This window comes from Aquarana catesbeiana, linkage group LG03 (genome assembly GCF_042186555.1).
Source record: "Aquarana catesbeiana isolate 2022-GZ linkage group LG03, ASM4218655v1, whole genome shotgun sequence".
NCBI classification, from domain to species: Eukaryota; Metazoa; Chordata; class Amphibia; order Anura; family Ranidae; genus Aquarana; species Aquarana catesbeiana.
Genome location: NC_133326.1, coordinates 342,114,468 through 342,258,646, shown reverse-complemented (window position 1 = coordinate 342,258,646; position 144,179 = coordinate 342,114,468). Strand labels below are relative to the sequence as shown.

The following is a 144,179-nucleotide window of genomic DNA, read 5'->3' as shown; positions in this document are numbered from 1 at the left end:
ACTTGCTAAGCTATTGCTAGACTTGCCAGGCTTCACAAGTTTGTTGCACAATTGCAGCAAGTCTGCTTTGCATGACTCCAGATCAACTTTCTTTACAAACATTCTGCAAGTCTGCTGCAAGTTCTGGTTCAGTTATCTTATGTAATAGTCATCCCACCACTGGGGTCACTGTGGCTGAATTCTCATCATTGCTCCCTGCTGTGTGTAAGGTTTTCCTTTATTGGTGCTGGGGCAGCCATAGAATCACCTTGGGAATGGTGTGCAGAGAGGTGAGTGGTAACCATGAGATCTGATATGGAGTTCAGGGAGGTAGAAATCAAGGAGTGACTAACCCTAATATCCCATTGGTGTAGCACAAAATTTGGAATGTTTTATTTTTCCTTGTTTATATGCTGAGATTTAGCAGAAAATGTGTGTATTTAACGAGAGGTGGAAATAGAAACCTCAAAGACCCAGTGCAAGAAACCTGGTAGTTCCACCACTGTATAGAGGACTACAAATCTCAGCAATACAGTAACCATACAGAATACCACCAGCTATAGGGGGTGTATATAGAGAGCCATGCATTGTATATAGAGAGATGACTGCACTGTACTGTGTTGTAAAGAGATCTATGTACTGTACTGTATACAGGGAGATCTATTTATTGTACTGTATACAGAGAGACCCATGCATTGTGCTGTATACAGAGAGATTCCTTTCATGGGGTATAGGAAAAGGTGGATACTTTTGTCCCCATCTATACCAGGCTCACCTCACTCTACAGAGGTCTTAGGTCATTTGACTTTCTGGTCTAGGCATGCCTTATATCCCTGACAATAAAGCAGAGAGATGAGCGGGGGGGTTCCCCCACTACTGGTTTCTCTATTGTGCTGTATTGGACTTGGTCTACAAATGGCCAAATTTGCCCTCTATATTGTATTCTATGTCTACCATTTCCCTCTTACATTCTGTTGACATCTTCTGTAGCTTTACTCCTGGCTGGCTATTCTCTGCAATCTTGGTATTTATGCATCTGTTGCCCCTCAATCTGAAAACACAAGGATACCCATCATGGGATGCCCTGTGTATTTGTGTATATGTAATAATAATAATAAAAAATGGTGCGCTAATTCAAGAAGCTATGCAGCAAAAATAGACAAATATGCAGGAATGACTATCCCTAATTAAAAAAAAAATAAAAAGCATTAATATGTGATAATGTTGTGAAACAATGATAAAGTGAGGCCCGGAGTGAGTGGAAAGTAATGGAGCTAGCAGAGGGCCCGGCATGACAGGAGTGAGAAGGGGACATCAAGGGGTTAAGGATAACAGGGTAAAAGTGGGGAGAGGTGGATTGGAAGAAAAGGAAATAGGAAAGGGTTTAGTTTATTTATTAGATGGGGGGTTCCCTGGGCAGCATTGCAGGAAAAAGTCTAGACAGGGAACAGTCACCCACCCTCCCTGTTTTTGTTTTGTGTTAATTTTGCTTTATTTCAGGTGCAGTGCAAGAAGGACATGTTATGGCAACAATGGAATTGGCGGTGGTGGTCTTTGATGGTGGCAAGATAACCTACGAGATGGAAGTGTGAGGGACTCATCGGTGGTATGGGCCCTCTGGTGTATTCAGCTAACATGGTTTAGCTGGATGATGGTAATGGTTGCACTGCAGGTAATGGGTTGTCTCCGAGCTGGTGTTACACGGCTGGAGGCCTAGTACGGAAAAAGGCCCGCAGTGTAGAAGTGGAACAGAGCTAAGTTGGGAAGTGCCGTCAAAGACCACCGGGGGGAGCTACTGATAGTTGGAGTTTTGTTATGTAAAAAGATTTATATATTTTATATTTTTGAATAAAAAGGCTGCAATGGCCAGTTATACTCCATCTCAAGTGTGGTCTCATTAATTGTAGGTAAAGTTAAGTTGGGTTAAGGGTGGAGCATACAATGGTTGGAAGTCACAAGAAGGTGGAACATCTTATCTACCTTGGTCAAGTGCACTAATTCAAGAAGCTATGAAGCTGTAGCCATGCCCCCTTAGGGGTTGCTGTGTGTAGTGGTTCACCCGTAACCCTTCCCAGCCAGATATCCATCCCAGTCACTCAGAGACAGAAAAACAGTCCATTGCTTGTTTTGTTTTGTTTATTTTAGAGGGATTAAACTTGGATAGGGATTTGGGAATTATGGGATACCCAGGAAAATTTTCTGCAAAGTTGCTTAGAACTCCTATATACACTCCTATATATACACGTTTCACTCTTCTCTCTCCAGCACAAACTCTTGCTGCTTACCGTTTCCTCCTCCAGCACTTCACTTGCTGCAGACTGTTCCTCCACCAGCACTTCCCTTGGTGCAGACTGTCACTCCTCCAGACTAGCTATGGGTAGGCCTGACACTACTTCAGCCTACCTAAAAAATCTATTTTTGTTTTGTGTTTTTTTTTTAAATTAGGGATACAAGCATTCATGCATATTTGTCTATGTAGCAAGGTCCCGGGCCTCCAAAGGCCTAATAGTGACCTCCAGAGTCAGGGTTAGCTGACATCTGTCTTTGTAGAGTGGGTTACAAGGCCTCTGTTACAAGTTTGCCTCTGTTCCAGCTTGGCTGACGTTGCGGGTGTTTCTGTGCTGACCAGTGGGTGTCGCTGTTACTGCAGGTCAGGGTTGGAAAGGCAACGTGTTGAAGCGTATGGATGCTCCTCTGTCCCAGAGGCACGCTCGGTGGAGGTGGTCCTCCGAGTTGCATTCTGGGCGAGGGTATTTATGGGACAGACGCCATATTTTGGGGGTGGTTTTACAGCCACCTGCTGGCCCTCCTGGCCGACAGGTATGCACTAAGGAGCTACCTCGTGGTCCTCCTTCCGGGAGGCCCACGATACTGCGGCACAGGGGTGGGTCCAGAGGCTTGTCTGGAGCCTGCCACCACGGCCGAGGAATGGTCCTGAGCTGTCGGTCCTGTGTGACGAAGCTGGACAACCGAGGAGATACCAGAGGAGGACCCGTCTTGGAGAGATCACACCGTATGCTGGTCTATAGAGGGGCCTGGTGACTCGGTTGGAGGACGTATCCAAAAGTAACTATACAGCATAGTGTTGCCGGCTTGGCTTAAAGGTTCAAGCACTGTGACTTTCATTACCGCAAATCTATACATCCTGTGGCAGAGGATCGTACGGATTTTATTCCCAAACAAGTCTGCGGCAGAGACTTTGATTCATGCTGCGTACTGGCTGCTAGACCGGTGAGAGAGGCCTATCCAGACGAGCAAGGAGTGTGTCCCACAAGGGGAGCGCATTTCAAATAGTGTTTGAATTTTACCAAGACCTTTCGCCAAGAGAACCCTTTCAGAGAATATTTGATTTTCTTCTGCAAGTTTCCTTTCTACCTCTTTCCTGCTACTTCCTAAGTCGTTTGTTTAATAAAGCATTGAAAACGTACTCCAGTGTTGGTGCATGTGTCGTCCAGAAGTAAACTCAACGGAACCCTAGACCCGGTGCCGGTGAAACAGAGGGAAGCAGAGTGAAGGTAACAGACCCGCTTAAACCAGCAGCTCCACCGTGAGTTAGTGCTACACTTCTATAGGTAGACAGCTATACAGGGGAAGGCTTGCAGCCGGATTCCACTTATGTATAGGTAGGACTGCTGTCTCCTATGGCAACAATCTGGTAACAGTCACTAACGGTATTGTACTTACTATTGGTAACACAGAATAGTTCTCTTCACACTCTACAGTCTCTTACTGTAGATCTTCACTCAGACTCAATCACCACTGGGTCCCTTGTGCTCTTCCACTTCTATAACTGAGTATCTTCCTCAAACGCCACCCCCGCTTCCCTGCTGGGTCCCTGGCTTGGCACTCACAGATACTCTTCAAGCATCACCCCTGCTGACCCGCTAGGTCCCTGGCTTGGCACTTGCTGAAGTTTTCCCACTTCTTTACTGTCCCCGGCTGGTGAGAAGACTGCTCTGGTACTGACTCCAGCTTACTTACAGTGGTCTCCGTTAACAAGGGTGGATGGTCCCTTAGTGACGACAGCTTCCCCTCTATCTCTGACCACAAAAGGTTCCCCGTCTGGCTGAACCGTTACTCTCGGTTGGACTCCAGTCCTGCAGTCCCAACCCTGCGCTGCTTCTCCTGCTTCTGGATAGGCCTCAGAAAGCCTAGCAGCCAGCAGTCCCTGGGATGGGCCTCAGGATTCCAGCCTGGCAACCCGGGGCAGCATAACACACGTCCAACCAGACAGCCATCCAGGTGGCACAGAACCCCGATCACCTGACTCCAGAAAAATAAATAGGCTCTCACAGCAGGCCAAGGGGCTTAAAGAAACCCCTGCCCATTGGCTGAGACACCCCATCCATTCATAACCTGACCTTACTAAGCCCTTGTCTATCTAATGTCACCAGCATAACGCCACCTAGCGACAGAAGAGAGTAGGTGCAGCAAGTCCAGAACTAGAGAGGAATCAGTGGATCCACTAGCAATTAACCAGGGCAACTGCTGCCTGGCAAACTAAATTTACTTACTGTAGCAACCCTGCCTAAACACCAGGATGCTACATCTATTTTTGCTGCTTAGCTTCTTGAATTAGCACACTTCATCACTATTTCACTTATTATCGCATATTACTGCATTTTTTTTTCTTAAATGAGGGATAGTCATTCATGCATATTTGTTTTATTTTGCTTCATAGCTTCTTGAATTAGTGCACTTTATCATTGTTTCACAACATTATCACATTTTTTTTTTCTCAATGAAATGCCTTTTGCGGTCAGGGGCCGCGGGCCCCTGTGTTGTAGTATAGTTCAAGTGCTAGCTGTCCTCTGCTCAGCTACCACTCCCAGATAGCTCTCTTCAGGCCCAGCCAGACAACCTGGCTGCAAAGACCCCTTTCCACTGCCCTTCTCCACAGTCCTCTCTCCAATGGTTCTGCACCCATCTCTCAAACCGCAATCTCCCAGTTCTCTTAGGCGTGCCTCCCCAGTCCTCTCAACTGTGCTCACTCACCAGCCCTCTTGGTTGCAACCTGTAGTCCTCCATGGAGACTCTTAGAGTGTTCTCTCTTGCTGTCCTCTTTTCTGCTCCCTCATGTGCCTCTGTTTCCAGGATCTCTTCACTCCTCCCGGATGCACCCAAGCCCCAGCCAAGGGTCACCCCCCCCCCCAGCCTGGGGAGCTCCCCGTGGCCCTGACAGCCTCCACACTTTCTCACTCCATCTCTTCCACCCGACAACTCCTCCCCAGCTGGGCTGACCCCTGGTATTTAAGGAGACCTGCCCCCTGCCAATCCAAATTGGGGATTGGTCAGGGCTCCTTAAGATACCACAGGCAGCTCCACCTCTCTTCCTCTCCTTCTAAAAAATGCCAGAAGGAAGAAGGAGGTAACCGAGAAGTGACACTGCTTTTGAATCATCAGCTGCTGCCCTGAGCCACTCCCAGCCAAGAATGAAAATAAACAGGTTTAGGCCTTCCTAAATTTGCCTACACTGCCAGATAAAATCCTCACTATAGCACCTCACTAACTAGAGCAGGGATCCTCAAACTACGGCCCTCCAGCTGTTGCGGAACTACACATCCCATGAGGCATTGTAAAACTCTGACATTCACAGACATGGCTAGGCATGATGGGAATTGAACAACTGGAGGGCCATAGTTTGAAGACCCCTGAACTAGAGGGTGCTACACAGCAAAAATAAACAAATATGCATGAATGCCTATCCCTAATTTAAAAAAAAAACAAAACAAAAATTGCAGTAATATATGATAATGTGTACAACAGTGATAAAGTGCACTAATTCAAGAAGCTAAACAGCAAAAATAGACAAATATGCATCAATGACTATCCCCAATTTAAAAAAACAAAACAAAAAATAAAATAATATGCGATAATATGTGAAACAATGATGAAAGAGCTTGAATCAAAAGCAGTTTATTTCTTATGTAAAATCACATGAATATCTGCTTTTGATTCAAGCACTTTTATCACTGTTTCACATATTATCGCATATTGTATTTTTTGTTTTTTTAAATTAAGGATAGTCATTCATGCATATTTGTTTATTTTTGCTGCATAGCTTCTTAAATTAGTGCACTTTTTGACTGTTTCACAACATTATCGTATTTAAAAAAAAAAAAACATTTAAATGAGGGATAGTCATTCCTGCATATTTGTCTATTTTTGCTGCATAGCTTCTTGAATTAGTTGACCATTTTTTATTGTTATTATTACATATACACAAATACACAGGGCATCCCATCAGAGGTGGCTCTAGGCTTTGTGAGGTCTTAGGCAAAACCTAGACATGAGGCCCAAACACACCCATAATGGGAAAAATAATTCAAGCGATAAAAAATTAACTGTATAAAATGCATTAATTAAGAACTTTAAAGTGCTGGTGTCAGTGTTCTCTATCTCGGTGCTGGTGTCAGTGTTCTCTGTCTCGGTGCTGGTGTCAGTGTTCGCTATGTCAGTGCTGGTGTCAGTGCTATCTATTTTAGTGCTGGTGTCAGTGTTCTCTATTTCAGTGCTGGTGTCAGTGTTCTCTATGTCAGTACTGGTGTCAGTGTTCTCTATGTCAGTGCTCTCTATCTCAGTGCTGGTGTCAGTGTTCTCTATGTCAGTGCTGGTGTCAGTGTTCTCTATGTCAGTGCTGGTGTCAGTGTTCTCTATGTCAGTGCCGGTGTCAGTGTTCTCTATGTCAGTGCTGGTGATAGTGTTCTCTATGTCAGTGCTGGTGTCAGTGTTCTCTGTGTCAGTGCTCTCTATCTCAGTGCTGGTGTCAGTGTTCTCTATGTCGGTCCTGGTGTCAGTGTTCTCTATGTCAGTACTGGTGTCAGTGCTCTCTATCTCGGTGCTGGTGTCAGTGTTCTCTATGTCAGTGCTGGTGTCAGTGTTCTCTATGTCAGTGCTGGTGTCAGTGTTGTCTATCTCAGTGCTGGTGTCAGTGTTGTCTATCTCAGTGCTGGTGTCAGTGTTCTCTATGTCAGTGCTGGTGTCAGTGTTCTCTATGTCAGTGCTGGTGTCAGTGTTCTCTATGACAGTGCTGGTGTCAGTGCTCTCTATGACAGTGCTGGTGTCAGTGCTCTCTATCTCGGTGCTGGTGTCAGTGTTCTCTATGTCAGTGCTGGTGTCAGTGCTCTCTATCTCGGTGCTGGTGTCAGTGTTCTCTATATCGGTGCTGGTGTCAGTGCTCTCTATCTCAGTGCTGGTGTCAGTGTTCTCTATGTCAGTGCTGGTGTCAGTGCTCTATCTCGGTGCTGATTTCAGTGTTCTCTATCTCAGTGCTGGTGTCAGTGCTCTCTATCTCGGTGTCAGTGCTGGTGTCAGTGCTCTCTATCTCGGTGCTGGTGTCAGTGCTCTCTATCTCGGTGTTGGTGTCAGTGCTCTCTATGTCAGTGCTGGTGTCAGTGCTCTCTATCTCTGTGCTGGTGTCAGTGAAGGAGGTAGCAGCGGAGAAGCCAATCAGCAGGCAGTGCCAGTGCAGGATGAGGATCAGCACTGGACTGGGCTGGGACATCCCGACCCCGCAGTGGAGCCCTGCATAGATGGGGGTAATGGCAGGGTGGAGGGAGGGGTCAGGGATTGTTAATCATAGGTTGGCACACTGGCACAGGACTGAGCTGCCTTGACTGTGGCACTGATTATCAGGAGGAAGGGAGTGGAGGGGATGGGGCAGGGGGTGGAAATAAAGGCAAGTGGCTGTGACTGAGGGATGCTGGAGGAGCAGGGATGAGGGGTTGGCTCTCTCTGATGATAGTGGTGGCTGGCTGCAGAAGGGGTTGAGGCATGGTAGATGTGCCTCTCCCTGCAGCTGGAGCCCCGAATCCCACCCCCCCGCACTGATTGACAGCCCCAGAGAGGGGCGGCCCGGACACCTCTCCTCCCTCCCCTTTCCATCGGCTCCAATACAGCCCTGGCGAGACCCTCCTCTTCCTCTCTGCTTACCAGTCAGGCGCTGGGTGACTCCTCTGGGTGTGCCGGGATCACTTAGTGGAGCACTTCAGTGGGGGGTGAGGGGGGCGATCTGCGGCTCCGGAGCAGCTGGAATATTGGTATTGTCATTTTGCTCCGGCTGCTGTAATGAGTCGCCTCCCCTTCTCCCCCGGACAACACAGCGCTGGCCCCGCCTTCTCCCCAAGACACTGCTCATCTCTCCACGTAGCTCACAGGCAGCTCTGCTGGCCGAGTGGCTGGAGTGCAGCGCCACCGCAGCGGCATTGTCAGCAGAGGTGGCTCTGCAATTAGGCAAATTAGGCAATTGCGAGGCCCCTGTAAGTGCGGGGCCTTAGGCCACCACCTAATTAGAGGGCTTTCAGATCAAGGGACAACAGATGCATTAATACAGAGATTGCAGAGAATAGCCAGCCAGGAGTAAAGCTACAGAAGATGTCAACAGAATGTAAGAGGAGATTGCACACAATGTAGGATGCAAATCTAGCCATTTATAGACCAAGCCCAATACAGCACAATAGAGAAACCAGTAGTGGGGGAACCCTCCGCTCATCTCTCTGCTCTACTGTTAGAGAATTAAAGGGGTTGTAAACCCTCGTGTTTTTTCACCTTAATGCATTCTATGCATTAAGGTGAAAAAACTTCTATCACTCAGCAGCCCCCCGTTTTTACTCACCTGAGCCCGTTTGTTCCCACGGCGGAGACGCGCTCTACCTCTCTGCCCGGGGTTCTCAGCTCTTGATTGGATAGATTGATAGCAGCACAGCCATTGGCTCCCGCTGTAGTCAATCCAATGACGCAGGCGGCGGGGGGCGGGGCCGAGTCTGGCATTCTGTGTCTATGGACGCAAATGCTGGACTCGGAAATGTGACTCCCAGGGGGTTTACAGATACCAGGAGGATCCGTGAGTGCCGCCGGGGGACCCCAGAAGACGAGGTTCAAGGCCACTTTGTGCAAAACTAACTGCACAGTGGAGGTAAGTATGATATGTTTGTTATTTAACCACTTGCCGACCGCCTCACGCATATATACGTGAGCAGAATGGCACGGGCAGGCAAAATCACGTACCCATACGTGATTGCCTTCCCGCGGGTGGGGGGTCCGATCGGACCCCCCCCCCGGTGCCAGCGGCGGTAGGCATTTGGCTGGGAGCGATGAGAGACGAGGGGTAGACCATCCGATCGTGGCCCCCCCCTCGCGATCGCTCCCAGCCAATGAGGAACATCCCCTGCCTGTGTATAGTACACACAGGCAGAGGATGTGATGTCATCTCTCCTCGGCTCGGCAGTTTCCGTTCTAGCGCCGAGGAGAGAAGACATGTAAGTGCACCAACACACACACACAGTAGAACATGCCAGGCACACAAAACACCCCCGATCCCCCCCCGATCCCCCCCCATCACCCCTCCCCCTTCCCTGTAACACTGACACCAAGCAGTATTTTTTTTTTTTTTTCTGATTACTGCAGGGTGTCAGTTAGTGACAGTTACTGTGGTAGGACAGTGAGTGTTACCCCCCTTTAGGTCTAGGGTACCCCCCTAACCCCCCCTAATAAAGTTTTAACCCCTTGATCACCCCCTGTCACCAGTGTCACTAAGCGATCATTTTTCTGATCGCTGTATTAGTGTCGCTGGTGACGCTAGTTAGGAACGTAAATATTTAGGTTCGCCGTCAGCATTTTATAGCGACAGGGACCCCCATATACTATCTAATAAATGTTTTAACCCCTTGATTGCCCCCTAGTTAACCCTTTCACCACTGATCACCGTATAACCGTTACGGGTGACGCTGGTTAGTTCGTTTATTTTTCATAGTGTCAGGGCACCCGCCGTTTATTACCGAATAAAGGTTTAGCCCCCTGATCGCCCGGCGGTGATATGCGTCGCCCCAGGCAGCGTCAGATTAGCGCCAGTACCGCTAACACCCACGCACGCAGCATACGCCTCCGTTAGTGGTATAGTATCTGAACGCATCAATATCTGATCCGATCAGATCTATACTAGCGTCCCCAGCAGTTTAGGGTTCCCAAAAACGCAGTGTTAGCGGGATCAGCCCAGATACCTGCTAGCACCTGCGTTTTGCCCCTCCGCCCGGCCCAGCCCAGCCCACCCAAGTGCAGTATCGATTGATCACTGTCACTTACAAAAGCTAAACGCATAACTGCAGCGTTCGCAGAGTCAGGCCTGATCCCTGCGATCGCTAACAGTTTTTTTGGTAGCGTTTTGGTGAACTGGCAAGCACCAGCCCCAGGCAGCGTCAGGTTAGCGCCAGTCGCGCTAACACCCACGCACGCACCGTACACCTCCCTTAGTGGTATAGTATCTGAACGCATCAATATCTGATCCGATCAGATCTATACTAGCGTCCCCAGCAGTTTAGGGTTCCCAAAAACGCAGTGTTAGCGGGATCAGCCCAGATACCTGCTAGCACCTGCGTTTTGCCCCTCCGCCCAGCCCAGCCCACCCAAGTGCAGTATTGATCGATCACTGTCACTTACAAAACACTAAACACATAACTGCAGCGTTCGCAGAGTCAGGTCTGATCCCTGCGATCGCTAACAGTTTTTTTGGTAGCGTTTTGGTGAACTGGCAAGCACCAGCCCCAGGCAGCGTCAGGTTAGCGCCAGTCGCGCTAACACCCACGCACGCACCGTACACCTCCCTTAGTGGTATAGTATCTGATCAGATCAATACCTGATCCGATCAGATCTATACTAGCGTCCCCAGCAGTTTAGGGTTCCCAAAAACGCAGTGTTAGTGGGATCAGCCCAGATACCTGCTAGCACCTGCGTTTTGCCCCTCCGCCCGGCCCAGCCCAGCCCACCCAAGTGCAGTATCGATTGATCACTGTCACTTACAAAACGCTAAACGCATAACTGCAGCGTTCGCAGAGTCAGGCCTGATCCCTGCGATCGCTAACAGTTTTTTGGTAGCGTTTTGGTGAACTGGCAAGCACCAGCCCCAGGCAGCGTCAGGTTAGCGCCAGTCGCGCTAACACCCACGCACGCACCATACACCTCCCTTAGTGGTATAGTATCTGAACGCATCAATATCTGATCCGATCAGATCTATACTAGCGTCCCCAGCAGTTTAGGGTTCCCAAAAACGCAGTGTTAGCGGGATCAGCCCAGATACCTGCTAGCACCTGCGTTTTGCCCCTCCGCCCAGCCCAGCCCACCCAAGTGCAGTATCGATCGATCACTGTCACTTACAAAACACTAAACACATAACTGCAGCGTTCGCAGAGTCAGGTCTGATCCCTGCGATCGCTAACAGTTTTTTTTGGTAGCGTTTTGGTGAACTGGCAAGCACCAGCCCCAGGCAGCGTCAGGTTAGCGCCAGTCGCGCTAACACCCACGCACGCACCGTACACCTCCCTTAGTGGTATAGTATCTGAACGCATCAATATCTGATCCGATCAGATCTATACTAGCGTCCCCAGCAGTTTAGGGTTCCCAAAAACGCAGTGTTAGCGGGATCAGCCCAGATACCTGCTAGCACCTGCGTTTTGCCCCTCCGCCCAGCCCAGCCCACCCAAGTGCAGTATCGATCGATCACTGTCACTTACAAAACACTAAACACATAACTGCAGCGTTCGCAGAGTCAGGTCTGATCCCTGCGATCGCTAACAGTTTTTTTGGTAGCGTTTTGGTGAACTGGCAAACACCAGCCCCAGGCAGCGTCAGGTTAGCGCCAGTCGCGCTAACACCCACGCACGCACCGTACACCTCCCTTAGTGGTATAGTATCTGATCAGATCAATACCTGATCCGATCAGATCTATACTAGCGTCCCCAGCAGTTTAGGGTTCCCAAAAACGCAGTGTTAGTGGGATCAGCCCAGATACCTGCTAGCACCTGCGTTTTGCCCCTCCGCCCAGCCCGGCCCAGCCCACCCAAGTGCAGTATCGATCGATCACTGTCACTTACAAAACACTAAACGCATAACTGCAGCGTTCGCAGAGTCAGGCCTGATCCCTGCGATCGCTAACAGTTTTTTTGGTAGCGTTTTGGTGAACTGGCAAGCACCAGCGGCCTAGTACACCCCGGTCATAGTCAAACCAGCACTGCAGTAACACTTGGTGACGTGGCGAGTCCCATAAATGCAGTTCAAGCTGGTGAGGTGGCAAGCACAAGTAGTGTCCCGCTGCCACCAAAAAGACAAACACAGGTCCGTCGTGCCCATAATGCCCTTCCTGCTGAATTCGCCAATCCTAATTGGGAACCCACCACTTCTGCAGCGCCCGTACTTCCCCCATTCACATCCCCAACCAAATGCAGTCGGCTGCATGAGAGGCATTTTCTTTATGTCCTCCCGAGTACCCCTACCCAACGAACCCCCCCAAAAAAGATGTTGTGTCTGCAGCAAGTGCGGATATAGGCGTGACACCCGCTATTATTGTCCCTCCTGTCCTGACAATCCTGGTCTTTGCATTGGTGAATGTTTTGAATGCTACCATTCACTAGTTGAGTATTAGCGTAGGGTACAGCACTGCACAGACTAGACACACTTTCACAGGGTCTTCCAAGATGCCATCACATTTTGAGAGACCCGAACCTGGAACCGGTTACAGTTATAAAAGTTAGTTACAAAAAAAAGTGTAAAAAAAACAAAAAAACAAAAAAAAAACCACATACAAAAATATAAAATAAAAAAAAATAGTTGTCGTTTTATTGTTCTCTCTCTCTCTCTATTCTCTCTCTCTATTCTCTGCTCTTTTTTACTGTATTCTATTCTGCAATGTTTTATTGTTATTATGTTTTATCATGTTTGTTTTTCAGGTCTGCAATTTTTTATACTTTACCGTTTACTGTGCTTTATTGTTAACCATTTTTTTGTCTTCAGGTACGCCATTCACGACTTTGAGTGGTTATACCAGAATGATGCCTGCAGGTTTAGGTATCATCTTGGTATCATTCTTTTCAGCCAGCGGTCGGCTTTCATGTAAAAGCAATCCTAGCGGCTAATTAGCCTCTAGACTGCTTTTACAAGCAGTGGGAGGGAATGCCCCCCCCCCACCGTCTTCCGTGTTTTTCTCTGGCTCTCCTGTCTCAACAGGGAACCTGAGAATGCAGCCGGTGATTCAGCCAGCTGACCATAGAGCTGATCAGAGACCAGAGTGGCTCCAAACATCTCTATGGCCTAAGAAACCGGAAGCTACGAGCATTTTATGACTTAGATTTTGCCGGATGTAAACAGCGCCATTGGGAAATTGGGAAAGCATTTTATCACACCGATCTTGGTGTGGTCAGATGCTTTGAGGGCAGAGGAGAAATCTAGGGTCTAATAGACCCCAATTTTTTCAAAAAAGAGTACCTGTCACCACCTATTGCTATGATAGGGGATATTAACATTCCCTGAGATAACAATAAAAATGATTAAAAAAAAAAAATATGAAAGGAACAGTTTAAAAATAAGATAAAAAATCAAATAAATAATAAAGAGAAAAAAAAAAAAAAAAAAAGCACCCCTGTCCCCCCTGCTCTCGCGCTAAGGCGAACGCAAGCGTCGGTCTGGCGTCAAATGTAAACAGCAATTGCACCATGCATGTGAGGTATCACCGCAAAGGTCAGATCGAGGGCAGTAATTTTAGCAGTAGACCTCCTCTGTAAATCTAAAGTGGTAACCTGTAAAGGCTTTTAAAGGCTTTTAAAAATGTATTTAGTTTGTCGCCACTGCACGTTTGTGCGCAATTTTAAAGCATGTCATGTTTGGTATCCATGTACTCGGCCTAAGATCATCTTTTTTATTTCATCAAACATTTGGGCAATATAGTGTGTTTTAGTGCATTAAAATTTAAAAAAGTGTGTTTTTTCCCCAAAAAATGCGTTTGAAAAATCGCTGCGCAAATACTGTGTGAAAAAAAAAAAATGAAACACCCACCATTTTAATCTGTAGGGCATTTGCTTTAAAAAAATATATAATGTGTGGGGGTTCAAAGTAATTTTCTTGCAAAAAAAAAAAAATTTTTCATGTAATCAAAAAGTGTCAGAAAGGGCTTTGTATTCAAGTGGTTAGAAGAGTGGGTTATGTGTGACATAAGCTTCTAAATATTGTGCATAAAATGCCAGGACAGTTCAAAACCCCCCCAAATGACCCCATTTTGGAAAGTAGACACCCCAAGCTATTTGCTGAGAGGCATGTCAAGTCCATGGAATATTTTATATTGTGACACAAGTTGCGGGAAAGAGACAATTTTTTTTTTTTTTTTTGCACAAAGTTGTCACTAAATGATATATTGCTCAAACATGCCATGGGAATATGTAAAATTACACCCCAAAATACATTCTGTTGATTCTCTTGAGTACGGGGATACCACATGTGTGGGACTTTTTGGGAGCCTAGCCGCGCACGGGACCCCGAAAACCAAGCACCGCCTTCAGGCTTTCTAAGGGCGTAAATTTTTGATTTCACTCTTCACTGCCTATCACAGTTTCGGAGGCCATGGAATGCCCAGGTGGCAACCCCCCCCCCCCAAATTACCCCATTTTGGAAAGTAGACATCCCAAGCTATTTGCTGAGAGGTATAGTGAGTATTTTGCAGACCTCACTTTTTGTCACAAAGTTTTGAAAATTGAAAAAAGAAAAAAAAAATGTTTTTTCCTGTCGCATCATGGCAGCATACACTTTGGGTTGTGACTCCGCCCCCACAACCTGATAGGACTACATAGCTATAAATTGTAGAGATGGCCCCTGCCCAGTATTCTCTTATTTTTCCTCACCTGAAGGACTGAACATATCAGAAGCACCCCCTTACCGAATTCGCCCCAGCCAGGTTCTAGCCTCTCCTGGGTGGAAGTCCTTACCTGTACAGCCTCTAAACGAGCTAGATGGAAGGAGCCCCGCTCTGGTGATCTCGGGGGTATGTTGCGGCTACATTATAAGCCTTAAACAGGCTTAGTTGTTGTGCAGCGGTCTCCATGCTACTTTGCTTCACTGGTGTTTTTTCTCCTCCCTTGCTGGGCTCTGTGGTCCCTCTGTGCCTCCCTACAGGCTTCCTGAGCGTCTCGGCGCTTCCGCGCATGCGCAGTGCGCACCATCAGGGCGTCCCTTTGATTTTGCCAGCTTCCAAGATGGCGCCGGGCGTCTCGCACCGCTACTGCGCATGCGCGAGCGGGTCGTGACCTCGGCGGCCATGGCGGCAATTTTAAAAGCCCTGTTTGTCATTTCGGAGCTCTCCTCGCTTCTGGAAGACTTCTGACTGCTGTGTTTTGACTTACTGCATTCTTAAAGTATCCCCCTCCTCTGGTTAAGTGTCTAATACTATGCACTGTCTTTTTGGGGCCTGGTTGCATGATCTTACCTTCCTATACCCTTCTCAGGTATTCATCTTCCTCTCCTATGGAGGCCGCTGCCCCAGCAGATCACCACCAGCCTAATAGGTAAGGGGGGGGGGATTCCAGTGGTAAGTAGAGAAGATTGAAAAAGAGAGCAGGACCGTACTAACGCTACCTAATTGGTCAGCCCTGTCAGGTCCGCAAGATCATCCAAGTCAGGACGAAGAGAATCTTCGCACAGGAGAAGCCGCTCCGGCCATAGACGCAGCCCCTCACGCGGAAGAAGTCGCTCAGGCCGCAAGGGGAGTCGTAGACGGAGTCGATCCCATTCAAGACATAGCCGTTCCTACCACAGAAGATCCCCTGCACGAGGACACCAATCCTCTACGCACCCTTCCCGCCCAGCCGGGAACGCTTGCTGGGTATGTGGGGCCACGGCCCTCCCAGACAAACTAGCCTGCCGCAAGTGCATAGATGAAGCCACCAGGGAGAAAGAGCCGGATTCCATAGAACCCACTGGAGTCTCTACTCCCCAGGTCTCAACTCCTGATGTGGAGTTTACGGCCTATAGCACCTCACCCACCATTCCCAGTGCATCAAGAGATCAAGAACTCCCGTCGGATGATGAGGAGCTGGAAGCATCAGCTGGCTTTGATTTTGCGCTCATAGAACCGTTCATCAGATCGGTTAAGGAAGCGATTAACTGGGAGGAGCTTGAGGAGATACAGCCAAAACAGAGAAAGTATTTCCCAAACCTCAAGAAGGTTCCGGAGGCTTTCCCATTCATCGACGAATTAGATGAGCTGATCAAGGAGGAGTGGCAGAATCCAGAAAAGAAGTTCAGTCTGTCCAACAGACTTACCAAACTGTACCCACTCAAGGAACCCAAAGTATCCCCTTTACTTTCTCCTCCAGTGGTGGACGCATCTTTGATGCGTCTAGCCAGGCACGTGACGCTCCCCATCGAAGATGCAGTAACGTTCAGAGACGTGCTTGACAGGAAGGTGGATACAGACCTTAAGAGAGCTTACCTGTTCGCAGGAGGTGCCTGCAGGCCAGCGGTGGCATTAGCGGCGGTTGGAAAAGCTATCTCCAGCTGGTCATCAGCTACAGCGAGACTCGTCACTGAGGGCGCAGATCAAGAGCAGATCACCAAGGCCTTACAAGAACTTAGCCTTGCGGGAGATTTTGTGGCGGAAGCTTCCGTAGATACTATCAGATCCACATCAAGGTCCATGTTAGCCTCTGTAATGGCCAGAAGGGCGCTATGGCTCAAACCTTGGTCGGCTGACCCCGCCTCGAAATCAAACTGGTGCAGGATTCCGTATGACGGGGGCGAACCTCTTTGGGGCGAAGCTGGATACCGCAATCTCTAAGGTGACAGGCGGGAAGTCGGGTCTCATACCATCGGACAGAAGGCCGAAACAACAAAGGCCACCTCCCTTTAAACGTAATCTCCCGGAGAGATACAGGGATGCAAAATCCTATAGACCCGGGAAGGAATATAGAAGGAGCTGGAAGAACCCCCAGACGTCCTTCCTCAAATTCCAGAAACCCAAGACCCCTGCCTCCAATGACCAGAAGTCCTTTTGAAGGTTCGCCCGCCCAACCAGCGGTAGTGGGTGCCAGACTCACAAAGTTCAAGTTGGTCTGGGCGGGAATGATAAAGGACCCATGGACGGTGTCCACCATTCATTTCAGACACAGGTGGGCATTCAGAGGTCGTCCTCCAAGAGACCAATTCTGCTCAACCAGACTCCCTCCTTCTCAAGAGAAAAGACTATCCCTAGTCCAGTATATCCAGGAGTTGCTCCAAAAACAAGCAATAGTGGAGGTACCGCTATCTCAAAGAGGCAAAGGCTTCTATTCCCCACTTTTCTTAGTGAAAAAGAAATCAGGGGACCTTCGTCCAGTCTTGGATCTAAAAAACCTCAACCGGTCGATACAGATAGAAACATTCAAGATGGAAAGCCTTCAATCAATCCTCCAAGCAATAAACTTGGGAGATTGGATGCTGTCAATCGACCTCCAGGACGCGTACTTGCATATCCCTATCCATTCCGAGTTCCAAAAGTTTCTCCGGTTTACCCTAGACCATCGGCACTTCCAATTCCGAAGCCTCCCGTTCGGGATCTCTACCGCACCCAGGACGTTTACAAAGGTCCTATTACCTGTAATAGCCCACCTGAGAGAAGGCGGGCTGAGGGTCCACCATTATCTGGACGACATCCTACTTCTCTCAGACAGCCAGGACTCTCTCATCCTTCACAGGGAAATCCTGGTCTCCACGTTACAGTCCCTAGGGTGGCTGATAAATTGGAAGAAGAGCAACATCCATCCCACACAGAGAATGGTCTTTCTGGGAGCCGAACTGGACACAAGGGAGAACACAGTGGAACTTCCGGGGGAAAAAATCCCAATCTAATTCAAAAGGTGAAAAGGGCAATCTCTGCTACAATGCTCCCGGCCAGGACATGTCTCAGTATCCTGGGCTCTCTAGCTTCCACCATTCCCATGGTCCAATGGGCACAATGGAACTCGAGGCCTCTCCAGATCTCCTTCCTGCGTCAGTGGAAGGGCACATCAATGTCCCAACCAATCTTCATCTCCCAGGAGGTAAAGCAATCATTGAAGTGGTGGGTACGACCTCACAACTTGGGAAGATGCAGGCACATAATCACTCCCTATCAAGAAATCGTGACCTCAGATGCCAGTCTACAGGGATGGGGAGCTCACTATCAGGACCTTGCGGCTCAGGGTCGTTGGCCTTTCAGGGCACAGGATACAGTGTCGAATATTCTGGAGATGAGAGCAGCGTTCCAGGCTCTCCTGGCCTTCAGTCTTCACTTGAGGGGGAAGCACGTTCTCCTAAGGATGGACAACAAGGTGGCTGTTGCCTACATCAACAGGCAGGGGGGCACCAGAAGCAGGTCCATGTTGCAGGAGGTCCGTCCTGTTCTGGAATGGGCACAGCTGAATCTACTGGACCTAAGGGCGGTTTATGTTCCGGGAGTCCAGAACACCTTAGCCGACTCGCTGAGCAGAAATTTTCCCTCCAACAACGAATGGTCCCTGAGTCCACAAGCCTATGCTCTCATATCTCGAACCTGGGGCTCCCCAGAGATAGACCTAGCAGCAACTCCGGAGAACACAAAATGCCAGAGATTCCTATCAAGGATACCGTTTCCTTCGGCAGAGGGGACAGACTGCCTCCAACACCCCTGGAACTTTCACTTGGGGTACATTTTCCCCCCGACGCCTCTCATAGCGAGATTCCTCCTGAGGCTCAAGAAGTCAACAGCTTTGGTGGTAGCAGTGATCCCTTTCTGGCCGAGGAGGCCATGGTTTACTACCCTCATGCAGCTGAACACGGCAGAGCCTCTGCCTCTCCCATTGACGACAGACCTACTCTCCCAGGGCCATCTTCTTCACCCGGACCCGGGGAAGCTACACTTGATGGCCTGGAGACTGAGAGGGCTAGGTACCTAGGGCAGGGCTGTTCCCAGAAGGTGGTGGATACCTTACTCCAGGCCAGAAGGCCTACTACCAACATCACGTACAGAAGAGTTTGGGAAAAATTTGTCTCCTTCTCCCAACAGCAAGGTTGGGACTCGTCCTCCCCGTCGGTGTCTCAGATCTTGGAATTCCTTCAATTAGGCCTAGAAAAAGGCCTTAGGTCAAGCACCCTGAAGGTCCAGGTATCGGCCCTGTCCGCCTTGACAGGAGTTAAATGGGCGCAAGAGCCTCTGGTGATTCAGTTTCAGAGGGCCTGCCTGAAGCTGAGGCCCCCCAGGAAACCGTCATTCCCGGTCTGGGATCTCTCAATTGTTCTGGAGGCATTATCCAAGGAACCCTTTTTTCCAACGCAGAGCATATCCCTCTGGGATCTAACGCTGAAAGTTTCATTTTTGATAGCCATAACATCGGCGAAGCGAGTGTCAGAGATGCAAGCTCTAATGGTTAGCGAACCATATTTGGTTGTTCTTCCAGACAGGCTAGTCCTAAGACCTTCGGATCGATTCATCCCCAAGGTATCCTCATCTTTCCATTTTAACCAGGAGATTAATCTTCCAGCACTCAGCACGGATCAGGAAGATCCTCATCCACTAGATGTTAAAGGTACCGTCATGGAGTATCTCTCGGCAACAAAATCCATCAGAAAGTCGGAGAGCCTCCTAATTATCCCACATGGTTTCAGGAGAGGTCAAGCGGCATCCTCACGTATCATTGCTTCATGGCTAGTAAAGACCATCAAGAGATCTTACTCACTGGGTAACCATCAAGTACCTGAGGGCTTAAGGGCACACTCCACCAGGGCAGTGGCAACCTCCTGGGCGGCATACTGTAGAGTCTCGGCAGAGACGATTTGCAGAGCGGCTACATGGTCCTCCAGGAACACCTTCATGTCTCATTACAAGGTGGATTCCGCCTGCTTATCCATGGTGGATTTCGGAAGATCCGTTATCCAGGCCAATTCCTCTATTATTTGATTAATAAACTTAGTTTGAATTCCCACCCAGTCTTTGCGAGTTACTCCCCAAAGTGTATGCTGCCATGATGCGACAGGAAAACGGAAAATTGTATACTCACCTTTCCGTAATTTTCCTTTCCTGTCGTATCTTCATGGCAGCATACAATCTCCCACCCGTCTAAGGTGATATATATATACGAAGAATACTGGGCAGGGGCCATCTCTACAATTTATAGCTATGTAGTCCTATCAGGTTGTGGGGGCGGAGTCACAACCCAAAGTGTATGCTGCCATGAAGATACGACAGGAAAGGAAAATTACGGAAAGGTGAGTATACAATTTTCCGTTTTCTTGTCTTTCTTTATTTTCAAAAACAAATGAGAGCTGCAAAATACTCACCATGCCTCTCAGCAAATAGCTTGGGGTGTCTACTTTCCCAAATGGGGTCATTTGGGGGGGGGTTTGTGCCACCTGGGCATTCCATGGCCTCCGAAACTGTGATAGGCAGTGAAGAGTGAAATCAAAAATTCACGCCCTTAGAAATCCTGAAGGCGGTGATTGGTTTTCGGGGCCCCGTACGCGGCTAGGCTCCTAAAAAGTCCCACACATGTGGTATCCCCATACTCAGAAGAAGCAGCTAAATGTATTTTGGGGTGCAATTCCACATATGCCCATGGCCTGTGTGAGCAATATATCATTAAGTGACAACTTTGTGCAAAAAAAAAAAATTTGTCACTTTCCCGCAACTTGTGTCAAAATATAAAACATTCCATGGACTCAACATGCCTCAAAGCAAATAGCTTGGGGTGTCTACTTTCCAAAATGGGGTCATTTGGGGGGGGTTTATGCCATCTGGGCATTTTATGGCATTCAAAACTGTGATAGGTAGTGAGGAGTAAAATCAAAAATGTACGCCCTTAGAAATCCTGAAGGCAGTGATTGGTTTTCGGGGCCCCGTACGCGGCTAGGCTCCCAAAAAGTCCCACACATGTGGTATCCCCATACTCAGGAGAAGCAGCTAAATGTATTTTGGGGTGCAATTCCACATATGCCCATGGCCTGTGTGAGCAATATATCATTTAGTGACAACTTTTTGTAATTTTTTTTTTTTTTATCATTATTCAATCACTTGGGACAAAAAAATTAATATTCAATGGGCTCAACATGCCTCTCAGAAATTTCCTTGGGGTGTCTACTTTCCAAAATGGGGTCATTTGTGGGGGTTTTGTACTGCCCTGCCATTTTAGCACCTCAAGAAACGACATAGGCAGTCATAAATTAAAGGCTGTGTAAATTCCAGAAAATGTACCCTAGTTTGTAGGCGCTATAACTTTTGCGCAAACAAATAAATATACACTTATTGACATTTTTTTTACCAAAGACATGTGGCCGAATACATTTTGGCCTAAATGTATGACTAAAATTGAGTTTATTGGATTTTTTTTAGAACAAAAAAGTAGAAAATATCAATTTTTTTCAAAATCTTCGGTCTTTTTCCGTGTATAGCGCAAAAAATAAAAACGGCAGAGGTGATCAAATACCATCAAAAAAAGCTCTGTTTGTGGGAAGAAAAGGACGCAAATTTCGTTTGGGTACAGCATTGCATGACCGTGCAATTAGCAGTTAAAACGACGCAGTGCCAAATTGTATAAAGTGCTCTGGTCAGGAAGGGGGTAAAATCTTCCGGGGCTGAAGCGGTTAAAAAACAAACAAAAAAACAAGGGTTTAGTAACCCTTTAAGGCATGCCTAGACCCGAAAGGTCATGTGACCTGAGACCTCTGTAGAGTGATGTGAGCCTGGTATAGATTGCGACAAAAGTATCCACCTTTTCCTATTTCCCATGAAAAGGATCTCTCTGTATACAGTACAATGAATGGGTCTCTCTGTATACAGCACAATCAATGGGTGTCCCTGTATATAGTACATGGATCTCTTTACAACATAGTACAATGCAGTTATCTCCCTATATACAATGCATGGCTCTTTATATACACCCCCTATAGCTGGTGATATTCTGCATTGTTACTGTGTTGCTGGGATTTGTAGTCCTCTATACAGTGGTGGAACTACCAGGTTTCTTGCACTGGGTTTTTGAGGTTTCTATTTCCACCTCTTGCTAAATACACATATGTTCTCCTAAATCTCAGCATATATAAACAAGGAAAGATAAAACATTCCAAATTGTGCTACACCAATGGGATATTAGGGTTAGTCACTCCTTGATTTCTACCTCCCTGAACTCCATATCAGATCTCATGGTTACCACTCACCTCTCTGCACACCACTCACAAAGTGATTCTATGGCTGCCCCAGCACCAATAAAGGAAAACCTTACACACAGCAGGGAGCAATGATGAAAATTCAGCCACAGTGACCCCAGTGGTGGGATAACTATTACACAACAAACTGAACCAGAACTTGCAGCAGACTTGCAGAATGTTTGCAAAGAAAGTTGATCTGGAGTCATGCAATGCAGACTTGCTGCAATCGTGCAACAAACTTGTGAAGCCTGGCAAGCCTAGCAATAGCTTAGCAAGTCATTTTCAAACTTGCAGCACAATTACTTGCTATCTGGGTTGTTTCATAGATATAAATAATTTTTTATGATAGATTAATTATTTTATTTAATGACACAGGGTTTATCATTATATATGATTGTTGGATTGAATTTATTTCACATGTGTACAGTAGGGATGGGGCAGGGATACATGTCCCCTGGGGCAAGACCCAGCCCCCCAAAGCACCTTGTCCCCATGTTGAGGGGGAGAAGGGCCTCAACCCCACAACCCTTGCCCGGTGGTTGTGGAGGTCTGCAGGCGGGGGGCTTATCGGAATCTGGAAGCCACCTTTAACAAGGGGACCACCAGATCCTGCCCCCCCTGTGTGAATTGGTAATGGGGTACCTACCATTTCACAAAAAAAGTGTCAAAAAGGTTAAAAAACACAAGAGACGTTTTTTGAAAAGTCCTTTATTAATTTCTTCTTCTTTCATCTTCTTTCTTCTGATCTTCCTTCGGTGTTCTTCTTCCTCCATCTTCTTCTTCTCCATATTCTTCTTCTGCATCTTCTTCTTCCTCTGCTCTTCTCATCCCGCATCTTCCTCCTGCTTCTTCTCTGCTCCGTCCGCATGATCAGCCTCAGTGGGAGTCTTCCGCCGTGTGACGCTTCAGTTCTTCTGACACTTCTTATATAACGGAGGGCGGGGCCACCCGGTGACCCCGCCCTCCTCTGACGCATGGGGAGTTCCCTATGGCTTTTTCCATGTTGTCAGAGGGGGCAAGGTCACCCCTTTACTTAACCGGGTGACCCCGCCCCCCTCTGACAACACAGAGAATGCCATAGGGAAGTCAGAGGAGGGTGGGAGTCACTGGGTGGCACCGCCCTCCGTTATATAAGAGGTGTCAGAAGAACCGAAGCGTCACACGGCAGAAGACTCCCACTGAGGCGGATCGTGCGGACGGAGCGGAGAAGAAGCCAGAGTAAGATGCGGGACGAAAAGAGCAGAGGAAGAAGAAGATGGAGTAGAAGAAGATGGAGAAGAAGAAGATGGAAGAAGAAGAAGCACACCGAAGAAAGATCAGAAGAAAGAAGATGAAAGAAGAGATTAATAAAGGACTTGTCAAAAACCGTCTCTTGTGTTTGTTAACCTTTTTGACACTTTTTTTGTGAAATGGTAGGGGTACATTACCCCATTACCAATTCACACAGGGGGTCCGGGATCTGGGGGTCCCCTTGTTAAAGCCCCCGCCCGCAGATCCCCACTGGGCAAGGGTTGTGGGGATGAGGCCCTTCTCCCCATCAACATGAGGACAAGGTGCTTTGGGGAATACCCCAAAGCACCCTCCCAATGTTGAGGGCATGTGGTCTGGTACGGTTCAGGAGGGGGGGCGCTCTCTCGTCCCCCCTCTTTTCCTGCGGCCTGCCAGGTTGCGTGCTCGGAAAAGGGTCTGGTATGCATTTTGAGGGGGAACCCCACGCCATTTTTTTAAAATTTTGCCATGGGGTTCCCCTTAATATTCATACCAGACCTGAAGGGCCTGGTATGGAATTTAGGGGGACCCCCACGCCATTTTAAAAAAAATTTTGGTTCGGGGTTCCCCTGTGGGGAAATTCAATGCAGTTTTTAATCAATGAACTTGTGTGTATTGTCGGACCGACAATTCATTATAGCCACCAGTAGTTTTAAATTACTTTTTTTCCTTTAGAAATTACATTTTGTTGTCTGACTGTTCTAAATACGGGAACCATGCGCCCCTTTACAGGCATACTATAGACTCCACCAGGTACGAAATTTAAAGGAATATTACACTTTTATTGTTTCACTTTAAGCATTATTAAAATCACTGCTCCCGAAAAAACGGCCATTTTTAAAACTTTTTTTTTGCACTGATACATGTCCCCTGGACACTGATACATGTCCCCAGGACCCAGGTCCCCAAACACTTTTTATGACAATAACTTGTATATTAACCCTTAAAATTAGCACTTTTGATTTCTCCCATAGAAAATTCACTGTAGCCAACACCGCTATTACTTCATGACATTTTTTTCCCTTTAGAAATGTCATTTTGCTGTCAGACTATTCTAAACATGGGAAAAAAGCGCCACTTTACAGGCATACTATAGACACCCCCCAGGTACGAAATTTAAAGGAATATTTGACTTTTATTGTTTCACTTTAAGCATTATTATAATCACTGCTCCCGAAAAAACGGCCGTTTTAAAAACTTTTTTTTGCACTGATACATGTTCCCTGGGGCAGGACCCAGGTCCCCAAACACTTTTTATGACAATAACTTGCATATAAGCCTTTAAAATGAGCACTTATTCATGTTCGTGTCCCATAGACTTTAACGGTGTTCGCGTGTTCAAACAAATTTTTTGCCTGTTCGCATGTTCTGGATGCGAACCGAACCGGGGGGTGTTCGGCTCATCCCTAGTGTACAGTAGGGGATTAGGTTAATAGCAGTGGGTTCACCATCACCAGATTGTGGGAATATAGATTTGTGCTGCTTGCTTCTTTTTTCTTGCCAAAAACTGAGACTTGCATAACTCTGGCTGTAGACTTGCAGGGCTCTTGCTGTAGACTCACCACTGTAACTTTGCTCTTGCTAGAGACTTAGTGTAACAAAGTGTGGCGCTAAGTGAATAATACTCTACGTGTACTTCATTAGGCAGAACCAAACAGAATGTCAATCTGGAAGGCAGTATGCGAAATGAACCAAATTAATGAAACACAAAAAATTGATATAAAGACTGTTGGCCCTAACAGAAAAATTTATTTTCCTTTCTTTTTATTAAATATAGGAAGTTGTGTCCTGAAGTGACTAGCTGAAAACACAAAAAACATATAAAGTGTTTGTATAATAAATAGTGAAAATAAAAAGTGGAGAAAGGTTGCATGTATGTCACTTTCTCATAAACCAGTATTCATAACAGAATAATAACCCACTGTTAAATATGTGAGACAAAAATGTAAGGATAACAGAATAAATAAATGAGTACAATAATGGTGACAATAAAGTGATGGTGGATAACTGAAAAAGTGAAAATTGTCAACACTCAAAATCTCAGTGAAACAATACGCCTGACATAAATTGTGTACTGCTGATAAGGCCACAAGTCCAACGTGAATATAAGACCACAGATGGGTCTATAGCTGGAATGACCGGCAACGACCAGGATGAATGGTGTGGGGTCCTTGAACCCAGGAAGGGCATACACACGGTCTGAGGTAAAACAGATGTGTAAATGGAATAGGCAAATGCACCCTTACCGACAGTGGTGGACTCACTAGCCAGCGGCTTGGGAGTCAAACAGGCTTGCAGTACAGCTGAAAAGGTGGCCCGCTATCCATGGCAGCGAACAATGGAGGAGGGCTGCAGCACTCACCAAACAAACTTCTCTGGTCTCATCAGTAACCGATATCCATGTCATGGAAGGGGAACTGCTCACAAGGATCCAGCTTCATATGTTGGAGGTAAATCCTCAAATATGGTAGGGATTAAGAAAAAAGAAGAAGCTCCCCATAGTGTGAATCGGCTAATTATGAGCTTTTATTAAAAACACGACAGTAAAAACAAGCTCTGATTCCATGAAAGGGAGCCAAGTAAAAAGCGCTTGAATCAAATGGTGGCAAGACAGGCAAAACGACCCGACGCGTTTCATCCTATGGGACTTCAACTGGGGTATACCATAGGACGAAACGCGTCGGATCGTTTTGCCTGTCTTGCCACCATTTGATTCAAGCGCTTTTTACTTGGCTCCCTTTCATGGAATCAGAGCTTGTTTTTACTGTCGTGTTTTTAATAAAAGCTCATAATTAGCCGATTCACACTATGGGGAGCTTCTTCTTTTTTCTTAATCCCTACCATATTTGAGGATTTACCTCCAACATATGAAGCTGGATCCTTGTGAGCAGTTCCCCTTCCATGACATGGATATCGGTTACTGATGAGACCAGAGAAGTTTGTTTGGTGAGTGCTGCAGCCCTCCTCCATTGTTCGCTGCCGTGGATAGCGGGCCACCTTTTCAGCTGTACTGCAAGCCTGTTTGACTCCCAAGCCGCTGGCTAGTGAGTCCACCACTGTCGGTAAGGGTGCATTTGCCTATTCCATTTACACATCTGTTTTACCTCAGACCGTGTGTATGCCCTTCCTGGGTTCAAGGACCCCACACCATTCATCCTGGTCGTTGCCGGTCGTTCCAGCTATAGACCCATCTGTGGTCTTATATTCACGTTGGACTTGTGGCCTTATCAGCAGTACACAATTTATGTCAGGCGTATTGTTTCACTGAGATTTTGAGTGTTGACAATTTTCACTTTTTCAGTTATCCACCATCACTTTATTGTCACCATTATTGTACTCATTTATTTATTCTGTTATCCTTACATTTTTGTCTCACACATTTAACAGTGGGTTATTATTCTGTTATGAATACTGGTTTATGAGAAAGTGACATACATGCAACCTTTCTCCACTTTTTATTTTCACTATTTATTATACAAACACTTTATATGTTTTTTGTGTTTTCAGCTAGTCACTTCAGGACACAACTTCCTATATTTAATAAAAAGAAAGGAAAATAAATTTTTCTGTTAGGGCCAACTAACAGTCTTTATATCAATTTTTTGTGTTTCATTAATTTGGTTCATTTCGCATACTGCCTTCCAGATTGACATTCTGTTTGGTTCTGCCTAATGAAGTACACGTGGAGTATTATTCACTTAGCGCCACACTTTGTTACACTATATTACTTTGCAATTTGTCTGATTGTTGTGTTGGCTGCTTCTTATTTTTGGTTGGCGCATTATTACTATTTTTTGATTTCTTGCTAGAGACTTGCCATGCAAATTTGCTACAAATTGGAAAAGTTTCAACTAGAAGTTGTGCTTCAAGTGCTCTGCAAGTGTACAACTTGCCAGGGAAGATGTGCAGCAAGTTAACAAGACTTACAATTCAATACTGCTACAAAAGTTATCCTTGCTATCTGGGTACTTTCCCCCCTCACAGATCTCGATCTCACTGCTGCTGACATCAATGATTGGGGGGGGGGGGCGAGTGGGGGATTCCACACACCCCACAGCACAGCCACACTGTACACACAGAGCCCAGTGGTGGGGGGTGAAGGAGGAGAGTGGGCTCAAGAGCCTACAGCCCGATCCTCCAGCTGGCAAGGCAACAACTGGCTACTCCTCTGTGAAAGTAGTTCCTTGAGAAAAGCCGGTACATATTTTTTTCTACATATATAGACATATAGTAACATTTCCCTTCATATCCTTTGTTTGTTCATCCTATCTTTTATTTTGCAATCATGCCTAATCTAGGCATGTGTTGCGTGCCATCTGTTGTGTGTCAAGCCAGACAGTTTGAAATATTGGACAAATCAAAAGAGGAACTGGTTTGTGATTTGCAGGAGGCAGCAAAACAGGCTCCAAGTTTCTCAAGTGCAGTGGTTTGTTACAGCTGTGTGAGGGCACAAGTTAATTTTGTAAGATGAAAATATTTTCGTTATAATTTTCATCAGCCGAATGTTTCCAGTGATGAAAACTAAACTGAAATTGCCCCAAATTTTCATCAATTGACAAAAACTATGATGAAAATCAATTCTAATTTTCATCAACAAGCGAAAATGGAACGAAAATGTCAGGGAGGGACGCATACCCAAATGAACTTCCAGTTTCCCCAGAGCTCTGCCTGTAAAGCCTGTGAGAGTTTCCCCTCTCAGCAAGCAAAGTAGCGACCTTAGCATGCCTAGTGATGTGGCATGCTTGGCACTGTGCAGCATTACAGGCCTCCTCAGACAACTGTCCAGAGCATTGTGTGCATTAGCCTCCTCAGACCACTGTCCAGAGCACTGTGAAGCATTTACAGGCCTCTCGACTGTGCAGAGCACTGTGTGCATTACAGGTTCCTCAGACCACTGTCCAGAGCACTGTGCAGCGTTTACAGGCCTCACCATCTAGAGCACTGTGTGCATTACAGGCCTCCACTCCTCAGACTGTCTAGAGCACTGTGCAGCATTTACAGGCCTCCTCAGACCACCGTCCAGAGTACTGTGCATTACAGGCTTCTTCAGACTGTCCAGAGCACTGTGCAGCATTACAGACCTCCTCACTTAGACACTCCAGAGCACTGTGTGCATTACAGGCCTCCTCAGACCACCATCCAAAGCACTGTGTGCATTACAGGCCCCCTTCAGACCATCGCCCAGGGCACTGTGCAGCATTACAGGCCTTCTCAGATTGTCCAGAGCACTGTGCATTACAGGCCTCCTCAGACCACCTTCAAGAGCACTGTGCAGCATTACAGGCCTCCTCAGACCGTCCAGAGCACTGTGCAGCATTACAGGCCTCCTCAGACCATCCAGAGCACTGTGCAGCATTTACAGGCCCCCTCACTCAGACCATCCAGAGCAATGTGTGCATTACAGGCCTCCTCAGATCACCGTCCACAGCACTGTGTGCATTACAGGCCTTCTCAGACCGTCCAGAGCACTGTGTAGCATTACAGACCACCATCCAGAGCACTGTGCAGTAGGGATGAGCTTTGAATTTGAGTCGAACTCATGTTCGACTCGAACATCAGCTGTTTGCCAGTTCGCCGAACAGCGAACAATTTGGGGTGTTCGCGGCAAATTCGAAAGCTGCGGAACACCCTTTAAAAGTCTATGGGAGAAATCAAAAGTGCTAATTTTAAAGGCTTATATGCATGGTATTGTCATAAAAAGCATTTGGGGACCTGGGTCCTGCCCCAGGAGACATGGATCAATGCAAAAAAAAGTTTTAAAAACGGCCGTTTTTTTCGGGAGCAGTGATTTTAATAATGCTTAAAGTGAAACAATAAAAGTGTAATATTCCTTTAAATTTCGTACCTGGGGGTGTCTATATAGTATGCCTGTAAAGGGGCGCATGTTTCCCGTGTTTAGAACAGTCTGACAGCAAAATTACATTTCAAAGGAAAAAAAGTCATTTAAAACTACTCGCGGCTATTAATGAATTGCCAGTCCGACAATACAAGTGGAAGGAATATTACACTTTACACTTTTATTGTTTCACTTAAGCATTATTAAAATCACTGCTCCCGAAAAAACGGCCGTTTTTAAAACTTTTTTTTGCATTGATCCATGTCCCCTGGGGCAGGACCCAGGTCCCCAAACACTTTTTATGACAATAACTTGCATATAAGCCTTTAAAATTAGCACTTTTGATTATTCATGTTCGTGTCCCATAGACTTTAACAGTGTTTGCGTGTTCGAACAAATTTTTTGCCTGTTTGCATGTTCTGGTGCAAACCGAACAGGGGGGTGTTCGGCTCATCCCTACTGTGCAGCATTACAGACCACCTCAGACCACCGTCCTGAGCACTGTGCAGCATTACAGACCACCTCAGACCCCCGTCCAGAGCACTGTGCATTACAGGCCTCCTCAGACTATTGCCCAGAGCACTGTGTGCATTGCAGGCCTCCTCAGACCATCCAGAGCACTGTGCAGCTTTTACAGGATTTCTCAGACCACCGTCCACAGCACTGTGCATTACAGGTCTTCTCAGACCACTGTCCAGACTACTGTGTGCATTAGAGGTCTCCTCCTTAGACCATCCAGAGCACTGTGTGCATTAAAGGCCTCCCTCCTCAGATGACCCAGAGCATTCACTGTGCATTACAGGCCTCCTCAGACCAACCAGAGTACTGTGTGAATTACAGGTCTCCTCAGACCATCCAGAGTACTTACTGTGCATTAGAGGCCTCCTGAGAGACCATCCAGAGCACTGTGCATTGCAGACAATAAATAAATTACAGCGATCGCAACAGTTGAAATGAAGCAAATACCATCAAAGAACGTATTACAATTGTGTTGTGTGTATTCTGAAATTATCCTTATTAAAGCGCTCTAGTGCTCCAAAAAACTTTAAACACTGCATGCAAATACAATGCTTGTGACAGTGCAAAAATTGATATGTAAACAACAACACATAATTATATGATATAATTGCAAAAACGTCCCATTGAAAGTGCCCTAGTGCTCCAATCCACTGAGAAGTGCAAAGTGCTGCAAACATCCACTCTGTGATGTGACACACTCCCCTTCAGTGTTCCCACTCACCAGATGTAATGGACCCCTAGCTTTTCAGTCTAGGGGTCAAACAAGCTGAAATCTGGCAGAGGATGATGATATGGACAGGTCCATAGGAGATCTCCTTAGACCATATTTAGACCATAATTTATTTATTGTATAATATCAAGTGAATAGCACTTTTTGTACAGCAGCTGCAAGTTTTATATTCATTTTTATTTATCTATTTATTTTATTTTCAACAACAGTTTATTGTCGTTCACCTTAGCGCAAGTATTTATTGTTTCACTGTGCATTGCAGGCCTCCTCACTATCTAGACCTCACCGAGGCGTGTCGGAGTCACTTCTATTTACTACCCATTCACACTTGCTGTACAAACTGTATAGAAATGTCAGCATCTGGAACTGGGAGAAAGAGAAGATCTATGGGTGCATTTTACATTTGATGCTAAGGAGAACAAGACATGTTGAAAACCATGTGGTGTGACAAACGCTGGTAAAAATGCAACAAACTTGAAGCGTCATTTGCGGAACGAGTTATCCTGAAATCCATACAAAGGTAAGCCCACTTAACTCATTACAGGGATTTTACCAAACTTTCTAGATTTCCTACCTTTTGTTATTCTAAAGTAACAGCTGTTTGTCTGTGTCCATCTTTATGGGAGTGATTTCATAATTATCTATCAGCTGCTGCGTCTGCAGGGCAGGCTCTAATGAGGAACATTGCAGGGTCTGCATGATGTATCCCTTTAGATCAGGGGTCTTCAAACTATGGCCCTACAGTTGTTCAGGAACTACAATTCCCATCATGCCTAGTCATGTCTGTGAATGTCAGAGTTTTACAATGCCACAACAGCTGGAGGGCCGTAATTTGAAGATCCCTGCTTTAGATTTTCTTTTGACTTTGGAATGGAAGTATCTCACTAAAAAAGGATTTTTCTGTTGCACACGGGATGGCCAAAATCTGGCTTGTATCTTAATGCAGACGTCGGGGAAAATCAGTACAGTAAGCCAGTCACACAGGCAGGAAATTAGTCCATTTTGGGGGGGAGGGGTTTCATATACCAATAGCATCTGTGTACAGAACGCTTCCAGATTGCCATATTGCATTTGCTAATTTTTAATAACATTGCAATATGCCATGTGTCTCTTTTGTATATACGATATACGAGATATATATATATATATAAATATATACCGTATTTATCAGCGTATAACACGCGCCGGCGTATAACATGCACCCCAAGTTTAGGAGAGAATTTTAAGGAAAAAACTTTTAGGAGGGAAGTTTAAGGAAAAGAAACTTACATTAAAATGCCCATCAATGCAGCCTCATCAGTGTTCATCTGCAGCCTTGTTAGTGTCATTGCAGCCTTTTCAGTGTCAGTGCAACCTTGTCAGTGCAGCCTTGTCAGTGCAGCCTTGTCCCCAGTGCAGTCTTGTCAGTGCAGCCTTGTCCCCAGTGCAGCCTTGTCAGTGCAGCCTTGTCCCCAGTGCAGCCTTGTCAGTGCAGCCTTGTCCCCAGTGCAGCCTTGTCCCCAGTGCAGCCTTGTTCCCAGTGTCCGTGTCCATGTCTACCGCCTGCCGCCGCCGCCGTCATACACATGCTAGTAGTTTTAAATATGGCGCCGCGGAGTTCGGAGGGACTCGGCGCCGGCGGAACTGAACGAACGCCGCCGAGATACACATACCCGAGTGTATTCGGCTCTTTCCGGCGCTGCTCCCAGTCCCGCCCTATGATGGACATAACACAGGTCCAATGGGCGTGACTGTGAGCAGCGCCGGAAAGAGCCGAATACACTCGGGTATGTGTATCTCGGCTCCTCCGAACTCCGCGGCGCCATATTTAAAACTACTCGCTATGTGAATGTCGGCGGCGATCGCCGACATTCACATAGCGATAGCGGGAATCGGCGTATAACACGCACCCACGACTTTCCCCTGATTTTAAGGGGAAAAAAGTGCGTGTAATACGCAGATAAATACGGTATTTATATATTTACACATTTTTTTCCCAACAAAGGTGGAATTACTCTTCAAATCTTTTTGGTGCTTGCTATAAGTGCATGCTACTTTTGTACTTTTGTATTGAACAAAATAAACCAAAACACATAAATGCAGCTAAGTTCCTGGGCCCAAACAAATAGGAGGGGTATCTATCCCTGTAATGCAGTGCAAAAAACCCACAATGGGGATGGAAGGGAATTGGGACTATATGATACTCAGGGGATAATCTAGAGAATGAAAATGGTGTAAAGATAAAAAATTACAAAATTTATTATGACAATAAATAAAAAACCTTAAAAGAGAAAAAACATTTTAACAACACTGTTAGAATAAAAAAAAAAATCACACTGTAGTTTCAATATAGTAAGTACTAAAGGGGTGAACCCCATGCATGTAAAGTACAACTGAACTGAGCGGACATAGAAATCCCAAAACGTTTCAACAAATTGTCTTCTTCAGGGTATGAAGATGTCCAATTGCAAAGGATATCTAGAAAAAAATTACATGTGGGATAATATCCCAAACTGCAAAAAATGTAAAGACATGCATATATTGGCAAACATCATAGTACAAGTAACAATACTCACAATGTATCAACTACAATAGCAGGTATATTTATTGAAGGAAGAAACTGTGTGTTTGTGGCTTATAGAGGTACCATACAAGGTCCCATGGATCCCAAAGGCAAACATAAGGGATAAAACGGCAGAGGAAGAAAAAAAGACTCCTAGGGAAATAGATTTTTTTTTTTTATTTAGTTTTTATCTCGTCCAGGATGTCTCTCTGAGTTACAGCAGTGGTTACTACCAGTAACGTCCGGATATGTACCCAAGAAACGTCATATCTTCTTATGTAAAGTGCTGGAGTATTGACGAAGAAAGGATGTGTTGCATTGTGGAAGAAAGTAATGTCTGCTTCACAGTAATCAATGCAAGTTTGCTTTCAAGTTGTGTTCAGGAAAGCAGTGGCCTGGGATGCAGGGGTTGTGTCAGTGCATGTGCTGTGGAGGAGAATATCTGCCTCACAGTCAGCAACAGCAGGACAGTTTCCAGCAGCAGTGAGGTAGCTCGGTTGACATGTGAACAGGAGAATGTGACCGGAGCTCAAGTAAAGGCAGGGAAGAGAGCGTGCCAAGAAGATCTGCCTAGCAGAAGGGGCCACCACCAGAGGGTCAGCTAGTGTAGGGCGGGGCCGTGGGCAGAGTCGCCACTCGGGGGGCCGCCAATCCGAGTGGAGGAAGGGAGCCGTGACATCACTTCCGCCATCAGGTGTAGCTGCAGAGGAGACACGTGTGAGGAGTAGCAAGATGGTGGGTATCGGAGTGAGCCAGAGGGTGGAGGCTATCACACGTGTTGGCGGAGAGCCTGCAGAGTGGACTGAGATGCAGAATCTGACCCTGTGGGATACAGGAGTTCGATTGATGCCCAAGGAAAGTCTGGCGTTGTGCAGTGAAGGAGACACGGAGCATCTTGGGCTGGTATGTAACAGATTCCTGAATGTATCCATGTGACTGCGAGCATGGGGCCAGTGTGGGCACTGCAGTGACATGTTGCTGAAATTTGAACGGAGTGATTGTCAGCCTAGAATATTATATGTGAACTGGGAAGGAGGAACCACTTCTGAACTGCTGGCACCCATAGTGGCTATTCCATTTGGGAGAGGACGGGGGAGTGCCGAGAACACCCAAGTCTCAGAGGTGCAATGTACTCAATTCATGAAGGCCAAGCAGTGGTCACAGGATGCATTAGTGGCAGTCACATCAACAAAAGGTCCAGCTCTTAAAGAGGCAGAGGGGCTTCAATGGATCGAGAATCTGAAGTCGTCCAGTTTGTCCAGTGAGGAGGAGGCAGGGATCATTGATTTGGGGTCACCCCCCAGATTCGAGTACCGATTTGGGTCCCTGGAAGAGGGAATTAGTGAATAGGGATCAGAGGGAGAGACTGAGTGGGATTGGGGAACTGAGGGAAGAAGAGGCTCCCCAAGTACCAGTTCACTTACTGAAGAGACAGAGACAGCAGTCATTCGCATGAGGATTGCAAGGAATATGGGGTTCTGCGAGGCCTAAGCCACAAGGGTCCCAGACCTATTCCCACCCCGCACCTATGCTCGGGCTCCAGCACAGAATGACTCCTACGACAAGCTGATCACCAAAGTGGAGACCCCGTATGCCCCACCTGGGAGTGGTTATAGGCAGAAACTTCCCAGGTTCTCTCGTTTTCAAAGATTCATCCAGAGGAAGGTGGCCATGGAGTATGGATACGATTACCCATATGCTCCAAGGAAGGTAATGGAGGAGATTGAAAGTAAGAAGGAAGCCTGGTGTGATGAAACTGTGTGGGACTTCCTGTATGTTCCCAAGCAACACCGAAACCCGTCTAGATCACCGCTATGGGACACCTTCCACTCTAACAGACAGAAAAGGCCAAACTTAGTCCACCAGTATTGTGAGTCCAGAAGGCAAGATTGTGCAAATTCCTCATCCGGATCACTACTACTGAGGTATGCCATGTCTGAGCCAGTTTCAAGAACTGTTATTGTCAAGGGGCTGTTGAGCCCAAATAGTTGCCACAGTTGGCTTGTTGTTCATAGGGTTAAAGGCCCTTTTCCCAAAATCCCCTTCCCTTCTATTCTTGCAAACGAAGGAGGGGACCACTGAAACAGCTAATGTTTCATCACCTGTTAAAGCCAGGGGCTGCTACCTGGAGGGGGTAAACCTCTAGTTCACAGAGACACTTTGCAAAGACACTTTGTGAAGATCTTTGGGCCATGGGCCATTATAGTTGCTCAAGTAATGTTTAGGAAAAGGACGCTTTGCGAAGATACTTCATTCAGCAAGGACACTTTGCAAAGATTCTTGTGGGCCAGTGTAACGCTAGAGGAAAATTTGTGCGAGTTCCTACCTTGTGAAAAATGGGTAGTGGCTCACTGTCTCTTCTGAGGAGGGGGTGCCAGAGAGAAAGGGCTCCCTTGAAGAGTTTCTACAAGCACTCACAAGTAGGCCAGCTTTTGCAATAACAGCAGGCCGTCATGAGAAAATGTGTTGTCCCGGTGCTGCAGAAGGAAGGACACTGCGAGCATCAGTTGAATGGACTCCACACCTCTTCATCCTAACTTGTGGGTCTGGCTATATTAGGCAAGAGTCAGTACCCTGGTAATTGAGAGGGACTTTGCCTATTGCTAGTCGTATGGTTCATGAAGGGAACAAGTGCAAAATGTAGTTAGTCAGAATAGGATGTTGTTCTGTTTGTCTATTACAAGAACACTACAGGACGATGAGTCAAGAGTTGCCCTTAGGGGGCTGGATGCATCTGCTATCTCTACGTGAAGATTAGTGATAGGGATGGGTTAAGTGAGAAGGTCGCCTACAGTCTTACTGTAAGTATATAGGGTGTATAATACTATATGCTTGTGTATTTCTTTTCAGGCCTGCAAGAAGTCTTCATGCCTCAGCAGAGGTTGTCCATGATACATTTCTGTATACAGTATCTCACAAAAGTGAGTACACCTCTTACATTTTTATAAATATTTTATTATATCTTTTCATGTGACAACACTGAAGAAATGACACTTTGCTACAATGTAAAGTAATGAGTGTATAGCTTGTATAACAGTGTAAATTTCCTGTCCCCTCAAAATAACTCAACACAGCCATTGGCAACAAAAGTGAGTACACCCCTAGGTGAAAATGTCCAAATGGGCCCAATTAGCCATTTTCCCTCCCCGGTGTCATGTGACTGGTTAGTGTTACGAGGTCTCAGCAGGTGTGAAAGGGGAGCAGGTGTGTTAAATTTGGTGTAATCGCTCTCACTCTCTCATACTCTCTGAGTATCTGAAAAAAAGAATTGTTGCTTTAAATAATGATGGCCTAGGCTATAAGAAGATTGCCAAAACCCTGAAACTGAGCTGCAGCACAGTGGCCAAGACCATACAGCCGTTTAACAGGACAGGTTCCAATCAGAACAAGACTTGCCATGACCGACCAAAGACGTTGAGTGTACATGCTCAGCGTCATATCCAGAGGTTGTCTTTGGGAAAGAGATGTATGAGTGCTGCCAGCATTGCTGCAGAGGTTGAAGGGGTGGGGGGTCAGCCTGTCAGTGCCCAGACCCTACGCCGCACACTGCATCAAATTGGTCTGCGTGGCTGTCGTCCCAGAAGGAAGCCTCTTCTAAAGATGATGCACAAGAAAGCCCACAAACAGTTTGCCAAAGACAAGCAGACTAAGGACATGGATTACTGGAACCATGTCCTGAGACCAAGATAAACTTATTTGCTTCAGATGGTGTCAAGCATGTGTGTCAGCAACAAGGTTAGGAGTACAAAGACAAGTGTATCTTGCCTACAGTCAAGCATGGTGGTGGGAGTGTCATGGTCTGGGGCTGCATGAGTGCTGTCGGCACTTGGGAGCTATAGTTCATTAAGGGAACCATGAATGCCAACATGTACTGTGACATACTGAAGCACAGCATGATCCCCTCTCTTCAGAGACTGGGCCACAGGGCAGTATTCCTACATAACGACCCCAAACACACCTCCAAGACGGCCACTCCCTTCCTAAAGAAACTGAGGGTAAAGGTGATGGACTACCCAAGCATGTCTCCAGACCTAAACCCTAATAAGCATCTTTGGGGCATCCTCACACAGAAGGTGGAGGAGCGCAAGGTTTCTAACATCCACCAGCTCTGTGATGTCGTCATGGAAGAGGACTCCAGTGGCAACCTGTGAAGCTCTGGTCAACTCCATGCCCAAGAGGGTTAAGGCAGTGCTGGAAAATAATGGTGGCCAATTAATGGTTTCGACATTAATGGCTGTGTGTTGAGTTATTTTGAGGGGACAGCAAATTTACACTATTATACAAGGTGTGCACTCACTACTTTACATTGTAGCAAAGTGTAATTTCTTCAGTGTTGTCACATGAAAAGATATAATAAAATATTTACAAAAATGTGAGGGGTGTACTTACTTTGGTGAGATACTGTATGTATAAAAATGTTTTTTGTAGCATAGTTAGGGGTGCTTTACCAATTTCCCCATTGATAAATCTTTGTTTTGGTAGGGGTGCACTAATATAGTGCACTTGGTAGATGCTCTCTACCAAGTAGTCGACCTAAGGGCCTGGAGTCAGAGAGGAGCTGAACCCAGAGGCCCTGCAGAGCTGACTGGAAGGGGGACACCAGCAAGGATCTGATTCTGCCTACAGTGAGTACAGATCTGTATCTTTGGGCCTGTCCTGTGACGGCCACCTCTTCAGCTAGAAGAGTCAGTGAATGTGTGTCAGTCAAGAGGATGCTAGAGCGTTTCCTGAAGATAAAGTAGTTGCATAAAGTCTGCTGCTAGAGAGAGCAAGAAGACTTCATTCTTCCATACATGTGGCAGTATGGTAAAAATGGTGTGTCTGCTTCCACAAATCTTCTGGTGAGGCCAAGTCAAAGTTGTCCCTATCTAATGTGAATAGTTCAAGTTGGAGTATCCCACTAATCCCTTCTCCCATTCAAGTTCCACAATAAATAAACAAAGCAAAAAAAAACAAAAAAACAAAAAAAAACAAATACCTTGGACTGTTCATTGAGTAACGAGCAAACGGGAGTAAGGGGGGATAAGTGAAAACCCCTAGCAACTGGCTGCAGGTAATCAGAGGGAGGCCTAAGGAGTCAACACACAGCAAGCCCTACGGGGACAGTGCTACAATACTAAAACCCTCCAGAGTGACACCATGTCCATGTCCCTGCCCTCTTTGATCTACTAAGCCACCTGCAGTAAGAAAATCCACATTGCCACACACACAAGATGAGGATTTGTCTGAAGATCATGTGGAAGAGGAGACAGAAAGTGGAAGAAGCACCATCCACATCTAAGCAGCCGGTCTTTCGGTTTCTTTCAAAATGCCACAGAAGACCCAGGCAGAGGATCTCCCCAAACAATAGAGAGCAGCAAATCAGAAAATATAATGAAGAGCTTTTGCAACAAGGTGTCATCACTGAGGGCACAGAACATATTTTTAACTGACAAAGAGTGACACTTTTTTATCATCAGCTAAAACCTTTTGCATTAGACCTGCTGGCTATGCCAAAAAAAACCCACAGAATTATTTATTAACCCCTTCCCGCCGAGCATACGCAGATGTGCGTGGTCGGCTTTCCAGGGTTATACCTGGATGATGCCCGCAGCTGCGGGTGATCGGCTATCCAAATATAACAACCGATGCTGCTAAAAGCCACTCGGCTGTTATACCGGAGGAGCGGGAGGGGACGTCCCCCCCCCCCCGCCACTCTTACCGGGCCTCACGTTCGAACGGGAGACCCGAAGACCAATCGGCTGCCTCCGGAAGCCGTGGGCGGCTTTGTTCCAGCCTCCTAATCGTAAACACGGAAGCGACGTCATGACGTCACTTCCTGTTTACTCGGCTGCCAATGGCGCCGGTTTAAAAAAAATACACAGTATTCAGAATCGCCGTTTTCAGTGATCTGAATACTTTGAAGTGCAAAGGAGGGATCGGGGGTCTTTTAGACCCCCGATCCCTCCATAAAGAGTACCTGTCACCACCTATTACTGTCACAAGGGATGTTTACATTCCTTGTGACAGCAATAAAAGTCATCTAAATTTTTTTTTTTTAAACACAATTTATAAATATATAATTAAATAAAATAAATAAGAATTTTTTTTTTTTTAAAGCGCCCCCGTGAGCATATGGAAGTCCCGCCCGCATATGTAAACTGTATATGTAAACAGTGTTCAAATCACACATGTGAGGTATCGCCCCGATTGTCAGAGCGAGAGCAATAATTCTAGCACTAGACCTCCTCTGTAACTCTAACCTGGTAACCATAAAAAAATTTTAAAGCGTCGCCTATGGAAATTCTTAGGTACCGTAGTTTGTCGCCATTCCACGAGTGCGTGCAATTATAAAGCGTGACATGTTTGGTATCTATTTACTCGGGTAACATCATCTTTCACATTATACAAAAAATTGGGGCAACTTTACTGTTTGGATTTTTTAAAATTCATGAAAGTGTCCTATTTCCGAAAAATTTGCGTTTAAAATACCGCTGCACAAATACCGTGTGATATAAAATATTGCAACAATCTCCATTTTATTCTCTAGATTCTCTGCTAAAAAAATATATATAATGTTTGGGGGTTCTAAGTAATTTTCTAGCAAAAAATATGGATTTTAACTTGCAAACACCAAATTTCAAAAATAGGCTTAGTCATGAAAGGGATTTATAAAAGAAAAACTGAAATATCACATGGTCCTAAGTATTCAGACCCTTTGCTCAGTATTTAGTAGAAGCAACCTTTTGATCTAATACAGCCATGAGTCTTTTTGGGAAAGATGCAACAAGTTTTTCACACCTGGATTTGGGGATCCTCTGCCATTCCTCCTTGCAGATCCTCTCCAGTTCTGTCAGGTTGGATGGTAAACGCTGGTGGACAGCTATTTTTAGGTCTCTACAGAGATGATCAATTGGGTTTAAGTCAGGGCTCTGGCAGGGCCATTCAAGAACAGCCACGGAGTTGTTGTGAAGCCACTCCTTTGTTATTTAAGCTGTGTGCTTAGGGTCATTGTCCTGTTGGAAGGTAAACCTTCGGCCCAGTCTGAGGTCCTGAGCACTCTGGAGAAGGTTTTCATCCAGGATATCCCTGTACTTGGCCACATTCATCTTTCCCTCGATTGCAACCAGTCGTCCTGTCCCTGCAGCTGAAAAACACTCCCACAGCATGATGCTGCCACCACCATGCTTCACTGTTGGGACTGTATTGGACAGGTGATGAGCAGTGCCTGGTTTTCTCCACATATACCGCTTAGAATTAAGGCCAAAAAGTTCTATCTTGGTGTCATCAGACCAGGGAATCTTATTTATCACCATCTTCGAGTCCTTCAGGTGTTTTTTTTAGCAAACTCCATGTGGGCTTTCATGTTTCTTGCATTGAGGAGAGGCTTCCGTCGGGCCACTCTGCCAGAAAGCCCCAACTGGTGGAGGGCAGCAGTGAAGGTTGACTTCCTACAACTTTCTCCCATCTCCCAACTGCATCTCTGGAGCTCAGCCACAGTGATCTTTGGGTTCTTCTTTACCTCTCTCACCAAGGCTCTTCTCCCCCGATAGCTCAGTTTGGCCGGATGGCCAGCTCTAGGAAGGGCTCTGGTCATCCCATTTAAGGATTATGGAGGCCACTGTGCTCTTAGGAACCTTAAGTGCAGCATAATTTTTTTTGTAACCTTGGCCAGATCTGTGTCTTGCCACAATTCTGTCTCTGAGCTCTTCAGGCAGTTCCTTTGACCTCATGATTCTCATTTGCTCTGACATGCACTGTGAGCTGTAAGGTCTTTATATAGACAGGTGTGTGGCTTTCCTAATCAAGTCCAATCAGTATAATCAAACACAGCTGGACTCAAATGAAGGTGTGGAACCATCTCAAGGATGATCAGAAGAAATGGACAGCACCTGAGTTAAATATATGAGTGTCACAGCAAAGGGTCTGAATACTTAGGACCATGTGATATTTCAGTTTTTCTTTTTTTTTTTTTTTTAACGTAGAAGTTTATTTAAATTTTCACAACAAAAACAATTCACTTCGTGTTGGATTTGAATACAGATGACATGCATAGAACAGTTACATGACTTGGTATGAGTAAGATTCAATTATCACAGTAGTTATCTATTTCAGAAGAAGATACTAATACACTCATTAAGGATATTAATATAAGGTGTAAGTGTAAGGGATCCCACCTTTCAACTTGGAACATTCTAACCCACTCGTATATAGTTTTGAAGAGTCCTGGGGGCAAGTCAACGCCAATCCCAATGGGCCCGGATCCAACATTTCATTCGACAGGTGTTTTGCCTTCACCCACGCTGCCCAAATTTTCTCAAATTTTTTTGGACAATTTCTTCCCATATATGTCATTTTATATAATGGTAGGGCCTTATTTACCAGAGATTGCCAGAGTTGTTTGGTGGGCGTTTGGGACTGATTCCACTGCAGTAAGATTGCTTTTCTAGCATATAGTGTGGTGTAGAAGATGAATAGTTTCTTCCCCCATGTGACTTCTAGAAAGTCACAAATACCTAGTAGAAGAGGTATTGGGCTATATGGGACTTGCAGTCCCCCTATAGAGTTGATATCAGCAAGTATACTATTCCAGAATTCCACCACTCCAGGGCAGGACCAGACCACATGAAAGAAATCGGCCTCCCCAGACCCACATCTAGGGCACCTCGCTGTTCTATCAGGGTATATTTTTGCCAGGCGTATTGGAGAGTAGTAGGCCCTATGTAAGAATTTCAGCTGCATAAATCTATCCCTTGCTGAAATTGTCAAGGGTAAATATTGCTGAATTCCCTCTTCCCAGTCCCCATCCGTCAACCCCGGAACATCCACCCTCCACCGCGCACATAGCTGGGAGACTTTAGATGTATCTCGAGTCACAAGCAAATTATAGACGGCGGACAGCGTTATTCCGCCATCTTGGTTTTTTAATATACTTTCCATCGGTGTCTCCTCCAGAGTCAGCGGACTGGGGAACTGGGACCGGAACGCATGCCTCACTTGGAGGAACCTGAAGAACATATGATTGGGTAGATCCTTTTCTCTTTTTAAAGCATCAAAGGTGATTAGTTGTCCCTGGGCAACTATATCCCCCAGGGTCGTGACTCCATATCTGGCCCACACAACCGGGTCGGGGATGGAGTGAAAATGAGGCAGGCGGGGGTTACCCCATAGGGGAGTTGCTGGGGACCAATTACTAGGTCCCAGAAATAGCGTATTAACAGTGTCCCATACCTTAAGGGTTGTTTTCATGGGACAGGTCACATCTGGATTGGATCTAGGGCCTCTATGCACCAAATTCCTCAACTCTGCATAGGAGCCGATCAGCGCCGCCTCCAAGGAAGCAGCAGGGTTAGCCGGTTCTTCTGAGAACCACCATTTTACTGTTACCAATACCGCTGCCCAGTAGTATTTTAGGAAGCATGGCAAGGCCAGACCCCCCAAGGTCCCTGGTAGTTGCAATGCTGCCCTGGCTATTCTAGGAGTTTTCCCATTCCAAATGAATGAGGTAATAATGCTATCTAAGTGTCGAAAGAAGGTCATTGATATAGGGATCGGGGTTTGTCGGAATAGGTATATAAATTTAGGTAGAATTGACATTTTGATTAAGTTGACACGGCCAACTGGGGTTAGTGGTAGGGATCTCCATGTGTTACATCTTTGGGATAGGTGGTTAACCACAGGGTTTAAGTTGAGGCTGATATATTTTTTTAAATCTTGATGTATTTCTACCCCTAGGTATCTAAACTGGGAAACCCTACTGAGTTGTCCATCCGTCTGCAAGGGAGTAGACCCCGCCCGCAGAGGAAACAGGATCGACTTTCCCCAGTTGATACATATACCAGAGATTTTCCCAAACCTATTAATTACCGAGAGAGCCTCTTGTAGGGAAGTACCGTCATCTTTAAGATAGAGTAAGGTGTCGTCAGCATATAGCGACACCTTTTCCTGTAGAGGACCTCTCGTAATCCCCCTAACCCAGGGTGTGGCCCTGAGAAGGGCAGCCATAGGCACTATTGCCAGGGCAAAAAGACCCGGCGAGAGCGGGCACCCCTGTCTAGTTCCCCTACCCAAAAAAAAGGTCGGGGAAAGTACTGTACCTGTGCGAACTCTGGCCGTGGGGGCCTTGTATACCATCCTGACCCAGGAGATAAAGACCGGGCCAAACCCGAACCTGCGGAGGACCTCCCATAGGTAGCCCCACTCAACAGAGTCGAAGGCCTTCTCTGCGTCTAGAGAGGCCACAATTTCGTCTCGGGCATCCTCCTCCCCAGAGGCCAGGACAGCATACAACCTGCGAATGTTTATGTCCGTGCCCTTTCCAGGCGTGAAACCTGATTGATCTTCATGAATTAGATCGAGTATTATTTCGTTTAACCGCTGGGCCAAAATTTTGGTTAAAATCTTCGCGTCAGAATTAAGTAAAGATATAGGTCGGTATGAGGGGCATAGTTGGGGGTCTTTTCCCGGCTTTGGCAGGACCACTATATTGGCTTGTGACATGGATAGTGGTATCTCCCTAGTTCGTAGGGTCTCTGTAAGCATTGTGTGCATCCTAGGCGCCACCTCGCCCATATACTGTTTATAAAATTCAGGGGGTAGGCCATCCAGTCCCGGTGTCTTCCCCATTTGTAAGGAGCTTAGAGCCCGTTGGACCTCTTCCAAGGTTATTGGAGCCTCGACGCCCTCTCGTGCTACAGCCGTGAGGGTCGGAAGCGTTATTTCGTCTAGGAAGTCCGAGAGTTCCTTCACTGAGTATTGTGCCCTAGAGGAGTATAGGGACGAGTAATACTCAGCAAAGCAAGCGTTAATCTTCGCAGGGTCTAAAACTAGGGTCCCGTCATTCTTTCGGATACGAGCTATTGTGGACACTGGGGATTGCTCCCTGGCCAACCAGGCCAAAAGCTTACCTGTTTTTTCCCCTTGCTCAAATATTCTTTGAGTTTGGGCTAGTTGGCGTTTGTTCGCCTTGGCTACCCTCAGTAGCATTACCTCCCGATAGGCAACCTTCATGTCTTGTGTTATAATAGGGTTGGCTGTGAGGGTGTATCTGGTCTCTAAGTCCCGGGCTTTGGTCTCTGCCTCTTCCAACAGCATCTTATTATTCCTGCGCTCTCTAGCTATGGATGACATATAGCAGCCTCTAATGTAGGCTTTAAAAGTGTCCCATACCATCCCCGGAGTGGAGGAGCCCGCGCTAGCCAACCAAAATTGTTTTATCTCTTTTACTATCTCAATTTCTATAGTAGGATGTTCAATCCAGAATCGGGAAAGTCGCCAAATTCTGTCCGCCTGTGGAGTGGAAGTTTGCAGTATGCATAATAGCAGGGAGTGGTCAGAAATTCCCCTCGGTAAGGTTTCAATATTTATAACTGTGGGAAGCATGGGTGAGCTTGCGTAAAGAAGGTCAATACATGATAATGAGTTATAGGAGGATGAGTGACATGTGTACACTCGTTCTGTTGGATGTTTCCAGCGCCACACATCCTCCAATCCCAGCACCTGGGCCCATCTAGTTAATGCAGAATCTGTAGCTGGGTCCGGGGACATTTTACCTAGTGAAGGGTTAGGTGTGATATTAAAATCCCCCGTGAGAATTACATTGTCTGTGGGGAACTGCGCAATTATAGTAGTGATCTTCTGCAGTAGGGAGATGTTAGCCGGTGGGGGCAAATATACCCCCACTATAACCATAGCCAATGCTTCTATATTAGCATGGATTATTATGTATCTGCCTTCTGGGTCTATGAGAATATCAAGGGGTGCAAAATTGAGTGATTTGTGGATCAGTATACTAACCCCCCTGGCGTAATTAGTGTAGGTGGCATGGTAATGGTGTCCCACCCATGGTTTCTTTAACCCCAACACTCTGCCCCCCATCAGATGCGTCTCTTGAAGAATACAATTATTGGGTGTAAGATATTCAAAAACTAGTGAGCGTTTAATTTTGTGATTAAGACCCCTTACATTCCATGACAATACTTTCAGCTGAGCCATATCTCAATGTGGTATATATTTCTTCCGGAAAACCATGTATAGTTAGAATATATAGATAACTCCTTCTCATCCCTCCCCCCTCCCGCCAAGGGACCCATCATCCACCCATGGGCAATGACCAGTCTGGTAGCCTGGAGCATGTAACCTATGCCTTTGCTATTGTCAAGCCATCTATAGGAATCTTTCCTTGAATAATGAAGTGAAAAACAAAGAACAAAAATTAAAGTTAAACATCCTAAACAAAACATCCCTCCCATCCCGCCCCACACCCCATTAATTAAATCTCGGGGTGTTTGAGTACCCATAACAACCAAAAAAACAAGAAAAAACAAAAAAACAGGAGGAACCTCCTAGGGGGCGGTGTGTAACAATTGGCACACCTAGGACCTAGTTTTCTTAATGTGAGATCAGAGCCCACACTATTCACTGCATCTTCAGGCCTTTACTGATAATAAACAAAGAGAAGGGGAAGAGAAAATAAAGATTCCCTATAAAAAAGAGAAAACCGGAAAAAGAAACAAAAAAATTGGAAAAGAGAAAATCTTAGTAATTGGGGGGGGGGGGGGGACCTCACCCATATCCAGGGCCCCCTCCCTTCCATGTGGACCAGAGCAACCTGTCTGCGCCAGAGCAGCCATTAGCACTTAGATATTTCTAAGGGTACAATCTTAGTTACAAACAATGGTAGTTTCTAAAAACCTGTGGAAAGCAAAAGAAATTGGTTAAACAATAGAAGCAGTCATTTAAAGTCCTCTTGAAGAGCCAAACCACTTAACAGAATTCCACCATTAACCCCTCCCTCCATCACCCATCTCCAATAACAGGATGAACATTGGTTATGTGTGGCATTATGTCTCGCATTCTCCCCTTTTTTGTCATCCCTGGGGCCAGTAAATACAGCAACATATTTCCATGGCTCCATATCGTTGGTCAGGACTGCCGACATCTGGATAGTCCCTTTGGGGGGAGAAAGGAGCCCCAGGAAGGGGGGGGACGGGGGGAGAAACTCATTCCAGGCATTCCAGCGGTCCATATCCAACTCACCCCCACCGTCCCCCCCAATCCCCCGACACAGGACCGTTCAGCAAAGCAATTATCCATCCCCCGTTGTATGGTTAGCTGGTTCGGCAATACCCCCATCAGATAGCCAGGCCCCTCAGGATTCATGTATTCCATATTTCCCAGACAGTATGCCGCTTACCAATAGGGGTGGGGGTTATTAGAGATAACAAGCTGTAAATCTTACCACTGGTCATCACCAGGTAGATAGAGGGTTAGTTGTGGTGTACTCCATACATCGGATCAATGATTGCGTGGCAGGGATTCAAGCCATCTGGTTGCTTCCTCTGGAGAGGTGAAAAATTTAGTAGTTTCGCCATCCACTACCCTGAGTCTTGCAGGGAATAATATGCTGTATTTTAGTCCCTTAGCACGCATTAGGGCCTTGACCTGGTCGAATGTCCTGCGTTGCCTCTGTGTTTCCACTGAGTAGTCAGGGAATAGCATTATCTTCGCGTTCTCAGTGCGCAGCTCTCCCACCTTTCGTGCCTCCCTTAAGATCAGATCTCTATCTCTAAAATTCAATAAACGAAATATGAAGGTGCTTGGAGGTGTTCCTGGTGGGCCCCGAGTTGACGGCATTCTGTGGGCTCGCTCCACCACAAAGTGTGCAGAAAATGATGCTTGTGGGAGAAGGTTTCGCAGCAACTGCTCCGTGTATGCCTCCGGGTCTCTTCCCTCCGCTCCTTCCGGAAGTCCCACCAAGCGCAGATTATTCCTGCGATTTCTGTTTTCCTGATCTTCCGCACGCGATTCCAGCGTTTTCATTTTAACTTGCAGTATACGAAGGGAGGCGCTGTGGTCTCGGATTTCATCTTCATTCTCCCCTACCCTCCTTTCAGCCTCCGTCAGCCTGTGTCTGTATTTGTCCATATCCCGTCTTATTAGGCCCATTTCTGATTGTATTTGCTCTATTTTGGTAGTTAGGGTAGTTTGACAACCTGTGATAGCCTGCATTAATGCTTGAAACTGATCCTCTCCCATCTGGGAGGACTCAGCCTGAGTGTCTGTGTGATTTGTCTGTGAGGCCATGTTTGAACACACTGCTCCACGTGGGCCCTGGGCTGGTGGCGGTGTGTTAGGGGCTTTGTGTTTCTGCTTCTGGGCGCCACAGGTTCTTCTTCTCATGCCCAGTTTTGTTCCCAGTCTGCCAGGTATTATGTGACAGGCAAGGGTCCCCCAACAGCCGGGTTATAATATAAATCTCCAGCACGCCGTATAGCCCTGTCTCCCTCACCTCCCAGCAGGTCTTGTCACTAGTCCCTCCGCCACTCACCGCTGGATGGCACCGCCGTGAGGCGTGCGGCGGCCCTTCTTCCGCCGATCGCGGCACCTGAGGCTGGGGATCGCGGAGGCCTCGTAGGCCTCAAGATGGCGGATCCCCTCCTGAGTGAAGAACCGGCCGAGGGCCTCTGAGGCGGCATGGATATCCCCTCTCGTCCGCTCCGGGTCTCCCCCCGCCTCCCAGCAGCGACAGCCACAATGGATGGTTCGTTGCGGCCCCTCTACGGCCGATTACGGCACCCGAGGCCGGGGATCGCGAGGCCACACAGGCCGCAAGATGGCGGATCGCCTCTGTGACGCGGAGCCGGCCGAGGGCCTACAGCAGCTTCATCCGACGGTCTGCGCCTTCAATACTCCCCGGCTCCGCCGCTGGTAGTGGAGTACAACAACACCGGGTCAGTTTTTAAGGGGAATCACGCAGTTTTGAGGCAGGATTCCTGTGGGTGCAGTAAGGGCCGGCGGAGCTCCCTCAGATCCGGCAGCGGTGCCCGGGAGCCGAACGCCACTATCATCAAGCTTCAGCTTTCCTCACTTCTGTGCCCGGTCACAGCCACCTCCCCATGGCAGTTAAATAGGTTGTTAGTCCACGAAATAGCGGATTTGTAGGCCTGCTGTATGCGGAGCTCTAACTCATCCGTCCTATCTGGTCGCCATCTTGACCACGCCCCCGCAGTTTTTCTTTTTTAATAAATCTGCAAAAATGTCAACAATTCTGTGTTTTTCTGTCAATATGGGGTGCTATGTGCACATTAATGAGGAAAAAAATGAACTTAAATGATTTTAGCAAATGGCTGCAAAATAACAAAGAGTGAAAAATGTAAGGGGGTCTGAATACTTTCCATCTCCACTGTATACACAGGGCCGAGTTTATAATTAGGCAGAATAGGCACATGCCTAAATGCCCTACACAGAGGGGCACTGTGTAGGTGCCTTCTCTGCCTATTTGGTGTGGTGTCTCTGGTGGTGTCCTGTAGTGCATTGACAGGACACCACACACCTCAGCATAAGGCTGCCCTATACAATGCCTGTCCAGCGTGTTGTATAGGGCAGCCTTACGTCGGGGTGCTGCACCAAGGGGGGCTGGCAGAACCTCAGCGTAAGACTGCCCACCACTACCTAACATTACACTGTCCAGTGTATCCATGTGGTGCCAGAAACGTAAATTCAGCCATGGCAGTGGTTATAGGTGCTCACTGCTCATATGCTGTAAATTCACTGAATGGTATTCTTTGCTATTGACAGCAGCACTTCCTATAGCTGCAATATTCATCTCACTGTAAGTTAACGGTATGCTCTTAGTGTGATAATTATCTCTATCGGCAATCCTGAGACTTGAGAGAGGAGTTGATAAAAAGTGGTGATTGTTATAATCCACACACTAATGGCATTGTAGACTGTGTACTTTTTCTTTGAATGTATCTGAGAATTAGAATTGTTGAATAAACTGTGAACACTGAACAGTAAACTGATTCTTATTATAGAAATAAGCATTCCCCTTGAGTATTGGTTTATTATGCTGTGGTAGTGCCTGTGCTTGTAGCTGCTGAAATTTTTTGTGTTCACAGTTACTTGAACTGTTATGCCCCATACACACGGTCGGATTTTCCGATGGAAAATGTCCGATCGGAGCGTGTTGTCGGAAATTCCAACCGTGTGTGGGCATTTTCCATCGGATTTTCCGACACACAAAGTTTGAGAGCAGGCTATAAAATTTTCGAATCGTGTGTACACAAATCCGACGGACAAAGTGCCACGCATGCTCAGAATAAATAAAGAGATGAAAGCTATTGGCCACTGCCCCGTTTATAGACCCGACATACGTGTTTTACGTCACCGCGTTCAGAGCGATCGGATTTTCCGACAACTTTGTGTGACCGTGTGTATGCAAGACAAGTTTAAGCCAACATCCGTCTGAAAAAATCCTAGGATTTTGTTGTCGGAATGTCCGAACAAAGTCCGACCGTGTGTACGGGGCATTAAAGTGTTAATGTGCATGGTGGCACACTAGCAAAGAGTTTAATATTTTCATATTTTTATTTTTTATTTTAACGTTACGTTTCTGTCAAAAAAGCAATATTCTTCCAACGAAACTTGGTTTTACCTATCAAGACGTTATGTATAGGCTAAATCTGTGTCTGTGTAGTTTGTTCAAGCCTTAAGCCCTGGTTCACATTGGTGCATTTTGACATGCGATTTGACATGTCAAATCGGCGGCAATTGCCGGGCAATGGCTCCGTCCTAATCGGTGCGATGCTGCATTTGCGGTGTCGCCCAATTTCAAAAAGTAGTTTTTGTACTACTTTTTGCGATTTTGGAGTGCGATTTCCATTGACATCTGTGCAGACACCTGCACAAATGTCTGTGAAATCACTGCCAAAATCAGGACTGACAAGCGGGAGTTAAATCGTTTGAGTTCAGCTGAACTCGCACGGCTTCATTCCCGCAGCTCAGTGTGAACCAGGGCTAATACCATAAATAATAACATGTTTTTTACTCCATGAGTATATAATGCGTTTGGAAATTTTAGAGAAATGCTTAAATAATGCATTATAATTTAACTAGCTTCCTGATGAGGAAACACGAAATGCATTGAAGTTGCGCGCTCGCCTGCACTGACGTCACTTCTGGTACGCCTGGTTCCAATCTCTGGTGTGTTGGAACGCACGCCGAGAGCTCCTGGAACGGCGTGTATCCCTGCTGTTTGGCCATACATGCTAGTGCTAGGTTATTAGCACCCACAAATGTAAGTGCATTACTTGGCATTTTGGCTACAAGTCTCTATAGGCTGTATTGCGCTGTATTGCATTGTGATGAACTTTGCTTTCTCGAGCTCGTGTCTTTGTATGAGTCTAAGGATACACCAGCTGACAGTGTTACGTTACAAGGACCTTCCCTCCTGGTATCCCTACCTTCCAAAGAATTGATTTTTATACAAGTTACATTTTTTCAGTTATCTGGGGAGTTTGTTATTCTCCTGCACTAGTGATGGTGGAGCACAGATAACTAAGCACGCCTTTAATCACACCAATTTAATTACATAGAATTTTCTTTTCTTTTGGTATATGGACTTTTTTCTTTAAAAAAAAAATTTATTTGATTTTTATATATTCACCCAATTATATTTATAATATTTTTCAATTCACTAAAATGTACTGGAGATTTTAGTCGACTAAAATATACAGTGCCTTAAAAAAGTATTCATACCCCTCGAAATTTTCCACAGTAAATATAAGTGGGGCGGTCAGAAAGGGGTTAACTCACCTTCATGTTCCACACTGGAGAAGGGCATGTTATCAATCCTTGGTGAGATTCTGGGAATGCTGAGTATGCCGAATGAGAAGTCTCTCCACTCCAGTGTAGTAGTGTCTTCTCACTAGATTTGTGATTTTCGCTTAGTTGACAAAAGCATAAGTTGGGGTAAGATAAGTGTTTTAAAAACTTTTTCCTCAGATGTGGGTAGGCCTAATGTAATATGCAGATCTTGCATTTTTAGTGCAAGATACAATTTACGAAAGGGGTAGGTCTATAAAGCTTTCAGGATGCCAAGGATAGTATATATATATATATAAATATATATATATATGTACTCAGTGTTCCCAGAATCTCACCAAGGATTGATAACATTCCCTTCTCCAGTATGGAACATGAAGGTGAGTTAATCCCTTCCTGACCGCCCCACGTATATTTACTGTGAGGCGGCACCTGTGCACAGAGTCACATACAGGTATAGTGGGGGAATTAAGTATATGATCCCCTGTTGATTTTGCAAGTTTGCCCATTCACAAAGAAATGAAGGGTCTATAATTTTTATCGTAGGTGTATTTTAAACAATAGAGAGGGAATATCAACCAAAAACCCAGAAAAAACACATAAAACAAATGCTATAAATTAAGTTGCAGTTCAGTGAGTGAAATAAGTATTTGATCCCCAAGCAAAACATGCTGGCAAGCACAGAGGTACGACATTTCATGTCATGTCTTCTGTACAGATCTTATCTAAATTCTTAAGGTTTCTTGGCTATTGCTTGGCAAGTCGAAGTTTCAGCTCCCTCTATAAATTTTCTATAGGATTAAGGTCTGGAGACTGACTAGGCCACTCCATGACCTTAAACCACTCCTTTGTTGCCTTGGTGGTATGTTTTGGGTCATTGTCATGCTGGAAGACCCATCCATGACCCATCTTCAGTGTTCTGACTTAGGGAAGAAGGTTCTCATCCAATATTTTTCAATACATGTCCCTGTCCATTGGCCCCTCAATGCGGCAATGTTGGTCTGTACCTTGAGCACAGAAATGCGCCCAAAGCATGTTTCCACCTCTGTGCTTGACTGTAGGGACGGTGTTGTTAGGGTCATAGTCAGCATTTTTCTTCCTCCAAACACGGCAAGTCCCTCTCCTCCAAACGGCTCATGTACAGTCATGCCAATGAACATCTAAATGATTCAGAGAAGGATTGGGAGAAAGTTCTGTGGTCAGATGAGACCAAAATTGAGGCCTTTGGCATTAACTCGACTTGCCATGTTTGGAGGAAGAAAAATGCTGACTATGAGCCAAAGAACACCATCTCCACAGTCAAGTACGGAGTTAGAAACATTATGCTTTGGGGCGGATTCTCTGCTTAAGGTAGAGGTGCTAAAGGCACAGACCAACTTTACCGCATTGAGGGGCTAATGGATGGGGCCATGTATTATGAAATATTGGATGATAACCTTCTTCCCTCAGCCAGAACACTGAAGATGGGTCATGGATAGGTCTTCCAGCATGACAATGACCGAAAACATACCGCCAAGGCAACAAAGGAGTGACTCAAGAAGAAGCACATTAAGGTCATGGAGTGACCTAGCCAGTCTCCAGACCTTAATCCTATTGAAATTTAATGGAGGGAGCTGAAACTTCGCATTGCCAAACGACAGCCAAGAAACCATAAGGATTTAGATACGATCTCTAAAAAAGCATGGACCAAAATCCTTCCTGAGATGTGTGCAAACCTGGTTACCAACTACAAGAAACATCTTACCTTTGTGCTTGACAACAAGGGTTTCTCCACCAAGTACTAAGTCATGTTTTGCTTGGGGATCAAACACTTATTTCACTCACTGAACTGCAACTTTTTTTTTAGCTTTTGTATCATGTGTTTTTTCTGGATTTTTTTGGTTGATATTCTGTCTCTATCATTTAAAATACACCTCTGATAAAAATTTTAGACCCTTCATTTCTTTGTAAGTAGACAAACTTACAAAATATGCAGGGGATCAAATACTTATTTCCCCCACTGTACGTGATTCTGCACTTTCGGGTCTGGGGCACGCACGCAGGCTGCAGGTGACCCACTCCCACTGTGATTGGACACAATCACAGCGGGAGTGTGATTCAGCAGGTCCGGCGGATCCAATGTGTGCCGGGACCCACCAATCATTCCCGAGAGAGGCAGAACGGCGGTCTGCCTGTGTAAACAAGGCAGATCACTGTTCTGCTACTAGGAATGATAGAGATCCTGTGTTTCTGCTAAGCAGGAACATGGATCTCTGTCTTACCACAGTTAAAGCACCCCCCACACAGTTAACAAGCACTCCCTAGGGACACGTTTAACCCTTTGATCGCCCCTGATGTTAACCCCTTCCCTGCCAGTGTCATTAGTACATTGACAGTGCATATTTTTTAGCACTGATCACTGTATATGTGTGACTGGTCCCCAAAAAAAGTGTCAAAAGTGACACTTAGTGTCAGATTTGTCTCCTGCCATGTCGCAGTCCCGCTATAAGTCGCTGATCGCTGCCATTACTACTAATAAATACATAAAAACTCCATAAAAATATCCTATAGTTTGTAAATGCTATAACTTTTGCGCAAACCAATCAATATACGCTTATTGGGAATTTTTTTTTTTTATTTACCAAAAACATGTAATAGAATACATATTGACCTAAATTTATGAAGAAATGTGATTTTTTACGTTTTTTTTATTGGAAATATTTTATAGCAGAAAGTAAAAAAAATATATATATTTTTTCAAAATTGTCAGTATTTTTTTGTTTATAGCGCAAAAAATAAAAACCACAGAGGTGATCAAATACCACCAAAAAAAAGCTCTATCTGTGGGAAAAAAGGACAATTTTATTTGGGTACAGTGTCGCACGACTGCAAAATTGTTAGTTAAAGTAACGCAGTGCCGTATTGCAAAAAATGGTGTGGTCATGAAGGGGGGTAAACCTTCCAGGGCTGAAGAGGTTAAAGATTGAAATAAATAGGGGTGGTTTTTGGATTCCCCTACTTAAATTATAAATATGTACTATCTTATCTATTCCTATAGTTAGCTAGTCTATCAAAGCTCTGATAATATTAATGGTGATAATATAATAACAATATTAGCTATAAAAATGAACAAAATGCTTACAGAAACAAAGGTCTTATTTATTTACAGAGAAAGTAGAACACTAACATAGAAATCCAGGAATGTTAAAGAGCATATAGAAACAAAAGAGCAGAGATGATACATCAGTCCTCAGAGTTCTGTGTTTCTTAGCTAGTCTCAATGATAAAAGAGAGAGAGTTCATCGCTGGTCTTTGCATTTTAAAGCACACTCACACAAACACCCTCTGCCCACTTGTGTAGTCCTCTGTCCAATGAGCTACAATCTGTAAACTATAAGGGACTGTCCTTTCTAATCACCAGGAAGTATGTTATTATCTCGAACATCTTCCAGGAAGGATGTTGCTGTCTTCCAATAGGGGGCAGTATTATGCTGAAAGCAACTGCCTTGACCCAGGTCAACATTCCAGTCCACATTAGGTTCCTTATTGCAGGCCCTTAAATCAGTAATTTTTTTCTCCGTCTCATCAGGAGGTCTGAGGTAAGGCTTTCTTATCTCCATGCCCCACCGCGAGGGGGTATGTGTGAATTCTGCTTCAGAGGCATGATTCTGGTATGCAATCTTTTGTTACATGCACCCTGCTGTGTAATCTGATTCTTCTAGCATTCCTAGGTGACTTACAGCAGCCTAGATGGCTCTTCGATAACCAGGTCTCAACAGTATATCTGATATGTCCTTGCATGGGCTAGTCAGAGCCCAGACTTACATCCCATTAAAAATCTGTGGAATGACTTAAAGACTGCAGTCCACAATGGTCACTATCAAATTTAACAGAACTTGAGCAGTTCTGCAAAGAAGAGTGGGCAAATATTGCAAAGTCTAGATGTGCAAAGTTAGTAGAGACATATCCCAACAGACTAAAGGCTGTAATTAAAGCAAAAGATGGTTCAACAAAATACTGACACAAGGAGGTGATCCTTTTTCCAACTCAGTGATTCTGTTTTTGAATTATTTTGTATTTTTTTCTGACACGTTGGTGTTATATCTTTCACTTGGATGATATAAGTTGCTCTGAGTAAATACAGCTGGATAAAACAAAAACTGTTCGTTTTCATTTCAGGCTGCAGAGCAGCAAAATGTGATCATTTTAAAGGAGGTGATTCTTTTCTATAACTACTGTAACTTTATATCTACTAGAGCTGTGATCAAGGCTATACTGTTGAAACGCGTTAGCCCTTTTTAACTTATTGTATGTAGCAATAAAGATTTCGATATAGATTTTGGAGTTGCTGGCTTCTTCTTCTGTTAAGCATTATGTATCATGGATGGAGGCCCTTTGAGCCAGAGCACCCATTGTTGGACTCCTCTTTTGATTTGTGAGTGGACTATCCGTTGTAAGTGCTGCACCTGCATCTGCTTTTCCTATATATATCTGCCATACCTGTCTGATGCCCCTGGAAGCTGGAAATCACTGACATAGACACTGCTACTACTGATCTCCACTTGCTTCAGGTTCCTGTGCTGAGCATTTGGCCTTCTGCATCGGATTCTCAGCACAGGTGCCATTCAGAGAATGCTTTGCATTTCCTGACTGAATGCCGAAGCATTCTCTGATTGTACAAGGTGGAGAGGCAGGGTGGTGACATCATGCTTTCTACTTCGTCCAATCAGAGAATGTTTTGCATTAATTCAGAAAATGCAAAGCATTCTCTGAATGGTGCCCGAGCCGAGTGGGCAGCCCCCTATGTTCAGGATGTAGCAGGTCAGCCACTCAGCATGAGACCAGAGATCAAGTGGAGATCACTGGAGTAGCAGTATCGATTCAGTGATTTCCAACTTCCAGGGACATCAGATAGGTATGGTATATAATTAGTTACAATGGTCCAAGTTGGATTAATGTAACTGTATTAAATATTCATATCTGGAATTCCTCTTTAAGTATATTTTTTTATGTTTTTTGCACAAGTGTTTTTTTCCCCATTTAATGCAACATTTTGAGATCATGGGTAAATGGCTTTAAGTGCTTGCCAATGCTATATCTTTGAAATACTTGGGTGTAATGAACAATTGAACAACCATGGTACTAATAGTTATCAATGGGAAAAAGATAAGTACTGATTAAATTCAATGTAAATAACAACAGTAAGTTTCTTTATACAGTTGTGCTCAAAAGTTTGCATACCCTGGCAGAAATTGTGAAATTTTGGCATTAATATTGAAAATATGACTGATCATGCCAAAAAATGTTCTTTTATTTAAGGATAGCAATCACATGAAGCCATTTATTATGACGTAGTTTTTTGGATCCTTTTAAAATCATAATAATAACAGAAATCACCCAAATGGCCCTGATAAAAAGTTTACGTACCCTGGAATGTTTGGCCTTGGTACAGAGACAGAAGGTGGCACACACAGGTTAAAATGGCAATTACATTTCCCAAATTTGTGGCTTTTTAAAGCACGATTAGTGTCTGTGTATAAATAGTCAATGAGTTTGTTGGCTCTCACATGGATGCACTAAGCAGGCTAGACATTGAGCCATGAGGAGGTAGAAAAGAACAGTCAAAAGACCTGCGTAACAAGGTAATGAAACTTTACAAATATGGAAAAGGATAAAAAAAATATTTTTCCAGAGCAGCCTGTATTTCTCCTGAGGTTACCTGTGGGTTTTTCTTTGTATCCCAAGCAGTTCCTGTGGCAGTTGTGGCTGAAATCTTTCTTGATCTACCTGACCTTGGCTTGACCTTGGTATCAAAAGATCCCCAAATTTTCCACTTCTTATTAAGTGATTAAACAGTACTGACTGGCATATTCAAGGCTTTGGATATCCTTTTATATCTTTTTCCATCTTTGTAAAGTTTCATTACCTTGTTACGCAGGTCTTTTGACTGTTCTTTTCTACCTCCTCTTGACTCAATGTCTAGCCTGCTTAGTGCATCCATGTGAGAGCTAACAAACTAATGTGATTGCTATCCCTAAAAAAAGCAAAACAGTTTTTTGGCATGATCAGTCATATTTACAATATTAATGCCAAAATTTCACAATTTCTGCCAGAGTATGCAAACTTTTAAGCACGACTGTACATTTATACATAATAATAGAAAAGCCATTTACATTGCATAAGTATTATCTGGGGTGATAACTCCCTCCCAAAATATCCACTAAAATATATGTAGCCTATCTAGCATTTGCCTCTTCCAATACCTCATCATCTTTCAAAGCTTGGTTCACCATATGCCAGAAAACAGTTGTAGCGTTAATGTTCTTAGGCCACAGGAGATATGTCTTCTTTTTTAACACCCTTCTAAATTGATGATAGATAGAAAGTCTATGATTAGGGATATGCTCCAAGAACAGTAGAATCAAGACATCACTATTTTCATCAAAAAGACGATAACTGGCGACTTGCATTTCCTTAGAACACCATTCACTAGCTAAATAGTGTCTACTGATCACACAAATTGTTTTGCGACTGCTGTAAATGTTATCTATAATATTGTCCACAATGGCTTTTCCTGGTTCAAAGTCTCGATGATGAAGACAGAGCTTCCACTGGTAAGTTTTTTCAAGGTTTGGTAAGAGCTCATGAAAAACCCATTCTTCATCATGGCAGTTGTAAGAAATGAAAGCATCATACTCATAGTTTTGTCTTACCCTTTTGTGTTTCTTATCATGTAAATAACCAAGGATAATGTAATAAAAATATAGCACTTGCCATCGCCATAATTTCCATACTGTTGAAGACAACAACCAAATGATTATGACCACAAAAGTGGACAGAAATAGATTAAAGTTATAACTAGGCCCACAGGAGTCAATGTTGAAAGTTGACAGTCTTTGTCCTTTGTTAGATGGGGGATACGCACATCGGTATTCATAGAAATTCAGTACTTGGGTTTTTAAATCATCTTGGACCCACCTTATAAACCATTTGTTGTCACAGCTGCACAGCATTGGGTTATTGCTCAAATCCAGGAATTTAAGAAAAGGTAGTGCCTTAAGTTGTGTTTTCTTGAAAGTGTGTATTTGGTTACCTGAAGCTCGAAGAAGATGTAATTTGGAAAGATTTAAACTAGCCAAAAAGTCAAGTGATTCGAGCGTCATTTGTGCTAGATGAAGTTCAGTCAAATTACAAACTGGCTTTAACAGTGTTGCATTCAATTTCGGTATAGGGTTATCGCCTAAATCCAATTCCTTTAGCTGAGGAATGTATGAAAACACATTGTCATCAATGGTGGACAGGGCTAGATTTCCTATCTGAATCTTGTATAAAGATACCAAGCCCTCAAATAAATTGACTGGTAAATTCCTCATTCCGTTATGACCCTGACTGTTAAGAGCAAGAATCTTTAATGTCTTCAATAAATGGAATGGTGGCACCGTTAGTTTTTTTGAGGATTCATATTCTATATAATTGCTGAAAAGTTGAAGTTCAGTAAGAGATTCAAGCCCTTGAAAAGTATTACTTTGAAAAGATTCTAGAGTTAGTTTATTGCTTCCAAGCAGTAATATTTTCAGGTTTTGCAGACCTTTGAATGCTCCTGGTTCTATGTCTTGTATCTGATTGTCTATCAGATTTATGAAATGTAAAGAGGTTAAGTTTTGAAAAGTATTTGCAGAGAGAGAACTTAACTTATTTGTCCTCAGTATCAGGTAATGAAGATTTCTGAGATTGCTTCCAAATGACTCAGAAATATCAAGGAGATAGTTGTGTCCTAAGTCTAAATAGTCTAGACTCCAAATCTCAGGTGAGGAGGAGTGAAAAACAGACATCTTGTTTCCAGATAGGTCTAGATTTTTCAGTTTGCTGAATGATTTTGTGTCATTTAGGTACACTTCTGTGAGATGATTGAAACTCAAGTTCAGTCTTTCCAAGTTGGCCATCTGGGAAAAGCCACTGGAAAGCACAGATAATTTGTTACCGGCCAGTGTTAGCTGTTCAAGAGCAGTCAGATGGTCAAAGGCAGATGCAGGTACATGTACAAACTGGTTGTGAGATATGTCTAGGAATTTTAATTCAGAACAGTTTTGAAAAGTATTTATTTCAAATGTACTGTAATTATTATAGTGAAGATAAAGGGTTTGAATTCTGGGGTGTTTAAGGCAAAGTTCTTGGATAATATGGTAAGAGTCAGTAAGGTGTAAACGGCCGAGGTTAACTTCCTGCAATGAACTACAGTTAAGGGTCTGAATAACCTCTAATATAACTGTTGGGCTCAAACTTACTCCTTCCATGATTATCCTCTTCAACCCCCTCAGGAAGCATGAGTCTTTAACTGTCCATGTAAGTGGGGGACCAGAAAATGAGATATTTAAGGAAGTAAGACCCTTTAGGATATCAGAATTAAAACTGACTGAAGCAAGTGGATTCTTAGATATGTCAATTGTATGGAGTGAATTAGAAGCATTTTCAAGGTCAGAAGATAAAAAGTTTTCAAGACTAATATTTGCAATGCCTATCACCGTCAAACTTTTTATCTGAAAAACTGAACGTAGAGATCCAAGTGTCTGAAGTGGGTTATATGACAGATCAAGCACCTTCAGATTTTCTAAAGAAGAAAAAGCCATTGGCAGTATAGAAGCAATGCTGTTATTGCTCAGTAAAAGAGTGCTAACATTCTGCAGACCTTCAAAAATATTATTATTTAGCATCATTAAAATATTATGATTGAGGTTCAGTATTTCAAGCGCAGTTAACATCTGAAAACTTCCCCTCTCAATGATGTGGATATGGTTGTTTGATACATTTAGTTGTTGCAGATGACTGACATTGCTGAAATCTGCAGTCTTTAAAACTTTGATCAGATTGAAAGAAATATCAAGATCGGATGTTGTGTTAGGAAGGTGATCAGGTACATGTTCCAAGCCTCTATCATAGCACAGAAGTTTGATGTTTTGCTGGCCATGAACAACACATCCTTGTATTGCAAAGCAGTGTACTTGCTGGATGAAGGAAAACATAACAGTCCATGCTAGTGGCAGAAACATTTCTGTTTCCAGTAATGGTAAAGAAAAGCAGTCCAAGACAAAAAGTAAAATAAGACTTAGCTGGATTTCCTTCTACTTCATAAATATAGTGCACATTCAGGAATGGCTTAAATCCCTCCGCTTGTTTTTAGATACTGTTAAACACATTCCAGCCATGTGTCATGTGACCATGAAGCCTCATTTCCTGAAACACAAAAAAAAAATAATCTTAAGATTCTATTTTCAAACAGTTTATTCAGTATCAGTTACGTTAACCCAACAAATCAAATCTATATTGTGTATAATGTGTAATTATTCATTCACCCAACGTTGGGCTGATGAACAAGAGTTCAAATAATTTCACTTTCATTACACACTGGGATACTAGCAGAAAACAAATACATTTGGTCCATATTAAAATAACCCAGTTTACAATTTGCAGAAAACAGACAGAATGAGATCATTTATGGCTGGGAGCTGTCTGCTGGAAACTTATAATACTACTTCTTATGTACAAATAAAATGTTTTGGATCTTTAATACTGCAGGAGAAGAGATAAAGATGACTTTTAGCAGCGGCTGTGATCATACTTTCTATCTTTCAGACTTCAGAGATGATAAAGAGGGATTCAATATAATAATGTTGGCAAGGAACTCACTCCTGCCCCATCTCCAGTAACACAGACCATGAATAATGAATATGCAAAAAACGATTGCTGCCTTCGGGAATAAAAAGTGAAGGTCTTTGGTTACAAACATTTCCAACCAACAGTGAACCTTCCTTAAAGCCCAAATTCAGGTTGGTTTTAAATGTACCTGGTGCATTGGTTAAATGATTAGTAGGCTGGAGGGAAGGAATAGGTACAAATACTTACCTTATTTCTCACTCCCCTGACAGCTCTCCTCTGCTGTCCAAAGATCCAGGTTGTGGGCAAGCCCACATCGCTCTTCTGTAAAATGCAAGAGAAGCTGCAGGGACCGGTCCAGCTGGTTTCAGTAAGTAAATCTTTTTTTGTTTTGTTTTTTTCATTTTTTTCCCCTAGACCAATACAAGCAATTAACCCTTACAGTGCAAACACAGCCCCACTGCAAGGGATAGTGTTTTAGCTGTCCAGAGTTGGGCTTTAAAAACCTGCTACCAACCAGGCCTCCTGCACTGTGTTGAGAAAGGGTGTATGCTTTACATTTAATGAGGGCCAGTGCAAATGGCCTAATACATGTTGCTACTGTCATGCAGTGGCTCTGACTCCATGATTCGCTGTTTAAAAAAAAAAGAATCCAACAAGTCAGTCTGGAGCAAAACAACAAGGATGGTTTGAGCGCCCTTTTAGTGACTCCCATTCAGCAATTTAGGTCGCCCCTCTTAGGTATCAAGGAACCAGACAGCTATAGGTTGTTCCACCACTTTTTATCCCCCAAGGGTTCATCGCTATATGATTTTCTCATTTTTGGAATGGGTGGTGTCTTCCAAATCTGGTCATAATTCTGTTATCCATTATCTGGATGAGTTCCTGTTTATAGGCCCAAAAAAAGTTTGGAAAGGTTAGCTTTGGAATAAAACATCTTTTCAACTGCCTGCATTGAATTTCTGGGTATTACCATTAATTAGGCTAGGATGAAGTTTAGGCTTACAGTTGGAAACATTTAGAAAATTGTTACCTCCATCTGCAGCCTGTTGAAAAAGAAAAGCAGGCTTCAGCTTAAAGCAGTATTATACCCAAAACTAAACATTTATTATGTTGCAGCTTACCAATTCTTAGATTGTGATAGTGATAGCTACATTAGTTTTCTTTTTTACTTTATATTTACCTGGTGATCTAGCTGGTAAGTCTGTTGCTTTTCAACAGAACAAGCTCTCCTGGAAATGTCTTAGTAACAGTGTTGAGACAAACAATTTACCACTGACAGGGGTGCTTACAATGATTAGCTTTTATTTACTTATGTAAAACCTTTATCCCAAAAGGATGTAGTTGGCTTCAATTTATTAGTGTGTCTAAATATGCTAGTATAACCAACACTACCCTCCTCCCAGACTGATACTGCTGCTGTCTGCTGTGCCCCTGTATTGCTTCATCTAGCGTGGGGGCACTCTAATACTGGAGGTGTGTCACCGACCAGATCACCAGGTGAAAACAGAGGGAAAAAAAGCCTAAAACAAGAAAACTAATGAAGCCACCACATCTAATGCCCCGTACACACAGTCGGACTTTGTTCGGACATTCCGACAACAAAATCCTAGGATTTTTTCCTACGGATGTTGGCTCAAACTTGTCTTGCATACACACGGTCACACAAAGTTGTCGGAAAATCCGATCATTCTGATCGCGGTGGCGTAAAACACATACGTCGGGACTATAAACAGGGCAGTGGCCAAAAGCTTTCATCTCTTTATTTATTCTGAGCATGTGTGGCACTTTGTGCGTCAGATTTGTGTACACACGATCGGAAATTCCGACAACGGATTTTGTTGTCGGAAAATTTTATAGCCTGCTCTCAAACTTTGTGTGTCGGAAAATCCGATGGAAAATGTGTGATGGAGCCTACACACGGTCGGAATTTCCGACAACAAGGTCCTATCACACAATTTCCGTCGGAAAATGTGTACGGGGCATAAGGATTGGTAAGCTGCAATGTATTACATTTTTGACTTGGCATTTATTACGGCATTTCTGGAACTTTTTGTTTACAAGTTTGAGCCCAGGTTCACACTGAGCTGCAGGAATGAAGCCGTGCCAGTTCAGTGTAACTCGCACGAGTTCACTCCCACATGTCAGTCTCGATTTTGTCCGTGATTTCAGAGACATCTGTGCGGGTTTATGCACAGATATCAATGTAAATTGAAGCCCGAAATCGCAAAAAGTAGTACAGAAACTACTTTTTGAAAAAGGTACAGCGCCGCAGATGTGACGTCGCACCGATTAGAACGGTGCCATTGACGGCAATTGCTGCCGATGTGACATGCGATTTGACATGTCTAATCGCATGTCAAAACACTACAGTGTGAACCAGGGCTAAATTTGTATTTTTTGCTAATAAATTACTCAGAACCCCCAAACATTATATATTGTGTTTTATTAGCAGAGACCCTAGGGAATAAAATGGTGGTCATTGCAACTTTTTTTATGTCACATGGTATTTACGCAACCATTTTTCAAAGGCGTTTAAAAAAAAAAAAACAACAGTTTCATGAATTAAAAAACAACAAAACAGAAATGTTAGCCCAATTTTTTTGTATAATGTGAAAGATGATGTTACGCCGAGTATAAAAATACCTAACATGTCACGCTTTAAAATTCCCCTCATTTGTTGAATGGCGCCAAACTTTGGTACTTAAAAATCTTTTTACAGGTTACAGGTTAAATGAAATGCTGCCCCCCCCAAAAAAATAAATAAAAATAATGCCCACCAAAAGGCCCCCACATTCATTATTTTATATCATAACTAAAATTACGTTTATCAGAAAATCTGATTAAAAATGCCATAAATCTATTCCCTATTTTGTAGATGCTATAACTTTTACGCAAACCAATCAATATACGCCTATTGCGTTTTTTTTTTAACCAAAAATATATAGCAGAATACATATTGGCCTAAACTGATGAAGACTTTTTTTATAGCCAATAGATCTATAGGAGGGGTTTTCACCATCTCTGCTAAGTTTCATTTTATACAGTATGTCTTATTTCCAGTTTGATGTGTATTATATGTGAAGTTGTGTATCAGAGACCGGTATTGTCGTAATATTGAAGCCTATTGAGATTTCCATACATTAGAGTATTCCACCTTTTTATGTTATTAATCAATAAGTTAGCGCTGCACTTTTTTTTTTGTGGTGTGAGAACACATAACTGTGCTTAGCGGCAGGTCTTTTACTGACACTTTTCTTATTTTACCTCCAGTAGTTTATTGAAAATAGTAGTGTGGTGATTACCTATTATACAAACCACTTACGGACCGGCCACCGTCGTTTTACGTCGCTACTTTGAAGAGGAATATCGTTGTTCTGGCAGCAGATAGCTGTGGTATCCTCTTCTTCAGCGGGCGGTCCGCTTCAGGACACTTTTATCGGGGGGGACCCTCTCCCGCTGCTCTCCGCTGCCCTCCGCCCCTGACCGGAGCCGCCAGCAGCGGCAGAGGCGGTCGCGTCTGCTCCCTAGCTTGGCAAGGAGACGAGTGAGGGGAAGATGGCCCCCACCCGTCTCCAGGTCATTGCAGGGTGGAAGCGACGTCAAAACGTCACTTCTAGGGATGAGCCGAACACCCCCCGGTTTGGTTCACACCAGAACCTGCGAACGGACCTAAAGTTTGTGCGAACTTTAGAACACCATTAAAGTCTATGGGACTCGAACGTTCAAAATCAAAAGTGCTAATTTTAAAGGCTAATATGCAAGTTATTGTCCTAAAAAGTGTTTGGGGACCTGGGTCCTGCCCCAGGGGACAAAATGCAAAAAAAGTTTTAAAAACGGTCGTTTTTTCGGGAGCAGTGATTTTAATGAAGCTTAAAGTGAAAAAAAAGTGAAATATTCCTTTAAATATCGTACCTGGGGGGTGTCTATAGTATGCCTGTGAAGTGGCGCGTGTTTCCCGTGTTTAGAACTGTCCCTGCACAAAATGACATTTCTAAAGAAAAAAAAGTCATTTAACCACTTGAGGTCCGGGCCATAGCCGAATGACGGCTACAGCGTGGACCTCAATTTCCGGGAGGCCATCATGGGACGTCCTCCCCTGTGCTCGCGCACCGCGCGCACCCTGCAGGGCGCGCGGTGTGCGCAGTGTGATCACCGAGTCACGGAGACTCGGATGATCACAGATCCGAGTAAGGGGCCGGTCACTATGTGATCAGCTGTCAGCCAATGACAGCTGATCACATGATGTAAACAAAACCTCGGTGATCGGTTTCGTTTTCTCCTCACGATGACAGTGTGAGGAGGAAAATAACGCCGATCGCCGGCTTATGTCAAAGGGACATCGGTCCCGAAGAGGAAGGAGGCACATATGCCTCATCTGTGCCAACAAGTGCCATCTATCATTGCCACCTGCCAGTGCCCACAAGTGCCACCTATCAATGCCCACCAGTGTCACCTATCAGTGCCACCTAGCAGTGCTGCCATCAATCAGTGCCCAATCAGTGCCCATCACTGCCACCCATCAGTGCCCATCACCGCCGCCCATCGGTGCCCATCAGTGCTGCCTCATCAGCGTACTTTAACGAAGGAGAAAAATTACCTGTTTGCAAAATTTTATAACAAAATCTAAAAAAAATAATTAAAAAAAAAAAAATTTCTGTCTTTTTCAATTTTTTTAACAAAAACTAGAAACCGCAGAGGTGATCAAATACCATCAAAAGAAAGCTCTATTTGTGGGAAAAAAATGATAAAAATTTCATTTGGGTACAGTGTTGTATGACCGCGCAATTGTCATTCAAAATGCGACAGCACTAAAAGCTGAAAATTGGTCTGGACAGGAGGGGGGTTTAAGTGCCCAGTAAGTAAGTGGTTAAAGCTGCTTGCGACTTTAATTTAATGTCTGGTCCTGGCAATATGGATGAAAATCATTGATAAAAATGGCATGGGTACCCCCCCAGCCCATTACCAGCCCCTTTGGGTTTTTAAGGGGAACCCCGCACCCAAATTAAAAAAAGGAAAGGCGTGGGGCCCCCAGGCCCTATATACTCTGAACAGCAGTATACAGGCGGCGCAAACAAGACAGGGACTGTAGGTTTATTGTTAAGTAGAATCTGTTTGTAATTTTGAACTGGTACATTTTTAAAGTGTAGCTCCAGACAAAAAATCTATTTTTAAGCTTTTTGGAAAACATAGGGAAGGGTTATCACCCATGTGACATTTGTTTTGCTGTCTGTGCACCTCTTCAGAAGATTTCACCTCACTTTCTGTCCCAATGACAAATGTTTTTTGAAAATTTGGGGTTTTTAGTGAAACAAGGATTGGTAATAAAGCTTCAGTGGACAGGAGACACGTTTTTCCCATATTAACTTTTACAGAAGAGAATTTCCCTTCCTAGGGGTAGTTTTTATCTCACTTCCTGTTGTCTCCTTCTGTTTGCAAGTAGGAGTGGTTTGTAAGTTGGATGTTTGAAAGTAGGGGCCTGCCCTATATACTTTGCAGAAATTTGGGCCTTAGGTGTTGGTGTTGCCACAACACTGTAAACCCTCCCAGTTACTCTTGGTGGGCGCTGGAACGCCCTGCTGTGAACTATTATATCAAGAATTGTAATTACATGCACCTGTTGAACAGTGGTAGAAAAATTGGGCCTTTGGTGGTGGTGGTGGTGCTGGTGCCACAACACTGTAAGCCCTCACAGTTACTCTTGGTGGGCGCAAAAATGGGCCCTGCTGTGAAATATTAGATTTAAACATTTTTAATTGCATGTCCCTGTTGAACAGGGGCAGAAAAATTGGGCCTTAGGCACTGGTGCCACAACACTGCAACCCCTCACAGATACTGTAGTTGGAGCGCAGGAATGAGCCCTGCTGCAAAGTATTGCATCAAAAATTGTAATTACACGCCACTGTTAAACAGGGGCTGAAAAATTGGGCCTTAGGCAGTGGTGCTGGTGCCACAACACTGCAACCCCTCACAGATACTGTAGTTGAGCACAGCAACAAACCCTCCTGCAAAATATTGCATCAAAAATTGTAATTACACGCCCCTTTTAAACAGGGGCTGAAAAATTGGGCCTTAGGCACTGGTGCTGGTCCCACAACACTGCAAACCCTCACAGATACTCTAGTTGGAGCACAGGAATGAGCTCTGCTGCAAAGTATTGCATCAAAAATTGTAATTACACGCCCCTGTTAAACAGGGGCTGAAAAATTGAGCCTTAGGCACTGGTGCTGGTGAGGAGGAAGAGGATAGTCACTCAGCATAACAGGATAGTCACTCAGCATCAGCATAGGCAGTCTTGGAGTGATCTGACATTTAAAAAAAAATTATTCGGTTACATCAGCATCAGGTGCTTGGTAGCAGGAGGTGATCCAAGACTGATTCATTTTTATGAAGGTCAGTCGATCGACCGAGTCGTGGACAGGCGCACCCTGTGATCGGTTACAAAGCCTCCAGCAGCACTGAATGTGCGTTCCGAAAGAATGCTGGATGCAGGACAGGCCAGTAGCTCAATTGCATACTCTGCAAGCTCTGGCCAGTGATCCATCCTCAAGACCCAGTAACCCAGAGGATTTTCGGTGGGAAAGGTGTCCAAGTCTGATCTTGCCCCTAGGTATTCCTGCACCATGTAAAACAGACGCTGGCGATGGTTGCTGGAACTGATCATACCTTGGGGCTGCGGACTAAATAATTGTCTGAATGCATCGGTCAGACGGCAACCTTCTCCACCGCTCCTTCTTTGACTGACCGAAGCCTCAGCAACACGTTGTCCAGGAACAGGAATTTGTAACCTCCCAGTCTCTGGGAACGCATTGCACAGACCTTTCTGCAAGGCCTCCTGAAGATGTTTCATCCCCTGCTCTCTCTGCGACGGCAAGATAAGGTGTGCAACCTTACCCTTGTAACGTGGATCAAGGAGGGTTGCCAGCCAGTAATGATCCCTCTCCTTGATACCACGAATACGAGGATCTTTCCGCAGGCTTTGCAGGATCAGGGAGGCCATGCAGCGTAGGTTTGCTGAGGCATTCGGTCCGGGGTCCTCTGGGTCACTAAGGATGACATCATCCACAGCCACCTCCTCCCAGCCACGTACAAGTCCATGGGTTTCTTCAGACTGTAAATGATCCCTTTAAATGAAGACTGCTGCTGATGCTGAGTGCTAGGCTCCACCTCCATGCTGACACAGTCCTCCTCCTCCTTGTCCTCTTCCTGTGTGATCGGCAGGCATGCAGGAACACTGTCTGGATAAAGGGGGCCTTGAAAGGTAAGGAAGTCCTCCTCTTCCTGCCTCTGTTCTGCCTCAAGTGTCCTGTCCATTATTCCACGCAGTGTGTGCTCCAACCGGTTGTCAAGAGGGACAGTGTCACTGATGCATGCATTGTCACTGCTCACCATCCTCGTGGCCTCCTCAAATGGTGACAGGACAGTGCATGCATCCCTGATCATGGCCCACTGGCGTGGGGAAAAAAAAAAAACAAGCTCCCCTGACCCTGTCCTGGTGCCATAGTCGCACAGGTACTCATTGATGGCCCTCTGCTGCGTGTGCAGCCACTGCAGCATGGCCAACGTTGAGTTCCACCTGGTGGGCATGTCACAGATTAGGCGGTTCTTGGGCAGGTTAAATTCCATTTGGAGGTCAGCCAGCTACTCTGACCATCATTCAAAATTACGATCAGTGATCCAAAAACATTGGCACATTGTATTGGCGGATCCCATTCTAACCAAGTACATAGGGCCTAAACCCCGAAATCACTTATCGACGTGCAGGTTCTATAAGAGACCGTTTGGTGTGGAGCCATTATTGCAAAAGTGAAAGCAGAGTTTGAGACCCTTTGGGTCTTTTTCGATGTAATGCATGTGATTTCTACGACTTTTTACTGGTGGGAGCTTCTGTTCCTCTTCCAAATTGCCGGATTCACTCCTTACGACATCATATTACTTGCCAAACCAAAGGAGTGATATACATCATACTTTGCCAATTTGAGCTTTCTACGTTGGTAAAACTATCCGGCCATTTTGGAGAAGGATTAAGGACCGTGTTTACTACGCCACTAGTGGCCTTTTGAACACAACTATGGGCTATCATATAGCCATTAAACACAAATATGAACCTTTGGTTTTCAAATTTGCTGCTCTTGATGTTATCCATGAAGACCCCCACCGGGGCAATTTTGACCGCAGAGTTCTCCAAAGAGAGATTCAATGGATACACAGTTTGCAGACCACCGCATACCCAGGCCTTAATGATATGATTAGTTTTGGACCTTTTTTGTAACAATGACCTTGCAGCTGCTTTCCTTTAATTTGCCCTCTGCATTCCCCCCCCTTTTCTTTTCTGTCTTTCCCATTCCCTTTTTCTATTTGTCCGTTTTTGTTTCATTTGCAGTGATTACATAATCAACAAGTAAAGGATCATACAAATGGATCAACGTGTTATCACACGATGTATAGCTCGCATACTTTGAGTTTATTACTTGGCTGTGTTGTAAGCCAACTACTCTGACTATACTCTTATACAATGGAATAAGATATAACTAAATTCAAAAAAATTTATATAATCAATTCACTATTGTTCATGTGCATTGTTGTTGTTTTTGTCTAGCATGTGCTTTTCCATTCACGGGACTCTATGGTGACAGTATTTGGCTCCCATTTATAGGATGGTGTTACATATCTTCTTCTATGTTTCCCCACAGAGGCATTTTTAGCAGCAGCATATCCTATTCATCACTATATCCAATGCACAGTATCCTATACAATTTTTGTTGTTTCTCTGATTTGTATGCTGATGTAGTGCGAGTGGAGTTTCGCTCAACCACTTTGCCTACAAGCCCCATAATCCAATTGTCCGGTTTCTTGTACCCTGCACATGCGCAAACCGAACGGCAGGTCCATTCGCTGCACTGCTTACATTGCCCATAATACTTCTCACCATGACGTATGGACGTGAATGCGTCATATGACGCTATTGCTCCTATTGGCCAGAGATGCGGCCGGGCTGTATAAATAGCCCATGTTTTCAATGTGGGCTTTGTGTACAGCACCCGGCTGTCTCCCAGGGGCATATCCATCTTTCTTCAGCACCATGTAAGTAAATCCTCATCAGCCACTTTCATGGGCATTGTCCTGGCTACCACTGTTATTTAAAGAGGCAGTAAACCCTGATGGGTTTACTTCTTCTTTGTTTCCCTGCAAAGGTAAAGCCACTTACCTGACACAGGAGCCTGTGATGTCACCGCTGTCCCCTCTGCTACGGAGCGTTCATTTTCTTTCCGGGTATCGTGACTCCGGCACTGTGATTGGCTGCGATGACGTCACTCCCACGCAAGCGCATGGGAACCGCCACTAATGGCATATCGCCGTTAGCAGCGGCATGCTCAGTGCGCCTACGCGCCGCTGTCTACGACGCGTGTAGGTTTAGGAGATATTTCTTGGACCTACAGGTAAGCCTTAATCTAGGCTTACCTGTAGGTCAAAGTGGTCTGTGAGGGTTTACAACCACTTTAATGCACTCCCCCCTCTCTTCATTTTTATGTCCTTAGGTACTGCATGCTAGCAATGGCTACATTGCATGCTGCTAGCATTGCTTAACCCTACTAAGGCGTTCTCCCTTATTTGGATGCTGGACCTTTCAATAACATTATGGTCTTTCTTTGCCTGGATACAAGACATACATTTGCCCCTGTTGTAGTAATGTTTTGAAGTCTACACACTAGTAGGTACCCTGTCTTTGCTAATTTCTAATGGCATATTAACTGTCTGCTGTATTATACTCTGTGTTGGAGCCCCTTGCAAAATATTTTTTTTACTTCTCCACAGTTTGTTATAAACATTTCATATTTTGGATAATTTCTGGTTTCGGGGATTTTGTGCATGAGGCCTAACCAAACTGAAGGTATCTTTTTATTGCCATCTTACTGTTTCATGCTGATCTCTCTTGGATGCTTTAGCACATGCTTTTTAATGTAACAAGTTGTAATGCATTTGTGCAACACTTTTGATTTTAATTGGAGTGTATTTCATTTCAGACAGTGAGACTTGCTCTCTTTTCTTTTTTGTTACATCTCTGAACCTTGATCGTGTCCTGAAGAAGCCTCACGGCAAAATGCGTAGACGCACAAGGGCTCACTGTACAGACTGTATTATTTTCATGTTTTTTATCTCTCTTTTTGTATACTGTGTCCATAAGATGTACTTTTTTCAAAAAAAGTTTTGAATATTATCTATGTGACCTCTCCATTGTTTCCATGCCTCAAAAGTCCAACTTTTGGCTACTCCTGTAGTATGACTAACTGTAAATACTGTAAAAACACCTGCCTGCCAATATATTAGGAAGAGAATAACAGGAATGGATTTAGCTAAACTGAATACAGTGTATATACAGTGGGGCAAAAAAGTATTTAGTCAGCCACCAATTGTGCAAGTTCTCCCACTTAAAAAGATGAGAGAGGCCTGTAATTGTCATCATAGGTATACCTAAACTATGAGAGACAAAATGTGGAAACAAATTCAGACAATCACATTGCCTGATTTGGAAAGAATATATTTGCAAATTATGGTGGAAAATAAGTATTTTGTCAATATCAAAAGTTCATCTCAATACTTTGTTATATATCCTTTGTTGGCAATGACAGAGGTCAAATGTTTTCTGTAAGGTTGTCACACACTGTTACTGGTATGTTGGCCCATTCCTCCATGCAGATCTCCTCTAGAGCAGTGATGTTTTGGGGCTGTCGCTGGGCAACACAGACTTTCAACTCCCTCCAAAGGTTTTTTATGGGGTTGAGATCTGGAGACTGGCTAGCCCACTCCAGTTCCTTGAAATGCTTCTTACAAAGCCACTCCTTCATTGCCCGGGTGGTGTGTTTGGGATCATTGTCATGCTGAAAGACCCAGCCACGTTTCATCTTCAATGCCCTTGCTGATACATGGCCCCATTCATTCTTTCATGTACACGGATCAGTTGTCCTGTTCCCTTTGCAGAGAAACAGCCCCAAAGCATGATGTTGCCACCACCATGCTTCACAGTAGGTATGGTGTTTTTTAGTTGCAAGTCAGCATTCTCTCCCCTCCAAACACGATGAGTTGTGTTTCTACCAAACAGTTCTACTTTGGTTTCATCTGACCATATGACATTCTCCCAATCCTCTTCTGGATCATCCAAATGCTCTCTAGCAAACCTCAGACGGGCCCGGACATGTACTGGCTTAAGCAGGAGGACACGTCTGGCACTGCAGGATCTGAGTCCCTGGCGGCGTAGTGTGTTACTGATGGTAGCCTTTGTTACGTTGGTCCCAGCTCTCTGCAGGTCATTCACTAGGTCCCCCCATGTGGTTCTGGGGTTTTTGCTCACCAATCTTGTGATCATTTTGACCCCATGGGGTGAGATCTTGCGTGGAGCCCCAGATCAAGGGAGATTATCAGTGGTCTTGTATGTCTTCCATTTTCTAATTATTGCTCCCACAGTTGATTTCTTCACACCAAGCTGCTTGCCTATTGCAGATTCAGTCTTCCCAGCCTGGTGCAGGTCTACAATTTTGTTTCTGGTGTCATTCGACAGCTCTTTGGTCTTCACCATAGTGGAGTTTAGAGTGTGACTGTTTGAGGTTGTGGACAGGTGTCTTTTATACTGATAACAAGTTCAAACAGGTGCTATTAATACAGGTAATGAGTGGAGGACAGAGGAGCCTCTTAAAGAAGAAGATACAGATCTGTGAGAGCCAAAAATCTTGCTTGTTTGTAGGTGACCAAATACCTATTTTCCACCATAATTTGCAAATAAATTCTTTCAAAAATCAGACAATGTGATTGTCTGGATTTGTTTCCACATTTTGTCTCTCATAGTTGAGGTATACCTATGATGACAATTACAGGCCTCTCTCATCTTTTTAAGTAAGCTGATTAAATACTTTTTTGCCCCACTGTATATATACAACACCTAGGATGCATATATATACACACAATACACTGTAAGTGCAGCTAACTGACTCGCCTGCCTACTCTATCTAACTTAAATCAAATGACACTGTCTCTTTGTCTATCTCTCTCCACGCAGGCGGCCTTATATAGTGTGGGGCGTGTACTAAATCCCCTGAGCCATAATTGGCCAAAGTCACCCTAGCTTTGGCCAATTACGGCTCTCTGTACAGACGGCGCTGTGATTGGCCAAGCATGTGGGTCATAGTGCATGCTTGGCCAATCATCAGCCAGCAATGCACTGCAATGCCGCAGTGAATTATGGGCCGTGATGCGCCACTCGAATTTGGCGTGAACGGCCCATAACGTTCGCAATTCGACAAACAACCAAACAGGCGATGTTCGAGTCGAACACGGGTTCGACTCGAACTCGAAGCTCATCCCTAGTCACTTCCTCCCATAGCTCTTAAAGATTTTTTTTTTTTTTTTTTTAATTGCATTTTAGTATAAATATGAGATCTGAGGTCTTTTTGACCGCAGATCTCATATTTAAGAGATCCTGTCATGCTATTTTTCTATTACAAGGGATGTTTACATTTCTTGTAATAGGAATAAAAGTGACACAATTTTTTTTGTAAAAGAACAAAATAAATAAGAAATACACTTTTTTTTTAAACGCGCCCCGTCCCACGAAGCTCGTGTGCATAAGCGAACACATACGTGAGTAGCTCCCGCATATGAAAACAGTGTTCAAACCACACATGTGAGGTATCACCGGGATCGTAAGAGTGAGAGTAATAATTCTAGCCCTAGACCTCCTATATAACTCAAAACATGTAACTTGTAGAATTTTTTAAACATCGCCTATGGAGGTTTTTAAGGGTAAAAGTTTGTCGCCATTCCACGAGTGGGCGCAACTTTAAAGCGTGACATGTTGTGTATCAATTTACTCGGCGCAACATCATCTTTCACAATATAAAAAAAATTGGGCTAACTTTACTGTTTGTCCTATTTTTTAATTAAAAAAAGTCATTTTCTTTCCAAAAAAAGTGCGCTTGTAAGACCTCTGCGCAAATACGGTGTAACAAAAAGTATTGCAATGGCCACCATTTTATTCTCTAGGGTGTTAGAAAAAAAAATATAACGTTTGGGAGTTCTAAGTAATTTTCTAGCAAAAAAAACAGTTTTTAACTTGTAAACACCAAATCTCAGAAAAAGGCTCAGTCCTTAAAGCAGAGTTCTTTATAAAAAAAAAAAAATTAAAAGTCAGCAGCTACAAATACTGCAGCTGCAGACTTATAATATTCGGACACTTACCTGTCCCAGGGTCCAGCAATGCGGGGGGTACGAAGCCCCGCTCGTCTCCCCCTCCTCTATGCGGTGCTGACATTGTAACTGTGGGCACCCGGCTGTGGCTTCACAGCTGGGCACCCACTGCGCATGCGCGAGCTGCGCGCCGTGACTGGCCGGGCAATCATCTGGGACCTGTGACGTGTCCCAGATGATTGCCGAGAGGGAGGGGGGAGAGGTGATCTCCCTTCCGGTGCCGCGGTGCGCCGGGAGGAAGTGGGAGCTGGGAGGGTACTGGCTCCCCCCAAAAAATATTGCATGCCAAATGTGGCATGTAAGGGGGTCACCTCCCTTAAAGCGAAAGTTCAAGTTCCACATGCCCCTCATGGACAATGTGCCTGGCTGCTGAGTTTATCGCCTCATGCCTGCACTGATTGGCAGCACTGATTGGCAAGAATGATTGGCACTGATAGGCAGCGCTGATTGGCGCTAATAGAAAGCACTGACAGCACTTATTGGCACTGATAAGCAGCACTGATTGGCAGCATTTAGTGGCACTGATTAGCAACACTGATGGACACTAATTGGCAGCACTGATGGGCGCTGATAGGTGGCACTCATGGGCAATGATTGGAAGCACTGATTGGCAGCACTGGCACTGGTAGGTGGCACTGATTGGAAACACTGATTGGCACTGATAGGTGGCATTGGTTGGCACTGATATTAGGCAGCACTGATTGGCACTGACAGGTGGCACTGATTGGAAACACTTATTAGCACTGACTGGCGCTAACAGGTGGCAACGATTGGCATTGACAGATGGCACTGATTGGAAGCACTGATTGGCACTGACAGGTGGCACTGATTGGAAACACTAATTGGCACTGACAGGTGACACTGATTGGCACTGACAGAGGAGAGGGAGTTTCACACTGAGCCGATATTGACATTTAGTAAAACTGTATGTTAAACTGACATGAAATGTAACTGCAAGCAGAGAGAGACCAGCTGTCAAAATTCAGCAGTGATGTCGGGGGTGGATGGGACTCAGCAGCTATCAAACACCAGCCAATAATTGGGCTGCTTAAGAAAGAGGGAGGGGCCACATACATGTAGTGGCGCTCCCAAAGCCCATCCCATTGGCTGGTGTTTGATAGCTGCTGGGGGGGCCATTGGCTGGTGTTTGATAGCTGCTGGGTCCCGCCCACCCCAACATCAATGCTGAATTCTGACAGCTGGTCTCTCTCTGCATTCAGGTATATTACATGATATTTTCACACACTGAGGGGCTCTGGCAAGCGTCAATATCGGTTCAGTGTGAAACTGTCTTACAGGTAGCATGGACTGCACACTCATTGGATGCAGCCTTTCTCAGCAGTGACAGTCCCACAGGCAGATCTCGGGAGACAGCTGGCATAGGTGACGTACACGTACAACTTGTCACTGCCGGCTGCCGCCCCTCTTAAGATGCTGCCTGGGACCATGGGCCCACTGGGTCCCATGGCAGGGCCGGCCCTGGAAGTGGTCAATACTGTTTTAAGTACTGCTAGCTTTTGCTGCACTAGTCATGCCAATGGGCAGAATTTTCTCAAGAAGTTATTTGGCTACAGCTAGCCTTAAATCACCTTTCTTGTGTATCATGTCGAATAACTAACTAAAGGAATACATGGCTAATCCAATTTCTAATTACCTTTTAAGTTAAAATATGGAAGCACAGTTTTATGTTAAATAAGGATTTAAGTTTGTCAGAGCAGCTGGCTCTGTCACCTTTGGTCTATTCTGGAAGGGATATTGGTGTTGTGGAGCTTGGCCACAACCCTGGGTGGCTAGGACATTGATAACGAACATGTTCTTGCTTGAACTTTTCCTGGTAGTGGCTGATGTGGCAATCTGGAATCTTGGGTAATGGTTTGTGGACACTTCATTGTGTTTACAGAATTTTTTAATTTATTTTAGGTACCTACTGTATATAGTACTGACAATTTACATATACAACGTATATACTGTATGTAGCAGGCATGTTGTAATGCAATTTATCCTTTTGGCCACAAGATGGAGAAAGAGAGATTCTGACTGGTCCTTCCAGAAAACTGAGAGAGACAGAGAACACTGGGAAAAGGGGAGTTTCAGGAAGTGCTGAGGGCAGGGCCGATCCTAGGGTCACAGACGCCTGGGTGCAGAAATATTTTGGGCGCCCCCACGGGGGTGTGGTCATCTTACTAACTCCTCCCCTTTGCAAATGTTTCTATGGCAACGACTCAAACACAGATATGCTCCCCTAAGGAGTCTTTGTTAACCTGGGATCCTCCCATGATCTCTTAACAATAAAGAGAACAAGATAGTCAGAGACTGCAAACATACTACAGGGGATGGTCAGAGACTGCAGATATGATACAAGAAATGGTCAGAGACTGCAGTTATAATACAAGAGATGGTCAGAGACTGCAGACATGATACATAAGATGGTCAGAGACTGCAGACATAATACAAGAGATGGTCAGAGACTGCAGACATAATACAAAATTTGGTCAGAGACTGCAGACATAATACAAAAGATAGTCAGAGACTGCAGACATAATGCAAGAGATGGTCAGAGACTGCAGACATGATACAAGAGATGGTCAGAGACTGCAAACATAGTACAGGAGATGATCAGAGACTGCAGACATACTACAGAAGATGGTCAAAGACTGCAGACATGATACAAGAGATGGTCAAAGACTGCAGACATGATACAAGAGATGGTCAGAGACTGCAGACATGATAAAAGAGATGGTCGGAGACTGCAGACATGATACAAGAGCTGGTCAGAGACTGCAGACATACTACAGAAGATGGTCATAGACTGCAGACAAGATACAAGAGATGGTCAGAGGCTGCAGATATGATACAAGAAATGGTCAGAGACTGCTGGCATAGTACAAAAGATGGTGAGAGACTGCAGACATAGTACAAGAGATGGTCAGAGACTGCAGACATAGTACAAGAGATGGTCAGAGACTGCAGACATGATACAAGAGATGGTCAGAGACTGCAGACATCATACATAAGATGGTCAGAAACTGCAGACATGATACAAGAAATTGTCAGAGACTGCAAACATGATACAAGAAATAGTCAGGGACTGCAAACATGCTACAGAAGATGGTCAGAGGCTGCAGTTATGATACAAGAGATGGTCAGAGACTGTAAACATAGTACAAGAGATGGTCAGAGACTGCAGACATAGTACAAGAGATGGTCAGAGACTGCAGACATAATACAAGAGATGGTCAGAGACTGCAGACATAATGCAAAAGATGGTCAGAGACTGCAGACATAATACAAAAGATGGTCAGAGACTGCAGACATAATACAAAAGATGGTCAGAGACTGCAGACATAATGCAAGAGATGGTCAGAGACTGCAGACATAATGCAAGAGATGGTCATAGACTGCAGACATAGTACAAGAGATAGTCAGAGACTGCAAACATAGTACAAGAGATGGTCAGAGACTGCAGACATAATACAGAAGATGGTCAAAGACTGCAGACATGATACAAGAGATGGTCAGAGACTGCAGACATAATACAGAAGATGGTCAAAGACTGCAGACATGATACAGGAGATGATCAGAGACTGCAGACATACTACAGAAGATGGTCATAGACTGCAGACATGATACAAGAGATGGTCAGAGACTGCAGACATAGTACAAGAGATGGTCAGAGACTGCAGACATGATACAAGAGATTGTCAGAGACTGCAGACATGATACATAAGATGGTCAGAAACTGCAGACATGATACAAGAAATGGTCAGAGACTGCAGACATAGTACAAGAGATGATCAGAGACTGCAGACATGATACAAGAGATCGTCAGAGACTGCAGACATGATACATAAGATGGTCAGAAACTGCAGACATGATACAAGAAGTGGTCAGAGACTGCAGACATAGTACAAGAAATGGTCAGAGACTGCAGACATAGTACAAGAGATGGTCAGAAACTGCAGACATGATACAAGAAATGGTCAGAGACTGCAAACATGATACAAAAAATAGTCAGGGACTGCAAACATGCTACAGAAGATGGTCAGAGGCTGCAGTTATGATACAAGAGATGGTCAGAGACTGCAAACATAGTACAAGAGATGGTCAGAGACTGCAGACATAGTACAAGAGATGGTCAGAGACTGCATGAATAATACAAGAGATGGTCAGAGACTGCAGACATACTACAGAAGATGGTCAAAGACTGCAGACATGTTACAAGAGATGGTCAGAGACTGCAGACATGATACAAGAGATGGTCAGATACTGCAGACATGATACAAGAGATGGTCAGAGACTGCAGACATACTACAGAAGATGGTCATAGACTGCAGACATGATACAAGAGATGGTCATAGACTGCAGACATGATACAAGAGATAGTCAGAGACTGCAGACATACTACAGAAGATGGTCAGAGACTGCAGACATGATACAAGAAATGGTCAGGGACTGCAAATATGCTACAGAAGATGGTTAGGGACTGCAGTTATGATACAAGAGATGGTCAGAGACTGCATACATAGTACAAGAGATGGTCAAAGACTCCATACATAGTGCAAAAGATGGTCAGAGCCTGCATACATTGTACAAGAGATGGTCAGAGCCTGAATACATTGTACAAGAGATGGTTAGAGCCTGAATACATTGTACAAGAAATGGTTAGAGCCTGAATACATTGTACAAGAGATGGTCAGAGACTGCATACATAGTACAAGAGATGATCAGAGACTGCAAACATACTACAGGAGATGGTCAAAGACTGCAGATATGATACAAGAGATGGTCAGAGACTGGCTGCGTTTGATGGGTACAGTGGCTGCGTTTGATGGGCACAGTGGCTGCGTTTGATGGGCACAGTGGCTGCGTTTGATGGGCAAGAGATGGTCAGAGACTGCAAAAATAGTACAAGAGATGGTCAGAGACTGCAGACATAATACAGAAGATGGTCAAAGACTGCAGACATGATACAAGAGATGGTCAGAGACTACAGACATGATACAAGGGCTGGTCAGAGACTGCAGACATGATACAAGAGCTGGTCAGAGACTGCAGACATACTACAGAAGATGGTCATAGACTGCAGACATGATACAAGAGATGGTCAGAGGCTGCAGATATGATACAAGAAATGGTCAGAGACTGCAGACATAGTACAAGAGATGGTCAGAGACTGCAGACATAGTACAAGAGATGGTCAGAGACTGCAGACATAGTACAAGAGATGGTCAGAGACTGCATGAATAGTACAAGAGATGGTCAGAGACTGCATGAATAGTACAAGAGATGGTCAGAGACTGCAGACATAGTACAAGAGATGGTCAGAGACTGCATGAATAGTACAAGAGATGGTCAGAGACTGCAGACATACTACAGAAGATGGTCAAAGACTGCAGACATGATACAAGAGATGGTCAGAGACTGCAGACATGATACAAGAGATGGTCAGAGACTGCAGACATGATACGAGAGATGGTCAGAGACTGCAGACATACTACAGAAGATGGTCAGAGACTGCAGACATGATACAAGAAATGGTCAGGGACTGCAAACATGCTACAGAAGATGGTTAGGGACTGCAGTTATTATACAAGAGATGGTCAGAGACTGCATACATAGTACAAGAGATGGTCAAGGACTCCATACATAGTACAGAAGATGGTCAGAGCCTGCATACATTGTACAAGAGATGGTCAGAGCCTGAATACATTGTACAAGAGATGGTCAGAGCCTGAATACATTGTACAAGAGATGGTTAGAGCCTGAATACATTGTACAAGAGATGGTCAGAGGCTGCATACATAGTACAAGAGATGATCAGACACTGCAAACATACTACAGGAGATAGTCAAAGACTGCAGATATGATACAAGAGATGGTCAGAGACTGGCTGCGTTTGATGGGCACAGTGGCTGTGTTTGATGGGCACAGTAGCTGCTTTTAATGGGCACAGTAGCTGCTTTTAATGGGCACAGTGGCTGCGTTTGATGGGCACAGTGGCTGCGTTTGATGGGCACAGTGGCTGCTTTTAATGGGCACAGTAGCTGCTTTTAATGGGCACAGTGGCTGCTTTGATGGGCACAGTGGCTGCTTTTAGGTGGGGCACAGTGTCTGCTTTTAGGCGGGGCACAGTGTCTGCGTTTGATGGGCACAGTGGCTACGTTTGATGGGCACAGTAGCTGCTTTTAATGGGCACAGTGGCTGCGTTTGATGGGCACAGTGGCTGCATTTTATGGGCACAGTGGCTGCTTTTAATGGGCACAGTGGCTGCTTTTAATGGGCACAGTGGCTGCGTTTGATGGCACAGTGGCAGCGTTTGATGGGCACAGTGGCAGCATTTCATGGGCACAGTGGCTGCATTTGATAGGCACAGTGGCAGCGTCAGATGGGCACAACAGTGGCTGTGTCTGATGGGCACAGTGGCTGTGTTTGATGGGCACAGTGGCAGCTTTTGATGGGCACAGTGGCAGCTTTTGATGGGCACAGTGGCAGTTTTTGATGGGCACAGTGGCAGTTTTTGATGGGCACAGTGGCAGCTTTTGATGGGCAGAGTGGCAGTTTTTGATGGACACAGTGGCAGTTTTTGATGGGCACAGTGGCAGCTTTTGATGGGCACAGTGGCAGCTTTTGTTTGGCACAGTGGCAGCTTTTGATGGGCACAGTGGCAGCTTTAATGGGCAGAGTGGCAGCTTTTGATGGGCAGAGTGGCAGCTTTAATGGGCAGAGTGGCAGCTTTTGATGGACAGAGTGGCAGCTTTAATGGGCAGAGTGGCAGCTTTTGATGGGGCAGAGTGGCAGCTTTAATGGGCAGAGTGGCAGCTTTGATGGGCAGAGTGGCAGCTTTAATGGGCAGAGTGGCAGCTTTTGATGGGGCAGAGTGGCAGGTTTAAAGGGCAGAGTGGCAGCTTTGATGGGCAGAGTGGCAGCTTTAATGGGCAGAGTGGCAGCTTTAATGGGCAGAGTGGCAGCTTTTGATGGGGCAGAGTGGCAGCTTTTGATGGGCTGTGGGCACAACAGTAGCTGTGTTTGATGGGAAGCACAGACTACTTACTTCCAACTTCCTTGCCCAGCCTGGACGCCTGGTGCAGACAGTGCAGGGACAGGGAGGCAGGCAGCTGCAGATCTGCTCTCTCCGGGAGGATTTCTTCCTGTTCTTCTTCTCTTCTTATGACCAGCCAGCACAAGTCCGCTGCAGCCGCTCCGGCTCCGCTCCCTCTTCTTAGCCACGCTCACGCTGTCTGAAGATGGCTGAGGTGGGCGGACCTCCGAGCTTCTTTACTAGCCGCGGAGGTGGCGTGCAAGGAATGCTGGGGCGGCCGCGGCGCGCTCTGAAGGCTGGGGCGGCCGCGGCGTACCTGAGTGACGTCACTGTGCTCCACAGCTAGACGCTGGCCAAGCGGCCGGCGATTCTAGCTCGGCGCCCCTCTTCTAAAGAGAAATGACAGCACTGGGGTGCGGTGCACCCCGTGCACCCCGGCCAGGATCGTCCCTGGCTGAGGGGACAAAAGATAGAGGGAAGTACTGAGGTAAAAGAAAGAGAGTGCTGACAGAAGACAGATGAGAGAAGATTGCTTAAAAGAGAGGGAGATAACAAGGCTCAAAAAGTCCTTTGTTGGGACACAGTGACACTTAACAGTGAGGAGAGAAGGAGTGTGTGAGGGGAAGGAACTGAGGTGCCAGAGTGAAGAGAGAGACACACGCTGACACCAGGGACTGTGTGCCCCAACAGAGGAGGAGGGATATTCTGAAGCCTGGGAAAAGGAGTCTGTGAGGAGAATAAGGAGAGCAGTCTGAGGAGAGAGAGAGGAAGAGAGAGAGAGAGCGAGTGTGGTTAGGTGACAGGTGTGAGGAAAACCACAGAGACTGAGGGAGACTCTGGCAGCATCAGAGGGGGAGAAAGCCAAGCTTTTCCAGAGGCTGCCAATAAAATGTTGCCTGGAGAGGGAGGAGTGAGGACGCCTGAGGGGAGCCAGGAGCAGAGACAGCCACATGGTCCATTGGTCCACTATTTAGTCCAGGGACCCTACTCAGCAGCCTAGCACCACCTAGCTCAGCAGAGGCGACTGTTCTGTCCGCCAGATGTCTTGCTGATTATTTGTACCTTATTTGTACCTGTGTTGTTAAATTTACATGCAAAATGTGTGATTTACTTAAGACAATCATATGTGGTGTGCAGGCTCCATCTAGCGTTCCTTTTTGGTATTGCTGCAGTTCTGTTTATTTGTTTTAATGTATGTGTAATTAAGGAAGTTGTCAGCAAGCAGGGAATTCTGGGTATAATCTTAACAGGAAGTGAACCAGTCACCATTCTTTTTAACACATTGCAGGAAGCAAGGCATGTCTTTCTCAATCTATTGTCATCACCCTTTAGGGAACTTAAAAAGTAAGTTTTTAATATCTTATCTTGTACTGTATATCGTTGTTTCTGCAATGTATGCTGTATTGTATGCAATATTGTACTTATTGTAGTCTATTTGTGTTATTTGTAGTTTCACCTGGCTTATTCTAATAAAGCTGAGATCAAAGAAATATGGTATCTGAAGTTATTGGGATAAGAAGGTTTAGCCATCTGTCCCAGAGACAGAACAGCAACCCACCCCTTTCAGGGATTGAAATACCCATCCGGGTATTGGGTCAGCCGCTGCCTGTTCACCTTGTGAGTTTCGCTACCAATCATCTTGATCGGCCATCAGCAAGAGATCCAGTGCCTTACAACATTGCTAGGAGCATCAGGAGCCTGAACCAGCACCTGGGACTATCGTTGTGTCATTGCACAGAGGACTAGTGAGTGAGTGTAAACCCAACATTCTTCTTGACATCATACTGACACTGCGTGCAGACATCAGTTTCCCTTTTTAGTGTCATGGGATGCTTGTTTGGAGCTGCCATCTCTAGTAGTTTGCCCTTTTAAATCTCTACCTAACAGAACATTCTAGAGGATTACTGCTCCATGCAAGCTTGTTTAAACCTTCTCTTAAAACAAGGGCTCCACCCTTTGCTAGCAGAAGACACTAGTATTCTTCACGTCAGGACCTGCAACATTACAGAACTGTGCTTACTGTACTTGTACAACCCTTTTCTTTGAGTATTTGGCTCTCAAAGATGTTTGTGGCCCAGAAGGAGCTGAGAAGTTGACAAGTGTTATCTCCTTCCTCTCAGTGCCTGTGTTAAGGGCATATAGACTACTGCCCTTTCCATACCTGCAGTTGCTAAATATTGAAGGTTGTCTTTTCAGATGTATTAGTTGTTTGTAGCAAAGTTTAACAGTGTTGTAAGTTTCCATATGCTTTAAACCGTGCTAATATATTCAACTTGTTTATCACTACCAGGTGTGTGTCTATTTTTGGTGATAATCCACAGCCAGGATAATGGTATTTATCACATGTGTCCTTAAATGTCTTTGCAGTAATTTTATTTAACCAGGTGTATCAGAGGGGCTGAGGTCATTCTTGGAGTTGAGGCGGAGATCAGAGAATCCAAATTAAGTTAGCGGCTCCTTGTGTATTATTCATTCACCTCAGTCCCTGCTCTCAAGAAGCTCACAGTCTAAGATCTCTAAGGCTCGGTTCACACTAGGGGCGGCACGACTTGCAGGTCGCCTCACCGAGGCGACCTGCACACGACTGCCACGGCGACTTGCAAAACGACTTCTGTATAGAAGTCTATGCAAGTCGCCTCAAGTCGCCCCCAAAGTAGTACAGGAACCTTTTTCTAAGTCGGAGCGACGATAGAACGGTTCCATTGTACAGAATGGGAGGCGAATTGTCAGGCGGCTAGGTCGCCTGACAAGTCGCCCCCGTGTGAACCGGCTCTAACTCACATTCATTCATACTAGGGCCAATTTAGACAGGTGTCAATTAACCTACCAGCATGTCTTTGGAGTGACTCTAGTGCTGCCAGGCAGAAGTGTGAGGTTGTACCTAGATGCAGACGAGGAATGTTTACAATGCACAAAATACTTGTGGAATGTGATCCAAGCTTGGTATAGAGAGCATCAAAAAGTCATTAGTGCCAAAAACATGGGCTGGGTACTTTATTGCCCTGTACACACAATAGGATTTTCCGACAACAAAATCCATATTTTTTTCCGATGGATGTTGGCTCAAACTTGTCTTGCATACACACGGTCACACAAAGTTGGTCGGAAATTCCGAACGTCAAGAACGCGGTGACGTACAACAAGTACGACGAGCCGAGAAAAATGAAGTTCAATAGCCGGTGCTGCTCTTCTGCTTGATTCCCAGCAAGTGTGTTCCTGTAATGTCTGCTTCTGGACTGACTTCTGGCTATGTTTATTGAATTGTCTGCTGCCGTTTCTGACTCTTGGCTGTGTTTACAAGAATACTCTATTGTTTGCTGCCTGTCCTGACTTTCAGCTATGTATTCTAGTTATGCTCTCTGCAACCTCTGCTTCTGACATCTCTATCTACCACCATACCTCCCAAATAGAGGTGTGTGCAGCCTATTTCATTAGGGTGTGCACCCCAAAGCTCAAACACAATGCAATAATTCTCCCACTCTACAAGACTCTGGTCCAGCCATACCTGGAGTATGCTGTCCAGTTCTGGGCGCCTGTCAGGGAAACGGCCGTGTTATGGGCAATTCCGCCAGTAACCGTCATGGTTGCGCCAGACAAGTTTCCATGCGCAGACAGATGCGCAGATGCGCGACAGCCAGGCCACGGCAGTCTGTGCGCGCCGGTGTGCCCTGACCTTGCAGGCACACCCCTGGCCTATTTAAACCCGCCACTGACACCTGCAGTTTGCTGGATTATCAAACAGCTTCTTGTGTTCCTGTGCCTTATATTCTCTGAAGTCTCCTGGTTTGACCTCTGCCTGGCTTGAACCGTGACCCTACTTATCTCCCCGCTCTGACCCCGGCTTGGCTGACTACTTTCTGATCCTCGGCCCTCTGTGTATGACCCGGCTTGTTCCTGTACTTCTCTCGGACTGTCTTCTGGTACCTGATCCCTGGCCTGGCTGTGGACCCTGTTCCTGGTTTACCCTGCTGTTCCGTGCTCAAGACTTCTCTCCGCACGGCTGCCATAACGCACTCCAGCTACCTACTGCCAACCAGCTAACCTGCAGCATTTCTGGCAACCCATGCACCTTTGGGCATCATATCCCCTGTATCAATTCCAGGGGAGCGCTGCACTCATCCGCAAGGGACGCCCTCTCAGCAACCCGGCCTCACACTACAGACTTGACAGCACCAGTCCTCAGGAAGGATGTACTGGAAATTACAAAGAAGGGCAACAAAGCTAATAAAGGGTAAGGAGGACATTAGTTAAGAAGAAAGGTTGCCGGCACTGAACTTATTCTCTCTGGAGAAGAGATGTTTGAGAGGGAATATGATTTTAATTTACAAATTCAATACTGGTGACCCCATAATAGGGATAAAACTTTTTTGCGGAAGGGAGTTTAACAAGACACGTGGCCACTCATTAAAATGAAAAGAAAAGAGGTTTAAACCTAAACTACATAGAGGGTTCTTTACTGTAAGAGCGGCAAGGATGTTGAATTCCCTTCCACAGGCAGTGGTCTCTGCGCGGAGCATTGATAGTTATATACAGTAGGAACGGAAAGTATTCAGACCCCCTTAAATTTTTCACTCTTTGTTATATTGCAGCCATTTGCTAATATCATTTAAGTTCATTTTTTTTCTCATTAATGTACACACAGCACCCCATATTGACAGAAAAACACAGAATTGTTGACATTTTTGCAGATTTATTAAAAAACAAAAACTGAAATATCACATGGTTCTAAGTATTCAGACCCTTTGCTCAGTATTTAGTAGAAGCACCCTTTTGATCTAATACAGCCATGAGTCTTTTTGGGAAAGATGCAACAAGTTTTTCACACCTGGATTTGGGGATCCTCTGCTATTCCTCCTTGCAGATCTTCTCAAGTTCTGTCAGGTTGGATGGTAAACGTTGGTGGACAGCCATTTTTAGGTCTCTCCAGAGATGCTCAATTGGGTTTAAGTCAGGGCTCTGGCTGGGCCATTCAAGAACAGTCACGGAGTTGTTGTGAAGCCACTCCTTCGTTATTTTAGCTATGTGCTTAGGGTCATTGTCTTGTTGGAAGGTAAACCTTTGGCCCAGTCTGAGGTCCTGAGCACTCTGGAGAAGGATTTTGTCCAGGATATCCCTGTACTTGGCCGCATTCATCTTTCCCTCGATTGCAACCAGTCGTCCTGTCCCTGCAGCTGAAAAACACTCCCACAGCATGATGCTGCCACCACCATGCTTCACTGTTGGGACTGTATTGGACAGGTGATGAGCAGTGCCTGGTGTTCTCCACACATACAGCTTAGAATTAAGGCCAAAAAGTTCTATCTTGGTCTCATCAGACCAAAGAATATTATTTCTCACCATCTTGGAGTCCTTCAGGTGTTTTTTTAGCAAACTCCTTGTGTGCTTTCATGTGTCTTGCACTGAGGAGAGGCTTCCCGTCGGGCCACTCTGCCATAAAGCCCCAACTGGTGGAGGGCTGCAGTGATGGTTGACTTTCTACAACTTTCTCCCATCTCCCGACTGCATCTCTGGAGCTCAGCCACAGTGATCTTTGGGTTCTTCTTTACCTCTCTCACCAAGGCTCTTCTCCCCCGATAGCTCAGTTTGGCCGGATGGCCAGCTCTAGGAAGGGTTCTGGTCGTCCCAAACGTCCTCCATTTAAGGATTATGGAGGCCACTGTGCTCTTAGGAACCTTAAGTGCAGCAGAAATTTTTTTGTAACCTTGGCCAGATCGGTGCTTTGCCACAATTCTGTCTCTGAGCTCTTCAGGCAGTTCCTTTGACCTCATGATTCTCATTTGCTCTGACATGCACTGTAAGCTGTAAGGTCTTATATAGACAGGTGTGTGGCTTTCCTAATCAAGTCCAATCGGTATAATCAAACACAGCTGGACTCAAATGAAGGTGTAGAACCATCTCAAGGATGATCAGAAGAAATGGACAGCACCAGTCTGAATACTTAGGACCATTTGATATTTCAGTTTTTCTTTTTTAATAAATCTGCAACAATTTCAAAAATTCTGTGTTTTTCTGTCAATATGGGGTGCTGTGTGTACATTAATGAGAAAAAACATCTTGGAAAACTAACAACAGATCTCCGTGGAGGAATGCTTCCTCAAATCCTTCTGTGTCTTCATGTAATACCAGACAGGCCTGATGATGCTAAAATCAGGGCTCTGATGGGGCCTAACTATCACTTCTATAACTCCTTGTTCTTGTTTACACTAAAGATAGTTCTTAATGACATTAGCTGTATGTATGGAGTCATTGTCCTGCTGCAAAATACATTTGGGGCCAATCACATGCCTCCCTGATGGTATGGCATAATATATCTGCCTGTATTTCTCAGCATTGAGGACATCATTCATCGGGCAACACTGAGAACCACAGATGCCATGGTAGGCCAAGTAAACTTAATGCGGCAGAAGAAAGACACATCATGCTTAATGTACGTCCCTTCGACATTAGAAGCTGTCAAGTAGTGCCATCAGCACAAAACTGGCAGAAATCAGTGGGACCCATGTACACCCATCCGCTGTCTGGAGAAGTCTGGCCAGAAGTTGTCTTCATGGAAGAAATGCGATCAAAAAGCTATACCTCAGACATGAAAACAAGGCTAAGCAACTCAACTATGCACAAAAACAAAGGAACTGGAATGCAGAAAAAAGGCAGCAGGTGCTCTGGACTGATGAGTCAAAATGTTAAATATTTGGCTGTAGCAGGAGGCAATTTATTTGCCTGGAGAGCGGTACAATAATGAGTTTCTGCAGACAACAGTGAAGCATGGTGGAGGTTCCTAACACGTTTCGGGTTGCCTTTCTACAAATGGAGTTGGAGATTTGGTCAGGATCAGTAATGTCCTCAATGCTGAGAAACATAGTGGGTATAGAAAAGAATCACTCCACTTTAAAATCACATTTTGATGCCTTGCAGTCTGAAATGAAGACAGACACAGTTTTTGTTTAATCCAGCTGTATTTACTCAGTGTAACTTTTAAAACATCCAAGTGAAAGATATAATACCAACATGTCAGAAAAAAATTTAAATAAATCAAAGGCAGAATCACTGAGTTGGAAAAAGGATCACCCCCCCCCCCCCTGTGTTAGTCCCCTTTCACACTGGGGCGGTTTGCAGGCGCTATTGCACTAATAATAGTGCCTGTAAACCGACCCGAAACAGCTGCTGCTGTCTCTCCAGTGTGAAAGTCCCGAGGGCTTTCACACTGGAGCGGTGCGCTAGCAGGACGGGAAAAAAAAGTCCTGCTAGCAGCATCTTCGGAGCAGTCTTCACCGCTCCTGCCCATTGACATCAATGGGACAGCGTGGCTATACCGCCGGCAAAGCGCCTCTGGTTTTTAACCCTTTCTCAGCTGCTAGTGGGGGGTAAAACCGCCCCGCTAGCGGCCGAATACCGACGGTAAAGCGCCGCTAACAGTAGCAGCACTTTACCGCCGACGCCGCCCCCGCCCCGGTGTGAAAGGGGTCTAAGTATTTTGTTGAACTACCTTTTGCTTTAATTACAGCCTTTAGTCTGTTGGGATAGGTCTCTACTAACATTCTAACTTTGCACATCTAGACAACTGCAGTCTTCAAGTCATTCCACAGATTTTCAATGGGGTTTAATTCTGGGCACTGACTAGGCCATGCAGGGACATTCACCTTTTTCTCCTTCAACCACTGTGGGGTCATTTTTGCTGTGTGCTTTGAGTCACTGTCATGTTCAAAGGCAAACCGTTTTCCCATATATAACTTTCTGGCAGAGGGCAGAAGATTTTCCTCAATAATTTGACGGTAATTTGCCTCATCCATTTTTCCTTCTATCCTGACAAGTGCTCCAGTCCCTGCTGCAGAGAAACACCCCCATAACAGGGTATAACCACCTCCATGCTTTACTGTAGGAATGGTGTTATGTGGATAGTGAGCTCTATTGGATTTCCACCAGACATATCATTTGATGTTGAGGCCAAATAATTTAATTTTATTCTCATCTGACCATAACACCTTTTTTCATGCGGCCTCAGAACCTTAAAGGTGCTTTTTTGCAAAGCTCAGTCGTGACTGCATGTGGCCTTTCTTGAGGAGTGGCCTTTTCTTGCAATCTTCCCATACAAGCCACATTTGTGAAGAATTTGTAATATTGTTTTCACATGCACACATTGATCACTTTTTCCATAAATTTCTGCAACTGCTTCAGAGTTGCTGTAGGCCTCTTGGTAGCCTCTCTGACCAGTTTTCTCCTGGCTCTTTCATTCAGTTTGGAGTGACGTTCTGATCCAGGAAGGGTCTGTGTTGTACCAAATAGACTAATAGACTTAAAGACTTCACTTCGTTTCTAGGCATTGCTAAAGCATTTGACATTTTTTTTTATCCATCTTCTGACTTGTGCCTGTCCACAACTTTATCCCTGATATCTGTTGACAGAGCCCTGCTACCCATAGCTGAATGTTTGCTTCAGTTGCACTACCAGGGAGTGAAATGCTCCAGGAAAGCTCTTTTCATGCTGAGCTAATCAAAATATCCACAGCTGATCACAGTTGAAAGTCAAATGGCTTTGTGTGCCATTGAGAAGGTGATTAGCTACACCTGATTGAGCTTACATGTCATTTTTAAGAGGGGAAGATCCTTTTTCCAACTCAGTGATTTTTCTGACATGTTGGTGTTATATCTTTCACTCGGATGTTATAAGTAAATACTGCTGGATAAAATAAAAATGGTGCCTGTCTTCATTTCAGGCTGCAAAGCTTGATTCTTTTCTATACCCACTGTACAGGCAGATACTTACCCATCATGCCATACCATCAGGAAGGAGTGTATTTGGTCCCAAATTTTTTTCTGTAGCAGGACAAAGACCCCAAACATACAGCCAATATCATTAAGGACTATCTCAATGACAAGGAAGAACAAAGAGTCCTGAAAGCAATGGTTTATTCCCTACAGAGCACTAATCTCAACACCATTGAGTCTGTCTGGAATGGCATGAAGAGACAGAAGGATTTGAGGCAGCCTACACTGACAGAAGATCTATGGTTAGTTCTCTAAGATGTTTGGAATAACCTACCTGCCGAGTTCTTACAAGAACTGTGTGCAAGTGTACCTAGAAGAATTGATGCTGTTTCGAAAGCAAAGGGTGGTCACACCAAATATTGATTTGGATTTATATTCTGTTCATTTGCTTTCCAGTTTGTTAATTGAAAAAAAAATAAAACTATTAACACTTCTATTTCTGAAAGCATTCTGAGTTTACAGCTTTTTTCACACCTACCTAAAACTTTTACACAGTACTGTATGTCTCTTGGGTATATTGGGAAATACATAACTTGATAGGTATGATTCAACCTTTCTCTGAGAGATGTTGTTTATGGCAAGAAAGGTGATTGCTAAAAAGTGGATGTCAGCGTTGTCTGTGTCAACAGCAAACCAATTGATAGCAGATTTTAATGCTAATATTTCATCTAAAAATGTTTTTACATTCATAGGGGCTGTTTAGCTAAACTTCATAAAATTTGGGACAAATTGTTGGATCCTGGATTTACATGTGTGGATATGGAGCTATAATTCCCTGGTTTCCATACAGAGACTAGAGTTTCTTCCCCTAAATCCCAGTCAGTTATGGTATATACATTACTCATTCTTAAATGCAGATGCCAACTTTGCATTTTTGGTGTAGTAATAGTAGTTCATCTGCCTATATTGAGTGTGACCATGTTGACATGGATGTGTTTGCAATAGTTTTTTTTTCTATTCTATTTTTTCAACCCTTTAAGTTGCAGTTTGGTGCTTCTTTTTATTGTTGGTCATATTTTCTTCTCTGGCTGTAAGGGTAATCTGGGACAAATTCAGCATCAGTGTAGTTTGTGTATAATTATTTCTATATAACTATTAGGGACAAGCTTTGTATAGATGATATATTCATTCAGACACCATTTTGACAAGTATTACATGATTTTGGGTCTTTACGTATCTATGCCACTGTTCTGATACTTTTGTCTGTGCTTATACTATAGAATTATACAACCACCATAAACCGTTTGTTTAAATCAAAGACAAGTGGACCTGATTCTCACTTGGGCAGAGCATGTTACAGCTGTGACTGCAGTGCACATCCCAGGCATGGATAATTGGCAGGCGGACTTCCTCGATCATCAGTGTCTGGACTTTAGAGAATAGTTCCATTACTCTGAGGTTTTTCAAGCTCTGTGCAGCAGGTGGGGGCTGGCAGACTTGGACCTCCCAACACCTAGGTTCAACAACAAACAGGACAGATTGGTCGCTGGGACAAGACACCTTAGGGCCTTTGCAGTGGATGCTCCAGTGATACTGTGGAATCAGTTCAACCTGATCTCTGTCTTTTCCCCACTCAATCTCCTTCCGCTCTGCAGAAGTGAGATGGAGGGTGTTCTGGTGGTCCTCTTTGTACCGAACTGACCCAACTTCTTCTGAAGTCTACCATCACACTTGGAAAGCTGATGTAAAGCCAGCAACTTCCATCCCAGGTAGTTTTCCATGGGACAAATTCTGTAATTTCTAGATCAGTATTTGGCTTTGAGTACCCTCTAAGGTCAGGTTTTGTTCCTAGCCATCTTTTTCCAAAGAAAAGACCACTTATCTTTCATCCTTTGGTAAAAACATTCATACGGGGTGTTAGTCACATCAAGTATATAAAAAAAGCTCAAGCGCTGACGTGGTTGCAATTAACTACTAAGAGAACCAAATGGTTAATATGAGATGACCAAATAATATAGCTGCAACTAAGTGAGTAGTAAGGTCAATAAATAGTAAAAATGGTCAGTTGCGCTCATATTATCCTCATATTCCCATAAAAATGAAGGGTAAAAATATGCTTCTAATAATAACACTAAATTCCCATAAGAATGGTAAAAATAAGAATGGTAAAAATAAGAGGTAAAATTCCACTTTTAGTAATAACAGTGAATATTCATTAATAAATTAAATTCAACTAAACTAATCCCACCATAATATATAAATGTGCTCATAAAAAACGCACAGGTATAAACCTTGCTGTGTATGCGCTTTTAAAACAGCTATAAGCTCCTTATAATAAATAAATGAAGTGAAATCTAATTAAATAAAACAAGTAAAATCTGATTATATATATCGTGCTTCCATGAGATGTCTCCAAAAATATAAATATAAATGTGCAAAAATTATATATACAAAGATCCTCCTTTTACTACAAATCCTTCATGTGAAGTGTGGATAATTCATCAAGTGTTATATAATTAAACCAAAACAGTGTCAATTAACTCGTGACAATGTTAAAACAAAAGTTGAAATGAAAGTGAAAAAAAGTGTCAAGAATAAAATGTTACTTTTTTACTCCTTGCGCTTCTTTTTTAATGTTAATCACTGCTCCACTCAGATGCCGGACATATGGGGAGAAAAATTAACAATCCATTGCACAGAGATTAAAAGATTCATTGGATACTATAATTAAGATAGGGTTGATACACTCAGACTCTTTCTGGATGGGATCGCTTTTTTTATATTGATCAGGCTGCAAACAAGAGCTCAGTGGCACAGCTCTACCTCCACCGCCGCCAACTCACACACTGCAGATGCTGGACGTCACAAGCTGCTCCTACATGTTACGTCACTGCCACGTGACTTTTTCAAGGATCCTTGAAAAAGTCACGTGGCAGTGACGTAACATATAGGAGGAGCTTGTGATGTCCAGCATCTTGTTTGCAGCCTGATCAATATAAAAAAAGCGATCCCATCCAAAAAGAGTCTGTGAGTGTATCAACCCTATCTTAATTATAGTATCCAATGAATCTTTTAATTTCTGCGCAATGGATTGTTAATTTTTCTCCCCATATGTCCGGCATCTGAGTGGAGCAGTGATTAACATTAAAGAAGAAGCGCAAGGAGTAAAAAAGTAACAATTTATTCTTGACACTTTTTTTCACTTTCATTTCAACTTTTGTTTTAACATTGTCACGAGTTAATTGACACTGTTTTGGTTTAATTATATAACACTTGATGAATTATCCACACTTCACATGAAGTATTTGTAGTAAAAGGAGGATCTTTGTATATATAATTTTTGCACATTTATATTTATATTTTTGGAGACATCTCATGGAAGCACGATATATATAATCAGATTTTACTTGTTTTATTTAATTAGATTTCACTTAATTTATTTATTATAAGGAGCTTATAGCTGTTTTAAAAGTGCATACACAGCAAGGTTTATACCTGTGCGTTTTTTTATGAGCACATTTATGTATTATGGTGGGATTAGTTTAGTTGAATTTAATTTATTAATGAATATTCACTGTTATTACTAGAAGTGGAATTTTACCTCTTATTTTTACCATTCTTATTTTTACCTTTATTATGGGAATTTAGTGTTATTATTAGAAGCATATTTTTACCCTTCATTTTTATGGGAATATGAGGATAATATGAGCGCAACTGACCATTTTTACTGTTAGTCACATCGCTTCCGCAGCACATTCTCCAGTGGGTCTATGAGACCTCTACCTGGTTCTGTCGGCGTTGCAAAAAAACAACCCTTGAACCTATCAGGAATATCCCCTTGTCTACTCTCACTCATACGTTGCCTATCTCCTTACTATCACCTCCGCAAAGTTTGAAATACTAGCCCCTATGTTCTGCTCCCACACATCCTCTGGAGACTTCTCTTCACTGCCTTGATGTTGAATGCACTGTTTGAGTTTATCTTTCTGCTTTAATTTCTTTTAGACAGTTGCATTCACTTTCATGAAGTTCCCTCTCACTTTAATGCTTCCTGGTGGATTAGGCACCTCTTAATTCAAAAAGAGAGAGTAACTGCGCTGATCCAAACATTTACTGGTGTAATATTACCACTAATACAGTGTGTAAACCCTATACAACAACCTCATGGTGTATATTTCCTATAAACCAACCTTACTGTAAAGTGAAACGTCACAATAAAGTGCCAAATATTAGGAAATGATGCAAACTATCACTCCTTAAGACATCAATATTATTCCCAAAGACCACTATAAAGTGCAACGTGACAATAAAGAGCCAAACATCAAAAAATGCATAAGTATATAATATTTCCAAAGTCTGTTTTCATTTGTCATATATATTCTCAAATTTTCATGGGTGCTTTACACTGGATCTTTTCACCAATTCATGTGCCACCACAACCTTCTAAAATGGCCACTCACCAGAGCCTAGAAAGAGTTTTGCCTTTGGTTCATCTGAGATAACCACTCCACTGTCCTTGCTTTGCTCCAGCTAGTTTACCGCTAGGTACTCCTCATTTCTCCATATTCGTAATGGTATCCCATAGACATAAACATCCATCATTGCCCAACATGTATGCATAAAATATTTATTCATCTTGACTAAAAGGTAAGTATTTACAATGTATAAAATGCAAACTCACATGTTGTGGTGCCTAGAGACCGGCACTGAGACCGGCACACACATGCGTCATCAGGAATGTGTGTATGTGAAACGCATAGAGGCTTCTGGGTAATTACGGACGTCACTTCTTGTTTACGGACCCGTACCAAATCGAGGCTTGGAACGCACGCCGAGATAGAGAAACAGAGCGACGTGACAGATTCCTAAAACAAATAGCTGGGCAGACTCGGTGCCGGTCTCTAGGCACCACAACATGTGCAGATTTGCCTTTAAACCATAAAGCACTGCATGGCTTTTGAACTATAGCCAGCACATATACAGTGGTCAAAAAATGTCTGGTATGCACAATGAAATTATCGGACGAATGAACGTCCATTTTTTTTTTTTGCATGCTAGTCTCATATAGAAAATGAAGAGTTTACTAAAGTTACAAAAATTCTTGTGCAACAGGATAAAAATACGGAAGTGATGTAATGTGTTGTAGTGTATTTGTATTGTATTTTCAAATGACAACTGTACTGATTAAAGAAAATCATACAATCTGGCATCATACGAGAAAAATGTCCGTGCTTATCCCATCGGATAATAACGGATAAACTGTTGTGATCAGCTTTCGAAAGCTGTGTACTAATGATAAGATTATCGTATGATTGCTTTGAAGGCGGTATTTTTCGTTCGATTTATTGATCATGTGTATGGGCCATAAGGGTGATTTTGGTTAAGCCAATCCCCTTTCTATAAAAGGAAGAGCACAGAGCGCCATAGTGTCAGTGTATTGGAAGTTAATGTAGGGAAAGTATAGGTAAAGCTGAACAACTGGAAGGGGAAAAATTAAGCTCAGTGAGGCTATGTTAATTTCCTCAACTAAAATATTTTCGACAACTAATTTAACACTATTTTAGTCGACTAAAACCTAAACAATTCAGATGACTAAAATACGACTAAAACTAAAATGGTATTTTTGTCAAAAGACTAGGACTAAAACGAAATTGAAATTTGACGTCAAAATGAACACTGCATTACCACATAAAAACAAGTAGGGGGCATCTACTAAGCTGCTAAAAGAAAACAAAAAGTTTACTTATTTTTTTCTTGATATTTATTGTTGGTAATATATTCAGGTAATATGTGCAATGGCATTACAGCCAATAGAGTTTACAGTTGTTTTTGTTTTTTTATTTTAAAGTTGCACTTCTGTAGCGCTGGTAGATTTACAATCTACCGCAGGTTAGGTAAACTTAGTAAATTGTGTGATAGGAAGGTTAAAAGTTCACCTCTGTTCCAGCTTGGCTGACGTTGTGTGTGCTTCCGTGCTGACCGGTGGGTGTCGCTGTTACCACTGGTTGGTGTTGGAAAGGCAACGTGTCGAAGTGTATAGATGCTCCTCTGTCTCGGAGACAAGCTCGGTAGAGGTGGTCCTCCGAGTTGCATTCTGGGAAGAGGGTATTTATGGGACAGACGCCATGTTCTAGGGTCATGTTTTTACAGCCACCTGCTGGCCCTCCTGGCCGACAGGTATGCGTTAAGGAGTTACCTCGTGGTCCTCCGATCGGGAGGCCCACGATGCTGCGGCACAGGGGTGGGCCCAGAGGCTTGTCTGGGGCCTACCACCACGGCCGAGGAATGGTCCTGAGCTGTCGGTCCTGTGTGATGAAGCTGGATGACCGAGGAGAGCCCAGGGGAGGACCCGTCTTGGAGGGATCACGCAGCGTGCTTGTCTATAGAGGGGCCTGGTGACTCGGTCAAAGGACGTATCCAAAAGAAGTGACCATACAGCATAGTGTTGCTGGTTCGGCTTAAAGGTTCAGGCATTGTGACTGACTTTCATTGCAGAGAAAATCTGATAATTCCTGTGGCAGAGGATCGTGCGGATTTACCCCCCAAACAAGTCTGTGGCAGAGACCATGTCGCAAGAGCTATTGTGGTCCCAAGGCGAGGATGTTGCCTCCACAATGACCCTTCCTGAATGGACTGCCATGAGTTCTGGGAAGACGTCACCCTGTGTGGAGACGCACAGTGCTGTTGCTGGGACTTTGTCAAAAGTTATTGATTCGCTACAGACACCGGCTGGGTCTATGGTGAAAAAGTCATTGGATTCCTTTGTACCGCCTGGTATGGGGAGAGACAGACCTTTGCCAAAACTTGCTCGCTTGCAAAGGATGTTAAACAAGCGTGTGGCTGCACAGTATGGACTGGAGTTCCCCTATGTGCCTCTGGATGTAATGCGGGAGATTGAAGCTAATAGGGAGCTTTGGTATAGTGACGCTATTTGGGACTACTTGTCTGTGCCTAAGCCCTTTAGAAAGACTGGATGTTCTGTCCAGATGGATGAATGTTTCAACAGATGCTTTGTACATTGGAACTATGGTCGGCATATCTATGCTGATAAAGTGGTAATCTGCAGACCGGGAAAAGACAATGCTGTGTATTTTATTACCACTGTGGATAAAGAAGGAAAATATGTGACTTTGCCAGATCCTCGGTTTTACTGGTGATTATGGACACTATCACTTTGAAGTTACTTAGTTAGATAGCGGCAGGGTAAAGAGATCTGCGTGGTCAAGATTTACAGATCCTTTTCTGTGTATTAATCCAAGGACTTCTGTTGCTAGCCGGATTTCTTTTACAGAAAGAGTTCTTATGCAGGGATGGACTTCAAAAGTATATATTTTTTTTTATATAATTAATAGGAAGAGAGTCTCATTCTAAATGAGGCTTTGCTCCTGGTGTTGCGCAGAATGTATATATGTGTGTTTAAATGTGTTTCCTTTTCAGGGATCATCGGATCATATGTATAGCTGGGAGGCTTTTCAGCTAGTTAGTGAGGATGTGTAAAATTATATTGTGGTTTTGTTCGCGGCTGTGAACATAATGTTTTATAAGATATAAGTTTCATAATGTCTTCAAACTGTCCTTTTTTCTCTCTCTTTGCCTATCTAAAGTTATGAGAAACTCAAATGCTACTCTCAGGCTTGAGAGTTACTGTTACTGTGTTTGAGACAGACGTTGGGGACAACGTCTATTATAGTGAGGTGAGTATGTAGCGCTGGTAGATTTACAATCTACCGCAGGTTAGGTAAATTTAGTAAATTGTGTGATAGGAAGGTTAAAAGTTCGCCTCTGTTCCAGCTTGGCTGACGTTGTGTGTGTTTCTGTGCTGACCAGTGGGTGTCGCTGTTACCACTGGTTGGTGTTGGAAAGGCAACGTGTCGAAGTGTATAGATGCTCCTCTGTCTCGGAGACAAGCTCGGTGGAGATGGTCCTCCGAGTTGCATTCTGGGATGAGGGTATTCATGGGACAGACGCCATGTTCTAGGGTCGCGTTTTTATAGCCACTTGCTGGCCCTCCTGGCCGACAGGTATGCGTTAAGGAGCTACCTCGTGGGTCTCCGATCGGGAGGCTAACGATGCTGCAGCGCAGGGGTGGGCCCAGAGGCTTGTCTGGGGCCTACCACCGCGGCCGAGGAATGGTCCTGAGCTGTTGGTCCTGTGTGACGAAGCTGGACGACCGAGGAGAGCCCAGGGGAGGACCCGTCTTGGAGGGATCACGCAGCGTGCTTGTCTATAGAGGGGCCTGGTGACTCGGTCGAAGGACATATCCAAAAGAAGTGACCATACAGCATAGTGTTGCCGGTTCGGCTTAAAGGTTCAGGCACTGTGACTGACTTTCACTGCAGAAAAATCTGATACATCCTGTGGCAGAGGATCGTACGGATTTACCCCCCAAACAAGTCTGTGGCAGAGACTTTTGATTCGTGCTGCGTGCTGGCTGCTAGACCAGTGAGAGAGGCCTATCCAGACGAGCAAGGAGTGTGTCCCACGAGGGGAGCGCATTCCACCTAATTATCTAAATTCTACCGGGACATTAGTTACTAAGGTTCTATAAGAAGATATTTGAGTTTCTCCTGAAAGTTTCCTTTTCCGCCTCTTTCCTGCTACTTCCCAAAGTTTGTTTGTTCAATAAAGCATTGAAAACGTACTCCAGTGTTGGTGCGTGTGTCGTCCAGAGGTAAACTCAACTGAACCCCTAGACCCAGTGCCGGTAAAACCAAGGGAAGCAAGGTGAAGGTAACAGACCCGCTTAAACTAGCAGCTCCACCATGAGTTAGTGCTACACTTCTTTTTGTCAAAAGGCAATATTTTTGTTTGTTTACAAAGCAAATTTATGGTTTGACGTTATATATCACAAAGGGCTAAATCTGTATCTGTAATGCATGTTCAAACTTTAAAGCGGAGTTCCACCCATAAATGGAACTTCCGCAAATCAGATCCCCCCCCCCCCCCCGGTACTAATCAGGGGGGAGCTGTCAAATCCAGGTATCTGCTCCCACTTCTGGGGAAAGATCGTGGCAAACTAGATGTGTGGCGAACTACGTAATGTCTTCACTTCCTGTTTCCCTTAGTGATGATACCGACGCCTGAACCCGGAGCTAAGGGACGGGTCGGCTTCGGGTGCCGACATTGCAGGCTACCAGGACAGGTAAGTGTCCTTATATTAAAAGTCAGCAGCTACAGTATTTGTAACTGCTGACTTTTGATTTTTTTTTACCCAGGCGCAACTCGGCTTTAATGCCATAAATAAAACCATGTTATTAGATTTTTACTCCAGGAGTACATAATGAGTTTGGCAATGTTAGAGAAATTCTTAAATCATGCATTACAATTTAACTAAACCCATTAGATTTTAGTTTACTAAAATGTACTGGAGTTTTTAGTTGATTAAAATACGACTAAAACGAAAACAATTCAGATGACTAAAATACGACTAAAACGAAAACAATTTAGATGACTAAAACGAAAACAATTCAGGTGACAACCAATACAACCAAATCTAAAATGACATTTTAGTCAAAAGACTAAAATAAGACTAAAACATCTTCATAATTTGATGTCAAAATGAACACTGCAGTTAGGAAACTGTACTTTAAGGGTCGGTTCACACTGGGGCGACTTGGGATCCGACTTGTACGCCCTCAAGTCGCCCCAAGTCGCTTTGTATTTAGATTAACATGGTAGGCAATGGGAGCGTCTTAATTGACACTACTGAAGTCGCTCCGACTTCAGAAAAGGTTCCTGTACTACTTCTATCCGACTTGTAGGCGACTTGTACCCATTCAACTCAATGTAAGTCGCCTGCAAGTCGGATCTCTCTGTAAAGTCAAGCGACTTTGCAGAGAAAACCCCTCCCTCCCCCCCTCCCTCCCAGAGAGGTGATTGGCCACAGGCAAAGTCGCCTGTCATGGAGGCGACTTCAAGTCGCCTCGTAATTTGCCGAAGTCGCGCTGAAGTCGCGATAAAGTCACGCTAAAGTCGCGCTGAAGCCGCGTTGAAGTCGCGGTACAAAGTCGCGCTAAAGTCGTGTTGCCCATGTGTGAACCGACCCTAATTCTGATGGCTAGTTCTTTGTTAAATCAATCCCTTTGCATTTTTGTTCTTATTATTCTGGCCTTTTTTTGTGCTTGATTTGAGGTCAGCAGACACTTGTAGCTGCTGTCTCATCCATAGCAAACTTTTTGTTTTTTCTGAAGGCTTCCCTTTCAAAAAGAGTATATTGGCCTTTATTTCATATGAGTTGGCATGTTGGGCATTTCATGTATTTTGGGAGTATATTGGTCTTTATTTTACGTTAATAGGCCTTTTTTTGGGTTAAAGCAGGATTTTGTTTCAGGGGTTTCCTGCTCTTTTAAAGTAGGATTTTGCTTCAGGGGTTTTAATTTATTTAGTTTTTTTTTTTTTTTTTTTTTTTTTTTTTTACCTCTTATGTCGATGGGGTCTTTTTTTTAAGTTTGGAGCGCTTAAAGCGAAACATTCACTTTTTACTGACTAGTGCAAGAACAGTGTGTACCTAAACCACATTACATTATATCACTCACTTCACCCCATTATCACTAAAGATAACAAAAGATAGGCATACCCCAGTTAGGCCCTTTTATTCCTGATTAAAACTGTTTCGATACTGGCTAATTTTTCACTGTGGTATCCTCTGCAGTATCTTAACTCTTGCATTCAAGCACCAGCCCAAGCTCTTTGACGCTAGTAAATTTGGGCCTAGCCCTGCTTATTAAAAATTGTCCCACTGCTGGATAATTTTACACTGCTGTATTATCTGTAGTCTCTTATTTCCCAGAACAGTACAGAGCAGTTATTCATTGCTGTGATGCACCATCATCACCTTAGTATATGAAAAATATTTAGAATGCATATGTGGAAGGACCTTTCAGGTGTATACAAAAATAAACTAGTATCCACACCCACTAATAAGGGGGGCATTCAAGTCAAACTGGGACTTTTCATTTTACAGGTATAATCTTTTATTATATAAACTCAAAAGACCAGGTTTTACTTGAACGCCCCTCGTAGTACATAAAATCATCCAAGTTCATTGTACAGAGCTTCCAAAAAAGATCATAAAACTTGATTAGGCTGACAAAAAGTACCAAACCCTTATATATACTGTATATATTTATTTTCTTGTGATATCCTACAGTTAGCCATTACAGACAATATCATCTGATCCAGCTATGCAAATTTCATATTCTTCATGCTCTAAATTGTTGCACATCTGCTGATAATTAAGTAATTTAGGATGGCCATACACAGCTCAAATTTTGGATGATTCATGCTGATTTGACCGAAGTGCGAGCCCTGTCAACACCACCAAAGTCAATTTGGGTTGGGTAGAAAATTGTTGGCTGAACAGTGACTGCATTCTATGAGATGCATTCTGTATTTATTTGGATTTAATGCTTCATTCTATCTCTCCTGTATGAATTTGCCAAGTCTGGCTACCTAGTCTTTCAGATCAATACTTGGAAAATGCTAAAGCTGAACTCAGGGAAAGTAAAAATTCTTCTTTGTAGTGGGGCGCCCTCGTACTGCAAAGGTTACATGGCCATTTATGTCTAAGAAAATGTGAAAAGCAGTTTCACTTACCTGATCCTCTGCACTGCAAGACTGGTCCCCACAGCCTCGTCTCCCCTACTGTCATGATCACTTAGTGCCCCTGTTCTTCATTCCAGCACCCAGGTGTTGGCTGTTGCTTTTCCCCTGTCTGTGTTCACCTGCAAGATGATTGATCTAATCAGTCACCTGATATACAGTATCTCACAAAAGTGAGTACACCCCTCATACTTTTGTAAATATTTTTTTTTTATATCTTTTCATGTGACAACACTGAAGAAATGACACTTTGTTACAATGTAAAGTAGTGAGTGTACACCTGGTATAACAGTGTAAATTTGCTGTCCTCTCAAATTAACTCAACACACAGCCATTAATGTCTAAACCGCTGGCAACAAAAGTGAGTACACCCCTAAGTGAAAATGCCCAAAGTGTCAATATTTTGTGTGGCCACCATTAATTTCCAGCACTGCCTTAACCCTTTTGGGCATGGAGTTCACAAGAGCTTCACAGGTTGCCACTGGAGTCCTCTTCCACTCTTCCATGTCGATATCACGGAGCTGGTGGTTGTTAGAGACTTTGCGCTCCTCCACCTTCCATTTGAGGATGCCCCACAGATGCTCAATAGGGTTTAGGTCTGGAGACATGCTTGGCCAGTCCATCACCTTTACCTTCAGCTTCTCTAGCAAGGCAGTGGTTGTCTTGGAGGTGCGTTTGGGGTCGTTATCATGTTGGAATACTGCCCTGCGGCCCAGTCTCCGAAGGGAGGGGGATCATGCTCTGCTTCAGTATGTCACAGTACATGTTGGCATTCATGGTTCCCTCAATTATCTTGGTCACCTCAGACCACAGGACATGGTTCCAGTAATTCATGTCCTTAGTCTTCAGCAAACTGTTTGCGGGCTTTCTTGTGCATCATCTTTAGAAGAGGCTTCCTTCTGGGATGACAGGCACACAGACCAATTTGATGCAGTGTGCGGCGTATGGTCTGAGCACCAACAGGCTGACCCCCCACCCCTTCAACCTCTGCAGCAATGGTGGCAGCAATCATGCGTCTATTTCCCAAAGAACACATCTGGATATGATGCTGAGCACGTGCACTCAACTTCTTTGGTCAACCATGACTAAGCCTGTTCTGAGTGGAACCTGTCCTGTTAAACCGCTGTATGGTCTTGGCTGCAGCTCAGTCTCAGGGTCTTGGCAAACTTCTTATAGCCTGGGCCATCTTTATGTAGAGGAACAATTCTTTTTTTCAGATCCTCAGATAGTTCTTTGCCATGAGGTGCTATGTTGAACTTCTAGTGACCAGTATGAGAGAGTGAGAGAGCGATAACAGCAAATTTAACACACCTGCTCCCCATTCACACCTGAGACCTTGTAACACTAATGAGTCACATAACACCGGGGAGGGAAAATAGCTAATTGGGTGCAATTTGGACATTTTCACTTACGGGTGTACTCACTTTTGTTGCCAGCGGTTTAGACATTAATGACTGTGTGCCGAGTTATTTTGAGGAGACAGCAAATTGACACTGTTATACAAGCTGTGCATTCACTACTTTACATTGTAGCAAAGTGTAATTTCTTCAGTGTTGTCACATGAAAAGATATAATAAAAATATTTACAAAAATGTGAGGGGTGTACTCACTTTTGTGAGATACTGTAAGCAAACTGAACACTCTATTCCTTGCTTGTGATAGAGAGACAGTTACCTGCATTGTTCCTGTTCAAGCCTTCCATTTGTCTGCCTTGCTGTTGGATTTCCCTGTGTATGACCCGGATTGGATATTGAACTATTCCCTGAACTCAGCCTGCCTTATTACCTGGATCATCTTAGAACCACGCTATCTGTCTGCTAAACTGAAAGTAGTCTGTTTGCTCTGCTCACGTCTGCTCTAGTGTGGTGGCCAGGCAATATAGCATTGTGTATAAGTTCTGGGGGCAACCTAGTACTGGTAGGCCTGCTTGTCTTAAGGGAAACAGGGCTGCTATAGGTAAAGCACACAGTAGCTAGCTATAGTGTCTGACCACCTGCATTGAGGTAGACGTGACATTCGTAACATCTACACTCCAACATTCAGATACTCTCCGGTGTCATCAAAACTGATGCAGAAGCCTAGCCCTACCTTGGTCATGAGGATGCAGAGGAGCATAAGGGAGTGCCATCTACTAGGGTAGCTGAGGATTGCAAGGGAAAATTTTTACTCTTCCTAGAGTTGGGCTTTAGGTTTTGCTGTGTGTCTTTAGATTTATGGCACTTTTCCCAGTACATCTGTGCAATACATGCACATTTTTTTTAAAAGCTGGGAGTACAAAAAATATCAATTTATCTGCTGGAAAGCAGTATGCTTCTAACATTCTGTTTGAGCTGAGAACACAGTGCCTTTGCTTCACTGAAAACCCTACTAGTGTTGTCAGCCCTGCCCAGTTCTTTCCACAGTTCAGATAACAAAACTGCTCCTCCCCATGTGTTATGGAGATTAGGAGAGGGGAGGTGTTCTGTAGGGGGCCCCTACACCATTTTTTTTTTATTTGGCGCAGGGTTCCCCTGAAGGGCCCGGTATGGATTTTGGGGGGACCCCCACGCAATTTTTTTTTTTTTAATTTTTGGTTCAGGGTTCCCCTTAATTTTCATACCAGACCCAAAGGGCCTGGTAAAGGACTGTGGGGGGGACCCCATTCCAATTTTTTCAATGAGTTTTATCTATATTGCCGAGACCCGACAATTCAATACAGCAGCGATCAGTTTAAAATGACAACTTTTCCTTTAGAAATGCCATTTTGCTGCGATACTGTTCTAAACACGGGAAAAATGCACCACTTTACAGGCATACTATAGAAATATTTCATTTTTATTGTTTCACTTTAAGAATTAAAAAAATCACTGCTCGCTTGCATTGATACATGTCCCCTGGGGCAGGACCCGGGTCCCCAAACACTTTTTATGACAATAACTTGCATATAAGCCTTTAAAATGAGCACTTTTGATTTTTCATGTTCGTGTTCCATAGACTTTAACCACTTCAGCCCCGGAGGATTTTACCCCCTTCCTGACCAGAGCACTTTTTACGATTCGGCACTGCGTCGCTTTAACTGAAAATTGCGCGGTCATGCAACGTTGTACCCAAACAAAATTGATGTCCTTATTTTCCAACAAATAGAGATTTCTTTTGGTGGTATTTGATCGCCTCTGTGGTTTTTATTTTTTGCGCTATAAACAAAAAAAAGAGCGACTATTTTGAAAAAAATTCTATATTTTTTACTTTTTGCTATAATAAATATCCCCCAAAAATATATATAAAAAAAAATGTTTTCATCAGTTTAGGCAAATATGTATTCTTCTACATATTCTTGGTAAAAAAAAAAAAAAAAAAAAAAATCGCAATAAGCGTATATTGATTGGTTTGCACAAAATGTATAGCGTCTACAAAATAGGGGATAGTTTTATGCCATTTTTATTTTATTTTATTATATTATTTTTTATTAGTAATGGCGGCGATTTTTTTTGGGACTGCGACATTATGGCGGACACATCGGACATTTTTGACACTATTTTGGGACCATTGTAATTTATACAGCGATCGATGCTATAAAAATGCATTGATTACTGTGTAAATGACACTGGCAAAGAAGGGGTTAACCACTAGGGGGCAGTGAAGGGGTGAAGTGTGTCCTAGGGAGTGATTCTAACTGTTAGGGGACTGGACTTCAACACACAGGACAGTGATCACAGCTCTCGATGAGAGAGAGCTGTGATCACTGTCTTGTCACTAGGCAGAACGGGAAAATGCTTTGATTTTAGCCCCTTGTAACCCAGTACAGAGACACTCTAACTGGGAGACGGAGGGCCAGTACTTGGTCACTACCTGCACAACATCTGTCAAGGAACACGCACACAGGAGGAGAAAGCAGAGGGATGACCTCATCAAACTGTTCATACTTTTTACTGTCCAATTATAGGCTGGGAACAGGGAGGTGACAGTATGTGCTTAAAGCAGATGTGTGGGGTTACTAAAAAAGACATACATACTTACCTCTATGCTGCAACATTCATGTGATGCTGCAGCTCTCCCCGCTAGCTCTAAGACCAAGCACTGACTAATCACATGACAGTTGATCACTCGGTCAGCTTTGAGCGGAGAGTCACCGCTCTCCACTGTGCCCCTCCAGCACTCATTGAAGTGCTGGGCTGGAGAGGAAGCGGGTGCAGCACAAGGCTGAGAGCCAGGATCAACTGTCAGTCAGGCATCAGGATATGGTAGAATCCTTCCAGAGTCTGAAGCCTGCTGTCAGCTGATTCTGGATCACAAGTATGTAAGTGCACCTCTGTTACCCACAAGAGAATGGCCAAAAAAGCTTTGGCGATACTTCTCTTTTACCTGCAGCACAGAAATGTCAGGTCACAGGCTGCCTTTGCTGCCTGGCAGGGCTGTGCAAATCTCCAGACTGTATGACCACAAATACAAATCCTTTGACAGTTTAAAAAGTGTGTATTTAAATAGTATATTTATCTGTTTGCTAAATGTTCCCAAGGCTTCCCACAAAACAGTTCCTGTTTAAGTCTGCAGCAGCTACAGGTGATACTCGAAAAATTAGAATATCGTGCAGAAATGAATTTATTTCACTAATGCAACTTAAAAGGTGAAACTAATATATGAGATAGACTCATTACATGCAAAGCAAGATAGTTCAAGCCGTGATTTGTCATAATTGTGATGATTATGGCTTACAGCTTATGAAAACCCCAAATCCACAATCTCAGAAAGTTAGAATATTGTGAAAAGATGCAATATTCTAGGCTCAAAGTGTCCCACTCTAAAAAAGAAACAATTGAGAGTCTCAACAAATGATTGTAAAAATATAGTAATTTAATTTATAGTAATAGTTCTTCGTTTTTTCTTTTTTTCTTTTGATAATCACTTCCTTTTCTTTGAATTGAATCAAATTCATTACACAAATTTAAACAACTACATAGTATTTATATTAATTGTGATAAATTTCTAGGTGTGCCTGCCTCCCACAGCTTCTCCCCCTTCGGGTGCCAAAATATTCGTGATCACTTGTAAGCCTTTGGGCTGGGTGTGGCCCCCTTCAGGGTGGAGATAGGCGTGGCTTCTCAGTGCCTTCCAGGATCAACAATGGGGAAATCTACTGCAATCTTTATGTGTGTTGTTTTGTATTAAGAAGTCTCTAGTTTAGCGAGCCTATTTGATGGAGAAGGTAAATATGAAGTGACTACCATTTCTCTATGTCTATGTATAAATAATTATGATTATATAGTATATCACTCTGTAGATGATCTCAATCTGTCCTTTATGCACTTATAGAATTATCGGAACCCCCTGAGGAAGACCGCAATATAATTAGGTCGAAATGCGTTGGGGCTTTTTTTCTTCAGTCAACTGTGACAGTACTACTGCCATTTAATCACTATAAGCTAACATTTTGAACTTGCATTTTTGGTATTGTCAATCTTTTTTCCCTTCTATTCTAATCCCATAGTCTCGCACATTGTAAACCAGAGTTCATGTTTTAACTTTTTGTATGATATTGTCCATTTGTTCTCCTAAAATAATAAAAATTACTATATTTTTACAACCATTTGTTGAGACTCTCAATTGCTGCTTAAAAACCCCTTGGGGAACCTTTTTCTTTTTTAGAATCCATATCTGGGGTGTGCAGTTGCTCTATATGTGTCATATCATGCTATAAAGTGTCCCACTCTAATCAGATAATTAAGCCATAACACCTGCAAAGGGTTCCTGAGCCTTTAAATGGTCTCTCAGTCTGGTTCAGTAGGAATCACAATCATGGGAAAGACTGCTGACCTGACAGTTGTGCAGAAAACCATCATTGACACCCCACATAAGGAGGGAAAGCCTCAAAAGGTAATTGTAAAAGAAAATGGATGTTCCCAAAGTGCTGTATCAAAGTACATTAATAGAAAGTTATGTGGAAGGGAAAAGAGGTGAAGAAAAAGGTGAACAAGCAGCAGGGATGACCGTAGCCTGGAGAGGATTGTCACGAGGAGTGAACTGAGGCTGGAGTCAGTGCAGTCAGTCCTCTTTTCTGATGAGAGCAAATTTTGCAGCTCATTTGGAAACCAAGGACCCAGAGTATGGAGGAAAAATGGAGAGGCACACACTGCAAGATGCTTGAAGTCCAGTGTGAAGTTTCCACAGTCTGTGTTGATTTGGGAAGCCATGTCATATGCTGGTGTTGGTCCTCTTCATTAAGTCCAGGGTCAATGCAGCCGTCTACCAGGAGATTTTGGAGAACTTCATGCTTCCTTCCGCAGACAAGCTCTATGGGGATGCTGTGTTCATTTTCCTGCAGGACTTGGCACCTGCCCACACTGCCAAAAGCACCAAAACCTGGTTCAATGACTTTGGGATTACTGTGCTTGATTGGCCAGCAAACTCGCCTGACCTGAACCCCATGGACAATCTATGGGGCATTGCCAAGAGAAAGATGAGAGACATGAGACCGAACAATGCAGAAGAGCTGAAGGCCGCTATTGAAGCATCCTGGTCTTCCATAACACCTCAGCAGTGCCACGGGATGATAGTTTCCATGCCATGCCGCACTGAGGCAGTAATTGCTGCAAAAGTAATTGCCCAAACCAAGTAGTGAGTACATATGCATGCTCACACTTTTCAGAGGTCCGATATTGTTCTATGTACAATCCTTGTTTTATTGATTGCATGTAATATTCTAATTTTCTGAGATTGTGGATTTGGGGCTTTCATGAGCTGTAAGCCATAATCATTACAATTACGACAAATCACGGCTTGAACTATCTTGCTGTGCATGTAATGAGTCTATCTCATATATTAGTTTCACCTTTTAAGCTGCATTAGTGAAATAAATAAACTTTTGCACGATATTGTAATTTTGAGTATCAACTGTATATGCTAAGTAACAGGAATATTCTTATCAGCATATCAGAGCATTTATCTAAAGCCCATTAAGACATCAATCAAAGCCAATAAAAACATTAAGTGAAATTCTGTTACCTTTTGGCATGCATGTCCTCCTCTAATATTTAGTTGAACTCAAACAGGATGAATATATGTAAGATATGAATGAAGAACGTATATCTCACCAATGTCATACACCAGGCAGGAAACAGGTAGATAAGAGAACAGAGAACTTGCGTCTGTGCAGAAATTTTAGAGCTGAACTGATATACTGCTGTCATTCAGGTATAGTGTAAAGAGGAGAAAGGTGCGGCACAGATATCAGATGCAAGTCACTACCGGTATGCTGTGTCCTTAACAATGACAGTTTCTTCACTTTGTTTTTGAATTGCAAAATTCACTCCACAGCTTCCCCTTTTTGCTGTGATATTCTAAACCACAAATGAAAGCAGCAAAGCTTTAATCTTACAAACAACCTTTTAAATAATTCTGTTTAGTAAAAAAAGAATTTGGAGGTATGCCATTTTTTGAATACTGTATTATGTTTATGATGGTTAGTTAATTAATCTCATGATTTATTTATTTCTTACTGTGGACCTATGTTTGATGTTTAATCCCTATGCCTGAATTGCCATATCTTCCGTTGAGTTTTTCATTTTATAGCAGGAAAAGTGAGACTCCTTTATAGTTGTAAATTGAGTAATGTGTAGTTGCCCAGGAGACTGAAATATGGGGAGAAAGAAAAACAATACAAGATCCAAGCTTGTTGTTACAGCTTTGTCCATGATTTTTCTGTTTAAAAGCGTGCATTTAAAAAAAAAAATAATGATGTATTCATTATTACAGAGCTGCATAAATTATAGTATTTTATATCTTTCTATAGATCTTCTTTAAAGCCTCACTACCAGTCATCATAAAAAAATATGATCCTTGTATCCGATGTGTGCATGTTCCAGTGAGCCTGCAAACACTGCTAGGGTTGAATCCATGTTAAGTCTAGGGGTAGAGGAACAAACTGTAATACTTACCTTATTCCTCACAAAAAGACATATAGCCTGTCCCCTTAAGCCTCACAATCTGACCTTGAAAATGGGGAGGCCCACATCCTAGATTGTGATAGAGAAAGGGGGGAGCAGCCAGGAGTGCAGACTTCTCCCTGGCACTCTCAGGTGAGAGAGCTCTGTACTGTAAGTGTGTGTTTGTGTCGCTGTACATGGGGGGGGGGTGTGCTGGGAAGGTTGGGGGGAAGGTAATGTTTAGTTATACAACAGTGTTAGCCGAGTATTGAAATTATGCACAGGAAGCTTCTTGAATACAGCATGGCTTTACTTTTATGGAGAAATATCATAACATATTTTTTCAGCATGGAAACAGGAACAGGAACTAAATACAAACGAGTACACACAGAGGAAAAACAGTACCTCCTTCCATTACATTATATGAATGAATGAATGAATGAATGAATGAATGAATGAAAGACTTGTATAGCGCTACAAATGTGAACTGAATCGCCTCAAGGCGCTGATCCGTCCTGAATTGTCTTGCATATTTAGAAGAAGTGGGTCTTGAGTTTTTTTCTGAAGTCCGATGGTTTTCTTCCATGCGGATGTTAGTGGGTAGAGCGTTCCATAGCCGAGGTCCTTGGACTGCGATACGTCGTTCTCCTTTTGATTTGTAGCAGAACTTGGGGATACGGAGGAGGTTTTGGTTGGTTGAGCGGAGGCTGCGATTGGGTGTGTAGTGTTTTATTTTCTCGCAGAGGTATTGAGGAGCATTTCCTTGTGTGCATTTGTGGGTGAGGCAGAGGGTCTTGAAAGTGATCCAATCCTTCACGGTTAGCCAATGTAGGGTCCTCAACGACGGGGAGATGGATTCCCAGGGTTTTTTTTTTCCCGTCTTACTGCCATGTTTTGGACGACTTGAAGGCGTTAAATCTGGTATTTAGGTAGACCTATGTAGAGGGGGTTTGCGTAGTCGAGACGGGAGTTGATGATGGTTCCAACTACCACTGCTTTTTCCTTTTCTGGAATAAAGGGGATGAGTCTAGGTAGCAGGCGGAGAAGATGGTGAGATCCGCTGACTACTGATCCTATTTGTGCATCCATTGACATCGCTGAGTCGAAGATGACTCCGAGACTTTTAGCTTTGGTGCTTGAGCAGATGGTCTGTCCAAGGATGGTGGGTGGTGTCCATGGGAGCTTGTTTTTTTTTTTATTTTGGTTTGCGTGGAGGAGAAGCTCTGTTTTGGATCCATTGAGTTTGAGGGAACTCACGGTCATCCAGTCATCAATCGATGAGAGGCATTTTTCTAGTCCTTGATATTGGTCTTTGTCCGGTGATGCGAAAGTAGAGTTGAGTGTCAGCCACGTATGAGTGGAAGCATAGGTTCGATTTCCTGATGATTTTGAGGAGTGGGCGGATGTAAATGTTGAAGAGCACGGATGACAAGGGTGATCTTTGCGGGACGCCATAAGAAATTGCGCGAGGTTCAGAGGTGAAGGCTCCTAGTTTCACTTTCTGTGAGCGATTTCCTAAGAAGGATGCGAACCATGGTAAATCTGCATCTGTGACTCCTGCTACTTCTGTGAGGCGGGTGAGTATAATATTGTGGTCCACTGTGTCGAACGCTGCGCTGAGGTCCAACAGTACTAGGAGACAGAATTCTCCTTCATCTGCTGCTTCGAGGGCGTCGTCCCATATTTTGAGGAGTGCTGTTTCTGTGCCATGGCCTGGGCAGAAGCCTGATTGTAGTGGGTCCAGGAGTTTGTGTGTGTCCAGATGGAGTTGTAGTTGTTGTACTACTGCTTTCTCCATAATCTTGGAGATGGTGTTCAGGCTTGTTACCGGTCTGCGATGGTTAGGGTCTTTGGGGTCGAGGTTGGGTTTCTTTAGAAGGGGTTTGACTATGCCTTGCTTGAGGGCGGTTGGAACAATCCCTTCTTTGAACGACTGATTTATGAGGTGTGTTATTGTAGGTGCCAAGATGTCGGAGCATTCTTTTAGGAGTTTTGTGGGGATGATGTCATTAGGTGATGTGCTGTCTTGGAGGCTTCTGATGATGTTTTTGGTGGTGTCCATGGAGATCGGGATCAACAAGAAATTAGATGATTGTGTGATGTTCGTATCGATCGTATTGATTTCCTCTTCTTTCTTTAGTTGACCGAGGTTGGTTGTCTTTTTCTGTTGAATTATTTTCTGAATGTTCTCGACTTTGTTGATGAAAAAATCTGATAACTCATTGCAGTATCCTTGAGTTTCGTTTGCTGGTGGCTCTAGGCAGGTAGGGTTCATAGTCTGAGCGACTAGTTTGAAAAGTTCACGAGGGTGGTTTAAGGCTTTTGAGATGGTGTTTGAGAAATGTTCTTTTTTTGCATTGAAGATTGCTTTGTGATATTTCTTGGTGAGTGCTATGTAGTTTGCATGGTTTTCCTCTGTAGAATTTCTTCTCCAGGCTCTTTCAGCTCTTCTACATTCTTGCTTTAATAGAGTGAGAGTGTCATTAAACCATCTAGAATTTTTTTTACAGATGAGTACTCTATGTTTCGGAGCGACTGAGTCTGCTGTTTGTAGTATTGCCTTGTTTAAGGAGTCGAGTGTTTGTTCCGTTGAGTGGTTTACATTTAGCATTGCTATTTTGTTTGATAGTGTGTTTTTTAAGAGTTCCGAGTGTAGTTTCTTCTGAGATCTTGTCCAGTGTGTTGTTATTGGGTGTTTCGGTTTTTGGAGGGTGGAGTTGGTGGCGATTTTGAATTTGATAGCCTCCTTTTTTTCTACAGGTTCTACTGAGAAAGGCCTGTGATTGGCCGATACATGTCTAGAAGGGAGGAGCTGATAGTCACGTCCAGCCAGGCACTGTGTATGTGGACACGGTGGTGCTACTCTGTAGGTTTTTATGTGATTTTAAAGTTTTTATTTTGTAAGTGCAACTTGTCTATTTGGGGGCTTTGAATAAATTTGTATACGGAGAACACTATGGTCTCTATACTTATTATTTACATGTCCTGAACTCATGGAATCTTGAGCCAAGCTGGAAGATGATCCGCTTCTTTGGATATTAATGAGCTGAGTTACCATTAACCACTTGCCGACCGTATGACGTCCATGGACGTCCTGGGTTTGTGGGTGTATATCTGAATGATGCCTGCAGCTAAAGACATCATTCAAATATTGCCATTTTCAGCCGGCGATTCCCTACACCATAAGAATGATCATAGCGGCGGGTCAGCCGCCTGATTGTTCTTACGGGCAGCAAGAGGGGACGTCCCCCCCCCTTCCGCCGCCCTCCGGTGCTTCTTCCGACTCACCTCTGCGATCGGTGAATCGGAGAGCGAATCCGCCGGCCCCGGATGTTGACCATGGAGATTTCCGGCGGACCAGATGGTTGCCGGAGTCTCTATGATCGTCGGAGGCCGGGCGTGATGTTATGACGTCACGCCTGGCCTCTGCATTCAAAAAAACGGCGCCGCTTCAGCTGGGAAGCGGTGATCGTTTTATTTTATTTTTTTTATTTCAGGCTTCCCAGCCTAGAGGTGAGATGTGGGGTCTTATTGACTCCATATCTCACTGTAAAGAGGTCCTGTCATGCCATATTCCTATTACAAGGGATGTTTACATTCCTTGTAATAGGAATAAAAGTGATCACATTTTTTTATTTTTTTTTAAAAGTGTCAAATTTTTTAAGTAAAATGAACAATTAAAAAAAAAAATTTTTTTTTAAAGTGCTCCTGTCCCCGTGTGCTCGCATGCAGAAGCGAACGCATACGTAAGTCCCGCCCACATATGAAAACGGTGTTGAAACCACAGATGTGAGGTGTCGCCGCGAACGTTAGAGTGAGAGCAATAAATCTAGCCCTAGACCTCCTCTGTAACTCAAAACATGTAAGCAGTAAAAAATTTTAAAGCATCGCCTATGGGGATTTTTAAGTACCGAAGTTTGGCGCCATTCCACGAGCGTGTGCAGTTTTGAAGCGTGACATGTTAGTGTTTGAAAAATTGCTGCGCAATTACCGTGCGAGATAAAAAGTTGCAATGACCGCCATTGTATTCTCTAGGGTCTATGCTAAAAAAACATATATATATATATATATATATATATATATAATGTTTGGGGGTTTGGGGGAGATGAAATGCAATAACATGCCACAACCCTGCCCTGGCCTTGGGCTTACTTTCTTACAGTTTTTCAGTTTCAAGTTGTTATGTTCATATTTTTTCACAGCAACATAAGCTATGTGCCCCTGACACGATCAGGAGACTTGATCACTTTCCACCATAAGCCTTCTGGAGCCTCTGGGATCTCACTTCGCACAAACTCAAGAATCCCAGGAGGTTTAACATTACATTGCTCTGGGAGATATAGTGACTGCCCACATTTTTCCTTTTTCCTCGCCCCAGACGGGGGGGCTTACTCTGGAGCCCAGTAGCATTCCTATTACCGGCGGAAGGGTGTGCCGTGGAGTACTGTCACGCTCAAGGGGCCCTCCTAAATGAGACCCAGAGGGGCCCAGCTCGCCTCTTACACAGGTCCCCCCTTTGCAGCCTGCGTGCTGAGTTGGGAACCGGGGATGGAAGTTCTTCCCAGTTTTGGGGGGTGGGGGGGAGGATTATTGGCCCTTGAGGCCTGGTTTATGTAAGTTTTACAGTTCATTATTCAGATGTTTTTCTATTCAATTGCTATACACTCAGAGATGTATGTCAGTTTTGCATGTGTACTACCTCTGCATTGTCTGGGTCCAGCCGCCAGCTCTGTGGAGCTGCTCTTTGCATTATCCTGACCCCCCTCATTTACTTAGCCCTGATGTCAGACATTAACATCATGTCTTAGAACACCAGGGGGCTAAATTCTCCGATCAAGAGATCACTAGTCCTCCAATTTATTAAGACGCATAATCCTCATATATGCATCCTCCAAGAGACCCACCTGGTGGGCAGTAAAACCTTGGTCATAAAAAAACCCTGGGTGGGTAGCCATTATTACTCTACCTACTCTAACTTTGCGCGAGGTGTTAGCGTTCTAGTAAACAAATCATTGCCCTTCACTCTACTGGATGTGGCCCTGGACCCAGACGGCGGGTACGTCATTGTAAATGCCTGAATTCTATCACAGACGTGGTCTGTTGTAGGACTGTATTTGCCACCCCTGGCATCTTTGACTTTACTGAATAAAATAACATCCAAGTTAGCCGACATTGCAGCAGACCACACAATCTTACTAGGGGAGATCTATATGACTCCTGACCCCACTCTAGATAGAATGACAACCTCTGCCTCACATTATTCTGGGATACAGACCTGGGCCGAGACCTACGGGTTCAGGGATGTATGGAGAGGGAGACATCCCCAGACCCGGGCCTACACATGTCACTCTGCCACCCATAGGTCCTTCTCTGAAATTGATCTAATCTTTGCTGGACACTTGGTCCTATCTAAGGTTCAAGATATTGCCCCGTGGCATTTCAGACCATGTTCCCCTCTTGTTGAACCAGGGAATGCCGGGCCCCATCACAAACCAACTCTGGAGACTCTCCAGATTCTGTGTTTCTGACCCAGATGTAGACGTTAGATTTAGGAAAGAGATGGAGGGATTTTGGGCAATCAATCCGGGCTCGGCGGAACCTACAGTGGTGTGGGATGCCTTTAAGGCGTTCTCGAGAGGACAGTACCAGACCATCATTGCCAATGTTAGAAAGGAGAGGAGGTCCGCCTTATTTAAGGCCGAATCTGCAGCTGCCATCCAGGAGACGTTGTATATTAGCTCCCACGACCCAACACTACACCCAGTCTCTGACTAGGAAGGTTGTATCACTCCGCACTTCTCTCACCCAAAAAAAATTGCTTGCACAACCCCAATGCATATTTAAACAGGGGGGAGAGATTGGGCAAACTTTTAGCCTGGCTCTCCAGAGAGCAGTCCAGGGGAACCAGCATTCCCTATACTCTTGGGCCTAGTGGGGACCTTCTGTACTGCCGAGAAGACATTAACAGCTGTTTTGCCACGTACTACAGGTCCCTGTATACATCTAGAGTAGACTACTGAAGATGAACTACTCTCCTACTTAGAGACTGTGGACGTCCCTGTCCTCACTGACAAATATAGATGTGACCTAGACAGGCCCATCACGGTTGAGGAAACACTCAAGGCACTCAAAAGTATGCATTTAGGCAAAACCCCTGACCCAGATGGCATACCCATAGAATTTTACAAACAATACCCAGACATATTGACTACTAGACTCCACACAATGATGACTGTAGCAACAGAATGGAAATCCCTCCCACAGTCCATGGGTGAAGTGGTCATAGTAGTGATACCAAAACCGGAAAGGACCCCTCCCTGTGTCCATCCTACCGACCTATTTCCCTGATAAACATAGACGCAAAGATTTTAGCCAAAGTCCTGGCCAATAGGCCTAACACAGTCATAACCGCACTGGTCCATCCCGACCACACGGGATTTATGCTGGGTAGGGGAACTGACATCAATATTAGGAGACTCCATATCCATATAGCTAAGGCCGAACGGGAGGGCGGAGGATTGTTGGCCTCTTTAGACGCGGAGAAGGCCTTCGACTCCAAGTGGCAGTATCTGTGGGCAGTATCTGTGGGCAGAGATGCCCCCTTTCTCCGGGGATTTTTGCCCTGGTGATGGAACCCCTGGCGGCTCTTATTAGAGCTGACAGAGAGGTAAAGGGCATGCAGGTAGGGATCATTGAGGAAAAACTCTCCCTCAATGCAGATGACGCCCTGCTCTATTTAGCAGATGCATCCACGTCTCTCCGCAGAGCCCTATCCCTATTCAATCAATTTAGTGCAATCTCCGGGATGCGCATTAATTGGGACAAGTCGGTGCTTTTCTCTATCCACTCCCTTCCCACCTATCCCGACACACAGACACAGCTCCAGTAGGTCGAAGAAATCAAATACCTAGGGATTAAAGTTACCAAAAAGATATCAGACTATGCGATTCATAATCTGCACCCCTTAATGGAACAGGTTACCACTAAATGCACTGCATGGCGCACCCTCCCCCTTACCCCAATAGGTAGGGTTAAGCTACTTAAAATGGTGTTCCTACCCAAGTTCCTTTATTTTTTTTAGAAATACCCCAATCCATCTTCCCAAAAGCTTTTTCAAACGCTTGGAGGGTATCCTGATAGCTTTTGTTTGGGCCAGGAAGCCCCCCCAGGGTGGCAAAGCGCATCCTATACCTCCCCCTTTCGGGTGGAGGACTGGCACTCCCCAATTTCCAGGCTTATTATTAGGCCGCCGTTCTTGTCACTGTTCGCTGGTGGTTCTCCCAGCCCAGACAGAACCTGGCAGTCGCCCTAGAGGCGGCCACATTGGGATCATACGCTGCAGTCAGCAACCTTGTATTCCAAGGGAAACAGGCCTGTCCCTCAATGACCACTCCTATGCGGACTGCGGTAAGGGTCTGGCAGGAATCTAGAGTAATATACAAGAAGCCCTTTCATATCTCCCCCCACATGCCATTGTGGACCAATCCAATGCTCCCCCACTTCCAGACCTTGCCAGACCCCTCCTTGTGGCCACGGAAGGGGATCCTGACCATGAAACATATCACCAAAGATGGCAAACTCATGACATTCCCAAAACTGAGGGCTCTATACTCAATTCCTAAATCCTGGGAGTTTAGATACTGGCAGTTGAAACACGCCTTCGGGGCTCAATTCCCGGAAACTGTAACCTTGGAATCAGACTCCGTGGAGCGTCTTTTGACTTCTAGTACCATGGGTAGACCCTTCTCTTCCCTATATATGTACCTAATGGAAGCATATGACATTAAACCAAACCAATCTTTGGATAAATAGAAAATGGACATACCGGCCCTTGATGACGAGGTGTGGGAAGACTGTGTTGCTACCTTTATTCCCTCCATGATAGTGGCAAAAGACAGGTTTATACAGCTCAAATTTCTTCACAGAGCCTATTACACCCCACAGAGACTGGCTCGCTTCTTCCCCCACTGGGACCTGCTATGCCCTAGATGTAGACTAGAGGAAGGATCGTTTTGGCACATGGTCTGGCCGTGTGCTAAACTTCACCCTTATTGGCAGGCGGTCGCTGATACCCTGACCGAAGTATGTGGGCTACCGATTCCGCTTGATCCCCTGACCCTTCTACTTAGCCACCAGGAGAAAGTGCAGGTAGACAGATACACTAAACTTTTCTTGACCTTTTCCCTGTTTTATGCTAGGAGGGAAATCTTCCTTAGATGGAAATCGGTGGAACCACCCACCAAAGAGTCCTGGTGTCGATCCATAAATGCGGTCCTCCCACTCTACAGACTCACCTATCAGAGTAGACAATGCCCAGGGAAATATGACATGGTCGGGTTGGATAGATGCTAATGCTTGATCCAGGTGAACTGCAATAGGGGGGATTTGTGAATAACTAAATCCTGTAACTGTGTTTGTCCCCCCCTCCCCTTCTCCTCCCCCACCCCCTACCCCCCCTGCCTAGGTAGATCTACCCGTCATTTACTTAGGTTAGAGGAAGGGGTATAGAAATCATAATTTCTAAATTATGGGAATTCTAGATTGAAATTAGGATTCTTGCATAAGTAACCTGCATTAACCACTCTGCTCTGGGACTAGGTCTCCAGACTCTTTATTAACTGCATGTTGAATTCTTGGTAAAATTGACTATGTCTTTATCTTCAATGCCTTGACAATGTAATGCTGATTTGAAATCTAATAAACATCTCTGTTAAAAAAAAAAATTATAAGAATGGTAATTTTCCCCACTACATAGGTGCTTTGAACGGGCAAGCACATTTGGATCCAAATGCCACCTAACAGTGGCTTAATTTTTATAGTTCTAAAAAATATTTTTTAATTTTCCAATAGTTTAATGGCTATATGTGATGGCAAATAAAATTTTGCTGCTATAGACGTTGGTGCGTATGGATATGATTCTGCTGATTCCGAGGTATTTAGACAATCATTAATGAGCAAGAGATTCATGGAAGGACAGCTGAACATTCCAAGTCCCAGTCCTTTAACTGAACATGGTAAGCTCCTTCCATATGTAAGCTCCTTCCTCTGCGCCCAGAGGACTTTCTAAAGGAAGCCAATAGAGCTTCTTGTTTGCAATCACACATCATGCTTCCCATAGCAGCTGTGTGTCCGGCGCCCTGCACACACTTAGAGGGACATTATTTTTTTTTTCCATTTTTTTTTTTCATTGATTGCAGCATGTCATGCTTCCCATACATCTGTGTGTCTGGCATCCCCCACATACTTAAAGGGCCATTTTATTATTTATTTTATTATTTTCTTTTATTTTTATTATGAGTAGCTTTGGGGTGGGCCGCCACTGGTGTTCAGGTTTAAAGGGATGAGGTGGCATCCCTACCCACAGTTTTTATAAAACAGATATCTTTCAGTTGTTATAAAATTATAATTAGGGAAGCAAAACCGCGCTCACCACAAAAAATGAAAAAAGAGGGAAGAGGAACAAGCAGCTATCCTAATGTCTAGAGGTGCACTGAATGGAAATTGTGGTGCTGAAACCGAAAATGGAGGATGCACTTGACAGAAAGCCGAAACCGAAAATTAGTTTTTAAAAGATATATTTTTATATACGTATAATTGTATTATATTTGACTTTTTAATTAATATCATGAATTTAAAGTGGTTGTAAACCCTTATATATGTACACAATAATTCCGCACTACCAAAAATAGAAATACAAACAGCAGCTAACACAACCAGCAAGTGTGGACAATATCAAAAAACAAAATAAGTGTAGCGCTAAGAGAAGGGGTCTGAAGATGGAGTCTATGTACTGACAGTTCCAAGTTCATGTACTCAATAGAACATCCTTGGAGAAAAGATAACAGGTCCTCTGAAATGGATCTCAACAAGGGTGTAAACCGTCTGTAGGGGAAGCCCACACACCACCAATGAAAGTGAAAAGGCTTACCAGACTAGGTGGACCAAACAAGGCATACACCAGGTGGAGTCAGTAAAGCTCAGGTGGTGCTGGACTGCAGTTGGCCTGGGAGGGCAGAGTTGGTGGAGTGGCTACCACGTGGCTACGTTCCTCGAACTTGATCAGGCCCAAAGGTATGGGGTGCAGCTCACAAAGATCGTATTCCTCAGATCAACGGTGGAGTCATCAAAACCAGCAACAAATGGAGAGAAGGAATGGCCAAATAGTGTAAATCCTTTTAAGTGGAGATTTTATTAAAAGTATTAAACACTCACATGAAAGGTATCAAAAAAACAGCGCTGTGAAGAAGTGGCCACAGTGGGGTCCTACCCAACGCGTTTCGTCTGCATAGACGTCATCTGGGGGGTAAACCCTTGCAACACAGTTTTTACTACAGGTAAGCTTATAATAAGGCTTACCTGTAGCTACCCTGGATATCTCCTAAACCTTAACAGTTTAGGAGATATCCCCTGTATTTGCATGTGCCGACGTCATAGGCACATGCACACTGAAGCAATGGCACGTACGTGCCATTGCATCAGTGAGTGTGTCGTTGCCGGCGGCTCCCGCGCACATGACGTCATATGCGGGAGTGACGTTATCGTGGCTCTGACCAATCACATCGCCAGAGCCCACGAAACCCGGAAATAACTCCGGGAGCAATGTCGGCCACCGGAACGGTGTACGAGGACGACTGTGGGGGCTTCGATCTCAGGTAAGTAATTCATAATGAGCTTATATGCTATGCATACTAGCTCATTATGCCTTTGTCTTGCAGATTTTTTTTTCTTGGGTTTACAACCACTTTAAATGAATTTGAATTTATTTTTGCCCATTATTGACACCTTTAGCGCAAGAAAAGCTCTAGAAATATATTTAAATTCTATGAATGTCTTCACACTGGTTTGTTGCGCTTCTGTTGTGGTTTTAAATAATCCTGCTTGCTGCTTTTTGGTCAGTTAAAAAAATGCACCAAAACCGCAGCAAGAACACATCAAAATCGCACCCATTTTACATTTCTGATGTGGTTTTTGAGTCACATGACCTATGAAAAAACAATCATAAGCACAGTAAAATCGCAGCATAATCACGCTAAAATTGTGGCAAAAGCCTGTGAGTTTTTGGCGGCATTATGACTCCTTTTTCTCTTATGCAGAAAACACCATATTCAGTCGATATGTTTCGGCCACCAAAATTTCAGTGCATCTCTACTCATGTCTAGGTATAACAGTCATCAATACAAAAGCAAACAGTCACTTTCAGCGCTAGGTGGTCTCCCTCAGTGTGGAAACACAAGGACAATGGTAATCCCACAAAACTAGGTGGATGCTGCCTTCTTCAGACGTGGTGGTCCGGTTGTACTAAGACAAACAAAAATAGAATGTGCGCACACCTGGTACATTGCCAAAAGTATTTAATCGAAAAGTAATATTGATAAAATGGATACTCACAAGATTTCAGTTGGACATGAGTCATAAAAACACAGTGCTGAACAGGAGAGACATAGATGTGCCATATAACAACATGGGGTGTACAACTGATGCATTTTGGGGCGCATCCCCTTCTTTAGAGCTAGGCTACTCCGAATACCTCAGGACAAGCGCTTTAAATAGGAATGACTTACAGACAGGAAACCAACCTCGTTTTATTCTGGGGGTTGGTTTCCTGTCTGTAATCACATGTGTAAAAAGAGCTTCAGATCAGATAACCAAAAGGCTATGACCATCTGATTAGGAGAAGTCATAGTAAGCATGAAAATTATTGTAAGGCTCCTTTTAGCCAGATGTCAGATTCTCAGTATCATGGGCTCCGAAGTACTTCACCAGATATCTCACTCGTATAGATAGTATTATATACAGGAGAAAGAAGTGTAAAATCTTAAATACAGGTGTAGCACCCTGGTGTTTAGGCAGGGTTGCTCCAAAATTTACCTGCCAGGTATAGCTACCAGGCCCTTCTCTCTTTTTCCACTAGGTAGCCTGGCACTTGGTGGCATTAGATAAGACAAGGGCAATGCAAGGTCAGATTATGAGTATATGGGGTATCTCAGCCAATGGGCAGAGGTTTTCTTAAATACCTTGGCCTGCTGGGAGAGCCTATATATTTGGGTGGAGTCAGGTGATCTGTGTTCTGTGCCACCTGGATGGCTGTCTGGGTTGAGGTGTGTTGTACTGCCAGGCTGGAGTTTGGGCCTATCCTGGGCACATCTGGCTGCTAGGCTGTCTGAGGGCCTATCCAGAAGCAAGAGAGCAGCGCAGGTTTGGGATTGCGACTTGCAGTCCAACCAGAAGTGACGGTTCTGCCGGCTGGAGAACCTGTCGTGGTTGGAGGTAGGAGGGAAGCCGTTGCCACTAAGGGAACATCCACCTTATTACCAGGGACCACAGTGAGTAGTTGAAGCAAGTACCAGAGAAGAATTCTCACCAACCAGGGACAATGAAGAATCGGGAAACTTCAGCAGGTGTCAAGCCAGGGACTCCAGTGGAGGTGACGCTTGCAGAGCAGCCTTGCGTGTCAAGCCAGGGACTGAGCAGGCCAGTTGGGTGAAGCTTGAAAAGTATCTAGAGTGCCAAGCTAGGGACCCAGCAGAGAAGCGGGGGTGACGCTTGAGGAAGATACTACCTTGAAGATTGGAAGAGTTAAAGGGATTCAGTGGCAGTGAATCATCTAGTCTAGTGAGAGAGAGACTGGGAGTTCAGTGGGTTAAAGAACTACAAGATGTGATTGTAGTGGAGGTGAAGGATCTGTTACACCTTGTGTTATAAACTGTTGAAGACTGTTGCCATAGATGACAGCATTCCTACACATGCAGATGTGGCGTCTTGCTGGATGCCTTTCCCTGCATGACTGTCCTCCTGTAGAAGTCTCAGAGACTGCCAATTAACATTGCCACTGCTTAAGGGTGTCCTGGCCTTAACCTTCTCTCCCAAAGTTCTGTTTAAGAGAAATGAAAATCTCTTTGCATTCAAGAAATGTCTGGCGCCTATGAATCTAACTTGCATTATACCCACTATGCCTCACAACCCACTCTGTACGGAGGGATGTCAGCAGTTCTTGGCTCTAAAGGTTCTCTATAGAATAGAGGAGGCCTGGGACCTTGCTACAAAGGTTTAATGTGAATAAAGTATTGCACTTACATAAGTCGCCAAAGTAAAAGCATTTATCAACAAACATCAGCTGGCATCGGAACAGTTTGTGCGTGCTGATATCACTACGTAGGCCACGCCCCTACACGGTTCAAAATAAACTGACGTCATTAAGGGGCCTCCTACCTGATGTACTGCATGCACTTACAGTATCTAACAAAAGTGAGTACACCCCTCAAAATGTTGTAAATATTTTATTATATCTTTTCATGTGATAACACTGAAGAAATAACACTTTGTTACAATGTAATGTAGTGAGTGCACAGCTTATATAACAATGTAAATTTGCTATCCCCTCAAAATAACTCAAACACACAGCCATTAATGTCTAAACCGCTGGCAACAAAAGTGAGTACACAGAGAATTAACAGGACAGGTTCCACTCAGAACAGGCCTCGCGATGGTCAGCTGAAGAAGTTTAGTGCACATGCTCAGCGTCATATACAGAGGTCGTCTTTGGGAAATAGACGTATGAGTGCTGCCAGCATTGCTGCAGAGGTTAAAGGGGTGGGGGTGGAGGGTCAGCCTGTCAGTGCTCAGACCATTTGCCGCACACTGCATCAAATTGGTCTGCATAGCTGTCATCCCAGAAGGAAGCCTCTTCTAAAGATGATGCACAAGAAAGCCCGCAAACAGTTTGCTGAAGACAAGCAGACTAAGGACATGGCTTACTGGAACCATGTCCTGTGGCCTGACGAGACCAAGATAAACTTATTTAGTTCAGATGGTGTCAAGCAGGTGTGGTGGCAACCAGGTGAGGAGTACATAGACAAGTGTGTCTTGTCTACAGTCAAGCATGGTAGTGGGAGTGTCATGGTCTGGGGCTGCATGAGTGCTGCCAGCACTGGGGAACTACAGTTTATTGAGGGAACCATGAATGCCAACATGTACTGTGGCATACTGAAGCAGAGCGCGATCCCCTTCCTTTGGAGACTAGGCTGCAGGGCAGTATTCCAACATGATAACGACCCCAAACACACCTCCAAGATGACCACTGCCTTGCTAATGAAGATGAGGGTAAAGGTGATGGACTGGCCAAGCATGTCCCCAGACCTAAACCCTATTGAGCATGTGTGAGGCATCCTCAAACGGAAGGTGGAGGAGGGCAAGGTCTCTAACATCCACCAGCTCCATGATGTCGTTATGGAGGAGTGGAAGAAGTCTCCAGTGGAAACCTGTGAATCTCTGGTGAACTCCATGCCCAAGAGGGTTAAGGCAGTGCTGGAAAATAATGGTGGCCACACAAAATATTGACACTTTGGGCCCAATTTGGACTTTCTCACTTAGGGGTGTACTCACTTTTGTTGCCAGCGGTTTAGACATTAATTGATGTGTGTTGAGTTATTTTGAGGGGACATCAAATGTAGACTGTTATACAAGCTGTATACTCATTACTTTACATTGTAGCAAAGTGTAATTTCTTCAGTGTTGTCACATGAAAAGATATAATAAAATATTTACAAAAATGTGAGGGGTGTGCTGACTTTTGTGAGATACTGTAAATAGAAGAAGGATGGAGAATAAAGATTGTAAACCATAGCTGACCAGGGCTCCGCAGAGTAATCCCACTATAGTGGAAGGGCATCTCACTGAGGGCAATTGTGGACAAAAAGTAAAAATACTATTCCACATATCAAATAACAACGCCCCATTATTCTAACATCTGGTGTCAATCCAATTAATTATAAATAACAATGTATAAATAAAAAAACTTAATGATAAAAAATGTTTATTTTTCTATACAAAACTAGACAATCATAAAAAAAATTGTGACAATAACATAATGTAAATATTGTAAAATTACAAATTAAGGTATAGGAAAAAAAATGCTTAAAGTGGTTGTAAAGGTAAAGATCAATTATAACCAACTCCTCTGTTCTATTCATTTCTCCTACCCTGTGTAAATGTTTTTTAAAACAATGCCTGTAAATACCTCATCTTCGATCTGTTCTGGACGGTCACGTGACCTCCGGCCATTCTATTCCTCCGATCTACGGGCTGCAGCGGGAGGGGTCGAGATCGACCTCTGACATCAGCCGGGGATGTCACGTGACCGCTGTGCTGAATGCTCAGCCCCTCCCATTGTAGCCCTTAGATGTGACTAGCTAGAACAGATCGAAGATAATGCATCTTTTTAAAAAAAAAAAAAAACAACATTTACACAGTGTAGGAGAGAATAATAATAAAGAGCTGGCTATAATTGCTGTAAGCCATTGTAATGGCTTACTTTTACTGCCAGCTACTAATAGTGGCAGGAGGGGGGTGGAGAGGGGAAAGACACACACAGGAGCTGACAGGCAGAGAAGGAGGGGGAGAGGGATAGAGGAGAGAAGCAGAATGACGGAGGCCCGTAAACTGACCACGGTAATCGTGGATCAGCAGCTATGATTATAATGGTCAATACACAGAGGGGAACACAGGAACAGGCAGGATGAACCAGGTTTCTTCTTCTTCTTATTTTTTCTTTAGGCTTTGAGACCATGGGGGGAAAAATACCCTAAAATAATAGATCCACTTGGTCTTAAGTTTCAAAATTTCTCTTTTAACATGGCTACCCCGTCAATGGGAAACAAATTTGTCTATGCCTACAGAGTACCCGCTGGGCAGAGGCGTAGCTTAAAGCTTGTGGGACCCAATACAAAAGTTGACCTGGCCCCCCCCCCACTACTTCCAACGTGTGAGCAGATACATCCACCGCACGCCAAGATACTCAAAGTGGCTTAAGAGTTTTGAGTTCCCAGAGTTTCTCTTTACATCAGAGGATAGGGATTACCACTGGAGAATCAGAAGACAGGGATCACCGCTGGGGAATCAGAGGACAGGGATCACCGCTGGAGAATCAGAGGACAGGGACCCCTGGCAGGTCACTTGGCAGAGCTCCTTTCCCATCCCAGCACTAATTACAGCTCCACCCCCCCACACTACACAGGGCTGAAATCACATTCCTTTACACACAGTCTATCAGTCTTTACAGGGTGTATCTGGCTTTTATGTTGCCCTTCTGACCTGTGAAATTCTCTGGTTGGAGAGGTAGTGTAGTTACAGTAGGCAGATACGCCCTGCGCAGGTCATGGCTAACTGGCTGTGTTGTAAAGAAATGTGATTTCAGCCCTGCGGAGGAGGAACAGTATAGAATGCTGTAATGGGAAAGGAGCTCAGCAGCCGGGCATAGCATGCAGGGTGGAGGGGGTAGTCAGGGTGCTTGGGGGGGCAACTTTTAGATCTGGGAGCTAAGCCATGTGACACAAAATATGGAGCCTGCAGCCCTTCAGAGCCCCCCCCCCCCCCCCCCCAGGAGGTGTTAAGGCATTTGTTTTAGGAATTTCTGAAGGTTTCTCTGTCAGTGTTGGCAGGTGTTGGGGGAAGGTCACCTCCCGGAGGTTTGTGTCTTTTCCCCAGGTGTCATGGAAGTGGGGTAAGTAGACATCCCCTGGTGGGGGTACAGAGAATCCCAGCTGCTGACTAGGAGACACTGAGCAGTGTCTTACCTCACGAGTAACATCCATCCCATCGTCGCTACAGGACAGCACTCTCCTCTTCTTCCCTCGCTGAGCTTGGTTACCATTTCATGTTGCCAGCACACAGCACAGACACTTCCCCATCCAGGGCTGTTCTCACCTCGTGCTCCTCTCCATTCAGGAAATGGCTCACAACTTCTCCCTAGCCAATGGGAACAGAGGGGTGTGGACTGTGGAAGGCAAAGTAGAAGCTCAGTACTGGAGTGTGGCTGTGGGGCCCTAGGGCAGATCTGAGCTGGATTTTGTGGAGGATATGATAATATGACAGTGAGGCTGCAGGGGCCCCCTGGAGCTAGGGTCAGGGTTGCGATTGTGACCCCTGCAACCCTTTATGCTACGGCCATGCTGCTGGGTCTCTATTATGGCACTGGGCATAGTGTTTAGAAACACTATGACTAGGGATGGGCAAACGGTTCGGGCCAAGCATAAGTTTGGGGCGAACATTGGCTGTTGGCCCATTTGGGGAACAACCGAATTATCGGGTCGCTTGCTCGGCCCGCCGAACAACCACAATGCACTGCGCCGCCGCACAGTGCCTTGAAAGCCCTGATTGGCTGACGCAATGAAATCTTCGCCCAGCATCTAAATGCAAGCTTGTCAAAGCTGCTGGCTCTACAACTTCTGCCTTTCCGCCCGGTGGATTCTGCCCCCTTCTGTGAATTTGTAGAATGTACTGTACCACAATGGCAGGTTCCCAGTCGCTATTTCTTTTCACGTAAGGAACACTTATCAAATTAAGACCTGTGGCTGTGTTCATCTTCATCTAGAGTGACAGGTGCCTCCAGCCTCACAAATTGCTCATTCATACTGTATAAGCCAGAGAAGCCATGTAAATGAGCCCTTAATTGAGGGGCGGGGCACACAGAAGCCTGCAGGGGGAATCAGATGTGGGCAGGACAAGGAGGGGCAGTGGAAGGACAAGGTTAGAAGGTGGTGCCCAGGGGGAAGGTGCCAAACTGCGTCCCACTCCTCTTTCCGGGGGCAGTTGATGATAGGGTGTAGAATGCAGCACTCTGCTCTAAAACAAATGTACCATTCTATCCTGCAGTAAAATATGGGGCTGACATTGATGTAGAAAAAAAATGCCCTGACATCGGTGTGAGGAAAAAATGTCCATGCATTGGTGGTTTCACTAAAAGAAAATGTGCTCCTGTGCCTGTGGTGTCATGTGAGAAAATAACTAACTGTCTCCACTTCAGTGGTATCACTGAAAGGAAAAAACTGTCCCTGCATCTGTGGTGTTACCGTAAAGAAAAAAATGCCTCTGTATCGGTGTCAATCTGAGAAGTACGGATTTGGTGGTGGTATGATGAAGGAAGGGAGCTGATAGGGTGGGGGCTCTGTTAGGTGCGTTTAACTAAGGGCTTCTGTGTAGAATGGAGGGAGACAGGGCAATGTTGGGGTGAGGCGAGTTCTGTTGGCATATTACATTTTAAGTAATGGCTCTTTCAGAGGGGCAGCCAGGGAGCTGACCATCTGAACTGTAACATAACAACAGGGCAGGGCTGTACACATGTCATCGCTGCAATGTTTGCAGCTGCAGCATTTTTAACTCAGGGCGCAGAGTTTGACAGGCAATACCACCACATTGTGTTTAATTGGACCACACCACGGCAATGAGCATAATGCTTAGCTCATAATTGTGGTGTGGTCCTGCAATGTAAAATTGGCATTCAGCAATTAAAAAAACAAAAAAACAACACAGGCTTCCAGGAGGCTACAGTACCACCTCTTGAATGCCTGTAAGCTGTTCTACAGCCCTAAGAAAAGCAATCCACCACAGATCACTTTTCAGTGGGTAATAAGCATTACCACAAAGCTAAAAGAGCCCTAAAAAAAAAAAAAAAAAAAATCTCAAGCATATACCTTACCAAATTGGGAAACAAAAGTGTGTGTCTCTATACAATCAACTGTGAAAACAATAAATCATAAATAGTGTAGTGGTCTCCCCAGAGTCAGGGAGAGCTGACATTTCTCCTCAGGGTGCAGGTTACTAGGCATGGTGGGTGTAGTGCAAGATGGAAAGATGGGCACCAGTCACTTTTAAAACTGAACAAAGAGTTTTTATTTCTCTTAACAGGAACAGGGGAGAGAGGGTTAGGGCACAAGGCACCCTTAGGCAAATGCAATAGCAACTTGGCAGACTCCGCAGACAAAAATAGAACTAGGCAGACAGCAATGCAGAAAAGGGCCTTTAAGCTGAATGCAGAGATCTGTATCTTGTAGCATTTGCTGTCTCCTATGGCAACAATTTCACTCACAGTATCCCACTGTAGATCTTCAAGCTTAGCTCCCAGCTGCCTTCTGGACTTCTCAAGCTTCACTCACAGTATCCCACTGTATTCTTCAAGCTCAGCTCACAGTATCCCACTGGACTTCTTGGACTCTCAGCTACCTGCTGGATCCCTCGAGCTCAACTCACAGCTACCCGCTGAATTCTTCAAGCTTCACCCACGCTACCCGCTGGGTTCCTCGGACTTTCAGCTACCAGGTGGATACCTCAGGCTTGACCCGCAGCTACCCACTGTACTTATCTTCAAGCTCTACTTACAGCTACCTGCTGTACTCCTTCAAGCTTTACTCTCAGCTACCCGCTGTATTCCTGGATGAGTCTCTACTGAAGCTTTCCCACTTACTTCACTGTCCCCAGCTAGTGAAGTGTCTGCTCTGGTAATCCTTCAGAACTCAATCCCTTCTAAACTTGCCTCCGGCAACAGGAGTGGTCGCCTCTCTGGCAACTGCTTCTCCTTTACCTCTGGCAACAATCAGGCTCCCCTTGGGCTAAGCCTCTACACACGTGGTTAGGCCCCAGTCTTCAGGCCTACACCTCTGCTTCTACTCCTCACACGCCCACCCAGGCAGCAGCTCAGGTGGAAAGAACCCCGATCACCTGATTTCTTCCAAATAGATAGCTTATCCCAGCACGCAAAGCGGTCAAAGGAAACTCCTGTTAATTTGCTGAGACAACATGTTTACTCATAACCTGAATTCACTAATATCTATCATCCTAATGCCAAAGGCAACAGTGCCACCTATTGACAGAAGAGAGAGACTACAAATTAAACTCAAGCTTAGAAGAGAAACCAATGGATCAAAGACTACAAATTAGCCAGGCTAGTGACCACCTAGCACAACTAAATTTACTAGCAGCCCTGTTTATGACAAGGATGCTACAAAAGGTGAAAAACACATGGCAATTAAATCACATAAACACTTGTGCTGATATACATGAATATATGTTAGCAAAAACATATACAGCACTGTGCCAATCTCCTGCTCCTTCAATGTTTCCTGGCTGCTCTATGGGTGACATGCGACTGCGGGTCCAACCCATCATTTTCTTCACCTCTCTGGGAAGGAGGCGTCTTCTCGGCGGGTGCCCGTCCTGCATATGCTGCAGTTGGAAGGAAAAGAGAAAAGAACCCTGCCTCTAGCAGATTTCATGGCCCGTGCTCTAAAATTTGTGTCAAGTAGGGAGCTCAGCAAGCAGCTTGCCTATTCAGAACACAGTTCTTCTACTGTGTGGAAGAGGGTGTGTTCCTTTCCTCCAATCAGCTCTCACACACTGTAACTGCAGCCTCTCCGCCCCCTCCTCTCTGCTCCTCACAGACGCAGAAGGATTGTAACAGATTCTGCCCTTTTGAAAGGGTGTAGGGAAGAAAAGTCTGCAGATAAACAAGTAAAAGCCTTATATAGGAGAATTTGTTTAATCGCTGTGTATCATCTGAGGCTCTTTACTTCACTGGGTATATGTGAGAGTTTACAACTACTTTAAGGTAGGGGCCTGGAGCTGCAGCTCCAATAGCAAGGGCATGTCAAGAAAGAGCAAAAATTATTACACCCCTAACCACCATATCTTCTAGATGTACGTATATTTGTGGACAAACAGTAGATGTACAGATTTAATTCGATTTTTAAAAAAAATTTCTGGAAAAAGCATTTGAACCAACTTCAATGTCTCTGCAAATGTGGAAAAATTCTAAGCTATTTTCCAGGCTTCATGTAACACATTTTTTTTGGACTAAGATGGTTCAAACATTAGCTTCATAACAACAAAAGGACTGCACAGAGTCCTAAACAAAAGTGAGAACCAACATCTGTACCTTCAATATTGTAGCACCCCCTACAATTGCTAGAGTTAAGGGTTTTCGTTGTTAGAGTAGGTACATTTTCAGGCTTGGCTGGCAGCCAATCCTGTGCATTAATCTGCATTGGGTAACTGACTCATCTAGGTAGGCTGGATGACTCAGCAGTAGCATCTCTGGTGACTCCACCCTGCTTGCTGGAAACTTGGAGAAGGTTCCAGAAGCAGTTGGGAGGGGTCTAGAAGGAGCTGGCTGGAGTGTTCTGAGGGCCCTGACCAATCCCAAACAGATGGGTTGGCAGGGGTTGCTCAGGGTCAGCCCAGCAGAGGCAGTGTGGAGTTTAGGTGGAAGATGGAGATGGAGTATTAGGCTGTCAAGGCCTTTGAGAGTAAGCCCTTAGTCTGGGGGGTGAACTCAGGCCTGGGCTCTGGTGCCCTGTCCTGGTCCTTCTCATGACACACGAAGGGATCCTGACCAGAAAGCATGGGAGCAAGGAGAGGGCAGTAGGAGGACACTGCTGGGCAAATCTCAAGGGAGGAAGACAGCCAAGAGGGCTGGTGAGTGCTGCAGTCAGAGGACTGAGAGGCATCCCTGAAGGGACTGGGTGCAAGCAATCTGGCATGGTTGCAGGGTCAGTCTGAAAGGACTGTGAAGAAGTAGCCAGGAGGGCTAGTGAAAAGGGGAGCTGCAGCCAGACGGGCTGGCGGTGCCTGAAGAAGAGGTGGTACTGGGAGCATTAGCCACTGGAATAGGAAAAATAAAGATAATCCAGTGCAGCGCTAAATAAACATCATGAACTTCAAATATGCATATAACAGTAGTTGAAATAATCCAAAAGAAAAATATCATAAAAGAAAAAATATCCAGAAAAAGAAATGTGATTTGCAAATGAAAAAAAAAAAAAATGAAAACATGCCAAAAACAACCACAAGATGGCAATAAAGTGCAATGTACTCAATACACCACACAGTGTCCATATAGTATTCAATCTGTAGTTCAAACAGCGTGACAGTCCGTTTTGTGATTTTTGAAGACAGTTCATATAGATATAATATATCCACACTGATCCACCTTTAGCTCCTTCTAATATTTCTCCTTTTTATGGATCTTCCTTATATTCAGGCAACCTTTCAACATATGATACACACCTTCCTAATAGTTACATACCTCCCAACATTTTGAGATGGGAATAAGGAACACCTACTAGCAAAAGTATGTAGGCATAGGACACGCCCCCTGCCAAACCCCCTTAAAAGGAGAATTAACCAAAAACAAAAAGGTTAATTAAATCCACAAGGGCTTTTTTCTACCACTACTATTCCTTTATATTAGCTTTTAAAATTTACAAATGCAGCAATTTAGAATTTAGATGAAAGGTTTAGCACTGGGAAACACTTTTTTAAAGATAAAAAGTGCATTTTATAATACAACCATATAGATCAGACTAAAATGAGGGACAAATGAGGAGGAATGTGGGACAGAGGTACATTGCTCCATATCAGGGACAGTCCCTCGAAATCAGTAACAGATGGGAGCTATGTAGTTGGCCTTCACTCACATTGCCCACATGCAAAGCAATAAACTTGAAATAGTGCTTTATCGTTTTATAGGCGATTCAGTGCAAGGCGATTCAGTGCAGCGGACGAAGGAAGCATTGCAAACCAGAGCTGAATTCCCGGTCCAAGGTGACACCATTGTCTCAGCACATAAGGGCAATGTATTTTTAAGGCTCGGTTTTATTTGTGAAAAGTGAGTGGAAATTATATATGTTTTTATGAATAAACTTCCCATAAAACGATAAAGCACTGTTTTAAGTTTATTGCTTTGCATATGGGCGATGATAGTGGAAGCCAAGGGTAACTATAAGGAAGGTGTATATCATATATTCAGGCAACCTTTCACCATAAGTAAGATCAATAAGAAGGAGAAATATTAGAAGGAGCTAACCAGAGGATTTATTATTATTTATTATTACCAAAGGCGCATATATACAGCCTATAAGGTGAGGGCATAACTGGTGGAGGGCACATCAAGATTTTTGTATATGCACAAAGGTGGATCAGTATGGAGATATTATATCTATATGAAAAAAAAAAAAAATCACAAAACGGACTGTCATGCTGTTTGCACTACAGATTGAATACTATACGGACACTGTGTGGTTTTGTCATTTTTTTCATTCTTTTATTTTTTTCATTTGCAAATCACATTTTTTTTTCTGGATATTTTTTCTTTTGTGATATTTTTCTTTTGGATTATGTCAACTACTGTTGCACTCTATTTTTACATTTATATGTATAATTTCTTTAGCGCTGCACTCAATTATCTTTTATTTGTTATGTGACACACTTAGGAAGTGTGGAGAGTGCCGGCAGCTTCTTCTAGGATTAACATAGCAGTTCACAAGGCTTTTTTACATATACACAGGAATAGGACAGCTAGCACCAAAGACCTCTCTTTTTGCTACAACACTATAGGGGCCGATGGTCCCTGCCTGCAGAGGGCATTCTCTTGGATCTGACTGAGATTGTGTTGAATCAAACAGTCAGTGCTAGCTGGTCCTGGGAATTGTAGTTCTACAAGCAAGTCTGTGCTGGAAGTAAAAGAGGAGAAGTGTGTATATACTTGATGTATATAGTGGAGTCCTTGAAGATTTCTTACTGATCAAGTGGGCATCCCATAACAACCTTTCCCCATCCAAGTTTAATCCACCAAATAAAAAAATTAGCAAGGACTGTTTCTTGTCTCCAGAGTGGAAAATTCACATGCCTGGCTGTGCAGGGTGGGAGATAACCATATTCACCAGCGGCAGCGGCTCCTATGGGGGTAGCCCTACATTTGGGGGCTCGTTCAGGATATCTGCCCATGGTAAACCTGCCGGCTGTTGCTCCTAGCAACCAGAGTTTTTCATTGTGCCTTGTTCCAAAAGATCACCGGAGGGGTTGAACCAGGGAAGGACTTATGTGCTCTGTCTATTTGTGACTGTCCCTTCAAAACCCAAGTGCCATTGTCCATAGCAAACCAGCAGGAGCTGCCTCTGAAGTTATTGCTGCCCTGCTTACCCAGTTGCCCCAACCATGGCTGGGACGGACAATTGTTGTCAGGTACTCACTAAGGCCGAGTTGCTGAGAGAGGCTCCCCTTGCAGCTGGGCGCACGACACCCTCAGGAAGTGGCACAGTGGGTATCGGGCACGAAGGAGCACGGCTCACCAGCAGGTAGTAGAATAGCTGGGAGGTTCTTCAAATAGAGGGTGCTGGGTGGCTGACACCCTACTGGAACTGGCTAGGCAGGAGTCTGGAGAAGAAGACTGGAGCCGGCAGAGGTTGCAGAGGGTCAAACACAAGACAAAGTCCGAGAGCAGGCCGGGGGTCAAACACTGGTAGTCAAGCAGGCTGGAGATCAGAACACTGGGAACAGGCAGAGAGAAAGTCCAGAAAGCAGGCCAAAGGTCAAACACGGGTAGTTCAGCAGGTTGAGATCAAACACTGGGAAAAGGCAGAGACAAGTCCAGGAACAGGCCGAGGGTCAAACACAGATGATCAAGCAGGTAGAGAAGTGCAGGGAATATCCAGAGGTCAATCACAGGAGAGGTTCAAGCGAGGTCAAGGACAATCTGGGTCATGACAGGCAGGCACAGGTACACAGGTTCAGGAATGTATCACAGGAGCTGAAAAGACAAACCAGCAACAAACACAGGAAATGGTCGTCTTTATATAGGCCCGCCAGGGGGACGTCCTGCTGTGCGCGTACACGTTCGTGCTGATGCGCTGCGTCGTGCACCCACGTGAGCTAATCCGTTCGGGACACGCGCTCGTACCCGCCGATCGAGTGATGATACACGCTGATGAGCAATTCCACCACGCAGGCGCACGGGGAAGCGTCGATACTGGCAGGCCCTGATTCTGCCATTTCCCTGACACTTGTGCTCAAACCTGCTAATCATTAAATTTACTATGTGCTGTCACCCATGGCAACCACGGCGGGCAAGCGCGCCCATGGATTACAAATATGTCCAGTGATCTGCTAATGTTGGACATAGTGACTTCATGCTTCAAACTTCTGCTATTGACAGTAAAGTGTGCCTGGAAATGTTTACTGTTGCCCATGTTGATCAGGGTAAGCCAGCGGGTGCCTGCCAAAGGCACTGTCCTAATCTTGCTCATTACAGTGAGATATGTGCCATGGACTTTATTATTACCCCAGGCAACCACAGTGCAAGTCAGCGGCAGGCGCCAACCTGTCTGAAAGCTTGGAGGTGGAGCTACACCCTGGAGGAGATCTAGTGTACCCTGCTAGCAGAGAGTGGAGTGTGCTTGTGTGTTTCCAGCGCTGACCTGGTTGCTTGATCTGCAGGAGTGGACACTGGTGGACAGCGGTGGACACATCACTGGGGATTCACCCTTAGGATAATTGAGTGGACAGAGCGACTATGAGCGACTATGCCTGCTGTGTCCTGAACGCCAGATACAAACTGCGGTGGTCAGTTCCTGGGTCTGGTGCGGGCATAGCGACAAGCCGTATACCAGGCTAGTATCCAGTGACCAGGGGCCACAGTACTACTATGTGAACCTACAATCAGGACTGTACCAATTACAACCGTGAAAGTCCTGGAAGGCTGAAGCGGGCCTTGGATCATCTGAGCAAGGCGGGGTCAAGTCGGAGCCTGGTAACTCCCCTGTGAAAATTAGTGACATTGGAGAAAAAGAAAGAAGATCTGCTGTGGTCTGCAGCCCGGTCGGGGACCTGGTAACTGTAAGTACTGCCCAGCAGGAACCAGAAAATGTCCCTGAAATTCCAGCTGCCTATGTGCTCTGCTGACCCCACCTGAAAGGAGCCCATGCAGGAGGGAGATGTGCCCTCAGGTGAGCCAGAAGGGAAAAGCACAGACAGGGCCATAGATTGGGGTTCCCCTAGACTGCAGGCAGAATTTGGGTCCCTGGAAGATGAGATAGCTGATTGGTTGTAACACTGTAGCTTGGAGGAGGAATGGGGGATGGGAGGCTCCCTAGTCCAGGAAGAGATCCAGCTTGAGGTATTAGATGTACCAGATCTGCTGTGGGACCCGGAGAAGCTGCAGGAATCCTTGTTAGTGCAAGAAAGATCTTCTAATCACTATCTTCTCCTGGCCCGGATGTCTTCCCCGCTCCCCTGCTGGGAGAAGACCATGGTCTGGCAGGAGGGATTCCCACATCAACACATTCATGCTACCATGGGTTGCAGAATAGAAATCTGCACTGTGTATTGGCCAGCCAAACACATATATATAACGTATACAAACGCATATATGTTACTATGCTGCAATCAAAATAGTCGCTGGCCACATTAAAGTATAGAGTGCAGAGGGATTAGAACACCACCCACATAACAGCCTATTCCCTGTACATTGCTAGGAATGAACTGGGTGGGTTCAGTATGCTGCCATGGAAAGGCACCAGGAAAAGAAAATTACGGTAAGTATGTGATAGATCAATAAATAGCTACCAGGATGGGAAGCTTCAACAAACCTTATAATAAGAATGTGAGTAAGCTACTGACTTTATGCCAAAGACAGGTGTACTGAAGACTACTAAGTCCATCAGTAGTACTGAAAGAATGCACCATAATAGAAGCTGATAGGCTCTCCTGCCTGTCACGTTGGCTGAGATCTCTGCATAAGGTGCCAGTGATGTCCAGATGCTGCTGGATGAACATACAGCAATTACTTTAAATGGTTGCAGTCTGGCCTTATAGCAGGACCTTAGAATTAACTTTAGGAACTACAAGCCGATTGTGCGATGGAGCCTTATACCATTACAATAAAGGTGGAGTAAAAACTGCACCTAGAACCTGTTGCAAATTAACTTCTACACTGCTGAGATAACTTAACTAAAATGTTTGTCTATAAAGTGACAGGGCTGTGGCAATAATGTTACAAAACAGTGAATATAAACAATGTATCAGATATGTGTGTTAAAACTCCTATAAATACGTGAAAATACAATTATCCCCAAAAAAGTGCTGAAATGCTAAAGTACACTGAATCATTATGATGTACAGTGATGAAAATCAAAAATAAAGTGTAGACTTCTCAAAAATTCTGAAGAATATAAAAACAAAACAAAAAAAAGTGAACAAAATACAAAAAATAGCCTCACAAATAGATAAAGTCTTCTTGTCAACGTGATAGATATGTGATCAGCATGAACTCCTCCAATCAAGTGAATCGTCTTTTTATATAGTTCCAAATACTTATGTCTAAATAACTTCACTAGATGGCAATGTTATGAATAAAAAACAAACTCGCGCCACCAATGCAACTTAATGCAGCTGCTGTTCCAAACTTAGGTTAAAAATTAGGTTATATGATCCTCAAAATTAACCCACAGACGTGTTAGCTCCATGTGTTAGAACAGTGCTTGCAAATGCAAATGAGTGAAATATAATATAAATTCATTATAGTGCAAATATACAACTCTCAGACAAAAAAACATGGATACAAATAATGAAAAACAATAAAAGTGGTCAGTGCCAAATAGGTGTGATGTTCAATATGAGAAGTCCTTTCAACAATTGTTAAAATGCCATATTGATTTCTTCAGCTGCAATGTCCACTTTAGTGCCATCAATTCATCACATCTACAGTATGATGTAGGTCGGAGGTCCCCACTCACCAAAGAGAGTTGACCCTCTTCTTGTATAACAAAAAGAGTCAAGATCACTTAGTGGTCACCCAGAGACCAGGGGTATTCTCCGGCCGCCCTCCGGTAACCTTTCCTGGTGGCGGTATCACCAGTGACTCTGGTAGCAAGATTGTTAGTGGAGTAGAAAGAAAGAGAAGGACAGGCTTCTCATAGCATACAATTGCTTCAGATTTATTGTAAAAACATCCGTTGACGATGTACATACCTGTACATAAAAATGTAAAAACATGGGCATCCCATTAATGCAAAGGAAGCCGTGGGCCACTAGACTCTAATTTGCGTTCCACTTGCATAGAAAGTTACGCACCTTGCATTCCAACTTAATAGGTTTCCTCACTACGTAACATCTTCAGAAGTTGGAAGTTGAGGTGCGTTCCCCACACCTTTATACAGTCCCCGATCATTAGAACAACGCCCCTTTCCCTTTACATAAATTATTTTATGCATATCATGTGGCAAACCTCAAGTCTTTCCGCTCATCCCCTAAATAGGATGTTGTGTTTGTCATTCCTCAAGTATAATGGAAATGGACTTTATCATATATACACTATCCTAGGTTGCCATGTATAACTATCCCATTGTGTACCGGCCATCTAGTGGCTAAAAAGTAATTTACATGCAGAATGGTTAGCACTGGACATTATTACCCAATACCAACCTATAATCATAATTGTTGCAGTGAGGTGTAAGTTTCAGGGAAGTGCCTGAAAATTTATGCTGATGAAATTGGCATAAAAAGCACCTTGGAATTAATTAAGAAATAATAATATAATAATAATAGAAAGAATAATAAAAAATACCCTCAGTTAAAGGTGACATAATTTCAATATAAATGAATGACTTATTAGTCCCACCCATCTATATAATGTGATATTGTACTGCATGTACTATAATCTGTCCATAAGAGGGGCCTAAAAAACGAAACCTAAGGGGGAAGAATTTTTACCCATGTGGGTTTTTGGTATAACCCAAAGGTGAAAGCTGACTTCTGGATTGCCATATAATTTGCACAGTACATTTAATAATTTGATATGAAGCAGTTTATGTTTATGTCAGTATTCATAGCATAGGGACTCATAGTGCATAACTCATATATCCAGTGTGTCTCATTTTGTGACACAGTTTTTCGCATGTTAGTGCCCCTCCAGTGCCTCTCTATTTTACCAACGCTACAAAACATGACTAGACTAGGGTTTCTATGATGGTATAGCCTAAGGTGGTTAGAAAGGCTATATACTTTGAAGCCCTTTTTTATATTATTGAGATGTTCTCCCATTCTTACTGCCAGCTTTCATGTTGTGCGGTCAAGGCACTGTTGGCCACACGGACAGGAAAGCAGATAAGTGACATGTGTACTCTGACAAGTGATGAGTTTTTTTTTTTTTGTTTTTTGTTTTTATCAGAAAAATACATTTTATTGTAAGACAAAAAAAGAAACATTCCAACATGTACAACATAATCAATACAACGACCCATACTAATACAGGATGTACGATATATGCATATATGCAAACTATGAGTGATGTATAAAAGTAATCAAAAGAAAAATATACTTTGTGTCATATCAAAATTACAATGTAAAAGAACAAACACAAGAAGGAAATAGAAAAACAACAAAGAGAATGAATGACTCCATAGGAAAAAGCTTTCACTTGGCGCAAATCTACCTGTAATGTTTTAGCCCTCCAATAATCTATTTCGCACCAACTGATGCGGTGCAAGACCTGGAGCATCCAACCAGTGTTGCCACAAAAAATACAATTTTTTTTGCACATTTCTATGTTGGTATGTTAGTTTTTGACGAATAAGCATAGCGTTCACCTGCTCCACCTATTGCTTTCTAGTTGGTACATGAGGGGAGATCCAATAACTGGCAATTAGTTTGCGAACAACATATAGTAAGCGCAATACTGCCACATGGGCATTTGGAGTTAGCGTATCTATTTCCAGGGCTCCCAAGAGACACACAATTGGGTCACTCACAAGCTGGAAGTTATATACCTGTAAAATGGTATTGGTAACCTCTGCCCATATCTTGGGGCATCTCCATAACATGTGAAGGAGGTCCCTGTGATCTCGTTCACATTTTGGACAAAGAGGAGTGTCTTTACTTCCCCACTTATGTAATTTGTTTTCTATATACCCTGTGCAGCAAAAAGTGATGTGAAAGTTTCTGTGAAGCCGAAACTGAAACTAGAGGTGCGGATGACAGGCAACGTTCCCAAATGTCTCCATAGATAGCACCCACATCCCTCTCCTATCCCCTCCTACATTGTAGTGCAGAAACATTCTGTAGGGAGTCGAGTAAGATTGAATAGACCCGTGAAACCATGCCTCTCTTGTCTGTTGCCAGTAGAGCATCATGCACTATGGGATGATCTGTCAAAGTAAGCCTGGATAAGAGAGACTAAGAGTTGAGAGCATGTCTCAGCGGTAAGCATGCATAAAATTGGCTCTTAGAAATAGAAAATTCCCTTTGTAAGTCCATGAAGGATTTAAGTACATTACCTGCATACAGCTGGGACATATACCTGACACCTAGCCTCTCCCATGCCCCGAAACCATCCAGCTTAAAGGGGTTGTAGAGTCAGAAGATTTTTTTATCTTAATGCATTCTAGGTATTAAGATAAAAAGCCTTCTGTGTGCAGGAGTCCCCCTCAGCCCCCCTAATACTTACCTGAGCCTCATCTCTGTCCAGCGATGTCCACGAGTGTCTCGGCCTCAGAGATTCTGTCTCCTGATTGGCTAAGACACAGCAGTGGTGCCATTGGCTCCCGCTGCTGTCAAAGTCAGCTAGCCAATCAGGTGAGAGGGGGCGGGGCCATGCCTGTGTCTGAATGGACACAGGGAGCTGTGACTTGGCTTGAGTGCCCCCATAGCAGGAGGGAGGGGCCAGGAGCATAGAAGAGGGACCCGAGAAGAGGAGGATCCAGGCTACTCTGTGCAAATCCACTGCAACAGAGCAGGTAAGTATAACAGGTTTGTTATTTTTATATCAATAACATACCTGGTGATGGTGCCCTAGATGTAAAAATAAAATAGTGTAGCTGCCCCTTTAAAAAGTGAAAAATCACTCCTAAATATATAGTGACAACAAATAAAGGTGTTGGCGCTTAAAATAGTTTTACAGAGAGTGAACAAGTGACGTGGCACGTGCCAAACATATTGCACATTGAGTGTCAAAAATGGTAAATAAATGCAAACCAAAGAGTCCAATGTGACAAAACCCAACACCAAATACATAACTTTTGAAACATGAAAAAGGTGCTTCTGAATAGATGTGTCTTCAAAGGCTTGACCATGAATGCTCATGAGGTAGATGGCAACTCACCAGAGGTATTTGACTGCTTTTTACAGCAAGTCAAAATGCGCTTTTGAAAAAAACACATGGATTCCTGGGTTTACACCCCTCTACTCCTAAATTGACAGGTACGTTAAGACACTTCTTAATAAATATAAGAGCACAAATACGTACTCTAGCCTTCTTCTGCTAGTAATGACAAGTGTTCAACTTCAGCCGCATCTCTAATGCTGTTGACCTGAATTGTCTCAAAGAGAACCTGTCCCTGGAAGGCCATGCAGGCTACTTCTTCCAACTGAGGAAATGCTGTAGCAAGGTTCTTACCTAGAGCCTCCTCTGGTTTCTTACCTGGCTCCTCTGGTTCTTCTCCATGCATGGTAAACTTACTTACCTTAAAGGAAAATGGCCAGCAGGAGCAAAGCCTCCCTGCTCTCTGCTGCAGGAGGCTTTATGCAGTTGGTAGCAACAGTTTTGGAATGCAGCTTCAGTTATTCACAATAACTTGGATATAGTAACTTCACCCAGGCCCATAGCAATCCTTTGCGGCTATGAATAGTAGGCAGAAGAGTTTCTATCTTGTAAAGGATAGTTCACCCAGGCTCACAGCAATCCTTTGTGGGCTTCTGTCACCCTTTATTAAAGTGGATGTAAACCCTCACATATACCCAGTGAAGGGAACAGCCTCAGATGATACACAGAGATGAAACAAATCTCCCTACATAAGTTTTACATGTATTTCTGCTGTCTTCATCTTTATATACTGTTTAGAAAGTGTACATCGCGTTAAGAGATTTTCTCTTCCTGGTTAACACTGCAGTGAAGCTTGGGCATACAGCCAAGACAGCTGATTGGAGGAAAGGCACACACCCCCTCTCCTCATAGGCAGTGGCGTCTCCAGCTTTCATTTATGGGGGGACAGGGACAAAAGTAGGGCGACCAACTATAAAATGCAATTCTATACCCATATATTTCAAGAATAAAATAAAAAAATTATTTGAAAGTTCAAGTATTGTACTTTCAAATTTCAGTACAAACAAATGGCTACTGCCCTTCACCTATAACTAGCCTTTGCAGCAAGGAGCACATGGAAGGGCAACGCATGAAAAACAAAACCAAAGACATTCCCACATCAACTTACTGACCAGCCTGCTAACCAATTAAATTATTTTGTCCAACAGTGTGCGTTAAAAAACGGGGGTTTAGTCAGCATACATTTGCAAATACATGCATAAGCTACAGAGCCCCATCAAGGCACCCCATTTTCTGTAGTCCTAACTCTAAATTTTGAGAGCCTCCACAGAGGCTTCCAACCAGTAATAAGCTTACACCACAGACAATGCACAAAGTGCACCCCACTCTGGATATCACTGTTTCAGCTCTGCCCCTCCGCAAAAACCCGCTGTTGGCTGATGTCACAGAGCTGGTCCAGGCTCTGCAGGGATCATGGCCAGTGGTTCAGGTGACAAAAAAACCATGGCTCAAATTCCTACTTTTTGCCCTCTTACTGCAAATGTAAATGAGCCCTTACATTGGTGGCATGTATAGTTATCAGATTAGTGAAAAAACCCTTTATGGTAACATGAGGAGGGAGAGGGAATGTTCACTTTACTTATATTGAGATTGATTGTGATACAACATCAGCAATGTTAGGGCTCATTCACACCAGTGGCTAGGGGGCTGTAAAAGTCTTCAATTGAGCCACATTTTTACCACCCCCAACTGCTACCCTTTAAGCTGCATAGGCAGCAGCTGGAGGTGTTCACATGCTGTAGTCTTGACATTTTATGTCATGGCAGGAACCTTTGGCTTTTGGCAGGTGCTACCAACTACTGAACACAACCCATTCAAGTGAATAGGGCTGCTCTGCAATGCACAGTTGTGGTGTACTAGTGTGGGGTTCAAGGTGATACAACACCTTCTCACCACCTGCCTAATGTTTTCTAAAGAGCAATCTAAATGTTGATTGCTCTTCAGGAGGGCAAAACTAGTGTGCAGGAGACAAAAGGGTTAAAGATGGAGCTGGCAGAGACAGGAAAGGAGCAGAACACACAGATCTCATGGGTTCTTTTCTCCCTATCACAGAAGTCTCTGTAATAAACATGATTTTTGCTGATATAAATCAATGTATGAGATCTGTGTTCTGTCCCTCTGATGCTGAGGATCGAACAGCCTGGTAATTACGTGTTTTCCCCTTGTCCTGTCCCCACTATGGAGAACACTGCCTGCACTAAACCACACACCTATCACTCTGCAAGCTGCCTGCTACACAACCTTCTTCCCCCCTCTTAAAGTATACATAAAAAGAGACTCACATGGGAGTTAGAAAGCTGAGGGGTCTGGCTTCTTCCTCTGGAGCTGCCTGAAATCAAAACAAGGCGGCAGGGGAAGTGGGAGGGGTTGTAGCACAAGCCCAGCATGTTTGGATAACACTGAGCAGGTACTTCCAGGATCCCTCCCTCCTTATGCTGCACGGGACAAATGAATGACATCCTCTAGCCCTGCAACATTCGCGGACGATGTGCTCTTCTACATAAGCAACCCCAGGACTACAATGCCAAACCTAATAAAAACCCTCAAACAATATGGTGAAATATCAAATTTTAAGATTAATTTGGGGAAATCTGAAATTTTAAACATAAACCTAAGTAAACCTGAAGAGGAGAGGTTGAAAAGGGAATTCCAGTTCGTTTGGAAGAAAGAAATAAAGTACTTGGGAATAAAATTAGCAAGTTCCTTGGAAAAGCTCTATAAAATAAATTTTATACCCTTATTAGATGAAATTAAAACCGAGGGAAAAAAGATCCTTAACAGACCGTTATCTTGGATGGGGCGTATTAATTCCATAAAGATGGTTCTCCTCACCAAAAATTACATATAAGCTCCAAATGCTGCCAGTAACGCTACCGCAGTTTTATGTCAGAAAGTTGAAATCAATAATAATGAACATTATTTGGAAAAATAAAAAACCGAGAGTCTCCTTACAGACATTAAAACGGGGGGAAAAAAAAAAGAGGAGGACTGGCTGTCCCTGATATTCAAAAATATTACAAGGCTATAATTTTGTCAAGAGCGATTTGAATGGGTAAGGGATAACAAAAGAAAAAAAGATGGGTAAATATTAAAAAAAATTACAGTAAGGCACATTTGGGAACCATAATTTGGAACCCTCCTCACTACAGAACGTTTGACGAAAACACACACATATTGACACGGGCCGCATTGAGAATTTGGGACACGACGTATAAGCACTTTAATAAGATATATAATTCACCTTTAATACCACTATAAGAGAAAACGAATACTTTGCACCAGGGAAAACAAATATTGGGGGGGGGGGGGGGGACTGGATAAAAAACGATAGGGCCCAACTTAGAGATATAATCAAAAAAAAAAGGGAAAATAGTTTCACTTCAAGAGTTAAAACAAAACAATGAAGCATGGGTAATTGATGAATGGAGGTACATGCAACTGGAACACTTCGTGAAGAAACTACCTCAGCCAATAAGATCAGGAGACGAGCTGACTGTGTTTAAAAAAAGGCTGTGTTTAACAGATAATACGAAAAATACTATATCTAAGGCTTATAAAATGTTGCTAGCGGAGGACGAAGTTGAGATCCCTCCATTCATCAAAAAATGGGAAAGGGAACTGGGGACGCAGAAAGACACAAACACTATTGGGAAAATTCTGGACGTAGCCCATAGTTCGGCAGTTGACACAAAAACGGTCGAGATGAACTACAAATGCTTAACCAGCTGGTACGCAACACCTGACAAAATTAGCAGACATCAAAGGGGTAAGTCGGCAGAATGTTGGTGGGGCTGTAAGGAAGTGGGCACTATGGCCCAAGTTTGGTGGAATTGCCCAATTATCAGAAAGTATTGGAAAAAGATTTTAGCTTACATAAAAGAAATCACTAAAACAGAGGTAGCAGAGGACCCGTGGACAGTGCTTTTCCATGGTACAGAAGGAGACGTGAAGCAGTATAGGGCTTCCCTGGTCCCACATTTATTAAATGCTGCAAAAAGGCTAATTCCTAGGAATTGGCAAGTAGTAGGAAGCCCACAGATTTGGGAGAGGATAAATGCTGTTGAAGAAACTTATAACATGGAACGGACGTCCTACAATAGAGAAGAAAATAGAGAGGTGGTTGTTATGTTATGTGGGAGTGTTGGAGTAAATTTAAAAAATCATGGAGTTATGCAGAAAAACTTAGAATCTAGAATAGTAATGAGGGAGAAAAATATAACGCACAGTGGGTGTGTGGGGTGGGGGTCTGAAGGAGGGAACAACCATTTATCGGTAGTGGAATAGAGAGTTATGATAAAAGAGGAATACTAGTTTTACTGTAAGATTTGGGGAAAATTTTGTAATTGCACTTCTTTACTATTTTTTTCTTGATGATAAGCTACGATGATGTGAAAATGAGAAGAAACTGGTATGAACAGCTGAGCTGAATTAAGTCTCTCAAAGAACTCACTGAAGTGGCAAAAAAACAAACAAAAAAAAAAACAAGGCGGCAGGGGAAGTGGGAGGGGTTGTAGCACAAGCACAGCATGTTTGGATAACACTGAGCAGGTACTTCCAGGATCCCTCCCTCCTTATGCTGCACGGGACAAATGAATGAGATCCTCTAGCCCTGCAACTGGCATTCTGTTTGCGATCTCCGGACACACAGGGGCGGGCTGAGGGGCGGGAGTGTCACTGGTAGCAGCAGACCCCATTAGTGCCTGTCAGGGCTGGCTCAGCCCTTCCTTCTCTGAGCTGGCCGCTCAGCTGTCGGCTAATTGCCAGCTCTCATCTCTCTTCACAGTTAAAGTGGAGTTCCACCCAAAAGTGGAACTTTCACTCATCAGATTCCTCCCCCCCTCCGGTGACACAGTTGGCACCTTTCAGGGGGGAGGGGGGTACAGATACCTGTAATATACACTTCCGGCATAGATAGCCGCAGAATCTGCGGTTATTTACGCCACTTCCTGCTCCCTCCCCACTGC

At 44.2% G+C, this 144,179-nt stretch overlaps 1 protein-coding gene across 6 annotated transcripts; it reads right to left on the bottom strand.

The window, feature by feature from the left end:
• Positions 1-56,480: 56,480 nt before the first annotated feature.
• On the bottom strand, positions 56,481-141,607 carry LOC141132301 (uncharacterized). 6 transcript variants are annotated; one of them, XM_073620567.1, is made up of 3 exons: positions 107,685-107,855; positions 100,612-100,739; positions 56,481-59,616 (listed from the first exon to the last, which is right to left on the bottom strand). In XM_073620567.1, the coding sequence occupies exon 3, from the start codon at positions 59,430-59,432 to the stop codon at positions 56,622-56,624; it is 2,811 nt and encodes a 936-aa protein (XP_073476668.1). In that variant the 5' UTR covers positions 59,433-59,616; positions 100,612-100,739; positions 107,685-107,855; the 3' UTR covers positions 56,481-56,621. The 6 variants fall into 6 exon arrangements, 5 of the variants coding, with proteins under 5 accessions (XP_073476668.1, XP_073476671.1, XP_073476667.1 ...); XM_073620570.1 differs by lacking the exons at positions 100,612-100,739; positions 107,685-107,855 and adding an exon at positions 141,498-141,607; XM_073620566.1 differs by lacking the exon at positions 100,612-100,739 and having other exon boundaries at positions 107,596-107,855.
• Positions 141,608-144,179: the final 2,572 nt, after the last annotated feature.

What these genes read in the sequence shown, in the direction of transcription:
- LOC141132301 (XM_073620570.1), bottom strand. Translation starts at nt 59,432, where the DNA reads ATGTTTCTGCCACTAGCATGGACTGTTATGTTTTCCTTCATCCAGCAA.